This window comes from Lutra lutra, chromosome 4 (genome assembly GCF_902655055.1).
Source record: "Lutra lutra chromosome 4, mLutLut1.2, whole genome shotgun sequence".
NCBI classification, from domain to species: domain Eukaryota; kingdom Metazoa; phylum Chordata; class Mammalia; order Carnivora; family Mustelidae; genus Lutra; species Lutra lutra.
In genome coordinates, this window is record NC_062281.1 from 144,540,017 (window position 1) to 144,661,912 (window position 121,896).

Genomic DNA, 121,896 nt, shown 5'->3' on the forward strand with positions numbered 1-121,896 from the left:
CTCAAAAAGAAAAGAAAAGAGAGGAAAGGAAAGGAAAGGAAAAAAGAAAAGAAAAGAAAATTACTCTTCTCAGAGAAGTGTAATTGCATGTAGGATCCACAGAAACACTAAGTCCCTGCACCATAGAAACAGCTACCTGTGAGAGAGCACCTCAGTGTGTGCATTTGTGGCACAATATCTTTCGTCAATCAATAACATACAACAACATCTAACCACAAATTTTTCTCTGTTCTTTTGGAGGAAGGGGATGTAGAGAGCAGAAGACAGAAGGACCCTGAAGCATGGTGAGAATTTCTTGGCATCAGAATGTTAGCACTTTGGGCGAAGGAGCTCTCCACCAAGCACTGCTTTTGGCCTTAGTGACAAACAGGAGAAAGAAAGGAATGCACAAGCTGAAGCAAGCACTGGGAGGGACGTGGTAATTGCCTGGGGCTCTAGCGAAAGCCCTGCCAGAGCTAACATTTGAAGATAGTTATCAGGACTTCTCTATAATACAGTTCTGTGTTCACCAGACAGAAAGCTAGGGAAATCTTCTCTGATGCCCTAGAGCAGAATTAGTCACTTAGCATTCTGCACACACCCTGCTATCTGACTCACTTAAGCAGCATTGTATTATAATTGTGTTTACATATCCGTCTCCACTAGAATGCCAGCTCCCAGGACTACTATGTCTTACCTTACAAATCACTCCCCCATTGAAATAACACCTGGGAAGTGCTTTACTAGAGCACTTATTACATACTAATACACCATACATTTTGTTTACTTATTTTGTTTAGTGTCTTTCTCTCCTTCAACTGAAGGGCAAGCTCCTTGAGTACAGGGACTTTATCTGTAGTTTTCTACTGGAATGTATCCTCAGCACCTAGGACAGTGCCCAGCATAGAGTAGGTACTCGGTAAATATTTGTTAGATGAACGACTCCAGGAGACTGGAGGTGAAGTGAGAGGAGAACCAGGAAAGGAGTTCATTCATTTATTCATTCATTCCAGAAGAGGGTAACTGGATGCTGGCTAGGAAATAGAAAGTGGCCTCTATTACGGTGGGTAAAACATGAGTCTTCCTTGTTCTTCCTGTCATTTTTATTTTTTTTTATTTTTATTTTTTCTTCCTGTCATTTAAAAAAGTATCTATTTAACAGTAACTTCTCTTTCAAACAATGATCAACTGTTTTGATTAACCAATGAATTAGAAAATAAACCATAAATGCCATATCGAAAAACTTTAACAACAACAAAAAAACCCCAGCAACACTTCATTGAATAAATTAATGGGATGTTAAATGGGACTGTTCCTGCTTTCTTGGGAATTTTGCTTGAGGACCAAGAGGTTAAGAACATGCACACATCCTAACAGCATGTGAGAATAGTTACGCTTGATTTGCTAAGAGAGTCTCCTAACACTAGCTCATAACCACATCAGTAGGAAGAACTGTTTTTGAAGAGTTGTAGGTGTACTAATTTTCATCTTTCCTATCTACTCCCATGGTACTTTTGCTTTACCTTGAGCCATATGAAGACAGTGTTTAAAGAGACTTACTCAGGGAGATTTGCAGTGTTCTCTGGAATTTGGAGGACCCAGTGACTCTCAAGGGACAAATCTAAAGGCTGCTGCATGTAGCAGAGCAAAATACAGAAAAGACTTTCTTGGTTGCTGAATTTCTACTGAAGGCAAGTAAAGGGATATAATTCCTTGTGGACTAAATAAAGGCCTCCTAGAAGGGCCAGAGTGGGGTCATCTTAAGAAACCTGAGTCCTTAAGGACTACCTGAGGTGGTAATGTAACTTTACAGAGGGGTAGACCAACATGTGGCAGGGAGGAGGCAATGCTCATCCCAGAAGAACTTTAGGAAGGAGGTGCCCAGCAGGGAACCTCCAAGGACATATTAAAGTGCCCCATAGGAGAAAAACACAGCAAAATACTCCCCTACTGTCTCTGCTACCTTCATTTTGCTTCTATCTTGCTATCACTTCACTGTGATAGAGCCCTGATGAGTGGACTTGTTTTGGTCACTAAGTGTTTTTTAATAACCACTTGTAGGTAAAAAAGCTGAGGCTTTTGATTCTCTATTCTCAAAAAGAATACAACCACAGAGTGTTGAGTAGTCTGTGGGTTGGTGAGAAATGTTTTTCATGTGCCAAAATTATTCCCCATCCTTCTTCCCCAAGAGGAAGTGCTTTGGATCTTTGGTGGCAAGAATGGAGAGGAGGGAGATTTTCTAACAACAGAACTCACAGTTGATTTTGCCTGCCTGATAGAAACACCCCATTTAGAAACATTGAAAATTGCTATTTCTACTGGAATGGCCTTTTTCTTCTCACCCAAACTGAAAAACATAAGGAGTATTTATTGGATGCTTAAATAACCCTAAGATAATATAGTCAAATAACCAGCAATATGTAAAATTTCTGCATAGACTTAAGATTGTTTGTAATAGAAGATTCTGACAGAATACAATCTCTCTTTCATTTACTCATCCAGTTATTCTACAAATATTTATTAAGTAGCTACTATGTTTCTGGTACTCTATTGAGCATTAGAGATTCAATAATGAAAAATTTTTCACATGCCTAAATTATTTCCCATTCTTCTCAATTCCTTAGCATATAACAGGGAAGATCAATAGGTATTCAATACTAATTTGAGCGTGAGGAGGGCGTTATGGACTGAATGTTTGTGACCCTCCCCTCAAATCCCTGATAATAATTCCAATATGATGGTGTTAGAGATGTGAAGATTTGGGAAGTAATTAGGTTTAGGTAAGGTCACGAGAGTGGGGCCCCCATGATAGGATTAGTGTCGTCATAGGAAGAAGAGGGTGGACCAGAGTCCTCTCTCAATCTCTATCTTTCTTTCTCTCTCTCCCTATCTCCCTGCCACATGAGGGCACATTGAGAAGGTGGCTCTCGCCAAGCCAGGAAGAAGAATTTTACCAAGAACTGAATGAGCCACACCTTAATTTTGGTTGGACTTCCCATCTCCAGAACGGTGAGAAATAAATGGCTGTTGCTTAAGACACCCACTTTATGGTATTTGTGTGTGTGTGTGTGTGTGTGTGTGTGTGTGTGGCAGCCAGAGCTGACTAATACAGAATGTTATGAAGGAGGATACAGCAGGAGCCCATATAAAAGGGGGACTGAATATAGTGTTAAGAGTCTTGAGTGCCGTCCCTGAAGAAATGGCACTTAAGTTGATATAAGTAGGAGGTAGAAAACTTAGGCAGGTGTAACACTTTGACTTTGGTCAGGAAAAGAGAATCCCTTTAAACATTACAGGGACAAAGGGTTTAATGCAGAGCTTCCATGAATGTGGGAGAAGCTGGTGGAGTGAGATCTGGAAGAAGAGTCAGGTTTGGAGAAGCAGGTGCTAACTAGTCCAGCTTGAAGCACAGGTAGGGGCGGAAAAGCTGTAGTTTGTGGGGAAGTTTGAGTTGGGTCTATCTGGATGTCAAAGTTAGACCATAAACCATGTGGTGAGAGCTGTGGTGAGGTCTGAGAAGCCTGTCTAGCCACTACACCTGACCAAGCACTCTGTCTGACGATTACCAAACGGCCGCCATGTTTGACTGCCATGATTTTGTGTGAGTAAAGGACTCTACTTCATTTTCATTTTCTAAATCTCACATGAATTCCTCTTGTTGCCAGTGAGGAAGAGAGTTCTATGAAAGGTAGTTCCTAACCTTAGCCAGATGTGGCTGAGCCAAGCTGACTGCAGAGAATCTAGTTCAACAGGTAATGGGGGAGAAAGTTCTGGGCTAATAAAACAGGATGAGCGGAGATGTGGAGGTAAGAAAGCATGGTATGACTAAGAAGGGGAAAGATTGCTAAGACAATGTCAAGATATGGTAGGAGTTCAGGTTGCAGGAAGTTTTAGCTTTTTATGGATATTGAATCATTTTTCTAAGAGGAAGAGGAAGCCATTAAAGGATGTCAAACAGGGGAGCACCCGACCAGATTTCCATTGTGAAGAGGTGACTCTGGCTGCAGTATGTAGAGAGGACTGAGGCCAAGGGAGGATAGAGCAACCCTCCAGGCAAGATATGGCATTGATTTAGGCTAGCATGATGGTAATGGGGATGGAGACAAGTGAAATGGTAGGAAATGCATTTTGGAGACAGGGAAAAGCTCCTTAGCTGTAGCTTTTAAAAAGCACCTTCTTCTTGCTAATTTATTGGGCCATATGAAATGGCCATCTTATGGATATGGTCATATGATCATCTTATGGATTATCAAATATTGGCAATTTCATGTGATTCAGGATAATACATTTTCTAAAGTTCTATAACAGTTACATTGCTCCAGAGGAGAGACCACTAGGACAGCTGCTGTGACTTTCCTTAATGGCCAGAACTGGGAGCCAGAATGGGCTTTCCACCTACATAAATGCCTGCCAAGAAATACTCAACCCAAAAAGTCTTTAGTAGCAGGTAAAAGGAAATCTAATTCAAACTGAGTTAACATTTAATCAAACTTCCAGGCACATGAAATTGAAATACCTGTGGTATGGAGACTAGGTTTGTTCAGGAATTTTATTTCATTCCTCAACTCTGGGCTCCTCAGTGAGGCAGCTTCATCCTCAAGCTGACTTCCCTCGTGATGTGAAAATGGCTGCCATCATCTTAAAAACAAAGGACCTCAGCGCATCTGGCTGGCTCTGTCCAAGGAGCATGCAACTCTTGATCTTAGGGTTGTAAGTTCAAGCCCCCATGTTGGGTGCCGAGATTAGTATGTGTATATATATACATATACATGTGTATGTATATATATATGAAGTGCCTTACTGAATCTAAAGGATTTCTTAGAGTCACCATATAGTCTAAAGGATTTCTTAGGGCCAACCTTAGCCCGGCCCTGCAGACCCTGGGGCATGTGTTCTTGGGTCCTGAGACTCTATCACTCTGTCACATGCTGAGGAAGCAGCAAGAAAGATTCAGCTTGAACTCATTTCCTGAAATTTGCTCTGGCCCAGAATAAAGAAAAAGGGAGTCATCTTTTCAACTTGGGTTAACAATCCATCTCCTATAATTACATTAAGATGGTTCCTCAAAGGCTGTCTTCCCACCAACTCTTTGAAATGCAGTATAGATAATGGGCTTAGAGAAAAGCTGAGTACTGTTTGCAAAGAGCTTGTAAAAAGTTTCCAGCGTTATAAACGCAGAGAGGAAATATGCTAGACGTTAGCTCTGTGTCATAGCCCAGCTCTTCTAGGAGTGGTCTCCTTGTGAAGAAGGCTCATTCATCACCGACCACAATTTTACACTTCTGGATACTCTGAGAATTTACTACTGAACTCAGCAATCCTGTATTAGGTTGATGACCCTCCCTAGAAAATGTTGCTGTCCAGAATGCATTCTTGATATTACTAAAGTGACCATAGATCCAGGTTTCTCCAGGGCTGACTGTCCCTGTATCCTGGTTTAGCATTTATCATGGGTAGAAACATCCTGATCTGGGTGACAGACCATATGGTTATCTTAGCTGTGAACCACTTGGCTTATGTTGACAAACATATTGGGTGATGGAGAAAAGATGGAAACAGAAGGGACCAACCTTAATCTATCCCTGCGATTTCTAGTATGTACCATGTGTCAGACCCTGCATTAAGTGCTTAATGGACATTATCTCAAGCCTCACAATGATCCTTCAAGGGCAATAACTTACATATATTTATTTTACAGATGAGAAAACAGAAAAAAAAACCTAAGCGTATTACCCAAGCCAATTTTCCCAGCTCTTAAGTGGAAAAGAAAGGACTCAGAGTCAGCATAGATACAATCTAGAGGTCAAATAACAGTACAAAACAACATTGATGTTAGTATTGTGTCGCTGAAGATGTGTTTATCAACCCCATCCCTATTCAAACTCAACATGTATGTATAGTACAGCTTCTGTGTAATGCTGACATTCTGAGTTTTATCTGGACATGGCTTCTTTTTACTCTTTTACTCTGTGGCTATATGAGGAGGACTAGCCTCTCTAATTTTTGGGTAGAAACAGAGCATGAGACAGGAAATCAGAACTTAAGAGGTAGGGTTTTAGACAGTCAGGAAGATAACAAATGGGAGTAGTTGATGCTCTTTGGTTCTTATTCTCCAGGGTCTGGATGTCGAAGAGTTTCGAAGCAGTAAAGGAGAGATGGTTTCTGCTCTGAGGAGCAGGCTGAAAGGAAGGCAGAGTTGGCCAGAGGGACTCTCAACTGGGAAGAGAGGGTCATGTGTTATAAGCCAGGTTATAAAACTACATGCCATTCTCTTGTTTTGATTTCTTATTCTTACCAGTCTTTTTTTTTTTTTTTTAAGATTTTGTTTATTTATTTGACAGAGAGAGACATAGGGAGAAAGGGAACACAAGCAAAGGGGAGCAAGAGAGGGAGTAGCAGGCTTCCCCCTGAGCAGGGAGCACGATGCAGGGCTCAATTCCAGGACCCTGGGATCATGACATGACCGAAGGCAGATGCTCAATAACTGAGCCACCCAGGTGCCCCTTACACTTCCCAGTCTTAAAGAAAAGTGTGTTTAAATGCAGCAGGCTTTGCTAGTGAGATCTATGGGATGACTCTTGCCTGGACCCACATTTGAGCTGAACTATTGAGGAGGGAGCAATACTGACGAATATGGTATGATCTCTCTTCTGTGTGGAATCTAAACAGATAAACTCATAGAAAAAGAGATCAGATTTACAGTTACCTGAGGTGGGAAGTAGGGGGGATGGGAGGGAGAGTTGGAGGAAGGTGGTAGAAAGATATGAACTTCCGGTTATACGATACATAAGCCCTAGGGATGTAACATACAATATGATGACCATAGTTACCAGTCCCATGTGATATAGAGATCTCTCCCACTATTTGAAAGCAGGTATTGCTATGAAACCTCTCATAAGCCAAAGTGGCTCAGAATGAAAATATCCTTTCCTTTCTGAAAGTTCATGTTATGCCATGTCACCTTTTGGAACCACCTACATTAGTAAGGCAATGGCATTTTTTCATGTGAGTGAAAATCCTCTTTAGCTTTTTTTGCTTAGTGAGAACAGGTACTAATGTAGGTCTTTCATATAAATGAAGTGGATTAATGAGAACTTCGGAAAGTGGGTGACACCTGTACAGGAAAGTTGTTAAAAAAGTAATTCCCAAGAGTTCTCATCCCAGAGAGACAAAACCTTTTTTCCCCCCTTTTTACTCTATCTCTATGAGAAGATGGATGCTAGCTGAACCTATTGTGGTGATCACTTTACAATTTATGTAAATCAAACCATCACTCTATATGCCTTAAACTTGTACAAGATGTAAGTCAATTATTTCTCAGTGAAACTGGAAAAAAATTACCTAGTAAGAGGAAACAGAGGGTCTCTTTGGAATATTCTGTTGAAGAAGTTTTCATTGAGAATTGCAGATGAGCCATGATGTTCAGCAACTATTTTATTTTCCAGATGTAAAGTTAGAAGGAACAACAATCATTGTACATATATAGCAGAATACTTTGACTTGATATTTAGAATTTTCCCAGTACAATGATAGAGATTTAAAAAAATAGTGAGGAGACAGGGTAACACATGGAAAGAAGGAAAAGGGCAGAGAGAGTCAGGACACTGCCTCTTCCTTTGTCAGGCAGAATCAGCCATCAGGGGAAATAACGGTGTTAAAGGGGATACGGAGAGAAATTTCTGACTTCAGAGACTCTCAATTAGTCACTGTTGGGTCAACTCCAAGGGTGGGGAGAGTGGAGTGCACTGAGTTAAGATCCTAGCTCCAGGGCGCCTGGGTGGCTCAGTGGGTTAAGCCGCTGCCTTCGGCTCAGGTCATGATCTCAGGGTCCTGGGATCGAGCCCCACGTCGGGCTCTCTGCTCGGCAGGGAGCCTGCTTCCCTCTCTCTCTCTCTCTCTCTCTCTCTCTCTCTCTCTGCCTGCCTCTCCGTCTACTTGTGATCTCTCTCTGTCAAATAAATAAATTAAAAAAAAAAATCTTAAAAAAAAAAAAAGATCCTAGCTCCACCACAACTATGAGTTGACCTTAGGCAAATTACTAAATCTATCCAACCCTCAGTTTTATCTTTTCTAAGATGGGGTTCCTCTTATGGTTATTATGAGGGTTACATAATAAATGAACATAAGTAAGTATTCTGTAAGTGGTTTCCCTTCCTTTTCCTTTCATATTCTGTCCCCCAGAATATTCCTCCCTGCCACAATCTCTACCTCAAATACTGGCTCTAAGGCTGCATCTAGCTCTCTAATTTCAGGGTTTCAGGTTCAAGGCTGGCTGACTGCAAGGGACCTTCCTGTTTGCCCTCAGGAGTCTTCAACTGTATACATGGTAAGGGAGGAAGATATGATGAAAATCTGAGTCTGCAAAAAACCAGCAAAAGTGGAAGAAAATCAATCTTAGAACACCTGTGAGCTGAAAAAGGAATCATGATGGGGCTAGGGAAGGTCCGCCACAAACGACTGGGAGAGGAACTGACAAAGGACAGGAAGAACAGGCATCCACGGGATCTCCACCAAATGCCGTCAGCACTCTTGCCCTCTGTAGTCTCTAGTTTTCTGCACACCGAATCATTACCTTTCCCTACGGATCAGCTTCTGGAGATCCCGGCTGCGAACGGTTTTTAAATTTCACAGCTTGCAGCTTCTTCTCACAACCAGAGAAAGACCAAACCACCCTCTCTCATTGGTGTCAAGAATAAACACGGGGGGGGGTGGGGGGGCTGCGCTTGAGGGATTTGCTTACCTTGGGTGCAACCAACAGTGACTTGGAAGGGGGTTTGCAAGCACAAGGGGACACATACTCAAAATAAATGGACAGAGTTGATATTGAAAGATTGCCCACATACCCAAAAGGGACTTCTGTTCCTAGAATGAAAAGAAGGGGTGCCAGACAGATAAAGCAATAGATGTCTTCTACAGACAGTGTAAATCCCACAACGTTATGCTAGATCAGTCTCATTCAAGCTGGAATTTCTCAGACCAGGAAATGGCTACACTTCACAGGTGAGACGTCCTGTCGCAATCTTCATAGGCTGGCATATAGACAAATCCAAATTGCAGGGGTACAAGATTCCAGGGGTGTGTGTTATTTTCATGGAGAGCGTTAGTCTAATCTACGCGATGATTTAACCAGATAGAACGGAGGCAGCCCACCCTGGGAGCCACATGGCCCTTTCTCACCGTGGCTGAGCGGGCCCTGCAGGGCCCACAAGCCTTGTCAGTGGTCTGTGAATTCATTATGCATCGATCTCTCAATTTAACAAATATTCATCAAAGGGTAGGCACTATTCCAGGCACCAGGCATATAGTGTCTCTGCTTTTATGAACCTCACGTTCAAAACGGAAGACAGATAAGAAATAGATGTTAAGTGTCATGATGAGTATGAAGCAAGGCATGAAAGTAGAGAGTGCCTCATTAGCCTGAGGCAGGAGGAAAAGATGGGTGTTCAGATTTCTGGAATTATGCACTGGGAAACTAAGTCCGGAAGCTGGAAACCCTCTTAAGAGCTGAAGCCTGCAGATGGGGCCAAATGTGACATAAGTGAGCAGAGGAGATCTTTCTAGAAAGGATGTAGAGAAAAGTAGAAGCAACAGGGAGAAGCAGCTCCCAGAGGCAGAAGGAGAAGCCTCCATTCCTGATGTCTCCTCTTCCACTTCCAGCCCCTGGGAGGCCCGGTGGGGATGCTCACCAGAAGCAGGTTTGTGCTGGCAGGAGCTCGCCCTGACTCACGAGAGCCTGTGTGTGTGCCTGTCTTCCCAGCTCCGTGTTCAGTGACATGACATTGCAGCTTGGAATTTGCCAGCATGGGAGGATTTACACCACGGGAACTAGCAACTGGTACAGAAGTGACCATCACGCTCCCCTCCCACACCCAGCACCGAGTCTGGCTCACAGTAGTCTTGTCAATGCTCGCGTGTAGAGAAGGTTTGTGTTTAGTTATCGAATGATCGACTTGTTCTCCGAGGATTACTCAGAGCTGACAGCATAGGCTATACGCTTTTGTGTCAGGCACTGTGTTCAGCACTTTATATACATTCACTCATTGAATGCTTTTTAAAAAAGATTTTATATATTTGACAGAGAGAGAGAGAGAGAACACAAGCAGAGGAGCAGCAGAGGGAGAGGGAGAAGCAGGCTCTCCGCTGAGCAGGGAGCCTGATGCGGGCCTCGGGGCTCAATCCCAGGACCCTAGAGATCATGATCTGAGCTGAAGGGAGACGCTTAACCAACTGAGCCACCCAGGTGCCCCTCATTTAATCCCATAGCCACCTTGTGATATACAACTATTACCCTCATTTTATAGATGAGAAACTGAGGCACGGAGAGGTCAAATGAGTTCCTGAAGGCCATACAACTAGCAGGGGGCAGGACAGGCATGAATAAATAGAGTGGATTGTACCTTGCTGGCGATCAGTGGTGGTGCCACGGGGAGCCCACTACTTGACTATGTGGCTTCCTTCCCCAGGCCGACACAACCAGCACAGTAGAAGGCTGATGAGGGACAAGTAAACTGGGCCAGACCTTGTGGAAAACGGTGAAGGAGGGGGGGGTCACAGAGTACTACATGGTTCCAGGTCTGTGTGTACACGACTCTGACTCTGAGTTTCCTGTAGAAGCGTGAGCCTGGCTTTCGGCGTCCTCACCGATGAGCGGCACCTTGGGCTGTGGGGTTTCGAAGGGGTCTGGATGGCCCGCACCCCTGGAGCCCAGCCATGTAGAACAGGCCCTTGCCAGTCGTGGTGGAGTTGTTTTTATCTGGATGCAGCTGCAGCAGCCCAAGGCATTTTCTGAGGCTGGCGCAAGGCCTGGCAAGGGTTTGAATGTGGCCAGGCTTGAAAGCTGAGCAAACCTCAAAAACCTGGTCGTGGGTTGCCCCCCGGAACCGGCAGCTGCCAAGGACCTGGCAGCCAGACAACCGTTAGGCTGGGTCCACTGCGGGGTTCCAGCCCAGCCCAGCCGAAGTCAGGAATGGAAGCTCTCACTTTTAGAATGCACTGAGCTCTCTTCCAGCAACCTGAGCTGTCACAGTCCTGACAAGTGACAACAGAGCTGTCTTGTTTTCCTAGCTCGGTGAGAAGGCTGGCTGAGCCCAGTCAGGCTGCTGTGGGTCCCCCAGGGGTGGGTGAACAGAATGGGATTATTCTGAGCCAACGCAAGGGCTGTGGCATCTGTCAGACCTGAGTTCAAATCTTGCTAGCTATTGGGTTCCAGGGCCAGAACTTAACCCTCCAAGCCTCAGTTTCCTCCCTTGCAAAACAGGGAGAGTCCCTCCCGCCTCCCAGGTGATGGTGAGAATGCATGAATGAGACTTGAGTCACAGCCCCACAGGTGTGATTTTCTGAACAGATCAATTTCCATCACAGATGAAGGCACGGAGGCAAAGTGAGGAAATCAGAAATCAGCTCCTAGAAAACTAGTGTATGGTGACATCTAAGAACTGGTCCACTCAGTGTTCTCATTTTATAGAGAAGGAAACTGAGGCCCAGAGAGGTGATACTGTTTATTAGATCAGGACCACAGCTGGAATCCAGCATCCCTGGGCTTTCTTGCTCATTCTGGCATCATTCTCCATTGGTAAGAAGGCCAGAGCTGGGACCAAACATTTACAGGCTATTGAGAGCGTTCCAGCTCTGTGATGGGAGGGAGGTTCTAGTGACCAGGACTTCTCCAAAGATGAGGCTTCACATTGATGGGGTAGAGCAGGGGCTCACTAAATGATGGCTAAATTGAATCAATGACTTTGGATGTCCGTAAGAAGATGCCAGATACTTTCAACCCAGCCTACTCTCTTTTTCCTGGGCACGCCCCATGGCCCAGGAATATTTGCTCATGTGGCCCCTTAGATGCAGAATCCCTCCAGTCGATCAGCATGGAGAAGTAGAAATGGCACTGGATTGGGCCCAGTGGATCGAGGTCTACACAGTGGCTCTGCCACAGTCTAGCTACTTGAAACAGACCACGCCATTCACTTTCTCTGAAGATCAGTTTTCTCATCAGCAAAATGAACCACAATCCCTGCCTTGCCTACTTTCCAGGGAAGGTTTGGAGACTGAATGAGAGTCCTCCATTCTCTCCCACATAACCCACATGATTGGTAGTCAGTGCATGGGAGAGACGGGCCTGGACTCTGCAGCCAGACTGCCTGGGTTCACATGGAGCCCAAATGCTTACCTACTAACTGTGGAACCTTGGCCATAATTTAGTCTCTCTAGCCTCACTTTCTTCATCTGTAAATGGGGGGGGGGGGTACTACTACCTCATAAGATTACAATTGAAGACTTAAAGAATTGATCCACGTGGTATTTTTAGAAAAGTGTCTAACACTGTGTGCCCAATTAAATGCCAGCTTGTATGACAATAGCTTAGAGGGTAACTTTTTCCAACTTAAATTCTGACATGGCCTCATTTGCAGGAGTCTGTTTTCTCCATCAGGGCCCCTAACTTTTTTTTTTTTTTTTTTTTTAGATTTTATTAATTTATTTGAGAGAGAGGGAGAGCACAAGCAAGGGGAGGGACAGAGGGAGAAGCAGACTCCCCACTCAGCAGGGAGCCCAGTCCAGGACTTGATCCAGGGACCCTGAGATCATGACCTGAGCCAAAGGCAGATAGATGCTTAACTGACTAAGCCACCCAGGTGCCCCCTTCAAGGGCTCTTCCTAACACATGCTCTCCCACCTAACTCTCAGTCAAGTTGCCCAACGAGCTTGGAATTTCCTCAGGCATGCTTCCAGACGCCCAACACCCAGAACGAACAGGACAATCTGACCAGGCTCTAGTTGCTCTTGACATCAGATTGTGTCTGGTCCTGCCCAGATGCTTGTCCAGTCCAGTGATGCCCTGGCCAGTACTTCAGCAGGGTCCCTTGGCTGGGCTCCAAAGCTGCATTCTCTTAGCTCACGCTCCCAAAGCTGCTCAAATCAGAACCCCATCCTGGAAAGCAGGGTCAAGTCCAGGCTGGGCAGGGACTGGTCCAGCCCCAAGAGAACCAGAGCCTTGGTGTTGAACCCAGAGGTGCGTTGCCCTCCTGGTTGGAAGGCTTGCTGTGCTCTCCTGCCTGCTGGCCTTGGTCAGAGCTCTAACTTTGACTCTCCAGGATACAGGTTTGGGTTCTCAGCAGTCTTTTTCCCCTCACCCTGGCAGACCAGTCTGTCAGGATGGGATGGCCTTCGTACATGCTTTCCTATGGCAAGGAATGCCTGTTCCCCTTGTTCGTATATGTAAGGAGATCCCACGGCTCTTGGCAGAGCAGGTGAGGTCTGCTATGAAGTCACACAGGGTACAGTGAGGGGAGTGTGTCCTGCCCAACACGGACATCCACCTGGGATCGTATCTGGAAAAAGGGTCTTAAGAAGCTCTAATTAATTTGAGGATCTTGAGATGAAATCATCCTGATGACCTGAATGGACCTGAGATCCAATGTCAGGTGTTCTACAGGAGACGGAAGAGAGGAGGACACAGACATGGGAGGGGGGGTGGCCACGTGAAGTCAGGCAGAGACTGGAGTTAGGTCACCCCCAGCTAGAAATACCCAGAGCCACCAGAAGTGGAAGAGGCAGGGAGGATTCTCTTCTAGAGCCTCGGGAGACGTGGTGACCCTGCTGACAGCTTGATTGAGGATGTCTGGTTTCCAGGATCGTGACAGAAAAATTTCTGTTGTTTTAAGTCACCTAGTTGGCAGCAATCTGTTACAACAGCCCTAGGAAGCTGATACCTGGTACGCAGTGCACGGAGAAGAGGCCAGCAGTTTTGCATCCCATACGGACGTTTCCTAAGCACATCTTCACTTGCTGGCGCTGGGCTAGGGGATGCCAAGAAAGGAGAAAGCTTTGTTAACCACAAAGTGCTCTACATACAAATGTGTATCATTAGCTGCTATGATGATGGATTTCTTAAAATCCGACTCTTCAGGTTGGGCTGTGATTTGAGAAGCTGTCAGAGTTGAACTTTGAATTTCCTAACTTCAGGCAGTGATAATAGCTAGCTTTAAATTAAGCCCTTTGTGCTAGGTACTGGTCTCTCCGCTTTTCATGTGTGAGTTCACAGAAACTTCTTAATGACCAGGAGCACCTATAACTATAGTTGCTGTGTTGGGATGAGAAATTTTGAGTGCAGAGAAGTCTGATAACTTGCCCCAAATTCCACAGCGAGTTTAGTGTGGACGCCGGTGCCAGACAGGGAGCCCTGCCCAGCCACTTGGTCATTTGACCACAACACGGGGCCCATCAGTTCGCAAGAGCTTAGAAGCCAGAAATGGAGCCAGGGGCTGGGGCTGCAGGGGTGAATACAATACAGTCTGTGCCCAGAAGCAGGGGCGAGGGAAAATGTGAGCAAAGTAGATTCATGTGAGTGTCCTGGGTGCCTGGTGGGGAGGGGGTCTCAGTTGGTTAAGCCTCTCCCTTTGGCTCAGGTCATGATCCCAGGTCCTGGGATTGAGCCCCTCATTGGGCTCCCTGCTCAGCCAGGAGTCTGCTTCTCCCTCTCCCTCTGCCCCTCCCCGCTGCTCCTGTTCTCTCTCAAACAAACAAACAAACAAACAAACTCTTTTTAAAAAAAGAAAAAAAAAGAAGGACCTCTCTAAAAAAAAAAGTAATAATATAAGTATCCAAGTTCCACATGGATTAAAGGTAAAACCTGAATCTAGAATCTGGCTGCAGACTGGCGTGGGCAAAGGCACTGAAGTTAGGCTCAGTACTTGGCTCAGGAGGCTTGCAGAGAGGGCTCTGCAGGTGGGCTTGGCCGCAGTCAGGGGCCAGGAGGCCACTTTGAGGAGAGGTGGGGAAGGATTGCAGATACAGGCCACCGGACTTGGCATATCAGGATGGTCGGCATGTGTATTCCCGGCTCTATCCTCCTGAGGTTGGCTCGTGATGTTCTTCACTCTGGACCCAGGGAACTAAGGTGCTTTCTCCCAGGCTCCTTCCACTTTGCCAGCAAGCCTGAAACTGGTGAGCTTGTCATTCAGCTGGTCCTGAACTCAAGTCTTCTCTGTTTGAGCTGGTCTCTCAGATGTCATTCTCTTATATAACTCCCTCTACAGTTCCTTCAACCTGGACCAAATTAGCATTCTTTCCAGGCTCCAGTTTCCTATCCTCTTCTTATCCCTGGTAACCAGCTCTCAGCTGCTGTGCAGCTGCACTTGAACAGTCATGAAATAATTCATCGACTTTTATTGCCCACCCTTGATGTGCAGGGCTCTGCTAGAGACTGTAGAGGACGAACAGATGTGTCTGTCTCCTCCACTCCGCAAGGACCTTATCTTCTCCTTGTGTTAGCACAGTGCCTGACTTTTGGAAGATGCTCAGTATTTGTCAGATGAATGACCAAACAAATGAAGAAATAGTTTCTGCCTTTAATGATCCTGTCATCTAGTCGGGCAGACAGGTACAGCCATGTCTTTCTCACCTGACATCACCGGGGAGTAAAAAAAATTCTAGATACATTTTCTAGATAAGTGAAACTATCAAATTGTGTTTATCTTAGACAATTTAGATGAGAAAACTTCTTCCTTTCCTTTCTTCTTCCAGTAGTTATTACTCTTTATGCTGCCCGTGGTGGAATTGAAATTGACTTTGATAATTGAATTTTCTGATCTGAAAACCGGAGTTTCACACTTTCAGCTGGGGCTTGATTCAAGGCTCAGAGAATGCGATCAGGATGTAGTTTTTTTGCTTTTTGGTTTCCTCTCCCCATTTCTGGCCTCTCTCTCTCTCTTAAAATTTTGCTTCATTTCCAGACAGATTTTTCCCTTTGAAGTACAAGAGAGTGTCCGCAAATCCCAGGGCCAAACCCTTCCTTGTGTCAGTCGGGAAGAGAAGAGCATCTTTGGTACCTCTCATCAAGGAGGGGGCTTGTCTTCCTCTGAAGACCCAGGAAATGTCTCTGATTGGGTTTTACACCATCTTTGAACCAATCTGCAGTCAGAGAATTGGAATTCTGTGATTTCTCTGGGCCAATCAGGTTTGTGGTGGGGTCAATTAGACCCCAATACCAAAATGAGCACTGGGATCAGTGGTTCCCTCACAGGAAGTTAGAAAAGTGGCAAATGGAAGCTGAGAAGCAACCAATCGTGTTCACTACCTCCTTCCCTTCTTTCCTTTCTTGTTCTCACCTCCTTTTCTTCTCTCTCTCTGGCAAATGCTGGGCCATGGCAGAAGTAAAACACATGAGAACATATTTTCTGCCCTGCAGGTCCTCAAGACAGGGCAGGGAGTGGTATATGAGAGCAATAATTATAGCAATGGACAAATGCTAGTTATACTGAAATGGGAACACAGAGGAAGAACCTGGACAGTGCTACTGGCCTGGGGAGGACACAGAAAACTTTCCAGAACTGTTAAAATGTGAGCTGATTTAGTAGATTGAATGAGAGGTCACTAAAGAGTCAAGAAGAGACACGGTATTCCTATCAGACAGGAGAGAAAATGTGAATGTAAATAGATGTGAAGGGCTGAGGGGAACCTCACGGGGCTCCATGTGCCTGGAAGAGAGGTGGAGTGGGGCATGGAAGAGAAAGAAGGGGACTAAGATTGTTTATCTGTCATCCACTCCACTGGGCATCGCATATCCATCACCTTGATTAATTCTAACATCAGCCCTGTGTGTTCTAGGATGGGATAAATTTATAGCCAGCCATCCTTTCTCTTTTTCTACTTAGTATCTCTCCATTCCTTCTTCTCCTCATCTCTGAAGACAGAAAAGATAAAAATGTCAGAGACAGATTTTCAGGAGAAAAGCAATGAGAACAGAAGAAGTAGAATCCCTGAAGGGCTGTTCTTTGTGCAAAGACATGACAAGTCAACAACATGTTGTGGGGGCCAGGGGACTGTGGTGAGGAGAAAGGGGATGCGGGTGTAACCTGAAGGAATAGGGAAGGCTGGTGAGATGTTTCCATTAAAGTAGAAATGGAAGAGAGTCCCAGGAGGTTGGTGTGTTGGAAGAGAGGAGAGGGCAAGAGATCTGATGCATTTCAGGGAATCCTGAATTTTTGAATCTTGAATTTTAGGGCTCTCTATTCGTTTTCTTTTGCTGTGTAACTCAATAAACTAACTCAAAACTTAGTGGCTTAAAACAACAATAAGCACTTATCTCACACAAGTTCGGTGGGTCAAGAATTTGGGAGGGGCTTAGTAGGACTGTTCTGGCTCAAGGTCCATATGAGGCGTCAGTCAAGGTGTCCACTGAAGGCATGACAAGGCCTTGAAAAGCCACTTACGTGAGGGCCCATCATGGGGCTCTCCACTGAGTGTCCTCGTGATGTGATAACTGCCTTGCCCCAGGGTGAGCAATCCAAGAGGGAAAGAATGGACTTCTCAGTGTGTCCCACACACAGTCGTTTCAGCAGTATCCCATTAGTTACATAGGTCAGCCCTATTTGGTGTGGGAAAGGCCTAAACAAGGGCATGAAAACTGGAAAATCACTGAGGGCCATCTTGGAGGCCCAGCTACTACAGACATCCTTTTATGTTTGAGGAAGACATGAAGAAAAGATGAAAAATTCCATGCTGGGCCACATTCATTAAACGTTTTGTAGCTTGGGCAGAAAACTGAACAATTTTGAGTCCTGGCTTTATGTGCTAGTTTTGGTACTTTAAAACCCATTTGACAGATGGAAAGTATTACGCAAAGGTCAATAGCCATCTCGGTCCACCCAAATCCAAAATCCATGTTGCTTCCGCAGGGTAAAACAAAAGTTAGGAAGATGTGTTGAGGTTCTGCAGGGGGGTGTCTGACTCTTGGTTTTGGCTCAGGTCATGATCTCACAGTCACGAGATCAAGCCTCAAGTAGGGGTCAGAGCTCAGAGTCAAGTCTGCTTCAGATTTTCTCTCCTTCTGCTTCCCACCCCACCCCCCAACTACCACTCCCGCACTTATGACTGCACACAAGCACATGCACAGGCTCTCTCTCTTAAATGAATGAATAAATGAATGAATAAAATCTTTAAAAAAATTAAAAAGGCAGGTACATCCTGCCTGCCAATTCGAACTCATTCCGTTGTTCTAGCTAGTCTATTGTTCCTAAATTTCTTCCTTTTCATTATTTCTATTCATTTTCAATGAACATTTACAAAATATAATAGCAGACATTCTTCAAGGGAAAGAATCATTTCTTAGTTACATTGCTATTCCAACATCAAAACCAGTGTCTTAAATGTAGACGGTAATAAATATATATTAGTTTATCTGTTGCTTTAATTTTGTTATTAAAGTTTCATTACCTTGGAAGGTCTATCAGCCAGGGTTCTGTCAGGAAAACAGAAACCACTCTAGGTATTTCAGGTTGGAATTAAATGTGATAGAGGGAGATAGAGGCCTATACCACCGTTGGGAGGGCTGGGGCAAGGATGGGGAAGGCTGCTGGCTGCTCGCCATCAAGGAACCTGTATATGTAGGAATCCCAGTGAAGCTGTCCTGAGGACCCCCGCTGTTGGCAGCATCAGAGGTCTACTACTAGCTACTCCAGAAAACAACGTCTCTCCTCCTCTGTCTTCCAGATCTCTCATCAGCCGAGTCTAGCCAAACCCCTGTTGACCAGGGGCCCTAGGAAACGTAATTTCTGTTTTCAACCTCTAGGGTACAAAGAGGAGTTAGAAAGGGTGGGCCATGTAGTGGGCATCAAAAGACATTATCTGGTATGAGCCTTACTGCTTTCAGACGGTCATGGCCCACGGCATTGCTTACTATTACACGGTGTTCTTTGGAGGGCTAACAACTCAAGAGATAGGTAGCTAAAGTCTGAAAAAGAATTATTAGTCTTAACTTCAATGGCATTACTAGCAGCAGTAATTATTATTCATAACAGCAGTAACAGAATCATTATGGGTATGAGCTTCAGAATTCTAAAACCCTGTGTTAATATCTGGTCTGTGACCTTGAGGACATCATTGAACCTCCCGATGTCTCAGTTTCTCATCTGTAGAATGGGGATATTAGACTCTCCCTCATAGGCTTGTTGTAAAGGTTAAACGAAGCTAAACATAAAAAATTCTCAGCACCAGGCTGGGAACCCAGTAGATGCTTATGAAGTGGGAACTATTTATATCTAACAGAACGCACTACTATTTACACAATGCCTCAACACGCGTGACCTCATAAGACAAACCCAGTTTAAAAGAAATACAGGAGGAGGAAGAGAAGGGAGAGTGGGAGACATGAATTCAGGAGAGGGTCCAGAAGGCAATGGGAAAGCCCCAGATGCAGAAGACCAGGGTCAAGAGGGAACAGGGAGGTGGCTGGCTGACTCTGGTCAGGGGGGAATGCTGGGTTCAGAGTTGCCAAACCCACCATCTTGTCAACAGTCCTTTCCCAATGGTTCTGTTTAAACCAGAGCATAGGAAATACAAACAAGTGCTAAGAGTCTATAAAGCCTGTAAATGATGACCATGGATCAAAATACTTTCTTTCACCAAATATTAAAACAGAAAATATAAATGCCAAGGCCTTTCGTCTGCCCTAGCTCCAGCCCCTGAGGGTTCTGCAGCTCCATTTATAACAAACAGATGAAGAACAGAGACTATGGGCTTTGTTGTACCCATTAACTTCATCTAATTATTCTGGGCTTTTTTTTTTTTAACCCAGAAATTAATCACAGATGAACTATTCAACTGATTTTATGATTTTTCTCTTTACTGATACTGCAGGAGGCTCAGATCTTTATACACTTCTCTGTTCTTATCCTTTCCTTTGAGGACAACAGCTCCAGGACACACAGCTCAAACGGGGCTGGAGATGCATGGTGCTGCCCTGAGGAGAGTGGAAATTCATGGCCACACTCCCAGAAAAATGTTTCTTGGTCATTACCATCCCCAAAGCTACCACTTTGGGGGCCCTTAGTTTTTTATAGGACACCTGATCTTTTCTCAATCTATAAAATTGAGAATTATAAAATCTATAAAAAAGTCATGGGCACCTGAGTGGCTTAGTTCATTGGGCAACTGCTTTAGGCTCAGGTCATGATCCCAGGGTCCTGAGATTGAGGCCCACATCAGGCTCCCCCTGATCTGTGGGGAGCCTGCTTCTTACTCTCTCTCTGCCTGCCGCCTCCCTGCTTGTGCTCTCTCTCTCTCTCTGTGTCAAATAAATAAATAAAATCTTTAAAAAAAAAAGAGCCAAACATTTGTAGTGTTTTTTTATTTATTTATTTATTTAGCCATTTCTATTAATATGTAACACATTTGGGGCACCTGTGTTTCTCAGTCGGTTAAGCATCTGACTTCTGCCCAGGTTATGATCTCAGGGTCCTGGGATTGAGTCCTGTATTGGGCTCTCTGCTCAGTGGAGTGACTGTTTCCCCTCTTTCCCTCTGTCCTTCCACCAACTCATGCTCACACGCTCTCTCTCACAAACAAAATCTTTAAAAATATATGTAATGCATTCTAACTTAAAGTATTGTTCTGCAAAGTTTGATTTAGATCAAGTTTGCAAGCACCCCTGCACAGCCACGCTGTAACCCTTCTCCTGACTGGTGACTGCGGCACTGGTGCCGTTAACTACAGGTCTGCCTCTTGTTAGCTATCCACTGGAATTAGCTTTGTCACTTTTGCCAACCTCAGTGTCTTCTGTAAAAGCAGAATAACCACCCCTATTCCTGGCATTGTTGTCAATATTATGTAAGTACCATGAAACACACAGAGCAGTATTGGGCACATAGGGAATGCTCAGTAAATAATGATCATGGTCATTAACTAGCATTAGTCCCAAGGTCATGCTATTAAGAAAAGGCAAGAGTCTAGATTTGACCCCAGATAAGACTCAACAATCCTCTGTACTCTTCACTCTAGAATTCTGCTTCCCAGTCGAGTAGATGCTCTGGACTTGGTGGTTTCCTAATGGGCAGGTCAGGGAAAGGAGTGAAACAAAAAAGAGCAATGAAAGGAAGTATGCGCTAAGTGGCCAGATCAGAAGAAAAAGGATGTACTGGGATAGCAAGGAGATGAGTAGAGACTTCCATTAGGTTTGAATTGAGACTTGCTAAACTGATAGGAGAAGGGGAGGGGTTGGCTTCTTGTTTGCATTTATCCGTTGGATTAACCATCAGGTCTTTCTCTGGAATGAGGAGTTCAGACTCAAGGTGAAGTCCTGTTCTATACTTTGCAGCTGTGTCAGCTTGGGGAGCTCCCTTTACCTCAATCTGGACTTTGGTCTCCAGTTCAGTGAAACAAGGGAATTAGACTCCTCTCGCCATCCTCTTGTTCTGGAAGAAGGCAGTGCTCTGTTCTTATTTTGTAGAGTTATCTTGTTTTACTTTGGATTGTAGATTTGGAGAGAAACCCCGTCAACATCCATTGAGAGGAACAGAAGACTATAGGAATGCCTCACTTTGACCCAAGAGGATGAAGGCCTTCAGGCCTCATGACAGGAAAGACCAAAGGGGAATTCTCTCTCTTTCTCTCTCTCTCTCTGACATGCTCGTTTGTCTTTTTTTCTTGCTGCCTATCTGCTCCCTTCTCTTATTTCTCTTTGCAAACAAGTTTTCTGCTTGCATTTTTGCACACAAAGTCCCCAAATGGGCAGCCCCCACCCAAATACCTCCCTTGGCTCCCGAGTTTCCAGGACCTCACAGGCACAGCCCCTACAGCCCAGGGACGCAATTGGCCTAATTCAGGAAATCTGACTGGTCCAGCTGTGGTCCGAGGATGTTCCTTGGTCTTACCAGCTATGAGTAATGATCCTACAGTGGAGGCCAGTTCCTCTCCTTAGGCTGGAGCATGGTCAGGGCAGATGGGAAAGCCATTCTGCTACTCATCCTTTCCTGGCATTGGGTCAAATGAATTCCATCTCTCCCACGCCAGACTGCAAGTTCTTCAGCATTCTTTGTATCCCCTTGGCCACCACGGGAGGGTCTCAAGGATTGACAGGATTTGTGGAACTGCGATGGGACGTAATAAAGCCTACGTTTAATGTCCACATAGATCTTTACAGCTTGCATCATAGTTTTCCCACATGTGATCTCATCTGACCCTCACAACAACTTTGAGCAGTTTTATTATTTCCTCCATCTTATAATTGAGGAAAACGAGGCAAGCCCAAGGTCACACGGCTATTAAGTGGTGCAATCAGAATTCATATTTAATTACTCTGGCTTGGAATACCAGTGCCCAACTGGATCATTGCTAAGAATCCTTCTGGTCCTAATATTAACCAGTCCAAGAATATGAATATCATGGTGTTTTCAGAAACTCCCCTGTCCCAGCGCTTCTCGCTAATTATTTCCATCTCCTTCCCAGTTTTAGCTTTGAATTGCGATATGGCCAGTAAGATGCTGCACTTTTTAAAACCACAACATAGAAGGTCTCATTTTAGCTGTCAAAAATGCATTTCATTTGGAAGCAGGGAGAGTAGAGAGGAAGGAGGAAGTTCACAATGAAAAGAGGAAGGCTCACAAAACACCTCCTGGCTGTGTCATTAATGACATTAATGTGTCATTAATGGCACCAGGATCGCTCTGGAGGCCACCTGGGAGGGGGTCTGGGGATCTGAGGATCTGGCTGTAGTCTGGGGGAGAACTCCGCTCCCTGGCTGCCTGCAGCACCTGCCAGAGTGCCCCTCTGTAGTGGAAACGGCAGGAAAGCCTTTTATTCCTTTTACTGGCATAAGCCATGCTCTTGGTTCACTTGCTAGTGTTCATGTTTGTACAAACCTAAAGGGGGCTTTCTGCTTTTATCCCTGGCCGGCGGGGGCGGGCATTCCCTGCGGAAGAGCAGTGATAAACACTCTATCATTGATTGATTATCCGATAATGAGTCTGACAGGAAGCAAATACACATAATACTATTCATTTAATTCTACCAAATCCTGTGAGATAGGGAATATAATCTTTCTTTTGTATAGATAGTACTACTGAGGCTCAGAAAAGTAATATTCCATAATAAATAAATGGCAGAACCGGCATATAACCTAGGTTTGCTTGACTGCAAAGAGCAAGCTCTTGGTCCTGGGGCTTGGGGCCTCCTAAGCCTGGGTTGGACACCAAGTGGCTGAAGCTGGGTATGAACCCGATTTGGCCTTGTTCTAAAGCCTGCATGTCAAAGAGAGCATTCTGCTGTATATATTTGGGTTCTAGGGACCATAACATTTTATTAGAAGATTTTATTTATTTATTTGAGAGAGAGAGAGAGCATGTGTGCACGCACAAGCTGGGAGAGCAGCAGAGGGAGAGGGAGAAGCAGGCTCTCTGCTGAGAAGGGGGCCTGATGTGGGGCTCTATCCCAGGACCCCAGGATCATGTCCTGAGCCAAAGGCAGATGCTTAATGACTTTAACTCACTGAGCCACCCAGGTGCCCTGGGACTGTATTATTTTGGAAAAGAAAAATCTCCCATACTAAAGATACAATAAGAATCACAATACCTCTGAAATATGCTGAACTCCATTGTCATTCAGAACTTGCCCCAATTCTTTTTCTACCACCCCTCCCCTGCATTTTCCCTTCCTCCTAGGCATTCAGCTAGATCACCTTTCCTAGTCCTCCTGGCCCTTCCATGTGACCAGGTGACTGAATTCTGACCTACACGAGGCAGAAGTGAAGGGGACCACCTCTGAGCCCGGTCCTTCACTTTCTCGCCCCGCAGACTCCTGTCTGACGCAGGCCTTGCTTCCCACAGGAGACTCGCATCATAATATTCTTTTTTTTTTTTTTTTTTTTTTTTTTTTACAGCTTTATAAACATATATTTTTATCCCCAGGGGTACAGGTCTGCGAATCGCCAGGTTTACACACTTCACAACACTCACCATAGCACATACCCTCCCCAATATCCATAACCCCACCCCCTCTCCCAACCCCCTCCCCCCATCAACCCTCAGTTTGTTTTGTGAGATTAAGAGTCACTTATGGTTTCGCATCATAATATTCTGACGCCTGGTCCTAACTTCAGATACCTGTACGTCAAGACTTGGGACACTGGGGTGCCTGGGTGGCTCAGTGAGTTAAAGCCTCTGCCTTCAGCTCAGGTCATAATCCCAGGGTGCTGGGATCAAGCCCTGCATCAGGCTCTCTGCTCAGCCGGGAGCCTGCTCCCCCCTCCCCGCCCACCATCTACTCTCTGCCTACTTGTGATCTGTCAAATAAATAAATAAATAAAATATTTGAAAAAAAAAAAAAAAGACTCGGGACATTTTGCTTGACGTGATCTCAGCTCTGTTGTCAGAGAAACGGTTTGTTTCCGGTGTACAGCCAGCATCTCTCCAGTCCAGCTTAGAAAGGACTGTTTCACCTCGTCCTCCTGCTTCGGGCCCACAGGCTCTACTCTCCTTTGTATATGTCTACGTTTCCACCATCACAGAGCTCTTGAGTCAGACTGTAGCAAAGAGGACCCCATTATTGAAAACATTCCTCAAAGAACTTTCAGATTCTCTAGCCCAGGTTCCTCATTTTACCACGGATGAGGCAGAGACCCAGGTATTCAATCACTTGCCTAGGGACACACTGTTCCTAGTGGCAAGCAATGATTCGAGAACCCAGGGCTGGGCCTAGGGGGAGGAACAACTTAAGGAGGGCCTCACTCTCAGAGGTTGACCGTGTGTTTCCAACAGAACCCTCTGAGATGTTCTTTTCTTCAAGAAATAGCCATGTGTTCAGCTGGGTCGTTTTCTCAGCCTCCTTCCTGCTCCTAAACACTCTAGAGCAAAGAGACCCCTTTCCATTTTGATTGTCTCAGTCTGTTTTAGCTCATACTCATCCAACTCCCTTGAAGTCCTTGCACTGGATTAAAAAGTCCACTCCATTAGACAGAAGCTACACACCAGCTTTCTTTTCCAGACAGGCCTTTCTTTCCTGATGTACTGGCAGCTAGTTCTTTTGCCTAGCCGGATGGGTTTATGGGTTTAAGGAAAACTCAGTCTTCCTCCTGCATTTCTCTTTTCCTTTCACACAACTACCACACTCTGGTACCTCTGACCCCAGACTTGGGGTCGGGGTGGTTCCCACATCAAGCAATTCTGTGACATGATCTGGGTGTCCTATAATTTAAGTCAGTTCGGACACTATCAACCCAGAGACAGCATCTGATCCCACGGGTTAAGGGGACAGTCCCACAAGACTAGCCCCCCAGCCCCCAACACACATGACAAGCACAAGTTGGAGGTCTCCTGGTTTCCCACAAGTTCTCTGGTTCGGCTACAAATTGGAGGTTCACAAGACCTTCTCCCCTCAGATTCAAGTATTTGCTTAACCAGCTCATAGAACGCAGGGAAACAACTCCTTATGGTTTCCAGTTTATTAAAGGATGTGATAAAGGGCACAGAGGAACAGCCAGATGATACATAAGGCAAGGACCGGGAGAGTCCAGAGCATAAGAGCTTTTGTCTCTGTGGAACTGGGGTACTTTGACCTCTCAGTATTTGGATGTGCTTACCCACCCGGAAGCTCTCTGAACCCCATTCTTTGGGTATTTTTATGGAGTCTTCATTAGATAGGCCTGACGGAATATTAACTTTGTCTCCAGCTCCTCTCCGCTCTCTGGCGGATGAGAGGTAGAACTGATACTCTTAAGCTCCTAACCCTGGCTTGGTCTTCTGGTGACCGGCCCACATCTATGAGCCCACCCAAAGTCACCTCATTAGAACAAAAGACCCTACTATCACCCAGGAAATTCCAAAGGATTTAGGAACTCTGTGTCAGGAATGGGGGTCCAAGACCAAATGTTAGACTAAAAGATGCTTCTAGTGCTCTTACCACTTAGGAAATCTCACGAGGGTTTTAGGAACTCTGGGCCAGGAATGCAGGGCAGACACCAATACATGTACATTTTCTATTATTTCACACCAGTATCACCTTAAACATTTCAAAAATCTTAACAAAGGGTCTTAAGCCAGGTCTTTGATTTGAGCTATTTCTTAATTTAAGACAAGAGACCAAAATGTGAAACAGTGTTATTTTCTAATCTAGCAAGTCCCCCGTCCTCCACCTTTCCTCTAAACTCTGCTTGCAAACACATGAGTTCTTTCTTCCCTCATCTCTCTGCAGCATCTGAGAGCACCCGATGTACTTTTCCGACATGTGTTGGGAGATTTTAGCCAGGTCCAGATATTTGCTGTTTTCCATCTTTCCCTTAACTCTAGACAATGCTTGGTCAGTTGTTTTGCTACTGAAAATGTGGGTTATCATTCTTCCAAGTCGCCATCGGAGTCTCCGCTAAGGTTGTCTTGATCACTTCCCCAGTCTTTGCTAATGTTTTCCTCACTGCTTTTCCAGCATCTTCTCAACCAGTCCTATCGCCAATGCCTAACTTCATTCTTTCTAAGTGTTGGTTACAGCAACTCCACTTCTGGTACCGATTAGGCATCACTTACTTAATGTTGCACAACAAACCACCCAGAAAACTTACTGGCTTAAAAAAAAATAAGCCTTTTTCTTGTTTTCTTTTTATTCCTAAGTTTCTGTGGTTTGGGTGAAGGGGGTTTTCTGATCGGAGCTGGCTGGACTAGAGCTGGAGGAGCAGTGAGGGCCCAGGCACATACCTGAGGGTGAGCGGGAGCAGGACAGCCGGGCCACTTATCTCCAGCAGCTAGCCTGTGAGCCCAGGCTTCCTCCCACCGAGGCTGGGTTCCACAAGCAGTTGATGGAGAGCAAGCCCTTTTCTGTTATCTGTTGGCATTTCATTTGTTACTTGCCCCGTGTTCAAACCGAGTCCTGTGACCAAACCCAGATTCAACCAGTGGGGCAAATGAAATTGATGATGGTGAGGTGGGAAACAAAGGCAAAGGGAAATGTAGATAAAATTAAACGCCCTTGCAACCTGCCCCTCATTGACAAATACTTGAGGCAGGCAGGGTACAATATTCCTCCAGGGAGCTCCTGTCTTAATGTTCATGCCTTGCTAGAGGGAAAAGCAACCTTAGTTTGACAATAGCAGGGCATCCTGTACCCCGTGTGTTTTCTTTAGCATACGAAAATCCTTCTGGAACCTCCCTTATCTTTACTTCCCCCTACCCCAAGGTTTATAATCACTTGCTCCTCATAACCTTGGGGCAGCAGAAAGCAACAGCCGCTCCTTTTGCGCTTCCTGTCCCCATGCTTTCATGAAACCACCATTTTGCACGAAAGACATCTCCAATTCTTTTGTGGCCGTTGCCTCTGGACCCCACAGAACCTCACATATATTCAAAAACTACCTCAGTGGGAACTGCAAAATATGTGGCCATTCTAAAAATCTATAATCTAAAGTAAGCATTGTTTTGTGGAATTCTTTCATGCATGCTCAGGGGACTTGTCGTCCAGCGTGGTGGATAACATTATGTGTCAACTTGACTGGGTCACAGAATGCCCAGATACTCCATCAAACGTGACACTGGGTGTGTCTGTGACAGCGTATCTGACGGGAGTCCCGTGTAATCTGGTAGGATCGGTATACTGAGTAAAGCTGGTTGCCTTTCGTATGTGCGTGGACTTCATCCAATATATTGAAAACTTAGAAGAAAAAAAACTGGGTAAGAGGGATTCTGTCTGATTGCTTGAGCTCAGACTGGTCTTCTCCTGCCCTCAGCTCTCTAGTTCTCAGTCTTCCTTCAGAGTGGGACTAGAACTTCACTACCTATTCCCCGGGCTCTCAAGCATGCCAACTCTAGACTTTGGACTTCTCAGCCTTCATTAATTGTGTGAGCCGATTCCTGACAATAAATCTCTTTATAAGCATAAATTTAAAAAGTAATTGTATCTGTATGTTCTGTTTCTCTGGAGAATCCTGACTAGATACAGCCAGTGTCCCCGGGCTTGTTGGGTGGGTATGAGGACTCATCAACATACAACACACATAACCCTGATCAAGTGACTGTTAGACTCCAGGTACTAAGTGCTTTATCTTTATTAACTTATTTAATTAGCAATCTAAGGTAGACATTTTTAATGTACTCATTTATACACACTCACACACACACACACATATTTTAAATATTTCATTTATTTATTTGACAGAGAGAGACACAGTGAGAAAGGGAACACAGCAGAGGAAGAGGGAGAGGGGGAAGCCTACTTCCCCCTGAGCAGAGAGCCCAATGCGGTGCTCTATCCCAGAACCCTGGGGTCATGACCTGAGCCGAAGGCAGGCGCTTAAGGACTGAGCCACCCAGACTCCCCAATACTTATTATTATTAATTTTGTTTTCCCTTTTATCAGACCCACCCAGGCACCTAGATAATCATCTATAAAAGATAAATAGGAGATACAGAGAAGGGAAGTAATGTGCCCAGGGACACACAGCCACCAATGACAAGACTGGGTTTGGGAGCAGCACGTGTGGTTATAGAACTTGTGATCTAACCACTGCATTTTACTAACTTTCTAAGAAGAAAGGGAAGCAGTGGAGGAAGGAGTAAGAGTTGGAGAAGAGGCCACAAGAGGAAAGGAGCGAAGGGATGATGTAAGAGGTCGGCAGGGCCCAGATCCTAACAAATCCCATGTGACAAAGTAGGCACTTTGAGGGGTATGTGTACAGGTCACATAACCTTTCCAAGTGCTTCGTCCCACCAGACACTGTCAGGAGCTACATCTGAATGCATTTTACCCCTTTCCTTTGACTGCAGTTGGTTGAACTGGATCCAATCTGGGCCAATAATAGTCTTGCAGGAGTTTGGAAATGGGACTGAGAGATGCCAGATGGGTCCAGATTTGACTGTTGTAACTTGAAGAAGCAAATTCAGGAGCTTGGGGTGGGGGTGGGGAAACTTCTGCCTACCATGTGTCCTTGAGAGACCGAGGAAAAGAAATTCTAGAAGCAAGCGAGAGCAGAAGAGATGGCTGGGAGGTTCCTGAGCTGCCCTGTGTTCTCAGTCCCAGGAGCTCCCTGAGCTCCTGCTCCTTTGGTCTGTGAGTCTCCCCCATTTCCACCATTTCCTGCTCCGTTAGGGTTCATCAACCAGTGGTACTTAAAACCCAAGGTCTGAGGGATTTTGCACAACCAGAAAAAAAAAAAAGTTTAAACTTAGTGGAAGGTGATGGGAACCCTCAGAACTACTTAAAAAACAGAGAAAAGGAAAGGGACGTAGAATTGTTCTGTCTGTATCAAAGTGTGGAGGCTCAAGGGAGACCAACTGGAGCTCAGAAGAATGGAGAACTTCCCGACATTGGCACAGTCCGAAAACAAAGTGGTGTGAACCCCACAGTGGGGCTGGCACTTGGGGGGCACAAACTCAGAATAATCCACCACATGACAGAGGGAACTCAAGCGTCAGGAGGGGCAGGAGTTGGACAGGGTGATGAATTCCCCGGTTCCTTCTACCCTGCAATTTGTGACTCTGTGAGTCTGGACTGGGGCCTAGATGGGTTTCTGTCAGGACTTTGTTTCTGTCAGGAGGCATTCCCGGCTTAGAATGCACAGTTGTACCAGCCACTTCAGGGAACAGTTGCTTCCAGGGCAGAGCCGCTGTGACAAGACAGCTGGTGTCCTAAGGCCCTGCTCTGTGAAGGCTGAGGCAGGAGCCAGCGCCTTTCTTGTCTCAATAAACAGTGTTTCGTCCCCTCACTTGCCCCAGTGGGCCAGCCAGTTCCTAGAACACATTAATGGGCCTCTCCCTGGCCAAGGCCCCAGGCACAGGGCCCCTGAGCAGCAATTAAAACTCAGGCAGTGCCGGAAAGCCTGACCATGGCCTTCTGCTCCTCCGCACACCCTGCCCGTGCCTCCTCCCTCCCGCCCCCACGCCGCCACAGACGTAACTGGTGTTTCGGGTTCTGAACACCACCGATGATTCCTTATTAGTGAGGGGATCCGGAAAGCCTCAAGAAAATAGGAATTAGTCAAAGTCCCATCACTCAGAAGTAATCACCAGTTACTTTTTTGGTGAGCATCTAGCCAATCTGTGCCATATACTCGCTCTAATATAGAGCTCTCCTCCTCTGAGCCACTCTATGAATTGCTTCTCAGGGAATCACCCCTTCCAGACAGGTTTTCCTGTGGACAAACATGGACCAACCTTCTGAGACCCCCTCTTCTCCCTTCTGGGAGCATTCCCTGCTCCTTTTGGATTTTGGCAGCCCTCTCAGCCCTGCCATTCTGGCTGGCTTCCCTCCCCAGACATCAATAATTGAACGAAAGCCTTGGCCGACTCAGGGTGGGGCACTCCAGCTGCCACCCCCCGGCTGCCACCTCCCCTCCCCCACCAAAACCCATCTTTGCTCAGCCACAACCTTCCCACTGAGGCTTTGGAAAAAGCAGCTGCTGGGACAATCACCCAAGAAAGCAACAATGGAAATATCTTTTGGCTCCTTGACTGGCTTGTCTCATTCCTCCTTAATGGAATTCTTGGTTTGTCTTTTTCTAGCACCCAGAGCCTCTGAGCAAGGCTGTGGCTGAGAGGACGCCATGCTTCAAATAATTTGTCAACGGAGCTTAGGATCTTTGGCACAAAGGACGCTATAGAAAAGTCTAATGCGGCTGTGGATCCATTAGACTCTTGCCAAAGGAGACTTGTGGTTTCGCAGGCAACAGGGACGGTGCCTGATTCAGAGGAATGATGTCCAATGGGTGTGCTTGCCACTGCAGTGGCGTCCCCCTGGAATGTTCTTCCTGATGGGAACCTTCCCCACTCCTCAGTGGCTCCTAAAACAACAGTCAAGGCTTACGAACCTATGCTTCACCTTTAGATTTTGTTTTTCCTCTAATTAGAGGCATTAAACAGAGGACATGGTTTCTTAACTTCTCAACTGGGCCCTAGTGGCGTTTGGACTGGATAATACTTGCTCTTAAAGGGCTATCATGTGCCCTGTAGAGTATGTATGTATGTATTTTGAGAGCATACACGCATGAGTGGGGGGGAGACGCAGAGGAGAGAACCTTCAAGCAGACTCCCTGCTGAGTAGGGAGGCCCACAGCATCTTTAGCATATTAAAATTCTTTTAGAACCTCCCTTATCTTTACTCCCCCCCCCCCCCCCCCGCGAAGTATATAATCGGTTGCCTCTCACAATCTCAAGGCAGCAGCTCTTTCTGCCCACAGGTCCTGTCTCTGGGCTTTAATAAAACCACCCTTTTGCCCAAAGACGTCTCAAGAATACTTTCTTGGCTGTTGGCTCCAGACCCCAACCCCAACACCACTCCAAACCACATCACTGGCACTGACCCTACTTTACTGTGTCACCTTAGGAAAGTTATTTTTAATAGTTTTGCTCCTCAGTTTTCTCATCTTTACAATGGGAAAGTAACAGTACCTACCACAAGCAGGTTAGTGAGAGGATTAAATAATCCGAGGGAAATAAACAGCAAAGGGCTCAGTGAATTATCTAATTTTGTTTTCCACAATAATTCTTTGAGGTAGATAATATTGGGGAACCTGGGTGACTCAGTCGGTTGTGTCTGATTCTTGATTTCAATTCAGGTCATGATCTCAGGGTCACGGGATCAAGCCTGGCATCTGGCTCCCACTCAGTCGGGAGTCTGTCTGTCTCCCTCTGCCTCTGCCCCACCCCCAACTCTCCTGCATGTGCACTCTCTAAAAAATATATGGATATATCTGTTTTAAAAATGAAGTAGGTAATATCAATAAACTCATTTTTCTGGACTGAAAATTGTCCTGACTGAGGGATGTTAGGCAACTGCCTTGATTAGGAAGTGGTTTGTGTCATTAATTCCTAGGGAAGGGAACCTTCCAACCATGCCTGGAACAGGTTATGGTAGGCTGAGGTACCAGCTCCCTCAAACCAGGCGCCGCAAGCAGGGTTTGGGGTGCCCAAACTCATGGACTTCTTGTCTTGGCTTATCCCAGTGTGGTTCATAGACGTCATCACTTTTCTCTGTGACCACATTACAGGAGAGGCCTTTTTGTAACTCCAAGCTATCATGCAAATGAAAGCCATTATTACACAGAACTTATCCCTCGGAGGATATAAATGCCCAAGAGAGAGGTTTACTTTCAAAGAGCTGGACCTCATTAGCCTTTAAAATCCCTTTCCTTACTTAAGATTTGTGAAGCCAATATCTTACGAATGAATGTCCAGCTGGACAACTGGGGAGGGGATAGGACCCCAAGACAAGCAAGTAATCAGGAAGATTACACTATAGAATGATACCCCCGGGGGCTGCTTCATCCCTGAGGATGCCCCTCTTCTGCTCCATCCTGAACTTCCAGAGTCAAGGTTGAATCGGGGGTGAGTAGAAGGATGAATAGATAGGTAATAAGTGAGTATACCAACGTGTAGAGGACAGACTCTAGGTGGTGGGTGTGCGGATGTTCACTGAAACATTGTCTCACTTTGGTGTATGTTTTGATGTCTTTCATCATATTAAATATTTAATCCCTGGAAGAATGAAAGAAAAAGTATCCTAAGGCCAGAGACCCCAGCTGCGGGTGTGCACAGACCTCGAGTCCTCTTCTCACTCTTCCCCATTGAAAGCCTCAGTGGGGCTGATGCTGCGGGGCTGTGGCACCCCTGTGTCAGCAGCGGTCGTGCCCTGGGGAATGCAGGTAGCCTGGAGAAAAGCAAGACTCACTGGTCACACTCCTAAAGGCCGCAATTTGATTTCTGGGCTACCTCATTTCTCCTTCCCCACCCGCCTCTCATGCGTGCAGAAGTCCTCCAGAAGCAGCAGCCAGCCCTGGGCATGGTCCCCTGATTTGGGTCTCTTTACTCACTTCCTGATTCAGTGGTGACCTCACGGGGCTCCAGACCCTTTAAGGCCCACCCTGGCTTCTGATACCAGAATAGTCTATTACAGTTCCTGCATTTATAGTTTTACCAGGAGTCTAGGAGAATATATTTCTTTTCTTCTGAATTTCAAACTTGAAAAGATATTTTTAACATTTTTAGGGACACCTGGGTGTCTCATTCATTAAGCATTTGCCTTCGGCTCAGGTCATGATCCCGGGGTCCCGGGATCGATCCTTGCAATTGGGCTCCCTGCTCAGCGGGAAGCCTGCTTCTCCCTCTCCCACTCCCCCTGCTTGTGTTCCCTCTCTCCCTGTGTCTCTCTCCATCAAATAAATAAAGTCTTAAAAAAAATTAGGGGCACCTGGGTGGCTCAGTCAAATGAGTAAGCATCCAACTCTTTATTTCTGCTCAGGTCATAATTTCAGGGTCATTGAGATCAAGCCTTGCATTGGGCTCAATGCTGGGTGTAGAGCCTGCTTAAGTTTCTCTCTCTCTCCCTCGGCCCTTCCCCACCTAAAAACTTCAAAGTCTTTCTAAAGAGCAAAAAATGTCCTATAGATCCATCATTTTAACCTGTTCTTTCCTGTCAGAAGTAGTTCTTGGTTGAGATGATAGTTTTTGGACAGGCACAGGTTTGAATCCCAGCCCTGGCACTTGTTGGCTCTATGACCACGGGCCAATTCCACAACATTTGCAAGCCTCATTTCCCTACCTAGAAGGTGACAATTCCTGCGTCATGTTGTTTGGAACTGAGAAAATATGTTTAAAGGTCTTTGTGTGATGCTTGGCACAGAGTATGTTCTCAATTAGTGGTAGCTATTAATATCATTATCATTATTATATTTCTCTCTCAGCCCTTGCTTACAGATATCTAAATTTTTATATAGGTAAAGGAATAGTTGACTTACTTACAAAATTTTGGACTAAATTTTGGCCACAAGAAGACTGTGACTATCTAGCTGCCAAGTACTCAGGGGACATTTTCAATCTCTTAAGAATTTATTTATATGAATCAAACTCATGGAAGGCTGAAATACAAATCCAAATCAATTTTTTGACTGAGAGATACAGAACTGCCTCAATTGTTAAAAAAAAAAAAAAAAAAAAAAAAAAAAAAAAACCAAAAACAAAAAAGAGGAGAAAATGTATCCCAAGAGTCTAAGGTCTCTTCTGATGAACGGGAGGGCTTACCTGATTTATTTAGGGATGGGTTAGTTTAGCACAAGACTGGACGGTTGATTTGCAATTCAAGAGAACATGTTCTCTTTCCTACAACGAACTTGCTAGAGGTTAAATGAACAGTAAGATATTTATAAGCTTTTGTGGCCATCCCTTGTTTTACAGTTGGGGGTTACATTCCTAAGAGATTAAATAGGAAGTCTGAATTGAATAGTCCCAGAAGAATTTTTTAAAACCTTGAACATCAACCTGAGAGCACAGACATGTAAATGTTTTCCAGCTTCCTTTTCTTATCTCATGAGGAAAAAAAATGACTAGCCTAGTGCTCTGAATTGTCAAAGTACTTAATGTCAACGAGATTATTTCCTCTCAGGCCTTCCGAATAAACACCCTTGTGCCTTATGGCCTATATTTCCATTAATTTTAATGAAAGCTGAAACAAAGATTGTAAGTTTGTGGTTTGTTTCCACACACTGAAGAACAGCAATGGCATTATCAGTATGGGGTTAACCACTGGAAAGAAAACACTGGGACAAACTGAAGGCTTTGCGGGGGTGGGGGGTGTTGGTGAACATGGTGGTGGGTATTAAGGAGGACACATATTGCATGCAGCACTGGGTGTGGTGCATAAACAATGAATTCTGGAACACTGAAAAGAAATAAAATAAAATAAAATCTCAAAAAATTGTATCAGAAAAGGGAGGGAATAATTAATTAAAGAAATTTAAGTGAAATTTATTTAATGAAAAACAAGGTTAATAAAATTAGCAAAATGCAAAAAAAAAAGAAGAAGAAGAAAACACTGGGGAGTATGGGTCAGAATGCTCCCATGGGCATGATGAGGTGTTTCTCTCTATAGAGAGACCGTTTAGGAATTCAAACATACTCTAGATTTCCCCAGTAAGAAACCACAAAGAAATAGTAAATAAATAGGACTGGAGAAAGATAGAAATTTCTTTAGGTTAAAAAACCCAAAACCAACAAATGAATGCAATAAAGAGGGAAAGGGCAAACCAGGAAAAACATTTTCAAAATACCTGGCAGAAAAATGATTCAGATCCTAGCTCTAAGCAATGAACATCTGTGCTTATAATTTTGGTTGTCCGTCAGTTTAGACAACTTTTTTTTTTTTACAGTTGGAGAAATTCCTGTATTATGAGTTCAGCCTCCACAATGTTAAGTCAAAACTAAAATTCCCAGGTTCCCAGCTAGATATCAGGTACAACAGAAGACTGATTTTGAAAACAGCAAAGGAAAGGAATTAGGCTTTCACAGACTTCCTCTTCATTGGCGCTATCAAATTCCTAGTACAGATGGGGCAGTCATGAAGATGTGCTGATTTCATGGTCTAATTCTTAGAGGGAAAGCTTATCTGCTTTTTTTTTTTTTTTTTTTTAATTTTGTTGCCTTTTTTTTTTAATAATTTTTTTATTTTTTTCAGCATAACAGTATTCATTATTTTTGCACCACACCCAGTGCTCCATGCAATCCGTGCCCTCTACAATACCCACCACCTGGTGCCCCCAACCTCCCACCCCCCACCCCTTCAAAATTCTCAGATCATTTTTCAGAGTCCATAGTCTCTCATGGTTCACCTCCCCTTCCAATTTCCCTCAACTCCCTTCTCCTCTCCATCTCCCCTTGTCCTCCAGCTTATCTGCTTTTAAAGGTATGGCTTAATTAGTTAATTCCCAGTACATCCTATATTATTTTTATTATTAACATACATTATTATTTTATTTAAATATATTTTAATGATGGAATGTCATAAACCTTGGTCAGTTGTTAGGGAGACCACTTGAGACAAGATGGGGGTAGCAGACTTCTGAAGATGGCCCCATCAGTATCTCCCATCCCACATCCTATTTTACCAAGTGACCTTGTCATGCCCCCCATCAAGAGGTAGAGGCTAATCTCTCTCACTTTGAATCTGAAGCTGTCCTTGGAGTGACTGATAACCAAAGAATGCCACAGAAGTGCTGCTGCAGAAAACCACAAAGTGATTTTCTGAGGCTAAGTTAGAAAAAGAGCTGTATCTTCCACCTGGCTTTCTTGGGTCTTTCTAGGGAGAGCCAGCCCCCGAGAAGAGAGCCCAATTACCTCAGGATCTCTATGTTGGGACACCATGTGTGGATAACCAGTTGACAGTCACAGACAAACCAAATCTTTCAGCCATCTCCACTAAGACACAGATATGTTAATGAAATAGTTCCAGATTCTCCACACTAGCCCATCTGCCAGCTGAGTACCACAGTTAAAGAACAGAACAGTCACCTAACTAAACCCTACTAAAATTCTTTGCCCACAGAATTCACAACATAGGGGGAGCCTGGGTGGCTCAGTGGGTTAAAGCCTCTGCCTTTGGCTCAGGTCATGATCCCAGGGTTCTGGGATGGAGCCCTGCATCAGGCTCTCTGCTTAGCAGGGAGCCTGCTTCCCTTCCTCTCCCTCTGCCTGTCTCTCTGCCTGCTTGTGATCTCTTTCAAATAAATAAATAAAATCTTAAAAAAAAAAAAAGAATTCATAACATACAACAAAACAGTTAATGTTTTCATCCTCTAGGTTTTGAAATAGGTTTTTCCACACCTTTAGTAACTTGGATAAGGAGATTTGGGGAAACATTACAATTTAACAAAAAATTCAACTTCTATGCCTGATGCACTGTATAAGGTTCTAGGGATTTGAGCAAAGAGTCAAAGAGGTCCCTATTCTCAAAGAATTTGTTGATCACTTAATAGAAGCTGACTTGCAAATAAATATTAGCATAGTCATATGTTTCAGGTGCTGTGATAAATGTATGAAATAATGTTGGGTGACATAAGGTAGGGATAGAAAATGATTAGGTCACTCATGATTCTAGAGATTTTGCTACCTATTTTTCTCTTCCAGCCTTTGCTTCTGACATGGAAATGTTGACTAGGAGTAGGAATAGCAGACACCCTTGTTTTACGCTAATCTCAGGGTAAAATGTAAATATTGTAGGAGGTGGTCTTGGGGGGTTATGTTTCTTGTTTTGGGGGTTCTTTGGTAAAAACTATGAGAGATTAAGGAAATTTCTTTATATTTATCAGTATAGATTTAATCTTGAATGCCTGTAGAATTGTTAAATGCTTCTTTATGAACATATGATTTTTCTCCTTTATTCTGTTACTATAGTTAATTTTATTGATTGATGTTCAATATTAAATCAACTTTACCATCCTGGAATAAATCCAAATGATTTGCTAATCCCGTAGGATATTTATTTCACATTAAGTTCATGAGAGTGATTGGCCTGAACTTATTTATAGATAGATAGATAGATAGATAGGAGTTTATGCAAGACTGGGATAATTCCCTCCTTAAAAGATTGGAGAAGTTCACCAGCGAAATCACCTGGGCTTGAAGATTTCCTTATGGGAAGATCATTAACTAGAAAATTAATTCCTTTAAATAATTGTTTTTCTATTATGTTGAAACACAATAGTTGTTTCCTGTTAGAAAATTTGTTGTTGTTGTTGGTAATAGGACAATGCAGATTTTTTATTTTCTCTTGTGTCAGTTTGCTAAGTTAGGTTTTTCAAAGACTGGCCATTTTATTTAAAATTTCAAAAATTTGTTGGCACCAATTTACTTGAAATATGTTATTATCTTTTTAATGTCTTTTGGATCTCTAATGATCCCCTTTCCATTTCAGATTTTGGTGATTTTTCTGTTTCTTTTCTTGATTATATTGCTAAAGGTTTTCAAAGAGTCAACTCTTGATTTTCTCTACTTCGCATTTGTTTTCTAATTCATTTGTTTATTCTCTTAGGACATTATTGTCTTCTATTTTCCTTAGGTTTGTTGTTGTCTTTTTATATTCTTGAAATTGACACTTGCGATCACTGATTTCTTTTCAGCCCTTATTTCTAAATATGCATTTAAGGCTCTAATAATATCTCAACTACAGCTGCATCCAACAAGTTTTAATAGGTCACATTTTCATTATCACTCAGTTCAAAATTTATTCTGATTTTGAGTTTATTCTTTGACTCATGTCTTACTTAGAAATATATTGCCTAATTTCCCAACATTTGGATAATTCAAATGTTTTCTAGTTTAATTATACTGTGGTTAGAATATTTTCTATGTTTAATTCTGTTGTGGTCAAAAGACATTATAATGAATAAATCACATTCTTTGGAATTCACTGAAATTTGCTTTATGGCACTGCATATGGTCAATCTTGGTAATGTTTCATGTGCATTTGAAAATAACATATATATTGTCCTTGCTGCAGTGTTTCACATACCTCAATTAGGTCAAGTTGTTTTACTGTGTTATACAGAGTTTCTATGTCTTTATTGATTTTTGTTTTCGTGTGCTGTTTTCTCAGTTCCTGAGAGTGGTATTTTAAAGCAATACCTCCACACATATACGTACCCACCCATCCTACAATTATAGGTTTGCCTATTTCTTGTAGACCTGCCGATTTTCGCTTCTTAATTTTTGAAAGTATGCTAATAATGCATGCAAATTTAGAATTGCTATATCATCCTGGAAGATTTTTATCCTTATGAAATATCTTCCTTTTCTGTGGTAAGTCTTCTTGACTAAAAGTCTATATGTCTCCTCATATTAGTATGATGAAAACAGCTTTCCTTCAGTTTACATCTGCATGCATTTGATTTTTTTTTAAATGGAACACATCTTAAAAATGAAATTCTCCACATTGTCATCAGTTTCTTGGACAGTAATAATTAGCGATTTAAAACTCTGTGCCTAATAACACGAATGTTTATATTGCCTGTAAGTCTGTTTTTATCCTCTGCTTTTTCTCTTTGTTTTATTTGTTGGTGAGCCTGTTAATTTTGAATGCTAGAAACTATCCAAGAAAAAATTTGAAGCCCTGAATGATGTTATGTTTCTCCAGAGAAAATTTGTCCTATCTTCTTTCAGGTGGCTAGGAGGGAGGCAAACTGTCTTAACCTAATCAGGGACTGAGCTCACTTGAAATTGGGGTACATCCTTTGCAAAGCTTAGTTGCAGAATTTGCATGATTTAGTCTCCCTTTGACTTGCCCCAAGCTCTAAGGTAGAGTCTCAACCAAGAGAATGGAGTACTTACCAGAGTGTCTGCCCTTGGCAGATCCTAAACTCTAATTTTAACTCCTCAGCATCACAAAACTTTCCAAATTTGTTCTTGGATTCCCAGCTATACTCTTCTCATTTTTTTAGTCTCTCATTTCATCTGTCCTATGAAACAACAAATTCCTTGAAGTAAAACAGGAGTAGAGCACTGATCTCCTTTTCTTACATCTCTTTTCTTTTTGGAGTTTGGTCCCTCGATTCATAGCAGCCATAACATATCCAAACGCAACTTTTGCCTCCCCAGTCTCATGAGGTTGCTGAAAGCTCTCGTCTTCTAACGTCAGCTGTCTTCCATCCCTCTTCTCAGCCTCTCATCTCACTCCTTAATATTTGATAAATAGAGGAGAAAGTCATGATCTATTTGTCAGGCTCAAATCAGTAACATTTTCTTCTAAAATCTTGATCCCTCACATCCTGCTTTCCTCTGTATCTCTGTGGCTTCCTGCAGATTTTTGTTGCCTGTTTTGTTGTTGTGTTTTATCTAGCTTTTCTACTCACCTCAATGTTCTGCTGCAAGTTACTCCAGCATAGCTGCTGTTAACTATTTATTTTCAAATATAAAATGATCTCATGTACAGAACTTGTACATTTTCTCATAAGGTCATATATTAGTTATGTTTTGTAATAAAATCTGTTGTACATGTAAGACTCATAGACTCTAAGCTTACTACAATGAAATTGGATGTAACCATAGAGGCTCAAAGAACTAGGCTTATAAATGGAAACCACAATGGGAAATCTTTCAGTGCTATAGCTCCAAAAAAAGGTTGTATGGCTTCAACATAAATCTTTAAAAAATTCTGTAAGAAATAAATTTTTACCCATGTAAACTTTCCACTTTACAGAGCAATAAGTAAAGAAAAGTAGCTCTGTGCCTGAGACATACATTATAAATGTGAGAATATTAATAAAATAAATAAAAGAAAATGGGTTGAAGCTGACAAAGTTGTAAAGGGGATTCTTTTACTGAAAAACATAATGCTTAGGTTCTACCAAAATAAAATAAGAAATTGATAAAGACTGTGAAGATGATGGTTCTTTTGAATGAAAAGACAGCTACTTTGATCTTTCATGCAGTGAATAATTTTATAGAAAGATGGTCGTATTACTCTACCAAAGAGGTCATGCAACTGAAATATTTTCTCTCTACTTTCATAAGAAAAAAGAAAACCAGGAAGATAGCAACCAGATGGTAAGGAAATCAGGTTTAACAAGTTTCAGGTTAGCACCTAAATAATTTAGTATAGAGGTTCAGCTGTTCCGACAGACTTAAAATAACATGTTTTTAATTATACACATCAGGAGTCCTCAGGCTATGGCCTTGGGTCAAACCTGGCCCATTGCCTATTTTTGTAAATAAAGTTTTATTAGAACATCAACATACCCTTCATTTATGAATTGTCTGTAGCTGTTTTTGAGCTACAACGGCAGAGTTAGTAGTTGTAGCATGAATCATATGGCCTGTGAAGTCTAAAATATTTACTATCTGATCCTTTTTTTTTTAATTAAAAGAATTTTTTTTTTTTAATTTAAGTACTCTCTACACCCAACACGGGGCTCAAACTCATGATCCAGAGATCAAGAGTCACACACTCTTCCTGAGCCAGCCAGGCATCTCTACCATTTGATCCTTTACGGAAAAAAAATCTTGCCAACCCTTGCTATCGCAATTTCTCTTTTGTGTAAATATATGAGCAGTTATGATGGCTCTGTTCTATGAAGTCTTCAAGACTCAGGAGCTTTCAGTCTTATCATTTGACCTTCCCTAGATGTTCATCCTGTCTGCATACTAGAAGATGGCTCACCATTAGAGCTGTATTACAGCCCCTGGGAAGGAATCATGTAAATTCCAGTCAATCTACATTTATAGCACAAAAAGTGAATTATTATATGATGGTCCTCTATTTCCAAAAAAGAGGTAAGCTAGATTCTGAATATCCTGTGTAGCAGGTAGCAAAACAACATATTTTAGAAATATATTTCCATTTTAAGTTCTCTACACCTGAAGTGAAAACTTAGTTACCTTGTGTATCTCTGCTCCCAAACATGACGTTTCAATGATGGATATAAAAGCTGTATGATGAAGTGGAAAAAGGATGTGCTTTAGAATCAGATCAGATTTAATCTCTACTTTCCCTCAATGACTTGGGTAGATTCTTAAACTCTACTGAGTCTCAGTTTCTTCATCTGTAAAAATGGATTGCTGAGCAAATAGTTGTGAAGAGTAAATAAAATGTGTATGCTGTGTCGACTGCTAGTAGGTACCCATTTTTGTATCATCATTTGTGAAGAGCCTAACTGGGAAGCCTGTCTTTGCACAGGAAGCCAATGACCATCTTTGTCTACTCTGCTTCTGAAGCCAGTAATTGATGCCTTAAACTACAGTATGTAATTTAGTGTGACAGATGTCTTTTGTGTTAATAAGAAGTTCCTCAATAATTCATTCCCTAGACCTCTCTATGTAAATCGTGATAAACTAATGTGGTTTTAATGAGGCTGTAATACGTTTTTCCGAGGGAATTCTGCTGTAACAATTAGTGTACCATGATTTTAACGCATAATTATCTCAAGAATGGACACAGTTCGACACCAAAGGAGAGGACACTTTCAGGGCCAGTGATGGGCAGGTCCCCAAAATACTTTGCACACAGTTGTTGTGGAAGATGGAAATTAAGGGATGAGCCCTTAGCACAAAACTCTGAGAGTCTGGCCTGTGAAATGAAACGGTGTTCTTCCATTCCCTGAAAACTACTGTCCACTAAGGAAGAAATAAAACAAAGAAAAGAGACACACTGAGGCTTTCAGCACTCATTGCCTCAAACAGGGTAACTAACCCATTCCAGGTGCTTGATAATACCCCTCTGCTCTTTGAATTCCTTTGTTCATTTTAATGGGATTAATTTTGTTTTGATTTTCTTTGTCCTTTAAGTTTTGCTTAATTGTGGGAGATGCCTCCTGTGTTTTTTGAAAGGAAGGAGAGAATTACTTCTAAACAGAAGGGCAAACAAACAAATGCATAAGACTTGTTTCCCCTGAAAACCTCTGAGAACTCTTGCATATACCGCTACTTAGATTTCTCCTTCCATATGCTAGGGGTTTTTCTGATATACACATTATAACACGTATACACAAGGAAGATAAATGACCACCAACAATTCAATTCAATAAACATCATTTACGTACCTACACAGGTGCTTAATACAAACAAAACGCAACACATTATGAGGACATAAAGATGAATAAATGTTCCTAGGATCTCGAAGCGTAAGAGAGAATGCAAAAGTATACATGGGACATATATGGGACTGTATGAAAGCTGCTATTAGAGAGTACCATGTATTGAGGAAATACAGTAAGTTTCATTTGAATTGTACTTTTATGGCTTACAAAAGGCTTTCATGTACAGTATTATTCATTTGGATCCCACAAAAATTCCATAAATTACATGAAAATCATTATCCCAGTTTTAAAGATGAAAAAACTGTGGTTCAGAGTTGTTGACTAGCCCAAGTTCATACGGCAAACAGGAAAACGAGTCAGGCTCTAAGTTCTTTGCTTGATTGGCAGTATTATTCTGCTTTTCATATATAATATGAACAGGCAAGGCATTAGTGTGCTCTCCATAAATAACATTAAGTCAAGTAACTGTCAGGAAAGGCTGACCTGCCCATGTCATATCCAAATCCTTCACTGGCTTCCAAGCCCTGGGTAAAGTCCAAGCTCCTGGACCTAGTATAGAAGGTCCCTCATCACTGGTGCTTTTGTTGGAACCTTCAGCCTCATTGCTTGCCATTTTGGCCCCTGAACTCCTGTATTTAATTCCCCATGCACTCACATGGTTTCTCATCTCTACCCAAGCGGTACTCTCTACCTGGAATAGACTTTCTCCCCATTGAAACTGACAACCTCCTGTCATCTTGAAGGCTTGGCTATTCTACTTCCCATTGGAAGTTTTCCAAACTCTATCAAGGTCAGTTCGGTTTTCATTCTCTGTGTTCCTCCAATATCCTTAATAACATTTTCCTCACCTTATTATCATTATGTCCTTGAGCCTCTCCCCTCGATTGAAGTGTGAGCCCAGTGAGAATGGGACCTAGGTCTTCTTCTTCTCTGTGCCTGACACATAGTGAGTGCTCAATAAATGAGGGCTGTTTGAATGAGTGACTTTGTTGAATACCTACGTGCCCCTGCAGTGAGGCTCAGCACAAACCACCAAGCATTACAGTGGCAAGTTACCGGAGGTGCCTTCTCTCACATTCTTTAGGATGCCACCGGTGGGTGAATGGAATAGCTGGTCCCTGGTCAGCACTGGGCTGTCCACAGTGCTATTGCTTCTTCTTCTTTTTTAAAAGATTTTATTTATTTGAGAGAGAGAGAGACAGAGAGAGAGAGAGAGATCACAAGTAAGCAGAGAGGCAGGCAGAGCAGAGAGCCTGATGCGGGGCTCGATCCCAGGACCCTGAGATCATGACCTGAGCCGAAGTCAGAGGCTTAACCCACTGAGCCACCCAGGGGCCCCCGCAGTACTTCTTAGCCTAGACTAGAGGCTATACTAAAGGCAAAATACAGTAAAATTTTCTTAGCACAGAGGAGACAACTAAGTAAAGACAGCTTAAAATGTTGAAATAAGTAAATTATACTTTTACCAAAAGAGAACAGTAATATCATAAAGTTTCACTCAAAGATCCTAGAAGCAGATCATTACAAGGAGATGAAACCCAGAGGACTGTCTGAGCCAGCCCTAATGTATAATCATCACACACACACAAGGTTGAACTTCACTAGGAATGCAAGTAAGGGTAAGACAGAAATCCCACTCCCACATCTTTCACTCTAGTCACTCTATTAGATGGCCAATTAGCACTTTCTTTTCCTGTTACTGTGTCCTGCTTCATAGAGAAAAGGGGTGTTGTACACACCTGGAACCCTGACCCTCCTGATGGGGGGGAATGGGGAGCCACCCATCCTAGCTAGCTCATCTCCAGGCAACCCAAAGAGAACCTCTGGGGTCGTCTGGCACACTATCTTGTCTCTTCACAAACTTACCATGACCAAAATTCAATTCATGAATAATCCTCCAACCCCAAGCCTGCTGCTCCCACAATCACCCCTTTTTCAGTAAATGACAGTTCTATTTTTTTGAGTTGTTCAGGCTGAAAAATTTGTGGGTGTTCTTGACTTCCCTAGTTTTCTCACACCCTGTATCCAAACCATCAGCAAATCCTGTAAATTCTATATTCAAAGCTACTGATCAGTTGGCCCCTCCTTCCCTGTCCCCTCCTTCTCTCTGCCACCCCATGCTTCCCTCGGAGCTCTATATTAGTCCCCCTAGCTCATCTCACAGTTCCCCCCTTGCCTCTCCAGTCTAGTCACCACCCAACAGCTGGGGGATCCTTTAAAACACCTCTGAGGGTTTTCATTTCATCCAGAATTAAAACCAAAGACTTCATGAGGCTCTTACATGCCTGGCCCCCCACAACCCCCTGCCACCTCCTACCTCACATGCTCTGCTCCAGCTCCATGGGCCTGCTCTCTGTTTTCAAACACCAAGAAGGCTCCCACCCTATGGTCACTAGTAGCATTTGCTCTGCTCTGAGCCAGGGAGGCTCTTCCCTTAGACAAATGCTTGGTTGGTTCCCATATTTCGTTCAGGTTTCTGCTCAAGAGCCTCTGATGAGAGAGGCCTACCCTGTGCACAGTCTACCAAATTCTAACCCTCCCTGGGTGGCAAGAGTTGGTTAAGCGTCTGCCTTTGGCTCAGGTTATGATCCTAGGGTCCTGGGATAGAGTTCTGCACCGAGCTCCTTGCTCAATGAGGGGACTGCTTCTCTCTCTCCCTGCCACCCTCCCCTGCTTGTGCTCTCTTTCTCTGACAAATAAAATCTTAAAAAAAAAAAAAAGAATTTAGGGGCGCCTGGGTGGCTCAGTGGGTTAAGCCTCTGCCTTCGGCTCAGGTCATGATCTTGGGGTCCTGGGATCGAGCCCCACATCAGGCTCTCTGCTCAGCGGGGAGCCTGCTTCTCTCTCTCTGCCTGCTTGTCATCTCTGTCAAATAAATAAAATCTTAAAAAAAAAAAAAAGGAATTTAAATTCTAACACTCTCTCCTACACTCTCTGGCACATTTCCCAGCTGTATTTTACTCCACTTATTGCTACCTGGCCTGTTGTATACATAGTATATGTTTGTTAATCCATTTATTACCTCTTTCACCTCTAAAACAAAGTTGACTGTTGTGTGGAAAGAGACTTCATGTCTTGCACTGAAGTATCTCCAGGAACTAGAATGACCTGGCACATGGCAGGCTCTCAGAACGTTATGTGTTGACTGACTGAATGAATGAATCACATCCATTAAAATTGAAAAGATCGTAATATTTAGTGGTGGTGAGGATATGGGACAATAGCATCATATTCTGTTTAAGGGGTGGGGGAGAGAAACTGGGACAATCATTTTCAAATACCTATTTGAATCAAAATTAGATATTCCTTTTGCTCCAGCAATCCAATTTCTAGGAATCGCTCTCATAACAGTACTAGTTCACAAAGATACATGGCCAAAAAATAGCTTAAGAAGTTTTTTTTTTAAATAAAATAAGTCAAAACAGCCCTCATGGCCATCAATAAGGAATTTGTTAAATAGGTTTTGATGCCTTGGAAAACAGCTTCGAAAGCAAGAGAGGAAGACTCAAATGGAAGATACTGTTGAGGGGGCGGTGGGGTCAGGTGGGAGAAGCGTAGGTTACAGAATTGTATGAATAGAATGAGCCAGCTTACATTCTAGAAGAAGGCGTGATAGAGATTTACATGTACCCATGCTTCTGCACTAGCGGGTACCTGGTAGGGGGTCATCAAACAGGAGCTGTTTATCTTTGAGAGGGGGTGGGAAGGGGGCTTTGCTTATTTACGTATTTCTGTGCTATTTTATTTAAAGAATAATTTTTAAATGCCACATTTCTCAGAAAGCCTAAAAGAGCCATGAAGATAGATAGGACGCCTTGTTTGAATATTAGCTCTGCAATTTACTAGCTAGGTGACCTTCAGCAATCAATTTAATCTTTGCAGAAATCAAATCCCTCACTTGACAGAGAAGCAGGCAGCATAGGACTCCCACCTGGCTGTGTGATAGGGGACCCTCCCAGACACCGAACCACTCTGAGGAGGGAGCAGCAGATAACGGAATGGATGGGATTTGGGGAAGAGGTTAGCATAACACTGTTTCATGTCATTTGATACTGACATTAATGGGTTCCATAAAGCTTTTCCCCCCTTTTTACCCAGGACGTGAGCCAGACGTCTTTAAGATTACGGCAGTTAATTTTATTCATCCAGGCTTCCCAATCAATGCTTTTACTTGGAAGATACTTATGTTTAGAATGCTGAAAAGCTTTCCCCACAGTCAGGTCCGCAGGGCATTCTAATACACTTTCCGGAGTTAAGTGCTGAGACCTTGGACCCTTGATGTGAGAAACAATAAATAATCATGACTGCAGCTCTTGGCAAATCTAACACTCCGTGCAAAGTCGTAGAAAGAAGGCTCAAGCATGCAGAAGGAACGCATGAAACAGAACGTAATGCTCCCAGCTTTTGATTCCAGCAATTAGAAGTGAAAACAGCAGCTCTGGTGTTGAATGTTGGACTGTCCCCTTCCAAGCATTTTCTCTGTCAACTGTCACTGCTTGTTAGGGTGCATTTCTTCTCAGTTGCTGGGCCCCTGCTCCTCCTTCCCATCCCCGCCTCACTGAGCTCAGCCTCCGTTTACCCACACCACACCTTAGTTACTGTTTTCTCTCTTCCCGCCCTCACTGGCATCCCTTTTCCATCTCAACCAGAATAGTCGGCTTTCCATAGCACTGTTTTGGACATGTCCCTCCTCTGCTGAAATGCTTCCTAATACGCGCAGAAACAAGCCATTCTTAAATCGGTACTCAGGGACTCCTCGGTAATCTGATCCCCGCCTTTTGCCTTAAGAGAAAAGAGTAGATCACGTGGCATTAAGAGACTTAGGTTCAAATTCAAGCTGATTTGCTTATTTGGATTTCTTGACCTCTGTGAGCTTCAATTCTCACATTTGTAAAACAGGATAAATAATAACACATGCCTCTCAAAATTGTTCTGGGGATCAAAGGAATTCGTGCTGGTGAGGACACTCATTGACACCGTACCACGGAATAACAGCACAAACATGGAGCGAATGAGAGTGTGAAATGCCAGGTAGTAGACTTACCCGGCTCTCACAGCACCTAGAAAGCCTATTACAGTTTCCACTTTGGCAATAACATGACCGAGGTACACGTGGGCTAAACAATGCATCCAAGTCACACAGCAGCCCGTGGCAGAGTGGCGTTCTCGGTATGGCCCTCGAGCTTGTGCTTTCCCCCAGACAGGATGACGGTCTGATCCTGACAAAGGGGTGTCCATTTGGGCTCCCATGCCTGCTCCCCCTTCTCAGTGTTTCAGAACACGCCACGCTCATTCCTACCTCCTGCCCACACGATCCCCCCTTTCTTCCCTTCCACAGAGCCAAATCCTTCACTGCCCAGTGCAACTCCCACCCCTTTCAGCAAATCTCCCTTGCCTGCAGAACCCATTAAAACCTCTGTCCATTTCTCATCAGCAAATCTCACCCAGCCCTTGGTTGCGCCTACCATGTATTTGCATCCTCCGTGGGCTTCTGCTGGGCCAGAAGGATCTAATTCCCGTGTTTTTCAGCATTCAGCATGATAGAAGTTGCTCAGTGACTACTTGGATAAATTAGTATTATCTAATTTACTATGATTCAAACTATTCTTCAGATGCTTTTATATGAATCACTTCGAGCGACTGTTAAAAATACATTTTTGTGCCCTAGGCTGGACCCACTAAGTCGGCAACTCTAGTGGTGGGTGGAGCCCAGAAATATATAGTTAACAAGCTCCACAGGTGATTGTTGTGGTCAGGTAAGGCTGGGAGGTACCGGTCTAATTCAATGGTTGGTAAACAGGGTATACACCTGAGTGTCCTAGGAAGCTTCCAAAGCAAGCAAGGCCATTTTCACCTCCCCCTGTCTCAGATTCATGAAATCCAGGATATTTTTAGAAAGACTTCTGAGGTGATTCTTACGTTTCCTTGCCTTTGCATCCCTGCCTGGTTAAGAACCCATGTTTATTGCTTCATGTATAAGCGCTGTGATCTGTAACCCCCCATGACCAGCCCCGACCCAACCACGGAAGAGACTAGAATATTGGTGATGAGCATGGTGTCCTGTAACTTTGAATCCTACACGACGCCGAAGCATAATGGTCTTCAATGGAAAACTATTCAGTTGAATTAAAAATTCCCTATCTGTACCCCATCTCCCACCCAACTAGATTTTGACTCTACCATTATCCAAGCCTACTTTTGGTTGAATTTATTGAATTTCTTTTCATTTGCCCACTTAGGCATCTTCTTACACAGGCATCCATGTTAAGTTACTTCAAAACTTATCCTCATTGCAATCAGTACATTCTGATTTATTCAGGCTATTGACATAAGCCCTCCATCACATTTGAAGCACACGCTGGCAGCCAATGAACCTCTGCCCTTGCCCTTGGTAATGATATATGTGCATAAGACCAATTCTACTGCAGATGAATCATGGGTCTCATGGCGATGTGACTGATTGGACCAATGAGGACTGCTCACCCAGAAAACATCTCCCCAGCAGACCTGCCCAGGTACTTTGAATTTCTAGTATGACAACTGTACAGTTTCTGACCATCAGAACAATGCAAACATAACAAGAAAGCATATTAACACCCATAAATTCTCACTAGTTTGTCCAGTTAGCTCAGAAGAAGACCATGAGAGTAGAACGTGGGTGGAGTCGGCCTTGTTAGATGGGAGAGGAGAGGGCTAAGGGACTCTACTAAGACTCTCTGAGATCCGTGTATTTGTGACCCAAGACAGGTGTTGCCAAGGACAAAGATGCTTGATGAAGCTGGGAACTCATCGTGTAATGCTTTGTCTGAGAACACAGGAATGAAATAGGACGCTCACTCAATTCAGTTTCTAACCTCATATTCTCCCTCACAGTATCAATAGGCTGATACTTGTTACTCCTTTGGTGTTCATACCTTCTCATTTGCCCTCTCACTCTTGGTTCTCTTCCTGTCTCAAAGATCCCTTAAACATACTACTTTCCCTCGGGCCTTAATTTTCATTCTTCCAGTTCTCCTCGAATGTGAGATGTGCTGGTGAAGAAGAGGAAAACAGGGAGCACCGGGGTGGCTCAGTCAGCGAAGCAACCAACTCTTCGGCTCAGGTCGTGACCTCAGGGTCATGGGATTGGGCTCTGCCCCGGGCATGCAGTCTGCTTGAGATCGTCTCTCACCCTCTCCCTCTGCCCCTCCCCTGCTCTCTCATGGTCATAAACTCTCTCTCTTAAAAAAAAAAAAAAAAAAAAAAATGGAAAGACATAAAAAAAAGGGGTGGGGAGAGACTTCAACAAAGAACGCATTTGTCTGTTTTGTAGTTGTGTGTGTGTGTGTGTGTGTGTGTGTATGTGTAAGAAAGAGAGAGAAACTGACTCATTCTCTATTTTCCTTAAACAGAATTGGGACTTCACTTTATTATGCAATTGTAGATGAGGTTTGGATTTCTTTCTTTTGTTTTCTTGTCTTTCCCTCCCTTTTCCTTAAGTTGCTTTGGGTTGCAATAAAGACCAAACAATCTGCCATTGTGTATAATTTGCACACAAGCTGCCTGCCAGGTTTAGTCCTGATGTGTTCGAGAATGGTTGGGTTACAAAGCCACTGAGAAAACCGGTTTTCTACAGGAAGTAGAAATTTATTAAATTCAGACCTCTGCAAATGCCCTGGCTGTTAGGCTGGCAGCCTGCCAAATCAGCTGGGCTGGGAGGAAAGGAGACCTGTGATGTGATCTCCCAGGCCTGACTCAGGGCAGGCTGGGGGCACTGCAGGGGCCTGGAGACGCATCTGCCAGCCACACAAAAGAGCCCCGATGATTCCACCTAGGACACCAGAATTTGGGGCTTCTCCTTGCTTTAAATCCCAGGTTGTCTAAGAGGTGCCGTTTGGGGATTCTGGAGCTCATTCTGGAGCTCTGGAGCACATTCACAGGCTCCCAAGCTACGTTTCAACTGAAATCTGATCTACTTGCAGGTTTTCCCCAGCAGAATAAAATTTTAAGACCTTTATGGAATCTTGGATTCTAATCTCAACAGAGTTCCTTAACTTCTGAGCCCCAGTGACCTCATCCCTGCAATGAGAAAAATATCCATCCAGTGAATTGTGAGCATCAGTGAAATAATGCCCAGTAACTAATAAGGACTGCCATTGTTACCTTCTCCCACCCCAGCACGGGCTGCACGGGATGACTGGCCCTCTCTAATCACCCGCTGTATTTGGACACTGCTTCAACACAGGGCCCATGGGCCTGTGGTGGCACTGGCCTTGCTCCCCAGCTTCTCCTCTAACCCTGTAGCAATGGCTAAATTTATTGAAGACCTCCTGGAACCAGCAATTGGTCGAACCTCTCTTATTATAATTTTTTTTTTTAAGATTTTATTTTTTTGAGAGAGAGAGAGAGAAAAAACAGAAGCAGGAAGGAGGGGCTGAGGGAGAAGGAGAAGCACACTCCTCGCTGAGCTGGAAGCCCGACACAGAGCTCGATCCTAGGACCCTGGGATCATGACCTGAGCCAAAGGCAGAGGCTTTAATCCACTGAGCCACCCAGGTGCCCCAAGATTCATATTTTTCTTAAAGTTCATGTATCACTTTTTAAATTGGAAGGCAAAGTGAATTTGAAAGATTGTATCTATTCAGATCTGAACTTCCCAAGCTCCTTGATGAAATTCAGATTTTTTTTTTTCCATTTCCAAGTCTTTTACTTTAGTACTAATTGTGTGTTTATTATTTTTGGCAAAGTGAGATAGGGTATCTTTTAGCTGCTCTGACTAAAACAAGGTAGCATGTTCTGGAGGTTTACTTCTTCGTAGGGTAAGTAAATGTTCACTTTCATGTAGCTATCTTGTGAGTCTAAACATTCTTTGAAAAGGTTCTTTTAACTTTTTTGGCAAAATTAAGATAAAGGTAAAAAAGAATTCTTGAGATTTTTTGGTTCTCTCTTGGTACAAATCAGATCTCTTAATATGGGACCATGGCTCTGGACTTATTTTATCACTTAGGCAATCAACTGAGGGCCCAAGTCTGGGAGACTTAGATATGTCTCAGAATGTTCTTATTAATAGAGTAAAAGCAGTTCTACATCTCATAGCTTTTCTGACATGTTAGTCTTGAATGCTGAGTCTCCCCACCCCCCCCAACTCCAAGATACTATGCTTTACCACTCTTAGATAATGATCTAAGTTGCCCTTTTTTTTTTTTTAAGATTTTATTTATTTATTTATTTGATAGAGATCACAAGTAGGCAGAGAGGCAGGCAGAGAGAGAGGGAGAAGCAGACTCCCCACTAAGCAGACAGCCCGATTCGGGGCTTGATCCTAGGATGCTTGGGACCATGACCTGAGTCGAAGTCAAAGGCTTTAACCCACTGAGCCACCCAGGTGCCCCTAAGTTGTTCTTAATCGTGGAGTACCTTGTTCTCCCATCAAGGTCTCTTGGATCTAGACCTGCAGTTTGTGCTGGATGCTAACATTAAGCCGTCTCTTTCTGGGGCCACCCTGGGCCTGACCAGCCCTGACTGCTGCTATGGTCTAAGCCTCCCTTTGTTTATGGTCTGTAAATGGATGGCTTACATTACTGAAGTCTACAAATTCTGAAATACAGAATGGGCCTAATCATCCTGTTATTAATTATAAGCTATTTTATGATTGAAAAGAAATTCCTTCAAGGAGGGCTCTGTATCATGACTTTTTATATCTACTAATTTCATGGGAAATGTTAAAAGCCTGTGTCCTAGGCCAGCCAGGATATTTGCTAACCCAAACAAGATGAAAATGCCTAGACTTCCTATAGTCTCAATTCCCTGTCTCCCATCCGTGTCAAAGCAACCTGGACATTTTGCAAGTAAAAAAATATAAAATACAAATTGATACATATATGTATGATATATATATATGACTGACATATCTATCAATTAATGTATATATATTTATCCATTTTCTCCCTTATCAATTATTAAATGCATTTTAAAATATAGCAAAAGATATTGAAAACTTCTTATTGAATCAGCAATGAATTAAAACAGTGAATGTATGGATAAATTGTTAACAGGACTGACTTTAAATTTGCTAGCAGTTTTGGTTTCTAACACTGAAGACACTGAATCTCTTTGAGGTAGGCATTTGCTCTGGAACAGAGGAATAGCAGCCAGCATCACTCCCCTTTCCTGTTTTCTCCTTCTTCCAAACAGAGGTAAAACACAGGGGTGAAGCCTGGAGCTTCAGCAGCTATGTTGTAATCATGAAGCAAAACATCTGAAGACAAAAGCCAATGCTCTAAAACGGTCAGAGGGGAAATACAGAAAATGCTTGTTCTTTGATAGCATCATTGCATAAGTAGCTGGACCAGTGCCAGTAACTTCCCACCTCAGGGATCCTTGTTTTATGAGAAAAATAAGTCTCTATTTCTTTAATCCTCTATTAGGTTGTTTGTGAGTCACAGCTGAATGTGGAAAAAAGTTTACTTCTGTGGTCACATGATATGAGAACTCAGAGTTATAACCTGAACGTTTTTTAACATTAAAGTAATATCTTATTAATAGCCTTTTTTGGTGACATGGACTGACGTTTATTTTAGACTTATTATACATTAATTATTATATATACACTCAGCCAGAACAGCACCTTAATTATGTAGCTTGACTTTGAAATGGATAGCAGCTTGCGGACACATTTGCTATATGTGACTTTTGCTCTAGAAAAGTTTGTTTCTATCCGTAGAGCATCATTAACATGAGCTAGCTGTTGAGACACATAAAAAGCCTCAGGGGGTCAGATTGGTTATCGCAACCATATTGTTGAAACAGAATTCGACTTGCAAATATAATTATCCTTGGTTGTTAGAGTGATCACTTTTCATTTCAATTCTAGTCTAGTCTCCAGAACTTAAAAGTGAGACAAAGAGTCGGAAAGGGGGTTTGGACATTCAGGCCATGACGAAAAGCAAAAAAGGCTGGGGTTAGTTAGTACGGATAGTGGGAGAGTATGGAACACTTAAAATTAACCTTCAGATGTATTAAGGGATACTGTTCAGAAAATGAAAGCCAGCTGTTCTCCATCTTTTATGATGAAAACCTCAAATCAAGTGGGTTTCTGGTTTTGCATCTGGGAATCAGATTAGCAAAAAGAACTCCCTCTTGGAAGGTGAATATTGAATATTCCTCCTGGGATTGAATATTGGGGTAAGATTTAGATCTCACTCTCTGGAGACAGTGGCTTAAATTTAATTGTGGAACTCCAAAAACAAAACAAAACAAAAAGATAATTAAATTCTAGGCCTCTGTGTATACTTTGTTAATAAATAAACAGAGATGCCTGTAGGTGAGAAGTGGGAAGGCAAAGGGCTCTCTAGGTGTACAGGCCCTGGAGCCTTCTGGCTTTCTGCCAGCCCCTGGAGAACTTCCTCCCTCCCTCAGGTAGGAGGCAAAGCCGCTCTCAGTGGATGCACGATATCTGGAAGTCATTAAACAAAAACCTGAGCTTTACTGTTCTCTCTTTGTACTCATTCTCATCTACAAGAGGGTGGTGTCTGTGTGGTCCTGCCTGAAGGCAGTGGTGAGGACTGACGGATTTCTTCAGGAGATTGGTTCCAGTGATTTTATCAATGTGCATAATGTGTAAGTTCTGGGTTATTTTCCTCTTAGTAAACCTTTCCCAGCACTGAGTAAACATCTTCCTGGGAAGGGAAAGCATAATACTTCTGCCCTTATAAAATGTCAATGTGCCATGCAAGCCTTTAAAAGCATAGTAAGCTGGTGCCTGGCTTCTAGGGAAAGTCAGTGCACCTTGACTACAGCACAGAAAATAGCAGCTAACTGGTGCCATCTGGAGGGAAAAAGGAGTCAAAAACAAAAAGGCAAAATTTAAAAACCTAACTCTAAGGTTCTAAAGACAAATCCAAACATTATAGGAAATTTTCAAAAAATGGAATTTCCTGCTCCTTTTCTCCTGTCTTCTCTGAAAGCACCTGGGCTTATCACAAGGTGGCTGGGACTCATGTTCACACGGGACCTCAAATTTAGACTTTGACATCTCTCTCCAAACCAGGCTATGCACTCAGTCATGGGGCTTTGTTATAAAGTGACACTCCCAACCCCAATAGTACCACCTGCACCACGTTAATCAGATTGGAAATGAACCTTGGAATGATATTGTGTCACAGAGTGTCAACCACTGATAACTTCCACCAAAGTCACCTGCGTATTTCATAAAACTGAATATGAATTTCTTTCACACTTCATTAGAACAATTACTGGGAGGAAGTAAAATGTGTTTTTTATTTTATCAAACATATATGGCACTTATTATGGGTTAGGCACTGTTCCTAGTACTTTACAAATACTAATGTACTGATGCATTAGATTTTCTCAACAACTGTAGGAACTTAGGTGTCATTGTTATCCATCTTTGACGGATTAGGAAACCAAGATGTAGGAAGGTTAAGTAATTTGCCCAAGGTTATATGGCTAGTAAGCATATGACAGATTGAAGCTCTTTTTTTTCTGATTAAAGAAAAAATTTCTATTTTGGCCTACATGTATTTTTAGTATTTTTTTTTTCTGTTTACATCCTAAAGTAGAAAATATAACTATAGCCGGGTAATGAATGCAGTCTGACATGTTAGGAAATGTTCTCATTGCTTTGAATAAAGAGAAATAGCAAATAGTCACAGTAATTAACAGATACTAAATATTCACTATGTCCTTTGCTCTGTTATAAGTAATACATCTTTTTTAATTCTTTTGAAAACTCCAGAGATAGGTAAAACTGTAACAAATAGGTTAAAAGCAAAAGAATAGGGGCGCTTGGGTGGTTCAGTTGGTTAAGCATCTGCCTTCAGCTCAGGTCATGATCCTGCAGTCCTGGGATTGAGTCCCATGTGGGGCTCCCTGCTCAGTGGGGAGCCTACTTCTTCCTCTCCCTCTGCAGTTCCCTCTGGTTGTGCTCTCTCGCTCTCTCTGTCAAATAAATTTTTTTTTAAAAACAAAAGAATAGGAAAAGATATATCATGTTAATATTAATCAGAAGAAAACTGGATTGGCTATATGATTATCAGACAAAGTAGATTTCAAAGCAAAGAAGATCATTTCATAATGATAAATGGGCCCATTCATCAAGAAGACACAATAACCTTAAATGTTTTCAAACCCGATAACAAAGATTCAAAATACACAAAGCAAAAACTGATAGAGCTGATGGGAGAAATAGGTTAACCTACAGTTTCAGAGAGTCGAACACATCTCTCTCAATAACTGATAGAGCAAGCAGACAGAAAATCCACGAAGATGCAGAAAACTTGAACAATACAATCAACCAGCTTGACCTAACTGACATTTTTAAAAAAGATTTTATTTATTTATTTGAAAATGAGAGAGACTGAGAGAGCAGGGGTGGGGAGGAGAAGGAGAAGCAGGTTCCCTGCTGAGCAGGAAGCCCAATGTGGGGCTCTATGTGGGGCTGCATCCCAAGACCCTGGGATCATGATCTGAGCCAAAGGCAGATGCTTAACCAACTGAGCCACCCAGGTGCCCTGGCCTAATTGACATTCATAGAACTATCCATTCAACAATAGCAAAATATACATGTTTTTCAAATGTATATGGAATATTTGCTTAGCTAGATTATACTATGGACCATTAAACATGTACCAATATGTTTAAAAGAATTAAAATCATACACAGCATATTCTCTTCCCATATGGAATTATAGTAGAAATCAATAGAAATAGAAAGATAAAGTTACATAAAACAATTAAAAAATAAATAACATATGGGTCAAAGAAGAACCAAAAGGAAATTAGAACTATTTTGAGTAAAAATGAAAATATAACTCATTAAAAATTAGTGGCAATCTACCAGCATGGTACTTTGAAGGAAACTCACAGAACTAAATTCTTTTATTAGAAAAGATGAAAAGGGGGCACCTGGGTGGCTCAAGCCCCTCCCCGGGCTCCCTCTCCTGCTGCCCCTCCCCCGTGCTTGAGCACATGCCTGCATATCAATGCATATTCTCTGTCTGTCTCTCTTGTTCACACTTCTCTCAAATAAATAAATAAATAAAACCTTAAAAGAAAAGAAGAAAAGTCTCAAATCCATGACCTCAGTTTTCATTTTAACAAATTAAGGGAGAATGAAGGTAAATTAAAACAAAAGTAGGCAAAAGACAGGAAATGATAAATAATATAGTAGAAAGCAGTAAAATAGGAAACAACAAAGAACATAAATTAACCCGAAAGCTCATTCTTTATAATCAATAAAATTGATAAACTTCTAGCCAGACTAATCCGGAAAAGCAAGAGAAAATGTAAGTGGTATAACTACAGAATTTATAGATATTAAAAGGATAACAAAGAAATATTATGAATCCCTTTATGCCAAAAAATTAGACCACTTAGACAAAATGAACACATTCCTTGAAAGATGTAAACCACCAAAGGTCACTAAAGAAGAAATGTATAAGCTAAATAACTATGAGGCCATTTAAAATAAAGAAAAGTGTAATTTAATGCCATCTCACAAAGGAAAATCCAGGCCCAAATGGCTATACTGGTGAATTCTACCAAACATATAAGGAAGCAATAATACCAATTCTACAAAAACTCTTCCAGAAAATTATAAAGAAGAGGATTCTTCCCAATTCGTTCTATAAACCTGGCATTACTCTAACACCAAATCTAGATAAAGACACTTGAAGAAAACTGTAACTTATTTCCCTCAAGAAATGATGTCAAAATTCTAAACAAAATATTAATGAATCAAATTAACAACATATGAAAGGATGATATGCCATGAGCAAACTGGGTTTGTCCCAGGAATGCAAAGTTGCTTTAATATTAAAAGTTAGTAAGTCAATGTAGTTTACCAGGCTAAAAAAAAAAGAAGAAAAATCGTGCTCATCTTAACAGACACAAAAAAGCATCTGACAAAATCTAACTTCTATTTCTGATGAAAAACTCATCGCAAATTGGGAAGGGCAGGAATGTAGTTGGATAAAGGGCATTTTTGAAAAATATACGGCTAACATTACACTTACTGACAAAAGACTGATTGCTTTCCTCCTATGTTCAGGAACAAGACGAAATGGTATCCACTTATTACCACTATTTTTCAATATTGTACTGGGAGTTTGACTAGTACAGTAAGGCAAGAAAAAGAACTAAATGCATCTAGATTTAAAAGGAAGAAGCAAAACTGTTTTTATCTGACAAGAGTATGATTAGACAATCATAGAAAATCTGAGAGAATCTACAAAATAGCTCCTAGAAGTAATAAATGAGATTACCTATGTATCAAGATATAATGTACAGAAATCAGTTGTATTTCAATATTCTAGAAAAGAACAATTGAAAATTAAGAAATAACACTATTTAAAATAGCACCAAAAATTATGAAACCCTTAAAGAAAAACCTGGCAAACAATACCTAAACTATGGAAAGAACCTAGATGTCCATCAACAGATGAATGGATAAAGAAGATGTGGTATATATACACAATGGAATACTATGCAGCCATCAAAAGAAATGAAATCTTGCCATTTGCAACGACGTGGATGGAACTAGAGGGTATTATGCTTAGCGAAATAAGTCAATCGGAGAAAGACAACTATCATATGATTGCCCTGATATGGGGAAGTGGAGATGCAATGTGGGGGGTTTGGGGGTTAGGAAAAGAATAAATGAAACAAGATGGAATCGGGAGGGAGACAAACCATAAGAGACTCTTAATGTCACAAAACAAACTGAGGGTTGCTGGGGGGAGGGGGGTCAGGAGAGGGTGGTGGGGTTATGGACATTGGGGAGGGTATGTGCTATGGTGAGTTCAGTGTAAACCTGGAGATTCACAGACCTGTACCTGTACCCCTGAGGCTAAAAATACATTATGTGCTTATAAAAAAATAAAAAAGAAAAAAAAGAAAAACCTGGAAAAAGATATTCAACACATGGACAATGAAAATTATAAAGTATTGCTAAGAGATATTAAATAAGACCCAAATAAATAAGGAATTCATGCCTAGGAAGACTCAGTACAGTCAACACACAAATTTTGATCTATTTCTTTTACCATATACAAACATTAACTCAAAAGGACCTAAAAGACAATCTAAAGTTATAAAATTTCTATAAGAAATAATAAAAGAAAACCTTTGTAATCTTGAATTAGGCAAGAATTTCTTGGATACAACACCAAAAATACAATCTATACAAGGAATAAAAAATCAGTAAGTTGGAGTTGATGAAAATTAAAAACTTCCATTCTTTGAAAAAACTATTAAGACAGTGAAAAGACAAGTGGCAAACTTGCCACTGGTTTGCATATTTTCTATCTGTAAATCATTTATCTGATAAAGGATTTGTATCCAGAGTACAGAAAGAACTCTTAAAACTTAATAGTACAAAACCAACCAACCCAATAACAAATGGACAAAAGATTTCAACAGATATTTCATCAGAAAACAGAGGATGATGACAAGTAAGTACATAATAAGGTGCTCATCATCACAGGCTTTAGGGAAATGCAAATTAAAATGAGATGCCACTTCACATCCTTTAGCATGACCAACACTTAAAAGACTGATCATACCAGGTGTTGGCCAAAATAGGAAGGAACTGGAATTCTCGTACATTATTGGTGGGAATGTAAAATTGTAAAATCCCTTTGAAAAACAGTTTGCCAATCTCTTAAAAATTTATGCACCATGTGATCCAGCCATTTACACAAATGTTCGTATCATCTAGATGAATCTTCTATCATTGCATAATAAAGTCCCACAAATTTAACAGCTTAAAAACAACACACATTTGTAATTTCGTAGTCCAGGCTTGGCCTGGCTGGGTGCTCAGGATCTTACAAAGCTGAAGTCAAGGCATTGGCCAAGCTGCATTCCTCTAGGGAGGAGTCAGGTCTTTTCCAAACTCACATAGTTACCGAAAGATTCACTTTCTTCTGGTTGTAGGGCCAAAGCCCCTATTTTATTTTGCTGGCTGCCACATAGGGGCTGCTCTCAGCTCCTAGAGGTTGCAGGCAGTCCCTGGCTATGCAGCCTTTTTTACAACATGACAGCTTATGTCCTCAAACCCAGCAGAAGAATCTCTGTCTGCCAGGATGGAGTCTTAGCTAATGTAACATAATGACAGCGGTGACTTCCAATCACCTTTGTCATATTCCATTGGCTAGAAATAAGTCCTGGGTATTCTTCACACTCATTGGGAGGGGATCATACAAGGGCATGATTCACTGCTGGTCATCAGCAGTTGGATCTGTAACACCAGCTTTTATATTTGTAGTAGTCTCAAGTTGGAAACAACTCAAATTGCCCATCAACAGGCAAAAGAATAAATAAATTGTGGTATACCTGTAGAATGGAATACTACTTGGCAATAAGGATAAATGAATGACATACACGGAACACGAATCAATCTCAAAATAATGCTGAGTGGAAGAAGCTAGGCAAAAACAAGTATTTACAGTATGATTCCATTTACATAAAAATGTAGAAAATTCACAGTAATCTATAATGATGGAAAGCATATCAGTGATTGCCTGGGAATGAGAAGTAAAGGCAGGAAGTGCCTGGGCAGGGGAGTGATATTACAAAGAGGTATGAGGAAACTTTGGCAGGGAGTGACAGATGGCTTCACCATGTTAATAGTAGTGATGGTTACGTGAGTGTCAGATTATCAAATTGTACACTTAAAGTAGTTCAATTTATTGTATGTCAATCATATCTCACTAAACCTGTTTTTAAAAAAATCTAGCAACTTTTTCCAGAATCAACTCTTTCAAGGTACTCCTGCTTATTAATAAAAGCTTCCCTCTTTGTCACTTTGAAATTCACCAATTTGCTAAATTTTCCAAGTTCATTTTTTAACAGCAGATTCTATGACTGTGAAACAGGAGCTTTTGTATGAGGTGAAGAAATTGTGGCAACTGTTGGTATGTGGGTCCTACACTATGAAATATCTCTGAGATGGAGTCTGATTGGATTATACTTTCCAGGTTTTGTGTAAGAGTCAGATGGGCAAACAGAAAATTTCAATATAATATAGCTGTACACGCACATACACATATGCAGAGAGACGGGGAGAGAGAGAGACTGAGACTTAGCCCAGCCTGGGGTGGGTCTGAGGCATGCCAAGAAAATTTTGTGGAAATGATGAATTGAGCTTTAGGAGATGAATAGGAGTTAGTCAAGTGAAGAAGGGAAAAGCCATTCCAGATAAAGAAAATGGCATAAGCAAAGGCAGGAAAAAGCATGTTACATTTGGAGAAGCATTTGGAGTTCAGTAACATGGGGCATGATGTGGGGAGTTGTGGATGAAGTTGGAGAGAGTGGGTGAGGGCTGACATGAAGGCCATTGTGATTTGGACATTCTCTCATAAGCAGAGATGGTCTGAAGAATTTTAGGAAAGTGAATGATGTCATTACAGAAAAGTATAATCCTACCTACTGATTAAAAGGGCTTCATACTGTAAAGTAATGGTAAGAACAGGAATGAGAAGATGGATTTGAGATATCTAAAAGATAATATTGCAAGTATTGCAAGTCTTGGTGATCAATTGGCCATAACTGAAAGAGAGAATCTATAGTGATCTCCGAGTTTTTATCCTGTGATTGTTCCATTAACTGAAAAAGAAACATAAGAGGCAGAAGGTGGAGGAGGAGGAGAAATGAGTTTAAACCAGGCATGTTGAGTTTCAGATGCATGGGGGACATTGAATTGAAGACGCTTTTTAAGGCAGGTAGAAAAAAGGTCAGAGAATGACAATATGTGTGGGAGGTAAAACTCTGACAATGGCAACATTTAAAAAAAAATGTATAAAGAAGAGCACTGGGATGGAACCCAAAGGAACCTCTCACCAAGGGCCAGAGGTAGAAGGGAAATTTCTATTGAAGATCCAGAATGAATAGCCAGAGTTATAGTGAAGGTAATTAAATAAACTGTCCTGTTCTACTATTAAAGTCTCTGTTCCAAAAGAGTGTCTCTGTTCCCTAACCCTCCTTCCCTCATCACCCATTCTTACCCCCAGGTCTTCTGGTTGCAGGAAAAGAAAGCAACAAATGTAACTTCTTTGTCCTGAAAGAAAGAGATTAAATGGAAAGAATAAAATATAAGACAGCAGATATTAAGGAAATATTTTGGTTGACTAACAGTTCTTTCGGTTTTAATTTCCTGGTGACAGCTTTATATCTGTTGACAATCTGCGTTTGTCCTCCTAGAAAACCAGAGAAGAGTCAGAGGCCCATCCTCCATCAGTATGACCATCAGCAAATGCATTTTTTGACTACATTCTATAATTTCACTGAGGTATGGGATAGGCAATTCACAATGGCACTTTTCACTGGGTATAAAAATAACTCTGATTGTTATCAAGTTGGGCAGGATCATGAAGTTGGCTTTTCATTGTACTTTGGCACTGACAAAAGGAGGGGAAGATCTGGGATAGCTGCTAGAATTTTCTGGTTCTGGATGAGGAGGATAATAAAAGTCTTAAGCACTACAGTCACTTGGGGCCTTAGTGTCTGAACTACCACAGGCCGACTTGAAAGCAGCTAGCTAGCCCAGACACTAGAGTACATATAACAACTTTTTTATTTTTTCATAGGAAGTAAAATCTGTTTCCTCAGAAGTGAGGGAGAGACCTATTTAACAACTAGATCCAAAGTCAGGCATCTACCTAGGTCTCTATGCAGATATACATATTTATATGTACATATATTTATGGTGTTTGTGGGCCTCAAAACAAGCCTCTTCAAAGGTGAGGCAATAAAGATTAAAAAAGATAGAAGTGATTGATAATATCAAATACAGCCTAGAGGTCCAGTAAGATAAGGAAGCTCTTGAATTTAGGCAATATGGAAGCCTTTGGTGATCCTGGTGAATTTTAATCAAGTAATATAAGCAGAAGACTGATTTTATTGTGCCGTGGAATGCAAATGGGAAGGGAATCTAAGAAATAAAGATGGCAAACAATAGACTTATCAATCAGCATAGCTGAGAAAATACAAATAATATAGTGTTTGTTTTGTTTTTTAAAGATTTTATTTTTAATCTCTACACCCAGCATGCGGCTTAAACTTACAACCCCAAGATCAAGAGTCCCACACTCCACTAACTGAGCCAGCCAGGTACCCCTGAATAATACAGTGCTGAGGGAAGTAGAAATGTAGGGTCAAAGGTAGAGACATATTTTAAAATAGGAGAGACCCAAGTGCATTTGCAGGCTGAGGCAATGCAGCAAAAAAAAAAAAAAAAAAAAAAAAAAAGAGGAAGAAAATAAAGATATGAGAATATGAGGGAATAAGGTCAAAGAAGAAACAGAACATGTTTTCTGGAAGAAAAGAGAGAAGAGGAACACTGGTGGATGGATGACATCTTATCCTTTGAATATGGAGAAAACATGACACTAAACCAGGCAGATGTAGACATCCGTAAAGATCCCTCTCATTGGTTAATGTCCAGGCTCTGAAGGTCCTGAGAGCTCCCCTCCTATCCCAGCCTCTTCCTGACTCATATCTTGTCCCTGTCTGCAAAAACTTGCAACCCATAGCCTAACAACTGTGGGTGTAATACCACTGATTGAAATGCCACAATGAACACCCCTAATTCAGTTAACTTAGCTTCAAGCAATGAAGTAGAGCTCAAAAAATTCAGAGAAACATATTCACTGATTTATACTTATATTTCTAATTTGTACTTGAGAGCAACTTGAAAAAAAAAAAAAAAAAGGAATCCAAGTTCCAAAGTTGCCTCATGAAGCCGAGCTGTGGTTGAGGCTGTTCATTTCCTAAATCCTGGAGCATCATGCTGAATCTTCTAAAATGTCTGTATCAAGAGTGTTGGTCCAGGTGACCAGGTCTTCCACTTCTTCTTCCCACGGCTCATTTGCACTACAATCATCTGGTAAAGCTAAACTCCTCCACCCTTCCTTTGTTCTACCAGTCTTCATGACAATGGCCATTTTGGTCTGTGAGTCAGCAAAATTTTGAACTGTAAGAGGAAATATAAAAAAAAAATTAGTAGACATGGCAGAGAACACGATAAAAAAAGATGTGTTCTTGCATTTATGGGATAGTGCCTAAGATTGTGTAGTGAAGGCAAGCAACCTTTTAAAACTCTCTGAATTTTACATTTTGCGATCAGTTTTTCATAAATCATTCCTTCCATTCTAGTCAATCTTCTTTATGCTTTGTTAGTTCATTCATTTAACATGTATTTACTGAGTCTCCACCAACCACTGGTAGGCATAGAAGGGAAACAGTGTCTATGAAGGCTTCAGAACACAATGGTGGAAATAGGCTTGGATTTGACAGAGGAAGGGCAGTTTGCTGAACAGAGAAGGACAAAGAAGGAAGGTATAAGCACACTAGACTGAGAACACAGCACATGCCAAGGCACAGAGGTGTAAGAGTGCTTGACAGATTTGGAGGTAATCAGAGTTGACACATCAACGTTTATGCTAAGCCAACTGCTCTGCTAAGCAGTCTATATAGATAATGTTATTTAACTTAGATATGACCCTTGTGACAGGTAGGTATTATTATCCTTATTTTACAGATGAGGAAATTGAGACTGAGTGACCTACAGTAACTTGTCCAAGGACACTCGCTAGTAAGAATCGATTCCAGGTCATTCAAATCCCAAATCCCTGGGTTACAGTGGAGAGTTGGGTGGGGGCTGGCTATTAAACTGAGGCCAGATTAGGAAAGCCTGCTATATCATGCAAAGATGATTCATCTTTTTCTACATGTCTTGTAAACAGGGAAATAAACTAATTACATTTAAAGAAAGAATATAGATACAGTGTTTATATTGCTTAATATTTCTACCCAGCATGGGGAACCCATTTTCCAGGAATGTTTAACCGTAGTAGTGTTATGTTTTACTACAGTAGCTACCTAATTCGTTGCCTAGTAAGGGATCCAGGACAAATTTTCTGTTGTCTCATATGTTTATTTCCCTAACTGCATACCAAATAAACCTTGTAATATTCACTGCCTTCTAGTTGTGCTATAGACAAGGGTTATGAGTGAATTGTTCTCTTGGTCTCTTTGTTTTATAGAAAGATTGTAGAGAGCTATAAGTTTAGAAAACTGCCATTATCCTGGGAGAATCTTGAAGTCTCCAATGATTGAGTTTTTTTGTTTTGTATCTTAGTGTTAATCTCTAGCTTTCATTAGTTTAAATGTAAATTCTGTCTTTCCCTTGAGAAAACCTACTTTATTTTCTGTGAACTCGTCATTGATAGACTAACTCCAGTTCTTTCTAAACATGTTTGGGCTGTTCTGAATTTATATGTTTTTGGGTATGAGAGATTCAGAGCCCAATTGAAACCAGTTTAAACAATAGGTAAATGTCTTATCTCACAGAAGAGGGAAGTCAGAGGTAGGACAGGATTGGATGAGCCAGTGATTCAACAGTATCATGAGGGACCAGTTCTTTCCGCTGCTCTGCTTTCCCATCTTTGGTGTTGTTTTCAATCTTCAGACTCACAGCAAGAGAGCTGTAGCCATTCTAGTACTCACATCAGATATGGCAACATCCAGAGAAAAAAAGGGGTCTTTCTCTCTAGAGTTTTATTTTTTAAGAGTAGGAAAACCATCCCCTGAAACCCTCAGCATACTTCTTCTCAGGCAGAATTGTGTGACACACTGCTCCTAAGTGAGTTCCCGGTAAGGGAAATGAGATTACCACGGTGGGCTGACGCCAGTTGTTGGCCAGGAATGAATGCTGAGAGTCAATCACTCTGACCATTTGTCCTCCAGTCCTAGCTCTGTTAAAAACAAGAACAAACTAAAACCAAAAGCAAACCAAACCAAAACAAAACAAAAACCCAAAGCAATACATTCTGGCTAGAGTAGCTGAGCATAATGTAAAACAAATATAAAAATATTTCATTTTGACACAGAAAAAATATTATTTTCAACTTCCTTCCTCCAGAAAATCTTAAGTATTACAAATCCCTCCAAGAAATCTTGGATTTACTAGTTGGAATCAATACTAAAGGTCAGAACTCTGTTACTATGTTAACAAAATAACTTATGAAAGCACAAACGCTGATTGCCATATAGTTTGCACGCCTCCTCTCTAGGGATGGATCATGGAAACATATATATTTTTAAATATGAAAATAATTTAATTGGTAAAGATATTAAAATTTGTTCTGACTGGTGAGCTCTGATTATTGCCAAATAATCAGATCCATTCACTTCTGTGTCAGCCTGGGTTCAGCTAGGAAAACAGAGACACTATAGCTAATACAAGAATGAGGAGTTTAATATAGAAAATAGGGATTACACAGGTATGGGGAGACATGGGGGTGGGAAGGTCGGAAAGACTGTAGTTGGAGAACTGGAAAAACAGTCACTCCCTACTTTAGCCTGATGTGGGAAAACCAGGAGTGCATGGGGCATTACAAGGAGCTGTACACATCCAGCCCAAAGTGGGACAAAAATTGAGAGTTCATGGAGATATTTCTGAATCCATCATATCTGTAAAGTGAGAGTTTGTGAAGCGTGCATGAAACTGCAGTCTGAGGGGCGCCTGGATGGCTCAGTGGGTTAAAGCCTCTGCCTTCAGCTCAGGTCATGATCCCAGGGTCCTGGGATCGAGCCCCGCATCGGGCCTTCTGCTCAGCAGGGAGCCTGCTTCCTCCTCTCTCTCTGCCTGCCTCTCTGCCTACTCGTGATCTCTGTCAAAAAAATAAATAAAATCTTAAAAAAAAAAAAAACAAAAAACTGCAGTCTGAGGAAACTGCCAATTTCTTGGGAATTAATGGCCTCTTCCTCCCTCCCACCTCCTAAAGCTCTGATGCATTTTTCTCAATAACAAACCATGCTAACCACCTCTACAAAAGAGGAGCACACAGTTCATTTCTTTTTCAAATGAGTCATGCTTCCTTTTCATATGCACTGTAAGTTCACTACTGCTACCTAATAAGCAACCACAAAATCTCAGCAGCATACAACAACGAGCATTTGTTCAGTTCACCCATCTGCAGGTCCACTAGAGATTGGCTTATCTGGGCAGGGGATGGCTGGGAAAGTTGTCAGGGAAGCTCGGCTCTATGGCTTTCATCTTTCTCCGTGACCAGAAGGCTACTCCAGGCATATTCTTGTGATGGTGGCAGAAGCGAAAAAGAGCAAGCCAAATAGCACGAGCTGTTTCCAAACTCTGGGCATATCACACCCACCAATATTCCACTGATCAAAACAAGTCACATGGCAAAATTCAAAGTCGAGGGTCAAAGGAGTACATTTTGCCTATAGAGGTGGAACAGGATAGTGAATATTTCTCTTTCTTTTAAAGATTTATTTATTTATTTTGGTGGAGTGGGGAAAGAGAGAGAGAGAGCATGGGGTTGGGGCAGAGTGGGAGGGAGACAGAGAAACTCAAGCAGACTCCATGTTGACTGTGGAGCCTGGTGCAGGGCTCAATATCACAACCCTGAGATCATAACCTGAGCTGAAATCAAGAGTCATATGCTTAACTGACTGAGCCACCTGGATGCCCTCTGGATAGTGACTATTTCTGAACGATAATCTAACTTACTATAACCTCTTATGGATAGTCTCTCCTCTTAGCTATAAGATTAGACACAAAATACATTTTATCCCATTTTCAAAGATGACAGGCTCAGCATTCTAGACATTCCTTAAAGTGTTCTCTCTTCCAGCTCACCTTTCTTACTATTTTCATTCATCAAGAGTTTATTTACCTTCTTCTGGGATCAGAGCTGATAAAAGCATAACAACTCTACTTCACTCTAGTATGCATTCACTCATTCATTCATGAGCACTCAATGACTACTAGATGAAATGCTGTGTTGTGGCAGATTGAGAGGTAAGAGTCCCTTTCCTTGGGGGGTCATTTTCTAAGGAGACTGGCCGTAAAGAGACTTATAGGACATTGCATATGTGGAAGACAAAATCTAAGGTGATCATCATGATCCCACATTCCAGTGTTCACATCTTTATGTAAATCCCTACATTTTAAATGTGGTTGGGACCTATTACTTATTTCTAATCAATAAAATATGACAGTGGTGATGGACTCTCACTCCCATGATTATGTTGCATTATATGACTCCATTTTGCCATCAGACACACTCTAATGACTTTGCTTGCTGGCTAGATGAGGTAGGGGGCTATGTTGGAAAAGCCCACATGGCAATAAACTGCCTGCAGCCTCTAGGAGCTAAAGGAGGTCTTCAGCACACAGCCACAGGGCTCACAGTCTTAAGGACAGAAGGAAGTGAATTCCACTAACAACGGTAGTGATCTTGGAAGCAGCCCTTTCCCGTGCAAGCCTCCAGATGAGACTGCAGCCCAGCTCACACCTTGATCACAGCTTACGGGATCCCAAGGTGGTGATCTAGCCACACCATGTCTGGACTCTGGGCACAGAGAAATGGTGGAACAATAAATATGTGTTGTTTTAAGCCATTATGTGTGGTGATTTGTTACACAGAAATAGAAAACTAATATAGAATAATATTATAACAGAAGTGCTTAATAGCCCACAGGGAAAGCTTCCTATAGAAGGTAATACCTGAGCTGAATCTCAAAGGATGGGTAGGTAATAGAAAGGAAAGGAAGAAAGGGTGTTTGGCATGAGGATATGAAGAAACACAGTAGCATACTTGTCAATTTTTTTTGCAATGAGGAAGGAAATAGTCATAAGCCACTAGGTCAGTGTGGTGTTTAGGGTATGAGTGGGAGAGTGGGAAGAGATATCACTGAAAAAGCAGACAGATATAAGAGCATTAAGGAGTTTTCCATGTCAAAGAGTATAAATTTTATCCTGAATGAAATGGAGAACAAAGGATTTTAGACTCAGAAAAACATAAGCAGATGTGAGCTGTAGAAAGAAGTCTGACAAAGCATGAACAGGAATTACTGTAATCATCAAATGAACCAAAAGATCTCTTCCACTGGTGCAGATGTGGGGATGTGGGGAGGACAAAGGTTGCAGAGAGCAGAAAGTTCATGGAGGAAGCGGAGTCTGGCTGGGAAAGGCAACATTTCTTACCAAGGCTTGCAGGTACCCTGAAATGCAGAAGGCAGAGTGGAATAGAGCAGATTGAGGCTGGCAAGTCAGATGAAGGAATCTGAGTGGAACGCCAAAACAGGAAGGAGAACAAGAAGTAGAAGCTGAGCCAAAGGAATGCAAGTAAGATGTATGGAAACTGGGCTCTTAGAAAACCACTGGATCAAGTTTGCTGCCTGTGCCTGGCATGCCTATGCTGTTGTGTTTGAAGGACAGGGGTCAGTGAAATGTGATTAACTAAGACTTCTAGTACTTTCCTGTTCACAAAGAATGTTTGCATACATGGAGTCACTTAGTCACAAGAATACTTTGTGTTAGGACAGAATATGAGGAACAAGTATTTACTGAACATCTTCTATGTATTCAGTACTGGCTGAAGATGTAGCAACTGAAACTCAGAGGTTAAATGCCTTTCTCATAACTGCACAGACCTGTTATCTAAACACAAGTTCTCTGACCCCAAATGTTTTGCTTTCCCCTCTATACTAGTTGATTTTTATTATAAGTTACCAACTCTTTTCCTGATCAAGACCCTCCCTCAACTTATCCCAAGTATTTCTTTTTTTCTTCTAAGGTTTTATTTATTTATTTGAGAGAGAGAGAGCGAGCAAGGGAACACAAGAAAGGGGGGTGGCAGAGGGAGAGGGAGAAGCAGGCTGCCCCTGATGTGGGGCTCAATCCCAGGACCCCAGGATCATGACCTGAGCCAAAGGCAGACATTTATGTGACTGAGCCACCCAGGTGCCCCCCCCAAATATTTCTTTAAAAAACATTAATTTTTATAAAGATCACCAAAAACAATTCAATCACCATTATTCCTTTCTCTTCAACCATATTGCATATATCTCTGAATCTACAGGGACCTTTAGGGTTTGGTTTATTTGGCGTTTCTTGTTTTGAATGCTTTTACACACCTTGAAACTTAGCCTTAGATTTCCAAATTGTACATTAACCTATTAAAGGATGGTGAGCTTCAAAGGGTAAATAATTCCATTTTTTTTCCAAGCTCCAATTCCTATGTAAGTAATTTACTGAATTTATTTTGTTAGTCAGAAAGACTTAAAGCAACCTTAAAAGGAGAACATAAGATTAGGCCTCACAGATTTACATTTACCTGAACTGAAAAAAATTTACATTTATTACTATAACTAATATTTTAGTTCTGAAAACAAAGCCAAACAAATAGGCTGAACTGCATGTACTTGGAGTTGGGCAGAGTCGAACTCTTTCAGTTAGATATTTGGCTCTGGAAGGCATTCTTCTACTTTCTCTAGCCAGCCGAGCCACAGTAGCTGCATACCTAGAATGAGAAAAAGAAGTCATCTAAATTTCCAAATGAATTCTGGGAAGTGTACATCACTTTGAGAAAGATAAAGCAAACATATTAAATCAGACAGACAAGCAGAACAGCGGGGTTTGACTGTGGTGCCATTCTGAGTGTTCACTAGTGTAACGGTCAACAGAAATTATTCCATTATGTTTCCTAGCAGAGTAGTCATTGGGAAAACAAACAAATATGGTGTAAGATGAACGCTGTAAAAGTAATAAAACATCAACTGGTAAGGCAAGGTGCATTTGTTTCCCAGGGCTTCCTTAACAAGTTTATTCTCTCACAGCTCTGGAGGCTTTTTTTTAAGATTTTATTTATTTATTTGACACAGAGAGATCACAAGTAGGCAGAGAGGCAGGCAGAGAGAGAGGAGGAAGGAGGCTCCCTGCTCCCAGGACTCTGAGATCATGACCTGGGCCAAAGGTAGAGGCTTAACCCACTGAGCCACCCAGGCGCCCCTGGAGGCTTATTTTATGTTTGTTTGTTTGTTTATTGTCAATTTGTTTAATTGGAACTGGTGTTAAAATTTTCTTCACCTATTGAGATGATCATATGATTCTTCTTTCTTACTTTATATTGTTTGAATTTTTCAAATATTAAACCAAGGTTACATTTCCTGACATGAACCCCACATGGTCATGTATAATTATCAGTTATTTATTATCTTATTATTAAATTTGTTATTTATTATACATATGGGATCCAATTAGCTAAAATCTTTACATCAATTTACATGAGGTGTATTTATCTGTAATGGGGTTTTTCTTTCTGGTATTCTTTGACTTTGTTACTGATGTGATAACAAAATAGTCATTTTGTTTCTTTTTATTTTATCAGGTATTTATTCAGGTATAATATACAGTGTTTTATTAGTATCAGGTATACAATATAGTGATTCAACAATTCTATACATTACTCAGTGCCCCTTGTGATTAGTGTACTCTTAATCCCTTTCACCTGTTTTACCCATTCCCCCACACACCTGCCCTCTGGGAACCAAATTGGTTCTCTACAGGTAGGAGTCTGTTTCTTGGTTTGTCTCTTTATTTTTCTTTGTTCATTTGTCTTGTTTCTTAAATTCCACATATGACTGAAATCCTATGGTATTTGTCTTTCTTGCACCAACTTCTTTTGCTTACCCCTGTACTCTCTAGAGCCTTCCACATTGTTTCAAATGGCAAGGCTTTTTTTCTTTTTCATGGCTGGGGGGGGGTGGGTGGGTGGGTGGGGGTGTGTGTGTGTGTGTGTGTGTATATATATATCTCACCACTTCTTTATCCATTTATGAGTCAATGGCCACTTGGGCTTCTTCCATAGTTTGGTTATTGTAAATTCTGCTGCAGTAAACACACTGATGCAGATATCTTTTTGAATTACTCTTTTCCTATTCTTTGGGTAAATACCCAGTAGTGGAACTACTGGATCATAGTGTAATCCTATTTTTAATTTTTTGAAGAACTTCCATACTGTTTTCCACTGTAGCCACACCACCTTACATTTCCACCAGTAGTGGAGAAAGAGTTCCTTTTCTTCCTCACCCTTGTCAACACTTGTTGTTTCTTGTGTTTTATTATACCTATTAAGTTAAAAAGTATAACTAGCAACTCAAATGAGTGTTCATCTTAAATTCTTAATAATTTTGTTGGCACTGTAAGTTGTTACCTATTCTTGAAAAGTAGCTTTACGTATGTAACGAGGGTCATAAAACTTAACTGTATCCCTTCCATCTAGTGATCTGATTTTTTGTAACATGTTCTAAGGATACTTCGTGGCTTCCTGCCTGTTTCTCCCTTCAGGTGGCACACAATCTAATATGCCTCTGGGAAACCACAGCCCTTCTTAAATTCACCCCTGCTCAGAGGAAGGCCCGAGCTAAACTACGTATCATATTTCTCTGGCCACAGTCGGGGGTGGGGTGGGATAGGGTGCTGATGGGGAGAGGAAGGTGGGGAGAGGAAGAGAAACAGAGAGACCTTTCGTAAGAGTGTTCTACGTGGGTGCAGAACCAAAGGAACAAGTCTCTTAAAAAAACAAACAAACAAACCTGGTATGTGTTTTTGATTCCTATCAAAATCCACCCCCCTTTTTTTTTGGAGAGGTAAAGGAGGAAGTAGCTTTAAGTCATGGTGTTTATAATATAGAATGTCCCACCAGATTCTGTGCTACAACCAGAAATCCATGATAAAGTTTTAGAGTACATTCTGAGAGAAAAGTTGATTAAATGAATTGAACCCATCAAAGGTGAACAATAAAAAAATGTGGAATTCGGGGCACCTGGGTGGCTCAGTAGGTTAAGCCTCTGCCTTCGGCTCAGGTCATGATCTCAGGGTTCTGGGATCGAGCCCCGCATCGGGCTCTCTGCTCAGCAGTGAGCCTGCTTCCTCCTCTCTCTGCCTGCCTCTCTGCCTACTTGTGATCTCTCTCTCTCTCTCTCTCTCTGTCAAAAAAAAAAAAAAAAAGAATATCTAAAAAAATGTGGAATTCATAAAAAAAAAACAGTTGAAAGAACTGGATGTGTTTATTCTGAAAAAAAGAGAAAACTTAAGGGGATTTAGGAAAAAGCTATTTTCTGAGACTTAAAGGATAATTCCACAAAAAGGAAGAGCCTTATTTGTGTTGCTTCCAAGGACAAGTGGAGATACTTTCTTTTCTGCCACAGCATCACTGCTCGAGCCACGCCTATTACCCATATCCAAAGCCATCCTCAGTGTCTGAGCTGGCAGTGGATCTAGTAGACAAAAGCATGGGTTGTAGTATCTGCAGGCCTGGATTTGAATTTCAGCTTGGTCACCTTCAGAATGTGCAAACATAGGGAATTTTTAAAAAAACTTTTTCCTGTACATTCTCTTTATAAAATGGAGATATTTTCTCATTTTCTGGCTGGTTTTGCAGACAAATGTATAAAACACATAGTAAGGACTCAATAAAAATCTTAAGTGAATGAAAGGAACCTAGAATTATTGAATTATCGTAAGGTGTTAGATTTGAGCTAGATATACGGGAGATTCCAGCTATTTAAGTGGTCCTTGAAGTACTGAGCTCCCTGTCTCTAAAACCATCCAAGCAGAGATGAAGTAGTTGCTTGACAGAAATTATTTTTTTAATGGGATTTTTTTCTCCCTCTGTCTATATATTTTCTCTGTGTCTCTATTTTAAAGGGATATTTCCAGTGCCAATTCTAATGCTTCTCTCTTTAACCACAAGATGGCATTCAAGGTTCAATCTTTGGGGAATAAAGCCAGCATTCCTCCTTAAAAATATGCATTAAATATATAATTATGTAAACCTATAAAAATAACATTTAACTTCAAAAACCCTGAAAGGACAGCACAAACATACATTAAATTAATGTATTCAGTATACATGTTTTCTACAAAACTGGAGAAAAGGGAATCAAACATAGTAATCATATATTTTTGTGAGTTAAAACACTACAAAATCAGATACAGGAACTTAGAAATAATATATACTAACCCCTTAATTTAAAATATGGTACAACTATGTCCATAGTATATTTTATAAATATAGGAGTGTTTTATGAAGGAGAAAAGAGCTAACATTGTTTAATAATAGAATTTGAGATTGACCAAAAAAAACCTTTTCCATAAAAGGTAGATTTGGTTTGTGCTTGCAGTTGGGTAAATCATAGTTTCACATTACCTAAAAATTTTAAGCTTTTAATAAGCATATATTAATAGGAAATTAGGAAATAATTTAGTTTTAGTTTTCAAATACAAAATGCATTTATCAGTAACTTTGGGCAAGCTGGCTAATCTCACGTTTCTCTCATTAATACACTGTTGATACATCGATGTTTCCAGACTCTCTGTGGAGAAACGTAGGGGTGACAACCCAGATGAAGAGGGAGGCTGAGGATTTTGTCTCAAAGCTGTGTCTGTGTATAACAAGGACGTGGTTCGACTTGGCCTGTGGGTTGGCTGGCTACGGCTTTGCGGGAGGCTGAGGGGTGCGACTGTGGGCTTAAACTTAGAGGTATAATCTTCAACTCTGCAGCATGGCCAGTATGCCATTAGGAAATGAAAGAATGTCTGGCACATAGGAGGTGCTTCACCATTTAGTTTCTGTCCCTTCTGTACCTCCGATGCGTAGACAAGAGCGATACTCTTCTCCAAAGCAGCAAACAATGTAAAACTCCAAAACCGATAACTTCTATTTAGATAACTTGCTGTCCGGCAAAGCTTAGGTTCCTAGCACAGTATTTCCATTACCACATAAGCACTCATTAGCCACAGAGTATGACATAAACAGTTTTACATGTGCATAAGGAAGAATATTTAAGAAACAGCTTGCACTACCTTCTGGTTTTTAATCTTTCACTCTTTCTCCAGAGAAAATAAATACAAACTACTGATTCATCTCTAGATTCATATTCTTTCCCATGTCTTAGTAGAAATAAAGCATTTGCATGAATAGTCAAGAGACAGGCAAAGTAACAGGGGAGGAAAAAAGGCCTTAGAAATGATCAAATGACCAAACCAAATGATCGATTCATGAATATTTATGAGCTGCTTATAATGACAATGGGTTCCTATTAATACTAACTAAAAACATGTGTACAACTTAAGAATTTGCATAAAATATTCATAACAGTCATTTATATCTCCAGTTTTCAATCATTGTTCTATAACTATACCCTTAGAATTCCCCAAATAGAACCATTATCTTTTTATTAGAATTGGCCTTATTTCAAGTCAGCGTCTACATTTAATTTTTCTAAAAGTTAACTGCCTTCACATCTAATTCACCTATTAAGTGAGAAAACAGGGTAAGTATGCACCATTCAACAAACACGACCGAGTGCCTGCTAGGTGCCAGGTGCTGTGCTGAGAATAGAAAGCCACAATAATGTCTTGCCCTGGTCCCTCTCCATGAACTGATCAATTTCTACACCACAGGTGCTGAAAGAGACAGGGACTGAGTGCACGTAAGGAGAGCATGGGGGATGTGGAAGCCTGACTCAGGGATCCTGTCACAAAGAGATGTTGGGCTGGATTGTCACGCCATCCTTGTGATGCACTTTGCCAAGCAGCAGAGAGCACAATGGCAGAAAAGGGATAAGAACCACGTGTATGCTGGAATTAAAAGAAATGTGGTTGTGATAGGCAGCCGTGCTTGTGTTCTAACTGGAGAAAATGTGACAGTTCTTAACCTGTTTCTGACGGAGACTATATTTATTTTCTGAAAAGTTGGGGAGTGTGGGTTTTTGTCTCCTCCTCTCCTCGGAACTAATATTTATTGACTGTCTCTAAGTCAACACTCTATGACTATATATCTGTGATCTCAAGAGATCAAATGTGAACCAACTTTGCAAGGTAAGTCATGTTTATCTCTAATTAGCAGATAAGGAAACAAGCTGAGAGTGGGTATGAATTTCTCTAAGATCCATCTGACCCTAAAGCCCATGCTTTCCTCCCACCATGCTATCTCCAAAGAAAGTGTTCTGTCGGAAAATGGAACTAGGGCCACAGTAGGAAAAGCATGAATAATAGAGAACCTTCTGAGTACTTACTATATACTAGATACTGTTTGAAGAATTTTACATGTATTAATGTATTAATCCTCACAATCTCCTTGAGCGGTAGGTACATTTATCACTGCCATTTAACAGATAAGGAGACTGAGGCACAAAGTAATCTAATAACTTGCCCTTGCTCTGTCAAGGTGTTGGCAACTGGCAGAGCCAGGACTGAAATTCAGATAGTCTGGCTCCTGTGTCCCTGTGCTTGAGGACTCCACATTCCACCTTTTCATTCAGACCAAAGCCTAACTCTAGACCACCAGCAAAGACCCTGCTGGGAAAGATATCCCAGGCAGAAGGCACAAAGTGGTGAAGAGATCTTATGTCCCAAAATAATAGTGAGAAAAAAGAACTTAGTGTGGCTTAAGAATCAAGTCTTGATTGATGAGGAGATGGGAGAACAGTAGGAGGAGGGATAAGCAGCAGGAAAGATTGGTCTTTTTCCTTAATGCTATGCAGATGAAAGGCTGTTGATTTGCATTTTCTGGCTTTTTTTTTAAATAGGAAATTTCTGTGCAAAAAAAAAAGTATTTTCAGTATTAAAACAGAGAAATGCCTAATGGTATTATATTGAATGTATACACCAATCAGTCACTTGCAAAGATGCCTAAACGTTTTCTACTTGAGTCTCTAGGAGTTGATCACTTTAGTATATTGTATTTTGACAGAACATAAGACGTCTAATAATTATTTGAAAAAGAAGTGGATTCCCCACACCTTAGATTTTTACAACATATTGTTGCATATTTATGCCACAATAAAATTCAGCTAGATGCAATATCTTTTAAAAACTTTAGTGTTTTTACATTAATCAATTCCAAAATTTAAAAGAGTTATCATTTGATCCAAATATATTCTCATCAACCACCAGATGGCATAAGGTGTGAGAATTGTATTCTGACAGGGTCAACCATGCACATGATAATTTGACCTGTAACTTCAAAATAATTTATTTGGAAAAATGTTCTAGCACTCAAACAGCTCACAATTATTTCAGCCATATGTAGAAGTGGATGGATAAGTTGAAAATGACACGGCCCTACTATTTCTAAGTGTGGGGTTCTGTGGGACGCTGGCATTACATAATGAATCAGTGATCAAACGAATAAAACAAAGCCGTTCTGTTAAAGGAAATAAAAAAAGGAAGTCATGTCAAAGCAAAACTAACCTTATATTCTAAGTAGCTTTCTTTAACTCTAAACGAAACTTGAAACACGGCTTCAAGAAAAAAAAAATGCTTGTACTCCTTCAAATTCTGCTTTAAAAAACTTCTCTACTGCCTATAATTTATTCTGAAAGCAGAAAAGTATCGAATGCAAAAGCTTTTCTGCACTTAGGCCTGAAGGGAAGTTGTCACAGAAGTCAAATGAAAAAAGAATATCCAACTGAAAAACCCAATCTGAGTTATGATGTTAAAGGGTAGGAAAGTATATTTTCTTAAGAACTTCAATTTCTACACAAATTCAAAATACAGCACATTATTTTTATTAATCCTGTATTTCCATTTGTTAGCAAGGCAAAGAGCTAAAAACTAAGGTAAATGAGGCAAATGCCATTAAAAAAAATAGGAGGGATCTTTAATTCTTCTTGCATTGTGTAGAATATTTACTGAGTACTTTGAAATAAGCATACTAGAATAAATAAGTACTATAGCCAAGCCAACATCAGAGAGCTGAGAGGCAATGTTTCCTCTACGATGACAAAAAACAAAAACTGCCTTTAGGACTCAAGTGACCAAAGATGAGCTTAAGATCCCTTCAGTGTGGTCTAATAGTCATTGATTTCTGGAGATACTGTAATAGTTTATTTTCAAATTTTACTATATACTTCCTTGTTAGATGAAATAATTTGGTTCCTGAATGAAAAATCTGTGGAAGAGGGAATCACCAACGCGCCCTTTTCCTAGTTCTAAGTCGCGTATTGATAAGGATAATGGGAACAGGAGTAAGAGAATTAATGCAGAGAGTACTGTGAGAGTGCTTCACTCATGCCCATCTCTATTTAGGGCAGTCAATAGGTGAAAACTTGGGGCACCTGGGTGGCTTAGTGGGTTAAAGCCTCTGCCTTCGGCTCAGGTCATGATCCCAGGGTCCTGGGATCAAGCCCCGCATCCGACTCTCTGCTTGGCCGGGAACCTGCTTCCTCCTCTCTCTGCCTGCCTCTCTGACTACTTGTGATCTCTGTCAAATGAATAAATAAAATCTTAAAAAAAAAATAGGTGAAAACTGATGAAGGGGGCCCTCACTAAAATGGAGTTGGGGGGGCCAGAAGGTGGAGCTCTATTACCCACATCAACGATAAGAACTGTCCATTACAGACTCCAACAGAAGAATCATCAACAGAAAAAAATCCTCAAAATCCTCAATCACAGATTGAGGGAAGGATATACATTCCATCTACTGTAAGAAACTGACTACTCCAGCAACTCAGCCAATGACCAAGAGGCATCATTCTGAACACTTGCTTTTCTCCAAAGAACTTCCTTTCAAACTCCTCCCAACTTCCTCCTCCTCTACAAAGCGACATTCCTCTTTCTATATTTCTTGGACTTGCCCTGTGGTTTAGACCTAGCTTGCAAATCCCCAATTGCTATTCTCTGCTATTCCTAAATAAACCCCCTTTTGCTGGTCAAATAACTTACATTTCTAAGGTTAATAGTAGCAAAGATGTTTCCCACCTGGGTTCATAGGAAAGGAAAAAATGGCATGTCTAATTCTTATTCTTATATTTAGAAAAGGGCATCCGTTGTTACTTCCAAAGATTTCTTCTGATGATTCAGTTAGACAGTAGAAAGTAGAATGATATATATTTCAATACAAAGTACTTACTTTAAATTCCATTCTTTAGGATGTTTTAATTCAGCTTTCTTCCATTTATAATACTCTACAATAAAATCTGGATCTTCAAGCACTGAAATTAGAGTTTTGAAAAAGGAGCATTCTTTAATAATAGCTCAAAGTTTAAAATAATTTACTTTTCATTAAGTTGATATATGGCAATGATATACCCTATATAGTCCAAGTCATACTACAATGCTCAGACACTTTACAAATTTCTTCCTTTGCCTTGAACTTTGAAACAAGTAGATTTTTCTTCAAAGTTTTCATTATAACAACACTTGTTTATATACCATTTACAGTAACGAAGACGACATTAAAATAACTCATGCAGAAACTACAGACACCATAGTTTAACAAAGTCCTTATTCAGCACTATGAGTAAAAAATAAAATCTTGGAGTTGGAAGTGACATTACGTAGGTCTTGATCTTCTACAAAGCAAGATTTGTCAACGGATGATCACAGTCCAGCCTCTGAACGAATCAATCCCTTGCCAATGACAGAAAACTCCCTTCCCTGTGGTTGGGAAACTGCCTAATCCATTGCCAGATAATAGGTCATAATGTCTTTCTTAATCTGAGTGCTGAGTTTCCACTGGTCCTAGTTCTGACCTCTGGAGCAATACTAACCAGGCTCATCCTTTCCCCATGGGAGAGGGCCCTTCTAATATTAAAGACAGCTCTCAGAGCAGCCTCAGTTCCCTCAACTTTATCTTAAGATATGGCTTCTAGAGACCTAACCATCATGATAGTGAACTTTGTTAATGTTCCTATTAAAGTTCACATCCAGGGGTGCCTGGGTGGCTCAGTGGGTTAAAGCCTCTGCCTTCAGCTCAGGTCATGATCCCAGGGTCCTGGGATCGAGCCCCACATCGGGCTCTCTGCTCCGTGGGGAGCTTGCTTCTTCCTCTCTCTCTCTGCCTGTCTCTCTGCCTACTTGTGATCTCTGTCAAATAAATAAATAAAATCTTTGGAAAAAAAAAAAGTTCACATCCAGAACTGGCTCAGGATCTTGATTTCTTTTGAATAGCAAAGGTGTAAGCAGGTTAGTACCTCCTTTGACCTGTGTGTTACACTTCTACCAATTCATCTCAGATCTGCAGTAGTATTTTCTGGAAACAACATTGCACCACTGGCACATACATTCGTTGTTAATTATAAGCCTTATGCCTTTAATCAAATTAACTTAAAATTTATTGAAAGCCAGATTATACGGGGTGCCTGGGTGGCTCAGTCATTAGGCATCTGCCTTCGGCTCGGGACATGGTCCCAGGGTCCTGGAATCAAGCCCCACATCGGGCTTCCTGCTCAGCAGGAAGCCTGCTTCTCCCTCTCCCACTCCCCCTACTTGTGTTCCCTCTCTCACTGTGTCTATCAAATAAATACTCAGATCTTAAAAAAAAAAAAAAAAGCGAAATCATACACACACACACACACACACACATACCTTATCTATCTATCATCTCCCTCTTTCTTGTAATTGTCCTGGTTTAGTCTTGAACAATTTAACTGACCAGATGTTTTCTACTAGTCTTACCTTTATCTGGAGCTTCCTTCAAACAATGGTTCATTAACCTCTGCTAGCCTGATGAAATAGGTCATTGATAGAAACAATTAAACGGAATAGTTTTCCTTTTCTTCTATTAATATTACATAATTTTCACTAGCTACAGCTAGTTTCTGGCCTTGACTTTTTTTTCTTCCTTCACACACACACAAATACACACACATCCTTTTTTTTTTTAAGATTTTATTTATTTTATTTCAGAGAGCACAAGTAGGGGAAGGGGCAAAGGGAAGGAGAAAAGAAGGGAGCACTGGGTGGGGCTCAATCCTAAGGCCCCAGAATCATGACCTGAACCGAAGGCAGATGCTTAACCAACTGGATTACCCAGGCGCCCCTATTAAGAACATACATGTTCTTAATATCCTTTATTAATATTCTTTTTGTTGGTATTTAGACTTATGCTCCTCCCCTCATTAAGGAAGGCAATCTGAGCTCTGCAGGGTTCTTAGTGAGGTCTCATTATTTCCTTTAGATGATTATAATAGCTAATAGTAAGAGAGTTCTTCCTACACATTGGGCACCTGTAAAGTAGGTGGTTACCATTACAATATACATTTTACAGAGGAACAAATAGAAAATTGAGTAATGTCTTCTCATTGGGGCTACTCTTACCAGTTAGACAAAATTTAAATTTTAGGTTTCTATTCAAGGATGATTAATCTATTTCCTTACTTTTTTTTGCAATCACCTTTCCCACATTTTCTATTTGAATATATACATTAGTCTTTTCCTTATATGTTATGAAACCCCAAATGGCATGGTCATCCTTTCTGAATATTTCCATTAATCTTATATCACTGACTCATTTTCATCCTTACTTTCTCTACTGTCTGAGAGACAAAAAATGCCACAGTATTTATACAAACTTTTATTTTAATGCTTCCTATTTTATTCCTATAATTTTTTCATTCGGCATTCTGCCATGCGACCATAAACTTCTTAAAAATCTTCTCATAGTACGTATGTTGTCTCTAACACACAGTCCATTGTCTAGAGATGGAAGATGCTCAATGAGTGATGGTGACAGGAGGGAAATAACGCAGGCGGAAGGGGCACATGAAAGCAAGTAGGAGGAAAGGACCAGTGAAATTTTGTCAGAAGTTTTTGAAGCTGAAATTCCCCATCATGACCATATCTTGTCCTTGTGACAGTTTTATAGTCTGTGGTAGAAAATCATCTTATAGAGCGCCTGGGTGGCTCAGTGGTTAAAGCCTCTGCCTTCAGCTCAGGTCATGGTCCCGGGGTCCTGGGATCGAGCCTCACGTTGGGCTCTCTGCTCCGCAGGGAGCCTGCTTCCTCCTCTCTCTCTCTCTCTGCCTGCCTCTCTGCCTGCTTGTGATCTGTCTGTCAAATAAATAAAAAAATCTTTAAAAAAAAAAAAGAAAGAAAGAAAATCATCTTCTATAGGCTCCATAATATACTTATTTCTTCCCTTCCTTCTAAAGATCACGGTACATCACCTTTACTTTGTTTTTTCCATGACACATCTCTTGTCCAACATCTGTATAGGTTGATCTAAAATTTTTTTCCATGACTGGGACTGTCACATCCAAAGAAATGTAATAGGATCAACCTGCCTTAGCACGTTTTATCTTCCACAAATATTATCTCATACTAACCACAGAACAACTTAAAATACAGTGGAATGCTTCTGTCAGTGGAAAGAAATGAAAAACGAGGCACAAAGTAGTTAAATGACTAACCTAAATTCATTTAACTGTAGGTGGCAGAACCAGGACAGAACTATGGAGTCTCTAACTTCCACTATCACGCTCTTCCCACAGCAGCCTTTCCAACCTTGGTTGCACATTGTAATCACCTGGGGAGCTTTAAAAATGGCTACTGCCGGGTCTTGCTCCCAGAGATCCTGATCTAATTAGTCTGGGGGGTGTGCCGTTTACATGGGAGTTTTTACAAGCTTCTCTGGTGGTTCTAAGGAGCAGTGAAGACTGAGAGCCCCTGCATCACAATGAGATGATGCTGCCTCTTGCATCTGAATGCATTCTGGAGATATTTGTCCTTATTTCTGGCTCAAAGATTCAAAGAATGGAAGTCGAGAGCAAGCATCCCCATGATGTTTCAGGGTGTCTGGTCTGTCTGATGATAGCAAACAAACACCAGGATGCCTCCACTCAGTATTACAGAGTACACTGGTCTGAAGGATTTCTTTCCTTTAACATAAACATTTCCTTATGGGGATCATATTCTGTCATTAGGGTGCTGTTGCCCACAACCATATGTATTGGTTCATTCTCTGCCAGACTTTTATTTGTCATTCTATACTGATGGACAGGGAACAGTGGATCATCAGTACATTTCCCCATATGATTGTCTATGATTGTAAACTAATAATTTTTGAAAAATGTACTGCATATACTTCAGAGTTTGGATTTAAATCTCAGGCTATATAGAGACAGCATTTTTGTACCACATTATAGAGGCAGTATAGCATGATAAAAAGAGCAATAGATGTGGAATCAGAGAATCTGGTTCAAGTCCTTAGAGCCACAGCCTAATGGTACTAATTAATTACAGCCACCTTCACTGAGCACTCACTATGTGCTAGGCACTATTTTAAGTCCTTCAATGCTATGAGGCATGTGCTCTAATTATTCTCATTTTACAGACAGGAAGGGAACTTGCACAAAGAGGTTAAGAAACCCACCCAAGATCACACAGCTAATAAGTAGCAGAGCCAGGATTAAATCTCAGCAATCTGGGTCTAGAATTTACACTCTTTACCACTATATAATATTTCCTCCTACCTGTATGACCTTAGGTAAATTACTTAGCTTATTTTTTTTTAAAGATTTTATTTATTTATTTGACAGACAGATATCACAAGCAGGCAGAAAGGTAGGCAGAGAGAGAGAGGAAGGGAAGCAGATTCCCTCCTGAGCAGAGAGCCCAATGCAGGGCTCAATCCCAGGACCCTGGGATCATGACCTGAGCCGAAGGCAGTGGCTTTAATCCACTGAGCCACCCAGGCGCCCCACTTAGCTTCTCTTGATCTTGGTTTTCTCATCTGTAAGACAGAGTAATAATCATAATGCCTGGTTCATCGGCTTGATATACTACTATGTATGACATATATTAGGCATTCAGTAAATACTGGTTGACAAATAAATAAAAGAATAAGATGGGAATGATTAAAAAAACAAACAACGGAGTATACCTGGTAAACTGCATTGTACATGAATAAACTTACTATTACTATGGTACATATGACTATGGGTAGATTTGTAGCATAAAGATATGGAAAAGAGTTAATACCCCAAATCGAAATATAACCACTCATCAATATGAATAAAAAAGCTTTTACAAATATGCATAAGAGTTTCATAATCTTTGCAGTGATAAGAATGTAACTGTAGGGGTGCCAGGGTGGCTCAGTGGGTTTAAACCTCTGCCTTTGGCTCAGGTCATGATCCCAGGGTCCTGGGATTGAGCCCGCATTGGGCTCTCTGCTTGGTGGGGAGCCTGCATCCTCCTCTCTCTCTCTGTCTGCTTCTCTGCCTACTTGTGATCTCCATCTCTCAAATAAATAAATAAAATCCAAAAAAAAAAAAAAAAGAAAGAAAGGAAGAAAGAGAGAAAGAAAGAAAGAAAGAAAAAGAATGTAACTGTAGAGGGGCACCTGGGTGGCTCAGTTGGTTAAGCGTCCAACTCTTGATTTCGGCTCAGGTCACAATCTCAGAGTCATGAGACTGAGCCCCATGTTGGACTATGCTGGGAGTGGAGTCTGCTTAACATTCTCTCTCCCCTCTGCTCCTACTCCTCTCTAAGAAATTAAATTAAATTTTTTAAAAAGAATGTAACTGTAGAAACTGAAGTTATTAGAAGTTTCCCTTTTATTTCTCAGTAGCTGAAGAAGCATTCTATAATCTCAAAGCTTCATCTTTATTATTGCCAGGCAATTAGGCTGTTTAAAAAATAGTATTGGATCTTATCCAGCTGAATTATCCAAAGATAAAATGGCCAGCAGCACATGTAAGGTTTAAATTCAATTTTTAAAAAGTGAGTGTTCGTGGGCGCCTGGGTGGCTCAGTGGGTTAAAAAGTGAGTGTTCGTTGTTATTAAAGGAAAACTCCTGAAACATTCTTATAACAAGTCCTAGGGGAAGAACAGGCAGGGTGATTGTGAAATCTTGCACCAAGGGCTAGAATCAGTTGCAGAAATTCTTCTGGGCTAGAGACAGCCCTAAAGCTATTGCCTTCACAAAAAGGGATGAATTACATACTAAGTAGTGATAGCCATGGAAATGAGAACCAAATTAAACATTTTCGTGTTAATTCTTTTGAAGAAGAAACTGCAGTGAGTGGTACTGCATTATTTCCTTCCATTTTCAATTATTCTTTTTTGCAAGAGAATCATTTCCAAATTCCCTGAACTTCTGGCATGTGCTTCTATTTTTTTTTTTTTTCTTAACAGTTTGAAGTTCCCAAATGCTTCTATATATTTACAGGTTATTCCATAAGACACCATTTTCTACCAGTTGTTTTGTTTTATGGTTGAAGGAGCTGGATGCTGAGCCTTTCCCTGGATTGTGCCAACTGTTTCGGATGCCTTGTCTGTTAAGGGTTCCTGCCTCCTGGATCCCATCTGAGTTCCTCAGTGTTTCCACATAGGAGGTACTCAAGATGTGTTTGCAAGTCGACTAGGCAGTACCCAACCATAAATCTTTGAAAAGAAGCAACTATTCATGTACTCTGGCATCAAAAGTAATAAAATTCTTTATACTGATAGTGTTGCCAAAGATTGTCTTTCTTTAAGCACCTTAATTATTGTTCTTAATCCTAATCTATGATTAGTGAGGAAGGTAATGGTGATCACAAAATAATAACCAACATCCTGAAAGAACATGTAATTTCTTAGAAGTTACTCATATAATTTATTTTAAATATTTGTTAAGCTTGGCATTACTTTCTGCTCTAATTTGTGCCTTAAAACTACAAATTGTTTTGGTGATCTTTTGTTCTATTGAAACCAAATATGAGACTATCACAATAATGAGATGAAATTCAGTGAGACCACAGATTAAGACTGTGGTCATCAGGGTGGAGTGGAGAGACAAACGTTCTTAACGTTGTAGGAGATCAAGTAAACAAGGCTTAATTTGGGCAGTAAAGAGCTCCAAGAAATGCCTATGATTTTGGTTTAGACAAGTAAACTCAATAATGGTGATCCACAACTAACCAAGGGAGATGATAACGATGGGAAGATAGGTTTTGGGGCAAGATGATGAATTCACTTTGGCATATCTTAAGTAGGAGATGCCTGTAACCCATGTGGGTAAATGTCCAAGGCACAGTTGTAAATATGCACACAGAATTCATACATAAGAGGGCCTGATTAGAGATGAGGCTTTGGGAATTACTGGCAGATAGGCAGAGCAAACAAGAGCACAAGTAAGATAAAGGCTAAAAAGTTATCACTGAACCTGGAAGTTAGGAAGTCATGGGTCACTTCTGAATGCTCCATTTCAGCAGGATAGCAGGGCAGCAGACTGGATAACCTACTTGGATCTAAATCATGAAACAGCACGCTGAAGATTCGATTCGATGGGGCCAGAAAGTTGTCCAGCTCTCCCCTTCCGTCTTTTTAGCTCCTAATATATGATGGCAACAAGGTGATTTTTCCTTACACTGATAGAATTGAAAGCCTTAGGTTCATATGTTTTCTCACTATTTTTCTACTTAGTACTTTCTCTGGCTTTGAGGATAATTGTGTTTAGAATCAAAAAGTCTCCTCTTGCTATGAAGGCTCCACATTTTGGGGTGGAGTAAAGTTAAGTCTCATAAGATTGATAGCTTCATCTTTTATTCCTCCAATTGTCTATCTTTCTTCTGACTTTTAATAAGACTTCAGTCCAGGACTCTATACCAAAGAGGAACTAAATTAATAGTTGTTGAATGATTTTTTTTTTTTTAAAGATTTTATTTATTTATTTGACAGAGAGAGATCACAAGCAGGCAGAGAGGCAGGCAGAGAGAGAGGAGGAAGCAGGCTCCCTGCTGAGCTGAGAGCCCGATGCGGGGCTCGATCCCAAGACCCTGAGATCATGACCTGAGCCGAAGGCAGCGGCTTAACCCACTGAGCCACCCAGGCGCCCCTGAATGATTCTTATATAGAGGTAACAGAGAAGTTTATCACCTTCAGATTATAAATATATGCCAATTAGTCTTTGAAAGCAAGATAAGTTGAGAATAATTAAGAGATTAATATATACCAAAAGGACATAAGATAAGGCTAGATCACCTTACATGAACTTCTATAGTGTTCTGTGGCTTTTGATGTGGCTATTGTAGACCATGTCTTGTAGTAATCATTAAATGAGATTTCTTTAATTGATCTGAAAATATACATTAAAATCAGACAATGAGTATTTGCAAGTTTCCTTTTTAAAATTATTTTTTCAGAGTAGACTGTTTCAGATAATATCCTGCCATAAGACATTAAACAGATTTGTAATTTCTAACAAATGATCTAATATATCAATTTCTCCACTAATACATATAAACCACAAAAAAGAAAAACTCTCCAAAACATATTTCAAAATAAATGTAAAAAATGTACACCCATGTGCATATTATAAAAAAAGTTTAAAATATCTGCCTTTCAGATTAACTTTAAAAAAGGATTTTAAGAAAAGCATCATACTTGAACATTTTTTCTTTCTACAATAAACTATTTTCTTAAATATCTATGCTAGGGATGCCTGGGTGGCTCATTGGGTTATGCCTCTGCCTTCGGCTCCGGTCATGATCTCAGGGTTCTGGGATCGAGTCCCGCATGGGGCTCTCTGCTCAGCGGGGAGCCTGCTTCCCATCTCTCTCTGCCTGTTTCTCTGTCTACTTGTGATCTCTCTGTCAAATGAATAAATAAAATCTTTAAAAATATATCTATGCTAAATTTCAGTAAGATCACCTTTATTTCCTTTTTATTGTGAGGAGAAGTAAAACACCAGAACTGAGATCAGTTTCATTTTCACATAGAATCTGGCCATTTTCATACAGGGAAAAAAACAACTCTTCTAACAGTCTTGCCTGCACTTATCCTTCCCTGTGCTAATATTACTCTATCCTAATGGGAGAGCAAATTTTGTTATAAAATATGGAATGGGATCTGCTTAACAGGCACTTAAATAACTGCATTTCTAATTTTTTTTCCTACAAACAACTTAATTGCAGAGATTCTCAACACTCTAGAAACAAAAATTTCCTTTGGGATGTTTTTCAGACATGTGAAATCACCAAATAGCTTAAATAGATGCTGAAACATCAGACATAAAAGACCTTATGTCTGTTTTCCATTTGAAGTTCTAAGCTCTTTGGAGGAAGCAGCAACTTTTCAATTAGAAAAAGTACACCAGCATTAATTTTTATAGGTGAACTGTAGGTACCTTAAATATTGGACTCATTTTAGAAATGAATGGGACAACATCTAAATTCTTGAACGCATCATTTATTTAAATGATAATTACAAATGTCTAATTTTAAAAGTAACATTTTTCAAATGTATTATTGCTTTTGCAATCACACCAGCAGAAATCTGAAACGGGGTGACAATAAATTAATCAGTACTATTATTGCTTCCAGAGCTATGTGCGGTGCTTTACACCACTAAATGACATATTAAACTAACATTAATTTTGCCAACGAAATGTTTCGGCATTTGGCAACAGAGGTAACAAAATGAAAGGCTGCATTATATCTCCTGCATGAAAAAGCTTGTGATCAATTTGCTGTCACAGATCATTTAGCAGACAACAATGACCCAAGAGGAAGGAAACTGTCAACACACTGTCTCGTGAAAAAAAATACACCATCTTTAGGCACAATCGTCTCCATTGTTTTTTTGTCTGTTTGACGATGACCCATGACCCTCTCCCTTCCCAGGGGTGTCCTGTTCAATTTCAAACTGTTAGCCTTCAGGGGTTTTCTTTTCTTCCCCAGAATAATTAAAAATATTACCCTAAAGGTATAACTTTAGTAGAGTTTGAATATACAAAGCAGAATGTCTTAAACATTTGAGAATACTGCATTTTCAATTCTGTAAAAGAAACAGTGCCTTAAAATAAGAACAATATAAGATACAACAACAAAACAGAAACAATTTTTACGATTATTCAGATAAGCTACTAAGTTTACAGGGAAATATAAAAAAATACATGTTTTTATAATTTGAAACATTAACAGGAATTTACTGTGTACTGTCATTGCCATTATGAATAAGAAATAGTAGAAGATAATCCAAAACTGAACTTTAGAGTTTATTATCCTATTGGGAAAATAAGTTATATACCCAAATTAGCAAATAGAATGGTTTTACATATTAGCATGTAAAGTGTTACATCATTTAAACAGACATTTGGAGATGACGACAGATACTTCTTTGGCAGGGGCAGTAAACTAAAAAAGTTGGAAGAGAGAGATGTAACTTTGTCTTGGAGGCTTTAGGGAAGGACTAACTTGGAATATGGATCTGGAACAGATGGAGGAGGCAATCTGGGTGAGAACAGTATTAGCAATCGCTCAGATGGGAAAGAGCATGGTGCATGTGCAACAGAGCATGTTGGGGGGAGAGACGATTGTAACGAGATAATTGACTAAGGTGGAGAGTTCCAATTTCAGAGGAATTGGAATTTGACAAAATAAGTGAAACTTATTTTGGGCAATGCAGGTCTTCAGATTTAGGCAGAGAATGGGTTAGAGTTGACTTAGGAATGATTTATTAGGTGATAGAGAGCAATCAGAAGTTCTTGAATAAGGCAAGTAAATTATGAACCGAGTATGTGAGCAAGAGTTTTTTCTGGCCTCAGGATGCAGGGTGGAGTATATGAGAGATTAAATGCGGAGAGACAAGTTAAGAAACAGATGCAGTAATTCAGGCAAGAAATGCAGAGCTAACAGAAGGTAGGAGCAGAGACTATGAAGGGAGGAGATGAATCTCTGACAAGCTAATGAAATGCCAGGACTGGTTTTCTGAAGGGTGTGAAAGGTGAAGGAATCTGGGGTCAGATATTCTTCTAAAGCCCAGAAGACCATTTAGTTTTGCTAGTAACAGAAAGCATCTAGAGACTCTGAAGTAAAATATGAGTTTAAATTTAAACATGGGTTTTAGGTGATGAACTTTAGAAGTGTGATTGAGAAATTGAGACTGGAAATAGGAGATTTGGGTCAAATCAACATAAAGGTTGATAGATGATGCCATTAGGGGAAACAAACACAGAAAGAGTAAGTAGGTGTTTAGAAAAGAAAGATCAGAAACCAATTCATAGTTAAGAGGAGCCAGTGAAGGAAACAAAAAGGATCATTAAGGGAAGAAGAGAATCAGGGTAGTGCTAGGTCATGGAAGCAACCTCCCAGCCATTACTCAAGCCTCCTGATTAAGCCCTTACAAATCTCTGGATCTATAGTCACGTAACATCATGATTAAGAGTAAGGAAGGCTGGGGCATCTGGGTGGCTCAGTGGGTTAAGCCTCTGCCTTTGGCTCAGGTCATGGTCTCAGGGTCCTGGGATCAAGCCCCACGTCGGGCTCTCTGCTCAGCAGAGAGCCTGCTTCCCTTCCTCTCTCTCTCTGCCTGCCTCTCTGCCTACTTGTGATCTCTGTCAAATAACTAAATAAAATCTTAAAAAAAAAAAAAAAAGAGTAAGGAAGGCTTATGAAAGGCAGAGATAGGCCGAAAACAAGGTCTCGTAAACCAGTCAAGTTGTGAAGGCAAAGGAATACCACTCAAAGGAAATTAAAAGTGCAACTCCAGTGAACACATGAATGACAGAAAGCAAAACAGCTTTATTGCTGAGATGAGATAGTTTGAGTGGCCTGGATAGAAGATCAGACCAGCTACAACATTCCCTTAAGACAAAGCCTAATCCAGAGCAGGGCCTGAACTCTCACTCTGTGAAGGCTGAGAGAGGTAAGGAAGCTGCTGGAGGAAAGGCTGAAGCTAGAAGAGGTTGGCTCATGAGATTTAAGGAAAGACGCTGTCTCTATAACATGAAAGTGCAAAGGGAAGGAGCAAGTGCTGATGGAGAAGCTGCACGAGTTATCCAAGAGATCTAGCTCAGATAACACATGTAATATTTCATAACCCATCCTTCACCTCCATTTATCGTTAGTAAGTAAAAGTCTATAGAATCACGTCCAAAAGATGCTTCTATTCTCTTGCTATCTAGCAACCAATCCCCTTCTCCCCTCCTCCCTTTGGTTTTGTATCTCAGCTCCTGATACACTTTGGTTGCCACTGGCACCTGGATTCACTTTTTATTCTGGATGTCAACTTACTTTCCCTTGGGTCAGGCTGTGGAAAATACGCTCTCTCCTATCTCCATGCTTTTGAGTGTGCTATTGCCGCTGCCTAAATGTCCTTCTTCCATTGCCTGCAGGTGGAATTCCTATTCTACCTTTAGAAATCACTTCAGGCAACACCTTCTCCCGGAAGCTGGCCTTTATATGTCCCTTCCCCCACTCTGGGACTCCAAGCTTTAGGAAGATATTTCTCCCTCCAAGTTCCTCCAGCATCTAGATCTAGTCTGTATAACACCACTTACTAGAAGTAATAATGTAATAAAATAATTACTAGGTACAGCTCAATGAAATGTTGGATTGCATTTGACAGCAGTGGAACCAGTGACAGATGACTTAGTGAAAAAGTAAAAGCCTCTACGGAGGGGAGAAAAAGCCATAGGGGAAGAAGTTTCTACCCAATATGACACATTTTGAATATGATTTCATCTGACCTTGGCATCCCCCTCAGTCGTGATCCTAGTATTTGCTCTGTGGCCTTCCAACTACATCCTCTGGTAGAAGCTGCTCCCTATATGGTCCTATAGGACTGATAATCAGGCATACTTCTGCGCTATCTCTCTTTCAGAGAGCAGCTTCCAATCTTAGATTATAAATCACGTGAGATCAAAGATCACATACTATTCAGATGTGTGTCCCCAGGATGGGAGCACGGTGCTTGGCAGAGAGGAAATGCTCAGCGAATACATTTTAAACAAATGAGTAAGTAGGTGTTCTCTCAGAAGCTGCTCTATATCTTGTTAAGTGGTATCCTGCAGCCCTGGTGCAAACATTCCAGAGGACAAGCACAAGCTTAAATCACTTTTAATTACTGAATATCAACTGGATTCCCCTGACTATATTCTACTCAGTTGACTAGACTTTGCCTATGTTTTGTTATATCTTTTGGAAACAGGGTTTAACTGTCTGGCTAGGCCTCTGGAATCCATTCCTATAATCAGGTTAATTCTTTTAGCTCATGAAGTAGCGTGAAGTTCTAGCATATGGTGCTAGACTGACAAGGCTAATAGCAGAATCTCTCTTGGAGTAATTTCTGCAGGGCCTCACTTTACAATGAGGCCTAAAAACTAAAAGCTAGACATAACTGAGCTTTATCTCATAACAAATGTGCTAGGAGTAAACATTTGGATTCACAAATACATAATAAATTGCAACCTTCTCTACACTAGGAGGATAAAGTATCACTGAAATCTAGATTGTTTTGCTTTGACTGAATCCTAAGATTTCTCTAGAGATTTCAGGCTAGCACTAGGTGAACACCACAAATAAGACCTGATTCTGGCTTCATTTATCCTTGGTTTCATTCAGAGGAACTGCCAAAGCTAGAACCACAGAAGTTCTTCTGGCCTCCTCTTACTGCCTTATCAGTAAATGCTAGCACTGTAACTTTATGCATTGCAAATAATTATATGACAAAGAGAAAGAACTTTGTAATATTCTAGGAACCATCATGCATTATGGGGGATAAAACAGTGTTTATGCATTCAACAACTATTTACCAAAGATCTATTCTGTGTCAAGAAGGTCAGTTGCTTCTCTCCACATTGACGAGTTTAAGGAGCAGCAATGTCCTTTACTCAATGCCAACCTGGTGCACTACCCACTAGACTATGCTTGTCTTTCTGAAATTTTCCAATACCTTCACAAACCAAAGCCACTTGAGTTACATAATTTGTTCATCTTTTATACAGGGCCAGTCAAGGAGACCGAAGCTGAAGCAAGTTATTTCAACACTAGTTAACCGGCTGTTTCCTACATCTGACTGATTATCAAATTAAGGCTGATAGAAATGTTCAAGAAACTAAATGCTGCAGAACCATTATGAGAATACTGACCTACACCTTGTTCAGGTGTCCATAGCTAAACTGATACCACATTTTCATCTTGTCTCCTAAAAGATACAATGGCTTTATCCTTATCTCACCGTTTTCCTCTAGAACCTTATCTTTTCCTAAACTACTTAGCTTTTTGTGATCTATAGTGGTTTGTACTGATTATGTTGCCAACTTTTTTTTCCCTTTTCAATAAAAAAATAAAAATAGGCAAGTTCATATACTTACATTACATAATAATTACATTCAATTTTAATTCAACCATCTAAAAAGAATTCAATAAACTCACATTCTTCCTGAAAACATTTTTAAAAAGCATTTTAAAAGAGATTTACTTCCTTTTTTAAATTAAAAAAGTGAAAATTCAATTATGATAAAATATATATATAAATGGTTTAAATCAATCTCAAGATTTAAATCAGCCCTATTGATTTAAGGGCTCTTGGCTGGCTCAGTTGGTAGCACATGCGACTGTTGAGCTGACTTGTGAGTTTGAGCCTCATTTTGGGTGTAGAGATGAAAAACGAAGAAAGAGAGAAAGAGAGAGAAAGAAAGAAAGAAATGGACATGGAATTAATAAAGAAAAACTTACCTGATAACTTTATCTGGATCTTTAGGAAACTCAGGGCCATTATCTCTCACTGTAAAGAAAAACATAAAAGGATTCTGGTTGACTTGGAAGAATGAATATAGAGTTTTATGTAAACTCTTCCCAAAACCTAAATAAAATGGTAATAAAAGAATAAAAATAAAGTATAAAACCTCAAGGAAAGGTAAAGAAAAATGGTAAGAAAAATGTTCAAGATGAGGGATGCGTGGATGGCTCAGTCAGTTAAGCATCTGGCTTGTGATTTCAGCTCAGGTCATGATCTCAGGTCGTGAGATTGAGCCCAGTGATGAGCCCTGCATCTAGCCCTATGTGGAATCCTGCACTGGGCTCCATGCTCAGCAGGAAGTCTGCTTTTCTCTCTCCCCTTCTGCCCCTCCCTCTACTTGCATCCTCTCTCTCTCTCTCTCAAATAAATAAATAAATCTTTAATTTTTTTTTTTCCAAGAGGAAAGATGTTAAGTGGTAACTGTCTTAGCCAGGAATTTGAAACCTAATGACATGAGGCGGGGACACTAATCAAAAGCATGTGTATTTACACTTCAGAACTTGAGAAACAATTCAGGAATTGGAGATGTTAGATGCCTTTGAAAGGTAGGAGGTATAGCACAGATATCAAATACTTATATCCTCACCCTGTCAAGCAGATGATCACCACTACTGAGGCAGGAGGAAAGATACTTCCTGGAGAAACTGAATCAGAGAGACTCAGAACTGAAGGTTATTAGGTACAAAGCAGGATAAGAGTATGGTGAGGGACTGGAAGCAGCGATTAAATCACATAAATCTTGTGCTCGCTTCGGCAGCACATATACTAAATCACATAAATCTTATTGGATAGAAAAGACTCCTTATTCTTTCCCACTATCCAATTCTCAGAGTTTAAGCAATTAGTGTCTCTCTCTCCAGGCACAAGACTGGAGGATTGTTTTTAGGAGAAATAGTCAGGCCTGACTATTGGCATGGATAGGTCTTCACTAAATAAACTAATAAAGAAAGATATAAAGCCATCAACAAGTCTAGTCTGTATTCAAATATTTCTAATATTTTTAATGATTGATTTCCATTCTTCATATGTCCATCAATGGACAAGGATCACTATAAATTTGTGTAAAGTCATTATCCTGAAAGATAACAACCAAAACAAATAAGCAGGGAGGAAAGCAGGAAATAGAAACATATTTTGCTGGAAATTTTCCAGAGTATAGAACAAAAAACAAAGATATGGACAGTAGGGAAAAATACAAGTTTCAAAATTAGAGGATTGGATCAGTAGATCCTACATCCAAATATGTGGATATTTAAAACACAATAGTGAAGACGGAGGAGGGAAATGATAAAAGAAATCACATAAGAAAAAATTTCAGAACTAAAGGATTCAAATTTGAGATTTAATCATCCTAGCAAATGCTCTATATGATGAGCAAGGAAAGAAAAAAACAGACACACGCAAAACTACATCAAAAAAACGTCCAAAAATTTCAGGGGCACCTAGGTGGCTCAGTCGCTTAAGTGTCAGCTCAGGTCATAATCCCAGGGTCCTGGGATCAAGCTCCTGCCTCAGGCTCCCTGCTCAGCAAGGAGCCTGCTTCTTCTTCTCCCTCTGCCTGCTGCTCCCCCTGCTTGCTTTCTCGTCATAAAAAAAAAAAAAAAAAAAAAAAAAAAAAAAAATTATGTATTTATTTTTTAAAAGATTTTTTATTTTTTTAAAGATTTTATTTATTTGACACATACACACACACACACACACACACACACACAGAGAAACAGAGAATAGCAGAGTGAAAGGGAGAAGCAGACTCCCTGCTGAGCAGGGAGCCTGTTGTGGGGCTCAACCCCAGGACCCCAGGATCATGACCTAAGATGAAGGCAAACACTCAACCCACTGAGTCACCCAGGTACCTCAAATAAAATCTTAAAAAAATTTCAGATCCGTAGGGATAAAGAGGAAATTTTAAAAGTTTTAGAAGAAAAAAAATCACATGTAAAGAATTGGACATATGAGTGAAATCAAACTTCTCAAGAGCAATACTAGAAACTACAGGTAATAGGATCTTTACAATTCTGAAATAAATTTCCAAACTAAAATTTAAATTGTGAACATAAGACAGTCGAATAAATACACCAGTAGACATATAAAGTAATAAAAGATTTAGCTCTCATGTACTAGTAAGCTCCTAGAAGAAATGCTCCAATAAAATGAGGGAGTAAACCAAGCAAGACAAAAGCAGGGGATCAAGCAGGAGCTCCAATTTAAGAAACAGGCAAAGCTTCATCCCAGGATACCTACTGGAGAACTGTCAACTTAGAACTGGAGGAGGACGCAGTGCCAGAGAAAAGAGGTCTCCAAGGGAGTGAAATGCAACTGATGGACTACCTGGGAGTTGTTTTACAGATATGCCACAAATTTTAGGGGAAGAATAGATAGTAGATATATTAAAAAACAAAAAGCAAGGGAATGAAAAATTGGGCCATTTGTACAAAGGAAGAAAAAGAATCATTCATGGTTCTTTTGTGACAAATAATGATTAAGCCATAGTAAGTATTAATGTAACCAAACTATATTAGGAAGACAGGGAGAGAAATATGGATGGAAGGAGTATAAATCTAAATCTCTATATTTCAGATGAAGCCTATAAATAATATCTAAAACTGAACACCCCAGAAATATTAGTATTAAAAAAACCTTGGAAATATAGTCATAAGTTCCAGGAGAAATATGTGTTGAAAGCTGTTGGTAGGTTGTGGAGGTGGGGCAGCACTCAACAATGGAAGGCGTGGGGTACCAAGGTCTGCTATGTTTCATTAAAAACCAATTTGTATGCTTCCAGAGAAGATGGTAGAGTAGGATCCTAAGCTCACCTTATCCCATGGATACAACTAGATAATACCCACATCCGTGTAAATAACATAGAAAACAACCCAGAGATTGGCAGAACAGATTCTTCACAGATAAAGGCAGTGAAGGGGCCATATCAAAGATGGTAGGAGGGGCAGAGACTTGGTCAGGAGCCAAACAGACCTGCAGACTGTCTACAGGAGGGAGGGAAACCACGGTTGCAGAGATAGGAAGGAAACAGACCCTCACACCAGGCACTGCAGGGACAAGGAACCTGGATGAGGAAGATGAATCCCCATGACATTTGGCTTTGAAAACCAGAGAGGCCTAACACTCAGTGGGGCTTAACACTTTAAAAATCAGTAAGCTCTGCTTTAGGAGAGCCAGGAGGGTGACAGGAAACGGAGTCCCTGCCCTTAAAGAGACAACACAACAAACAGCCCTGCTGAGATACTGCACAGAAGCAGCAGTTTGAAAAATACCTGGAATATATGGGAAGAAAATTTATTGACCAATCTCAGAGCATGTGCTGGATGGGCAAGGAACTTTGAGAGGCTTCTCCAAGAACAAAAGAGCTATTGCATGCCATTTGCCTCCTCTGCCACCAAACCTAAACACATGGACATCTGCAGGAACCAGTACAGCACCAACAGTCCACCTAGCTGGCTAACAGCTTTCCCTGTCTCCCTGCTGTGGAAATGCCATCCAAGCCTGGATAGTTTTCCTAGGCAGTTGCAGATTCCCTCCTACAACAGACCCACACAAACGTGCTAAAACCACAATCCCTGACCTTGCTTTCTCCTGCTGACCTGCCATCTCAAATACACCCTCGGTGGGAGCCCATCCAAAGCGGTACTACAAGCCTGGCAGCGTGCAAGCAGCCCCAACAGGGGCCAGCACCACCCCAAAGTGACTCCTGAACTGGGGAGAGGGGAAGAGAACCACACACACCAGTCCAACTGTGGCCCCAGCAGTGGGTCACAAAAGCTTCTCAGGAAACAACACATGGAATGTGCCCAGCAATTTGATTCTACTGCATCTCTGGTAAATACCAGGTCTGACTCAACTCAAGTCCAAAGTGGCCCCAGACTGACTCACTAATATCATAAGGACAAAAGCCTGCTCACAACAGGAAAAGAGAGCCACTGCAAATGACTGGATAGAAGAAAAAAGTGGCTCATCCACAACAGCAGGGCACATGCAAAACACATAGGAGATACCCCTGAATCATCAAGTTCTGGTGAACAGAGGATATTGGACTGCAGGGCACTACAGGACCTCTTCATGAGGTCACTACTTTGCCTTCCTAACACAAAGACACAGACACAGAGAGTTAGACAAAATGAGGAGACAGAAGAATAGGTCTCAAATAAAAGAACAGGACAAAATCACAGCAAGAGAGCTAAACAAAATGGAGATTAGGTAATATGCTTGATAGATAATTTAAAGTAATGGTCAAAAAGATATTCACTGGACCTCAGAAAAGACTGAAGGACCTCAAGGAAACCCTCAACAAAAAGATGGAAAACAAAAAGAACCAATCAGAAATGAAGACCTCAAAAACTAAAATTAACTAAAATTCGAAATATACTAAATGGAATAAATAGCAGACTAGAGGAAGCAGAAAAATGGATCAGTGCCCTGGAGGACAGAGTAATAGAAAGAAATCAAGCTGAATAAGAGAGAGAAAAAATAATAAACAATGAAAATAGACTAAGGGAAATCAGTGACACCACCAAGCATAACAACATTTGCATCATAGGGATCCCAGAAGAAGAGAGAGAGGAGGGAAGAGAACATTTATTTGAAGAAATAATAACTGAAAACTTCCTGATTATGGGGAAGGAAGCTGAAATCCAGATCCAAGAGGCACAGAGAGCCCCCAAGAAAATCAACCCCAGGAGTCCCACACAAGGATATGCAGTAACTAAAATGGCAAAAAATAGTGAAAAAGAATTTTTAAACCAACAAGAGAAAGAAAACAGTTATATACAAGGGAAACCTCATAAGGCTATCAGCTGATTTTTCAGCAGAAACTTTGCAGGCCAGAGGGAGTAGCATGATACATTCAAAATGCTGAAGGAAAAAAAGCTGCACCCAAGAATAACTCTATCCAGCAAGGCTGTCATTCAGAAAAGAAGAAGAGATAAAGAATTTCCCAGACATACAAAAGTTAAAGGAATTCATCACCACTAAATTAGCCCAACAAGAAGTGTTAAAGATGTATCTTTGAGTGGAATGGAAAGACCCTAAGTGGGAGTAAGAAAAGTAGGAAGCACAAGAGCAGTACAATTAAGTATATCTATAGAAACCAGACATGGGATTCACAAATTAAAAGAATGTAAAGTATGACACCATAACAGATGAGAAAGGGGAAAGAATGGGTTCAAGCCTAAATGACCATCAACTTAATATAAACTGCTATATGCATAAGATGTTATATATAAAGTTAATGGTAACTACAAATCAAAAACTGGTCATAGATATGCAAATAAAACAGAGAGAAAGGAATCCAAGTATATTACTAAAGAAAACCAGCAAATCATAAGAGAGGACAGCCACGAGAAGAATGCAACAGAGAACTACAAAAACAATCACAAAATAACAAAATGGCAATAAGTACATACCTATCAATAATTAATTTGAATGTAAATGGACTAAACATTCCAATCAAAGGACATAGGATGATGGAATGGATAAAAGAGCAAGACCCACCTATATGCTGCCTAAAAGAGACTCATTTCAGATCTAAAGACACATGCATATTGAAAGTAAAGGAATAGGAAAGCATTTATCATGCAAATGGAAGTAAAAAGAAAGTTGGAGTAGCAATACTGATATTGGACAAAATAGATTTTAAACAAAGATGGTAATAAGAGACAAAGAAGGACACTATGTAATCATAAAGGGAATAATCTAACAAGAAGATATAACAATTGTATATATTTATGCACCCAACATAGGAGAACCCAAATATATAAAGCAGCTAATAACAAGCATAAAGGAAGAAATTGATAGAAATACAATAATAGCCGGGAACTTTAACACCCCGCTCACATCGATGGATAGATCATCCAAACAGAAATTCAATAAGGAAACAGTGGCTTTCAAGCACACATTGGATCAGATGGATTGAACAGATATATTTACAACATTCCTTTCTAAAACAGCAGAATATACATTTTTTTCAGGTGCACATGGACCATTCTTCAGAACAGATCATATGTTCAGCCACAAAACAATTCAACCAATTCAGAAAGACTAAATTCACACTACACATCTTTTCTAACCACAACACTATGAATCTACAAATCAACTACAAGAAAAACTCTGGAAAGAACACAAATACATGGAGGTTAAGTAATATGTTACTAAACAATGAATGGGTCAACCAGGAAATCAAAGAGGTTATCAAAAAATATATGGAGATAAATGAAAGTGAAAACACAATGGTCCAAAATTTGGGGGGTGCAGCAAAACCTGTACTATGAAGGAAGTTTGTAGCAATACAGGCCTACCTGAAGCGAAAAGAATCTCAAACAACCTAACCTTACACCTAAAGGAGCTAGAAAAAAGAAGAACCACAAAATGTAAAACCAGTTGAAGGAAGGAAATAATAAAGATTAGAACAGAAATAAACAAAATAGAAAACTTTTAAAAATAGAACAGCTCAATGAAATCAGGAGCTGTTTCTTTAAAAATATCAACAAAATCAATAAAACTTTAGCCAGAGAAAGAAAGAAAGAAGGAAGAAAGGAAGAAAAGAAAGGAAAGAAAAGAAAGAAAGGAAGGAAAGGAAAGGATTCAATAGGATAGGATAGGAATGGAAAGGAAGGAAAGAAGGAAGGTAGGAAGGAGGAATTTCAAAATCAAAAATGAAAGAGGAGGGGGGCGCCTGGGTGGCTCAGTGGGTTAAGCCGCTGCCTTCAGCTCAGGTCATGATCTCGGAGTCCTGGGATCGAGCCCCGCGTCGGGCTCTCTGCTCATCAGGGAGCCTGCTTCCTCCTCTCTCTCTGCCTGCCTCTCTGCCTGCTTGTGATCTCTCTGTCAAATAAATAAATAAAATCTTTAAAAAAAAAAAAATGAAAGAGGAGAATAACAACTGATACCACAGAAATACAGAGGATTATAAGAGAATATTATGAAAAATTGCATGCCAACAAATTGGACAACCTAGAAGAAATGGATAAGCTCCTTGAAACATACAACCTCCCAAAACTGAAGCAGGATAAAATGGAAAATTTGAGAAGACTGACTGATTACCAGCAATGAAACTGAATCAATAACTAAAAAACTCCCAACAAACAAAAGTCCAGGACCAGATGGTATACAGGTGAATTCTACCAAATATTTAAAGAAGAGTTAACACCTATTCTCAAACTATTACAAAAAATAGAAGAGGAAGGAAAGCTTTCAAATTCATTCTATTAGGCTACTGTTACCCTGATACTAAAAGCAGAGAAAGCCACTGCCAAAAAAAAAAAAAAAAAAAAAAAAAGAGAGAGAGAGAGAAAGAGGGAATTAGAAGCCAATATCTCTGATAAACATACAAGCAAAAATCCTCAACAAAACATTAGCAAACTGAATCTAACAATATATTAAAAAAATCATTCACCATTCAATCAAGGGAGATTTGTTCCTGGGATGCATGAGTGGTTCAAAATTTGAAAATCAATCAACATGACACATCACATTAACAAGAGAAAGGATACATTCAGGAAAAGCATTTGATAAAGTATAAGATCTGTTCATGATCAAAGCTTTCAACAAAGTAGGTTTAGAGGGAATAAGCCTAAACAGAATATAGGCCATATATGAAAACCCAAAACTAACATTATAGTCAATGGTGAAAAATTGAGAACTTTTCCTCTAAGATGGGAACAAAGACATGAATGTCTGTTCTCACTTTTATTCAACATAGTGTTGGAAGTCCTAGTCACAGCAATCTGACAAGACAAAGAAATAAAAGGCATCCGAACTGATAAGGAGCCAGTAACACTTCTACTATTTGCAGATGACATGATGCTATATATAGAAAACCCTAAAGACTCTACCAAAAAACTATTAGAACTGATAAATTCAGTCAAGTCGCAGGATACAAAAATCAATACACAGAAATCCACTGAATTTCTATACGTTAGTAATGAAGTAGCAGAAAGAGAAATTAAGAAAACAATCCCATCTGCAAATGCACCAAAAATTATAAAATACCTAGGAATAAATCTAACCAAGGAGGTAAGAGACCTATATTCTGGAAACTATAAAACACTGATGAAAGAAATTGAAGACCACACAAAAAATAGAACAATATTCCATGCTCATGGATTGGAAGAACAAATATTGTAAAAGTGTCTGTCCTACCCAAACCAATCTACAGATTTAATACAATCCCTATCCAAATACCAGGAGCATTTTTCAGAGAACTAGAACAAATAATCCTAAAATATGTATGGAACCACAAATGACCCCAAATAGCCAAAGCAATCTTGAAAAAGAAGAACAAAAGTGGAGGTGGCACAATACCAGATTTCAGGATATACTACAGAGCCACAGTAATCAAAACAGTGTGGTGTTAGCATAAAAACAGACACATAGATCAATAGAACAGAATAGAGAGCCCAGAAATAAACCCATGAATACACGGTCAATTATTCTATGACAAAGGAGGCAAGAATATGTAATAGGAAGTCTCTTTGACAAATGGTGCTGGGAAAACTGGACAGGTACATGTAAAAGAATGAAACTGGACCACTTTCTTGCACCATATACAAAAATATACTCAAAATGGATGAAGAACCTAAATGTGAGACCTGAAACCATAATAAATAGAAGAGAGCACAGACAATAATTTCTCTGACATAGGCCATAGCAACACTTTAATAGATATGTCTTCTACGACAAGGGAAACAAAAGCAAGAATAAACTATTAGGACTATATCTAAATAAAAAGCTTCTGCATAACAAAGGAAATAATCAACAAAACTAAAAGGCAACCTACTGAATAGGTAAAGATACTTGCAAATGACTTATCTGATAAAGGGTTAACATCCAAAATATATTAAAAAAAAACTTAAACAATTCAACATAAAAAAAAGCTCAAATAATCCAATTAAAAATGGGCTGAAAACATGAACAGATATTTCTCCAAAGAAGATATCCAGATGGCCAACAGACATATGAAAAGATACTTAACATGACTCATCATCAGGGAAATGCAAATCAAATTCACAATGCGGTATCACCTTATGCCTATCAGAATGGCTAAAATAAAAAAACACAAGAAACAACAAGTGCTGGCAAGGATATGAAGAAAAATCAATCTTCACTTGACTATTAGTGGGAATGCAAAGTGGCACAACCTCTGTGGAAAACAGTATGCAGATTCCTCAAAAAATTAAAAACTAGAATCACCGTAAGATCCAGTAATCCCATTACTGGGTGTTTACCCAAAGAATAGGAAAACAGTAATTCAAAAAGATACATGCACACCTCTGTTTATTGCAGCATTATCTACAAAAGCCAAAATATGGAAGCAACCTAAGTGTCCACTGATAGATGAATAAAGAAGAGGTGAAATACACACACACACACATGAATATTACTTAGCCATAAAAAAGTGAAATCTTGCCATTTATAACAATATGGGTGGATCTAGAAGGTATTAGGCTAAATGAAATGTTAGTCAGAGAAAGGCAAATACAACATGATTTCACTCATATGTGGAATTCAAGAAACAAACAAAATAAAAAATGGACAAACCTGAAAACAGACTCCTAACTACAGAGAACAAATTGGTTCACACCAGTGGGGAGGTCGGTGGGGGATAAGTGAAATAGGTGAAGGGGATTAGAGTATACTTATCATCATGAGCACTGAATAATGTACAGAATTATTGAATCACTAAGCTGTATGCCCAAAATGAATATAACACTGTATTTTAACTATCCTGGATTAAAAAATATATATGAATTTAAAGAAATAATTCATATCTTTTGTTCTTTGAAGCTATGAACATATATTTCTTTGACAGAAAATATACAATATTTTTAGTTAAAACTACCAACTAGATACTTTGCTGAAAGTTACTGGACTGTCTGGTACAACAAAATACAAACAGGAAAAAAAGAGGTAACTCCACCAAGTAGATCCACATGCACCATCCGGTTAAACTTGGTCTCCACATCTCCTCACATCGGTGCGTAATAGGCTGTCTACAAACAACACTGCAGTCATCAACAACCAAACTGGGTCTGAATGATGGCGCTAAAGCACATGTTCTTTCACAGGCTGTGCTATTGGACTAAATTTGTTTTCCTTGGACATCCAGAAAGTATATTTTCCAGGGGAAGGGGTATTCCTGTACCTAACAATAAAAAGCAATCTCTCTAAAGAGAAAAACAAAACAAAACCAGAAATCCTCTGAGTCATCACCTACTTTAAGCATAGAAAAAAATTTCTTTAAAATTGTTCTACTGTTAGGAGGAGGAAACAAACAAAAAACCCAATGAACTAATTGGAAGCTTGGACTGAAGAAGGAACAAAATGCCTATCACAACATCTTCCTAACCACAAGAAGAATGGGATTTATTTGCACAATGACCAGGTTTAAAAGCTATATAATGTAAATTAGTATTATAATCTCCCTGATATTTCTATAATTCCTCTCTATTATTATTATCATTCTGTCATAATATCTGTCAGTTATTATATTACAGTTTATTCAGTTAAGTATCTGAAACTCATTAATGACTCTTTTATTTAACAAAAGCTACAGGAATATGCCTAGCTAAAAGAAAAAATATTATGTTAGGTGTGGCCACTATTACTGAGTTTTACCATTTTTACACTCTTATTTTCTTTCAACCAAAGATTTTTTTTAAGATTATATAAACCTTATGCCTTAAAAAAATGATAAACAAAATGAATTTTATTTGACTATATAACCACATGGAAACAAAAATTCACTCAGATTGGGGTAAAAAAGGACATATAGGCTTATATAAAATCCCTTGTGACACATTAGAAAATAAGTACCAATACTCAGAAGCTGAGATGCAAGACAGTAGTTATGCGTTATCTCCTTCCAGATCTTTTCGCCTCCTTCTTCCAAGTTTTATAAACAAGCTGAAGCCTACATTGGAAAGTATTTGAAAAATTCCCTAGCCCAGCTCCTGACACTGATCAAGAAGCTCTCTTATAACATCTGTGAAAAAGAGCTCTTACACTTGACTAACTGAACACCAGTTCTCAAATCAGGCTGTTAGTGATACTACCTTCCAAGGTAGCCTTCTCATCTCTTTATTTTTTAAATTTTAGATTAGTCATTTATTTGACAGAGAGAGAGAGTGAGAGAAAGAGAGAGAGAGCACAAGCCCGGGGAACAGCAGGCAGAGGGAAAGGGAGAAGCAGTTTCCCTGAGTAGCAGGGAGAATGACCCAGGGCTCCATTCCAGGACCCCGAGAACATGATCTGAGCCAATGGCGGAGGCTTAATCCACTGAGCCACCCAGGTGCCCCAAGCCTTCTCAATGCCTTTTCTTTTAATTAAAAGATTTTATTTATTTATTTGACAGACGGAGACACAGCGAGAGAGGGAACACAAGCAGGGGTAGTGGGAGAGGGAGAAACAGGCTTCTGGCCCAGCAGGGAGCATGTGACTCAGGGCTCGATCCCAGGACCCTGGGATCAGGACCCAAGCCGAAGGCAGACATATAATGACTGAGCCACCCAGTTGCCCCGACCTCAATGCTTTTTTTTTTTTTTAAAGATTTTATTTATTTATTTGACAGAGAGAGATCACGAGTAGACAGAGAGGCAGGCAGAGAGAGAGAGGGAAGCAGGCTCCCTGCTGAGCAGAGAGCCTGATGCGGGACTTGATCCCAGGACCCTGAGATCATGACCTGAGCCGAAGGCAGCGGCTTAACCCACTGAGCCACCCAGGCACCCCCCGACCTCAATTCTTAAGCAACTTGAATTTTTAGAAAATTCTTCTTCCTGTTTGGCCAGCTGGGACTTGGATGGGCATTACCACCAGGGATGTTGTAACTACTATAGTGTTTGCTTATAGGACAGATCAATCAGGCACCCAACAGATTTTGTGATTTGTTGTGCAAACTGGAGCACAGCGTCAAAGGGTGTGCTAGAAATAATTATCTCGGGGCTGTCCCAGGCAGTCTGGTATATGTGAGCACCCTCACTATCAGTAAGGGAGAGGGGTCCAGGTCCAAAAGAAGATGACAGGATTTGGGAAGGTCATCGGGACCTCCACCAGCTGGGTTGAGCTCAGAGCTTGGCGTGTTCTTGTCAAAACACCAATGTCTAGAAGACCTAGCTGCTCAAGATAGGCAAACAACACCTTATGGAATGTTTGAGGATGAGAGGCATTTGCATGTCTGCATACCAAACACTGGACTCAGGCTTAGGGTAACAAAATTAATTCCAGACCACTGATGATGAGGAAAAGACCCCTGTATAGTCAAGATAGGTTCTAGCACAAGGCAGGGGCTAAGCCTGTGGATTCTGGACTATAGTGGCTACAACCTAGTAGGCCTGGAGAAGGTGCAGCTGATTGTAGCTATGTCAGGTTTTTTGAGACAACAGAAGAAATTGCCCTTTTCTATATGAAAGTCCTTCAAATATTTGAAAACAGCTTTCACAACTGCCTTGGGGTCATTTCTTCCACTCGCTGAACATACACGGTTTCTTCAGCTCAGGAAACGTGATGCTCCACACTGAGCAAGCCGGTGTTCCAGGTGAAGGCCCAGCACATCAAAGCAGGGCAGAATTACCGGAAACACGCATGCTCCGTGGAATGGCACTTTCTATGAGTCGATAACATTAAGTTGGTGATCAAATAGCTCTGCAAGAATTGTTTCATAGAGTTCTGCTATCAAGTCAGGCCTCTCCCATTCTTTACTTGGAGATTTTAATCCTCTGATCCCAAATGAATGACTTTATGCTCATCCCATTAAATATGGAGGCACAGGGAAGGGCAATGCCTAGGTTGACATTCTGATTCTACAGCTTGCTCTCTGTGGCCTCGAGCCAACCACTTCCTACTGAGGAAGGAGCTGAGGATCAGATGAATAAATGTATGTGAAAGCCTTGTGTAAACTAGGACGTAAAATCAGGATCTAAGTTTACAGATTTTTCTCATTTGGTCATTCTACAAATAAATTCTATAAATTTTTATTCAGTGCCTACAACCAGACACTACCCTGAGGACATAGTTCTGGTCTATAATCGCTGCCTACAGAGATGATAGTTCACTGCCTCTTGAGTTTCTCATTTATACAATTAACTATCTGTTCCAGTTTTGTGTTATCTAAAAAGGTGGTAATTTCCTTTATGCTTTTTCTAGAACTCTTTGTTAACATTTTGAAATTATATGAAGGATGATTTTTGCAGCATTCTAGTGAGAACTTTTTTCAAGTTGTTACAAGTAATTCTCACTGGATGCAATTTTCTCACAGAAATCCACAGTTGTAGACTACCATCTAATTTAGGGTACACGCATTTTCTGCAACTTCTCCCCTGCCCCCTGAGCAGTTGCGCCTGCTGTGTCATGGACACTCCTTCCCTTGGAAGCTGCAGGAAGTCACTCTCTTCATGGCACCCGAGGCTACCACTCCTAGTCCGGCTGAGATGGCAAGCAGGCTGATAACTGCGGTCTTGGATTTCCACATATTTCACCACCATAACTAAAGAATGTAGTGAAAACCTGCCAAAGTACTATTTGCTCTTGTTCATCTGTCGGATGATTTGGCAGCTGGGGCAGCTTTTCTGTCTGACTTGATGGCACAACTGGAGAACCGGAAGGAGTGAAGGATGGCATCTACTAGGCAAGAGGACAAAGGAAGGGCTGACTTCTCTTCAGTTTCTTTCTCATCCTTCCTTTTGGCATGCTAAACCCAAAATCTATTGCACAGAATCATTTACTATAGACAATCCTTTAAAACCAGGTTTTAAATTTCCACTTGCCAGACTATGAATATAGCTTTGCTATAGAATAGTTCTTTATGATGATAGTACTGCAGGGCTCAATGAAGGGTTAAGTGATATAAATTGTTCATTCATTCATTCTACAAATAGCAACTGAGCACAGAGGACACAGTAGTGGATGCTACAGTAATCTGGGAGGTCAGAAATGTGGTCAGAATGAAGCAATAGGATTCCTCTGTGCACAAACCAGCTTCACAACTGTCAGGGAATGTTTGAGGGACTCCAAGACAATCATGACATGTTTGAAGTTACCAAAAGGGATACCTGATCAACACTGCTTGATTTCCATCAAATGCAAAGCTCTGTGGAGGAGCACTTGAACTTGGTCACAACTGTACAGCCCTAGATAATGGACTGGCAGGCCCTGGAAGGGGACTGGAAAAAGAAACAGGGGACATCTGAAGAAAAAGCAAATGAGAGATGAGTTTGGCAGAATGAGTCTGAACAGCAGGGCTTGCTATTAGGGAAATAACGTTAATAGCTACTATGCCTGGCTGCTGTGCATGGCTAGGAGGAGGGCAGGATAGAGAGGAAAGAACTATGGATCACTAGGGCCCCAACCCTCATTTGTGATGAATGCCTCTGGGCACAGGGAACCAATAGCATTATCCTGCTAACTGCAGAAAGCACACAGAAGCAGTAGAGACACTGGGCTAAGTCATGAAGAGGTCACTGGCAGGATAAGAGAGCAAAACAAGGGTATCGAAAGAAAAAAAAAAAAAAAAGCATTGATCAGTAAAGCCGAAAGACTGAAGAGCCTCAGATGTCATTTCCACACGGACTCTTAGAAGGAATATCTTGGGGGTGAACTCTTCAGAACAAAAAGCTGAACATTTTGTTAAGCAAAAGGAAAGGAGTCCCTGTTCAGTAAGATCTGGGGTCCTGCAGGGGAAATCTGGGAAATATCCATTATAGATCAAAGGGTTAAAATCAGATGTCGTATCTTTATGATGGGGAAATAAGCTTCTGTCAGCACCACCCATCCACATGACCGTAACATTTAAAAATACTAAGCTTATGATCGCTGGTAATCTTTAAAGAAGAATCACTTTTTGATTGACTTTGTGATAACTGACTGGCTTGACAAAGAGGTACAATAGGAGAAATATTAGTATGATTTCATTACTTGAATGGATACAGAAAATAGTCCCTTTTATAATAGTTACTTGTTAGGTCATTTATTTGCTATAAATGCATAACTAATAATTGACAAAAAAAATAAAAAAGCACCTCTTACATTGTGATGGTTGGTTGAAAAGTCTTAGAACTACTTGTTTATACAGAGATTCATCTTTAATCAGCATTTGGGCTGCTTCCAAATTCACTGGATTTTCTAGCACTGGATTAGAAAGCATAACCTATAGGAAAAAAAATAAAACTTTAAGTTTTTAAAGTAAACTTTTGCTAGAGTAAAAAGACAAGCCAACACATACAACAGTAACAAGCATTTATTGCATGGCTACTATGTATCCATTTGGAGACAGACACAAAGACAAATGATATATAGACCCTACTCTCAAGAAACTCGGTCTACCTTGGTGTTATTCTACACATTCATGAGCCAAACACTGGGATCAAAGCAAGTTACAAGTTCCTTCCTCCACGCTATTCCTTTCTATCATGTGAACTTAAATTCAATTTATATAGAAAGGAAACTAAACATTAGGAAACGGTGAAACATTTCCATTAAAAAACAAGTTTAATTTTTAACATAAGATCATATTTAGGTCATGGATAAAACAAACGTATGTAATAAGGCTGTGTATACTGTGTATACTTCAACATCTCTCCAGAACATTGAATGAATTTGGTATCTACAGTTTTCTGTTGCTGTGACTAACACAAATTTAACAGCTTAAAATAATACAGATTCATTGTCTCACATTTCTGTAGGTGGCAAGTCTGGGGTGGTCAGTCTGGTTTCTCTTTTCCAGATTTAGTAAGACTAAAATCAAAGTGTCGGCCAATTGGGCTCTTATCAGTGATTCTGAAAGAGTCTGTTTCCAACCTCATTCATGTTGTCTGTAAGCTGAATTCAGTCCCTTGCATTTGTAGGACTGAAGTCCCTGTTTCTTTGCTGGCTGTTAGCCTGGTACTATCCTTAGCTCCAAGAGGTCTCTTGCAAATTACACCTGGACCCTTATATTTCAGAGCAGTGAAGGTTTGAAAAATCTTTCTTACGCTTGGAATCTCTCTGATGTTCCCTCCTGCTACAGCCATTCTCCTTCCACTCTTTCCACCTTCCTCTTCTATTGTTAAGGGGTCATATAATTACTTTGTACACCTGTATAGTTCAGGATAACCTTCCAATAATTCCATCTGCAAAACCCTTTTACAGCAGTATGTAGATTAGATTAAATAACCAGAGGATGGGAGTCTTGGAGAGTTATCTTTAAAATTCTGCCTGCTGTCTGGGTGATTCAGTCGGTTAAGCATCTGTCTTTGGCTTGGGTCATGACCCTGGGGTCCTGGGATTGAGCCCTGCATCAGGCTCCTCACTCAGCAGGGAATCTGCTTCTGCCCCTTCCCCTGCTCGTGCTCTCTCTCTCTCTCAAATAAATAAAATCTTAAAATAAAATAAAATAAAATTCTGCCTGCTAGAGTACATGTGCATCTGGACAAAATGGGGGACCAGTAGTAACCAAAACTTAATAGTTCTGATAAACCATAATCTTGTTTATCTAGTATCTCAAAACTATTATTTTCCCAAACTGCAAGTATTTGTTCAATAATTTCAGTATTTTGAATATTATAATACACAAACTAGATAATAAAATATACCCCAAATAATAACTACCAGAATACCTAAGTGTAGATGAAGGTCAAAGTGGATAACTGTGACTTAAGTGTCATAGAAATGATGGCAGTCATCACTAATGAAAGCAATAATCTGATATTTGATATTTCAAAGGCAATAAGAATTTACTGCTGTTAATTGAGTTTTTCTGTTTGGAAAACACATTTGAGCTATATCTCCAAGAATATTCTAAGTTGCTTAAATAAGGATTCAGTGTGGATTGCACTATACCTCTCAAAGCGGGCAGGAAGCAGATGAAACTTATCTTCAAGAGTAAGCTTTAGTCTTTGGCTGGAGTGATAATCCTACTCAGAGAGGCACATCTGGTAAAGTTTATTCAATAGTCTTTGCATTGACACTATGTCTAAGACCTTTTCATATTATGTTTATACAAGCTACTAAGTATACTTAATGATTTTTAAGAACTTAAATATATTAAAATGAATCAGACATCCTACTAAAATGGTAAAAAGAAAAGGTACTTTTATCTTTTTAAATACTTAACTTTGTCAGAGAGAAAGAGAGTGAGCGAGTGTGCACAGAGCAGGGGGAGGGACAAAGGGAGAAGCAGGCTCTATAATGAGTGAGCAGAGAGCCTGATGTGGGACTTGATCCTAGAACCCTGGGATCATGACCTGAACTGAAGGCAGATACTTAACTGACTGAGCCACCCAGGTGTCCCAAGGTCCAACTTTAAATTAGCCATGTGACAGTGTGGAACAACAAAGCAGCTTTCCAGAGGACAAGGACAAAAAACTGGAGCATCAGTATAAAACTGCAACAGTAGGTACAATTTGTAATTTCCAATTAGTTAAAGCCCATATTTGGAATTCCTTTTATGGATGGTGTTGCTATTCACCTTTCCACTATATACTGAAGTACAACTGTTCTTATAATCTTTTATAAGATTATAAAAATTTTAGGAGGAGATGATTAGTATATGTAGACTAAAATATTTTAAACACTATTTCAAATGCCACTCCCTTGAATAACAATGTGATAGTTATACATATGTTTCATCTATTGTTCAAAGGGAAATATTCAGAAATTATGGTCTGCCTGTGCACTGTCCATTATAGCAGGTATCAGCCATATGTGATTATTTAAATTGAAATTAAACAAAATAAATGAAAAACCCAGTTCTCCTCAGTTACACTAGCCAGTAGCTAGTGGCTAGTGCCTACTATATTGGACATTGCAGATATTAGACATTTCTATCAGTGTAGAAAGTTCTACTGGGCAGCATGACCTTGAAAGGAGTATTAAATAATCATTAAAATATTAACTGCAGCAATATGAAAATTACTTGAGATAAAATGATAAGTGGAAAATAAATAGGTCAAATAATTTATACATATAAACCATATTTTGGAACAATGTAAAAAATTCAGGTTCATTTTTTTATTCATGTTACTTAACATCTACTGTCATCATTGTTCTAGGTAGGTACTGGGGAATCAGAGATGAATTGTACCTGTTCTCTGACCTTGAGGAGCTTGTCGTCTAATAGGGAAAGGCAGGTAAGAAAACAGTATGTGCATTACAGTATTACAGTCCCCTGATAGAAATTTCCCTGGAGTACCACTAAGTGGGTGGGAGACAAAAGAAATCCCTCAAACACCAAAGGCATCCATTCTACCTCTGAAAAAGGTCAGGAAAGGCATCCCAGTGGAGGACTCCTTGGCCCTGACTCTTCCAATGTATGCAGCTGCTTCCCAGACTGAGCAAGAGGGAAGGAGAAAATGGATTGCCAACCAGAAAGTGGACTGAGCACTTTTTAAGGTTGAAGACTTGCTTGGGTTTGTAACTTTAGAATTGAGAACTCTATTACGATTTTTTAAAAAGATTTTATTTATTCACTTGAGACACAGAGAGAGCATGAGCAGGGAGAGAGGTAGAGGGAGGGGGAGAAGCAGACTCTCTGCTGAGCTGGAAGCCAGATGTGGAGCTTGATCCCAGGACCCTGACATCATGACCTAGGCGACCCTCTATAAATGTTTTATAACCTGAATTGAACCAAGCACAGTGAGTGAAGAACAGCATGAAGATATAATAGGAGTGGGGATCCACAGTGCTGTTAGGGAGAGTCTGAAGCCCAGGTGTGAGAACAAGTAGATTCTTTGTCAGGCGATAGAACTGAGGCTAACCCTGCAGTGAATGTGCAACTTTTTTAAAACAAGATTTTAAACAAAAACATGGGAGAAAACATGAGAGGGAAATGGTAATCACAGTAGGGTTCAGGTTTTTCTTTATGACTATCAGTGATTTTCTTTTCCTTTCCATTTTTCCCCCATTTTTTTAGAGAGAGAGCATGCTCTGGATGAGTTGTGTTAATGGGGTTGGGAGAGAGGCAGTGGGAGGAGAGAGAGAATTCCAAGCAGACTCCCTGCTGAGCCTCAACACATTCTTTTACTATTCCTTTTTTTTTTTTTTTTTGTAAGATTTATTTATCTGAGAGAGCATGTACATGCATGCAAAGGGGTTGGGTAGGGGGAGAGGGAGAGAAGAGAGGGAATCTCAAGCAAACTCCCTGCTGAGCACAGAGCCTGATGTGGGGCTCCATCTCACCACAATGAGATCATGACCCTTATAAGCCCTAATCAAGAGTTAGATGCTTAACCCACTGAGCCACCCAGGGGCCCCACAGTTTTGCTTTTTTTTTTTTTATTTGACAGATCACAAGTAGGCAGAGAGGCAGGCAGAGAGAGAGGGGGAAGCAGGCTCCCTGCCGAGCAGAGAGCCCGATGCAGGACTCGATTCCAGGATCCTGGGATCATGACCTGAGGTGAAGGCAGAGGCTTTATCCCACTGAGCCACCCAGGTGCCCCACAGTTTTACTATTCTTAAGGAAGATCCCAATTCAGGTAGAAGAGATGGGAATATGACTCAGTTTGAAGGAATCAAAAAGATCAACTTCAGATATTTGCTCAATTCTTTACAGTTTTTGCTCAAATGTCTCTCCCCAAACATGGCCTAGCTCAGGCACGTGCACAATACATATTTGTAGAGTGAATGAAATAAATTTGATCATTTAATCTCTAATAAAGATTGCTTTTCTCAGTACACTAAGATGACTAGACAGAATTTAAAAAAAAATAAGAAAACAGAATTGTATTATAATTCTATGTGATTGAGAGAATTCAATTAAGTCAGAATATTTCATTCTGTAAGTATTCCAAATAACAAAAATTTAAAAGTTTATCTTCAGATATTATTAATAATGAGTAGGTCCACGGAAACATCGCTGAGCCTAATTATAGGTGGTCAGAGCAAGTGGCACTGAAATAATTTATTTTAGCACCAGTTGAGAAAGGAGGGTTTTTTTTTTGAGGGTCAGAAATAACAGAACACTGAGGCATGCTTCTAAGGACCATGAATCAAGGGGGCAAAGGGCCATTCCAGAAACAGGCCTCAGTCTGCAGGAAGGAAAAAAATCTCTGCCTTAATGAGTGAATTAAAGAATAATTCACTGGATTTGATATGAAAGTTTATAAAAGAGCAAGTAGCTAGCACTGTCAGAAACAAAGAATAAAGCTGAATATTTTAAGTTGTAGTCATCTGATTCACCTTTCTGAGGAAGGCAAGATTCATGAATGAGGAAAGATCATATCCAGTATTATAAAGTTAGAAGCCAAAAGAAAAGTTGAGACTAAATTTCTATAATTGAAATCATAAAGTTCTTTTTAAAATAAAATAAATATTCCTTCACTGTAAAGGGCATTAACTACCAATTTCACTTTAAAACAATAATCTTTATAAGTTCCACTTTATAGCCTTGGCATAAAATGCTGTTGATTTAAATAAGTTTACTCAAATCCTTCAATCATTTAAATATTTCATTGCACATCCCATTCCTTACATTTTTAATAACTGGGATAACTGAAAGTATTAAAGAGACCATTATATTAATCTGTTCTTACCTGGAGGGTTAGTAAGATGCTGCTCAAAGTATAGCTTGTATTCCACTTATTGGGGTCGTCCAAAAAATCTATACAGGCCCGACCAGTATTTTGGTCTACTGTATTAAAGTAATACATGAATATTGACACATATAATGCAATTATTATTTAAAATTTATGAACATCAAAATAGCACAGGCAAAATCAGAAAGCAAAAGACAAAGCAGAAAAACTATCTTCAATGAATGTGACTGACAGCTGATAGAGTGTAGCTGTTAAAAGCATGGACTTTGGTTCAGACACACGTAGATCTGCATGTTGACTCCCCCACCTGTCAGCTCTGCTATGTTGAACAATTTAACTTTACCTCTGTAGGTCTCATTTTCCTAAATTGTGAAATGGGGATATCATAAAAGTACCTTCCTTCACTGAAAAGAATTAAAAAATAAAGTACTTAATAGAGTACCTGACGTGTAGCAAATCCCCCCAAATGACAGATTATCATTATCAATAATAGTCTTACTAATGTATAAAAAAAGCTTTTGTAAACGACTAAGAGAAACATTTCTACTCTAATAGAAAAATCTCGCAATAAAAAGTTATGAACTGAGAAGAAATTTTTAAAAGGTAAAAAGAGAGGTGTTCGATTTGACACTGTACTATAAAACTACAATAGTTAGAACCGCAGGGTGGGACATGAGATTAATGTGATAAGAGCCTTTAGAAACAAATCCTACTATGTATTAAAATTGTTGTATGTTAAAAGTGCAATTATGACTCAGCAGCAAAAGAAGATTATCAACCAATGGCATTAACAAGTGCTGTGCAAATTACTCATTATCTTTTGGTATTTAGGCTTCCTTCCTTCCATCTCTTCTGGAATAAGGAGCACTATGCCTGCCCCTGTTTCCACCCTATGTGTGGTTTTAGATAAATACATGGTTGCCCATATTTTCCCCAGCAAGATGTGGCCATGTAACTAAGTTGTAATTGTGGGATATCAGCAGAAAGAAAGCATGCAACTTCTAGGTCATACTTCCTGAAGGAAGCTGTCTTGCCCTCTTTATCTTTTTTCCCTTCCCACTGTCTGGAAACGGTCCCAAAGTAAAAGTCTTACATCCAGAAATGTCACTTGCACATTGAGGATAGTGAAACCACCCTGCCAGCTTTGTTCTGTTATACACAGATTGGAAAGATATAGAGAAGCTTGGCCTATGCCCTAACAAATTAATTAAATCACTATTTAAAAAAAAGAATGGAGTTAAATATGAAAAATAAGGCTATGGAATAACAAAAAAATTAAAATGATGATTTGATTTTGTTTGGGGAAAGGATCATCTAAGTTTAAAGGTAACTGCAAAAATCTCAAAGGATAAGACTACATAAAAATTTTTAAATCCCAGATACAAGAAGACCAGCATAAGAAAAATTTAAAGATTAGTGACAAAGGGAAATATTTGCAATATCTAATACAATATAATAACATTGTTAAGTCTGACGGTTCACAAAATCAACAGACATGAAAAAAATGTTCAACTCACAAGTATTCAAAGAAGTGCTTATTAAAATAACAGTGACATTCTTATGAAATTGGAAAAAAATGTTTCTGAAGTTTCAATGCCCAGATTTGGAGTGCTAAAATGAGGACTTTATACACAGTTATTGGTGGAAGTGTAAATAACATCCCGAAAGGCAACTTGGCTTTACGTATCTAAAGACTTAGAACCATATAGAGCCATCCTTTGGAGTTTGGGGCTAATAAATAACACTCCCCTCCTCCCAAGTGCATATATAATGAAACAAACCTAACTGTTGAAAGATGGAAGTAAAACACCAACTCTACCATAGGTAAGACTGAAATGGAGAATGCATGTGATCAATGGCTTTACTTGAGCTCCACAAAAACGCCCTGATTTGAACTTAACACCCAAACTGAAGGCTTGCCTGTCTCCACCCTGGAGAAAGCAAGAGGGCACCCATTTTGAAGGAAAACTGGTTGAAACTGGAAAAAAAGTGTTGAGAAAGTGCTGAGCCACACGTGTTCAATTTTTATTCCCTATTTTTCCAATAGGTAAGTCACTCAAGGAGTGAGGGAGGGAAAGAAGAGCAATCACAAGTTTCCTGTACTTTTCCTCCTAGAGACAGAGGTTCTTTTTATTCCGGAAATGGAAGCTGTGAGGAGTAGGGTATAAGAAAACCAACGCCCCCCCCCACGACATTTAACCAGTAATTCCACTTATGTTTATGTTAAACAAATAATAGCAAATGTACACAATGAATTGTGTACCATAAATTTAATTTTATCCCTTAAAATAGGTTTTAATTACAAAGTAATAATGTACTTGGAAAAAAGTACATAAAAGTATATAAAGTAAAATATGAAAGCTTCCTTGTCTACTAATACCACTCTTTAGCGTTATTACCAGTTGGTCTAGGGGCACCTGGGTGGCTCAGTCAGTTAAGCATCTGACTCTAGGTTTTGGCTCAGGTCATGATTTCAGGGTCTTGAAATCAATCACTACATCAGGCTCTGTGCTCAGCATGGAATCTGCTTCAGAGATCTCTTTCTCCCTCTCCCCCTGCCCCTCCCCATCTGTGTGCACATGCATACATGTGTTCGCTCTCTCCAAAATAAATAAATAAAATCTTTTAAAAAAATCCACCAGTTGGTCTATACAAATGTACATATACACGTGTGTGTGTGTGTGTGTGTGTGTGTGTGAGTGACTGTTTATGTAGTTTTTCTAATTAAATGGAATTATATCTTGGGGCACCTGGGGGGCTCAGTGGGTTAAAGCCTCTGCCTTCGGCTCAGGTCATGACCTCAGGGTCCTGGGATCGAACCCTGCTTCCCTTTCTCTCTCTCTGCCTGCCTCTCTGCCTACTTGTGATCTCTGTCTGTCAAACAAATAAATAAAAAATCTTTAAAAAAAATGGAATTATATCTTATGTGTTATTCTTTGAAGGTTTTTTTTTCATTTAATAGTAAATTACCAACATATTTCTGGACATGTTTATGAAAATATATTTGAGTACCAGCTATGTGCCAGGTAGTGAATATTCTAGGAATAGTAGTGACCAAAAAGTCTAGCTTTTTATTTCTTCCTTGTTATGTACACAGCAGTAAGATATTTTACTTAAAAATTCCTATATTAACAGACACTGGGATTATTCCCCTTTTCCCTATTTCCAACATCATTACTGGGAACAAACACCTTTAAACAGTATACATACTCTTCCATACCTGTGCTAGTATTTCTATGGAATAATTTATAAACATGGTACTACAGGGATTTAGGGCTATTTGCCTTTTATAGTTGATTAGAAACTATCAAACTGCTTCCCAGAAATGTCACACTGAGGTCATCATATCCGAAAACCCACCCACCTACTAAACCCACCCATCCCTACTAAAACTAGATAAATTTTTAACATTTTGTAAGCATAAGCAATGAATCATAAATTCTTGTTTTAATATGCATTTATTTTCTTACTAGTGAAGCTGAACATCTTTTTATGTTTATTTTTGTTATGTTTCCTCTATCAAGTGTTTGTTTATAACCTTTGTCTGTTTTTCTATTGCTTTATATTTTTCTTAGTGATTTTTAAGTGTTCTTTATATGTTGTAGATATTCTGTTTTACACATTGCAATTATTATACCTTGGTTTAAAAAAGTCAACATATTTTGTCTCTGTTTATCACATTGTTGGCTGTAGAGAAGTTTTAAAAAGTTTATGTACTTTAGGGGTGCCTGGGTGGCCTTCAGCTCAGGTCATGATCTCAGGGTCCTGGGATCAAGCCCCGCATTGGGCTCTCTGCTCAGCAGGGAGCCTGCTTCCCCCTGTCTCTGCCTACCTCTCTGCCCACTTGTGCTCTCTATCATATAATTACATAAAATCTTAAAAAAAAGTTTATGTAGTTTAATGTGTCATGCTTTTTTCAGTTTATAGGTTTTATCGTATTTAGAAAAGCTTTCCTCACCAAGCTGATTAAAAATTCTCTTTGATTTTCTTTTTAGTATTTAAAACTTTTAGACTTTTTGATATATCAAGAATTCATTTTGTGTATTAACTTGAATAGCAATCTAACTCATTTCTTTCTAAAATGTTAATTTGTCAGTGCATTATTTTTTATGATAATAAAAAATCAGGTCCAATGAGAATATTGAATATAAGAATAGTTAAGTTTATAATTTAGTCATTAAAACTGAGCTTGTGAAGAATGTTTAATAATCCAGAAATAAACATGTCATTTTAGGGTGCCTGGGTGGCTCAGTGGGTTAAGCTTCTGCCTTCGGCTCAGGTCATGATCTCAGGGTCCTGGGATGGAGGCCTGCATCAGGCTCTCTGCTCCTCTCTTTATCTCTGCCTGCCTCTCTGCCTACTTGTGATCTCCCGCTCTCTGTCAAATAAATAAATAAAATCTTAAAAAAGTCATTTTATAAACTTCATATGTAATACTTCAACTATGTAGAAGAAATATATACATAGTAAAAAGCAAATAAATTTATTTATATGTTGAGAGGAATAGCTCTCTGAATTACGATTCAAAGTGATAACATTTTTCTGCCTTTTTGTATTTTCCCCAATAGGCATGCTTACTAAATATAACCATAACAAAGTTTTTAGAAACATTATCAAACACTTATAAGGAACAAAGATAATAGGGACAGAGCCCCAATGATAAAAATTTCATTTGGTGCTTACCATTTGGATGAAAAGGAATTGTTAGGAATTTCACAACAGGAGGCACACAATTGTACTGTGATGTAAAGTTTATTGTCAGTTGGAAGAATAATCCTATAATAAAGAAACAAACATTTTTGCTAAAGTGTAATGTTGTATTGATTAATTAAAATCTGATGTTTCTCTTTAGCTTAGACTCCTCGAGGTCCCTAGAGTTTTAGAAGTAAATTGGATCATACGGTACATAGAGTCCTCTAGATAGTCTTACAGTCTGCTCATAATCTTTTTTCCCCCCATTTTTAAAATTTAATTTCTTTTCAGTGTAACAGAATTCATTGTTTATGCAATACGTGCCCTCCATAATACCCACCACCAGGCTCCCCCAACCTCCCACCACCCTGCCCCTTCAAAACCCTCAGACTGTTTTTCAGAGTCCATAGTCTCTCATGGTTCATCTCCCCCTCCAATTTCCCTCAACTCCCTTCTCCTCTCCATCTCCCACTCTCAACACTCTTGTTCAACATAGTATTAGAAGTCCTAGCAACAGCAATCAGATAACAAAGAGAAATAAAAGGTATCCAAATTGGCAATGAAGAAGTCAAACTCTTTGCAGATGACATGATACTTTATATGGAAAACCCAAAAGACTCCACCCCCAAACTACTAGAACTCATACAGCAATTCAGTAATGTGGCAGGATACAAAGTCAATGTACAGAAATCAGTGGCTTTCTTATACACTAACAATGAAAACACAGAAAGGGAAATTAGAGAATCGATTCCATTTACTATAGCATCAAGAACCATAAGATACCTGGGAATAAACCTAACCAAAGAGGTAAAATATCTGTACTCGAGGAACTACAGAATACTCATGAAAGAAAGTGAAGAAGACACAAAAAGATGGAAGACCATTCCATGCTCTTGTATCGGAAGAATAAACATTGTTAAAATGTCTACACTGCCTAGAGCAATCTATACTTTTAATGCCATTCCGATCAAAATTCCACTGGTATTTTTCAAAGAGCTGGAACAAATAATCCTAAAATTTGTATGGAATCAGAAGAGACATGGAATTGCTAAGGAAATATTGAAAAGGAAAAACAAAACTGGCAGCATCACGTTGCCTGATTTCAAGCTTTACTACAAAGCTGTGATCACCAAGACAGCATGGTACTGGCATAAAAACAGACACATAGACCAGTGGAACAGAGTAGAGAGCCCCAATATGGACCCTCAACTCTATGGTCAAATAATCTTCGACAAAGCAGGAAAAAATATACAGTGGAAAAAAAGACAGTTTCCTCATAATCTAATTCCACTGTGTTTTCAACCTGTTTCCCCCCAGTCCTTTCCACCTCCTAACACCTGCCCCTTTCACTGTTTGGCTCATATTTACTGAACTCACTGTTCTAGAACTGTCTTCTTGTTTATAAGCTTTTACCATGCTGTTAACTCAGACTGAAATTCCTCCCCCTCCTTCCAAACCTGACAAACTTACCCATTCCTCAGGATTCAACTCAAATGTCACTTCCTTGAGAAGACAGGCATTCCTGACCTTCCAAGGCAAAATTAACTAATCACTGTCTTCTCAGCATTTCATTCAAGATCCATTAATAGCACATATTAGATTTTACTATAATTAGCCACTTATGTTTTTCTCCCCTACTTCACTCAAAAACTCTATTTTGTTAATCCATAAAGAAAGAATGTATGGTCATTAAAGGTTATAGTGGCCCAGTCTTCTTGAGAATTTGATTTATGAAAATTTTGGGAAAAATCATGGAGGAAAAAAACGAGAGGTAACTGGGATTTTTATGCAAGTAGAAATTTAATAGCTCCTCTCTGATTTCATAGAAAACTTATATGATATTCCCAAATGATGTGCTTTATTGTCTCTGCTTCTTAAAAGTGTAATAACATTAAAATTTGGCATAAAAATTTTCAAATCTAAAATTCCCATCTACATTAACAAATGGCAAGAAATTAAGCCACATGATGAAAAAACAACATGTGAATACCTTTAGAATTCTAGAGAATTTATATATTGTAACCTTATTATACATGTAAAGAAGATAAGCTAATAATGGTATAAAGACTTTAAAAAAGTAAATTGGTTTTGAACACACAAACCATGCCAAAATGTATTCTGTAGACCTTCAATATCGGCTCCCCATTCCATTAGATCTTCACGTATAGGAAAGGCAGTAATACCCTTTAATTAAAAAAAAAAAATTAAAGCAGAAGAAAATATTTAATATACAGCTTTGAAAATCAGATGTCAAGTTACAGTGAATTCCATAAACTCCACATTTTCTTTTCCTAATAAATTTATGTATTTGTTGATTTGGGGAGATGTCATATATTATATATTGTTTAATTACATAGAAGTTAAGGTAGATTCCAAAACACACACACAATGGTAAATTTAAAATAAATCATAAGCATGGAAATCACAAGTGGGACTACAAAGTCAAGCTTGAGATGTGGCTTATATAAATCAATAGGCAATTTAAGATTCCAAATAGAAAACACAGAAATAGTTGGAAAGATACATTTCCTCAAAGCTTTAAAGAACTATATGGATGCCATATGGAAGGCATGAAGTAGAAAATTTTCATTAAGAAAAACACAACTCCAAAATTATGCTTGTATATAATAATAGAATTTTCCTATGCTTGAGGTTCTGTCCCAATGGAGGGACAAAACTGTATTTCATGGAAAAGTTTATCATTTATGCTGAGAGATACACTTAAATAGAGTCAACAACTATTTCTAACCAACCACACAGTTATTAAGTATGTTAAATGCTCATCTGGATTAACATTGTATCTCTATTATCTACATTATTTATAGTCACGTATCACTTCCTTCATCAAATTCTCTTTCACAAGAGAACCACAGAGTTCAGGCAGAGGAGAAACAAACAACATCAAATGTTAGGTTGGTATGTCTGGGATTTTTATTGGACTCAATCATTGTTTCTGACATCCAGAGAAGACAATGCTTCTATAGCAGGGGTGGAAACAGAACAACGCCATGGAAGCACACTTGAAGCAACTGTTGGTAACCCTGTGCGTCATCCCTCTAAGGCGTCTTTCTCTGAAGGACTCCCTCCCTCTCCCTTCCGTTTTTTATTATCTGTAGAATAAGTGATACACCAGCCTGTGGCACCTGTGGACCTCACTGTGGTGGCATTCTGGGCAAAGCCTTCCTCTGTGTCAAAGTTAGAAGGGAAAGGCACTTCTGTATTATATAGGATAGCATTTGGCGAAAAGTGCAGTAGACAGTTAAGTAGTAGAACTTAAGAGTTAAGAGCAAGGGGTCTGGAATCAGAAAAGCCTATGATGGGGCACCTAGGTAGCTCATTGGGTTAAGCCATGATCTCAGGTGCTGGAATCAAGCCCCGCATGGGGCTCTCTGCTCAGCAGGGGACCTGCTTCCCCCCTCCCCCTGCCTGCCTCTCTGCCTACTTGTGATTTCTCTGTCAAATAAATAAATAAAATCTTAAAAAAAAAAAAAAAAGAAGCTTGTGATGGAAGCTTGGGGCCAAATATTTACTGAACCTTTCTGGGGCTTAAGTTTCTGGTAGGACAAACACCACACTACTTATTTAATAATGTTGTAATTAATGAGAACTACCCCGCACCTACCCATCACTACCTGATAGTAAGGGCTTAAATACACATACATTAGTCAGCACAGTATGCTCGATATTTTTAACTCTTATTACTATGAAATCATAGTAATTCTTATTTTTATAAGATGATTATTATGGTGCAATCAATTCATTAAATAACAAAACTGTAGTGGTAAATGAGGCTTAACTAAATTATGCCTTATAGAGTAAACACGGATTGAAATGCTTTTAAAAATTCGTACCCCAACGAGACACATCCCTCCAAGTTCCCAGTACGCACCTTAAAGTTGTTCTCCTTCAGCTCCTGGAAGTCTCTTTCCAGCAGTAAGTAAGCTCTGCTGTACATGATAAGGCTGCAAAGGGTCTGGCACTTGTCCCCAAGCGTCTACTCTGGGACAGATGTCTGATTTATAGGTCTCTCTTCCACACCGAGTTAGGTGAGCAAACTCACCTCATCTACTTCTTTTCTAGAGCCCCAGAACGCTGTCCTCCCAAGGTAAGCGGCTCTAAGTTGGATTTACTATAGAGACTTTCTTTCCTCCTCTGACTCCTCCCAGCTGAGACTTCCAGAAGGAAAACGGGCACTTGGAGGAGCACCTGGGACAACCCGTGTTATTCGTGCGTGAAGCGGGCACGAGAGGTCAAGCGGAGGCAGCGGAGGGAGTCGTTCGTCGGTGTAGTCTACGCTTCACAGGTGTGAAGGTGTTACTGGGTACCCGCCCTGCTGGAGGTCGCAAATCGGTTGCCAAGCAACAGGACCCTGCGGGAAAGCAGCGGAGCTTGGTCGCCCTTCCTCCAATCAGCGACGGGGGGGCAGGCCTCTGGAAACCGCAGCCAATCGTCCAACCGTTTCACTTTGACAGGCCGTGGGACCCGTTGTCAAAGCAACACCCCCCCCCCCACCCTGCCAAGCCAACTCGGTCCATCAACGTAGACCGTACCCAACTAGTGTAGAGGGTAGGTGAA

General features: G+C 40.4%; 1 protein-coding gene across 6 annotated transcripts; it reads right to left on the reverse strand.

The window, feature by feature from the left end:
- Nucleotides 1-62,669: 62,669 nt before the first annotated feature.
- UBE2U (ubiquitin conjugating enzyme E2 U) lies at nt 62,670-121,659 on the reverse strand. 6 transcript variants are annotated; one of them, XM_047726767.1, is made up of 10 exons: nt 121,211-121,659; nt 119,424-119,505; nt 117,313-117,405; nt 112,627-112,724; nt 107,147-107,267; nt 92,056-92,104; nt 85,585-85,673; nt 77,745-77,826; nt 69,250-69,347; nt 62,670-62,989 (listed from the first exon to the last, which is right to left on the reverse strand). In XM_047726767.1, the coding sequence occupies exons 1-10, from the start codon at nt 121,274-121,276 to the stop codon at nt 62,802-62,804; spliced, it is 966 nt and encodes a 321-aa protein (XP_047582723.1). In that variant the 5' UTR covers nt 121,277-121,659; the 3' UTR covers nt 62,670-62,801. The 6 variants fall into 6 exon arrangements, 4 of the variants coding, with proteins under 4 accessions (XP_047582723.1, XP_047582724.1, XP_047582725.1 ...); XR_007126761.1 differs by lacking the exon at nt 69,250-69,347 and having other exon boundaries at nt 62,866-62,989; nt 85,580-85,673; XM_047726768.1 differs by lacking the exon at nt 69,250-69,347 and having other exon boundaries at nt 62,866-62,989.
- Between the last annotated feature and the right edge of the window lie 237 nt (nt 121,660-121,896).

Bases quoted from the DNA above. Each gene is read 5' to 3' on its own strand.
- UBE2U (XM_047726767.1), bottom strand. From the start codon at position 121,276: ATGTACAGCAGAGCTTACTTACTGCTGGAAAGAGACTTCCAGGAGCTG. The intron at 119,506-121,210 runs GTGCGTACTGGG...TTTTAATTAAAG, and splicing joins TGAAGGAGAACAACTTTAAG to GGTATTACTGCCTTTCCTAT. The intron at 112,725-117,312 runs GTAAGCACCAAA...ACTTTAATACAG, and splicing joins AATTCCTTTTCATCCAAATG to TAGACCAAAATACTGGTCGG.